The sequence below is a fragment of the Stegostoma tigrinum genome, chromosome 32, assembly GCF_030684315.1.
Source record: "Stegostoma tigrinum isolate sSteTig4 chromosome 32, sSteTig4.hap1, whole genome shotgun sequence".
In the NCBI taxonomy this organism is placed as follows: Eukaryota; Metazoa; Chordata; class Chondrichthyes; order Orectolobiformes; family Stegostomatidae; genus Stegostoma; species Stegostoma tigrinum.
In genome coordinates, this window is record NC_081385.1 from 538,873 (window position 1) to 681,491 (window position 142,619).

Genomic DNA, 142,619 nt, shown 5'->3' on the forward strand with positions numbered 1-142,619 from the left:
CATTTCACATTGTCAGCTGTGATAGCTATCCTCTCCATTGTGTAAATTTTTTTCTTTAACCAGTAAGGCAATTCCACCTCATTTTCCATTTTTGTCTATCCTTACGAAATACTGAATACCCTTGGATATTCAGCTTCCATCCCTGATCACCCCATAACCATGCCTCCATTAATCTGATTATGTTATACTTGTTACTATTGCTGCAATTAATTCATCCATTTTATTGCAAGTGCTCCAACCTTAAGTCTTGTCTTTTTAAACACTACCTGTCCCATTCCCATTATTTTTCTGTGTCCCCATTTGATCCTAGCCATTGATTTTTCTGCCAATCACTTTTGTTATTCCCATTTCTGTTGTTTGATTCTCAATCAGTGCAGCACGCGCTCAGTACTGACCCTAGGAGTCTGGAGTGGGACTTGAACTTTTGGGGTTAGGCTGAGGGTGTTTCACAGTGTAAGGGGCAGGTGCATTGCTCTGCGCTCATTAAATGTGAGTGCTGTGTTTTATTGAGAAGCATTACAGATCTTTTCTACAATAACTCCTGCCTCAGGCGAGTCTCGAGTAAACTCCACCTACTCACTTGTTCAGCCAGGGTTTGGGTGTGAGCTGATTGCAGTTTCACATGAAAATAATTGCCCATCTTGAGACAGACCTTGCAGAGTGCCATGGTTACAGCTGTACACTAACTGGAGAAGCAGGCAGTGTTTATACACAACTGTAGTCAACTACAAACAGGAGGAGGCTGCCTCTCAAACACACTGAAAAGGATCTCTCTGTTTCTCAGTGATTGTCTATGAGAAATATTTTAAAACAAACTTTGTTGATTTAAAATGGCTCTGGAAGATTTGGAAGGTCTGGAAAAGATGGAATTCCCTGTGTTTTCCTGTCTATGTGAGCTGTGTGACTGTGGGTAAGAACGGTTCCGATATCCTCTTGCTCACATTGACAAGGTCACAAGGAGCATTCCTAAACTGCCCTTGTGTCTGAACTTACCGACACCTCCTACCCCGCATCCCCACCATTCCCACTCTCACACACCCATTTATCCCAACCTAAACCCAGACCCCAGCCCTCCTGCGCTGTCACCAAAGCCTTCCCCCCACCTCTGCACCCCGCACACTGCTATGGGCCGCTAACCTTGGTTAATTGGTTACTGGTAACTAGCTAACTAGCTGATGATGTCACAATGAGAGTGACATTGGGGAACAATTACCCCCAACACCGATAGAGGCTGGGGTAAGCTGAGGTGGGATTTCTGTTCCTGAGCAGCCAATGGTCCCGACTGCAAAGTGCGCACAAGTTTTAATGTTGACTGTGATCGCCCCCACAGTTGAATGTCCTGCAGGTCTCCATTGCCTGGTCCTGCATTGGAACAATGGCTGTTTGAGTGAGTGTTGGACAGAATCCAAGTCAATTCCTTCAGGAGAAGAGGACTGAGAATTTAGAAACTGTTACACATTGAGACATCACTTTAGGTTATCCTGCGGGACGAGACAGGTGCTATTTGAAGGCAAGTTTTCATGGTTCTAGGAATATTATGTCAGACTGTAGATTCCCAGGCAAACACAGCAACAATTCAGACCTGATGCTGAGTGAACACAAACTCTTCCTGGTGATGTTTGATAACCTTGCTGTAAAACTTTGAGAGAATATTCTATAGGAGTTATCAGCCGACATTATTTTGTAGCCTGTCCTTTATGAAGCTGGAGATTAAGGTTTGTGCTCAGAGACTGGAGTTTCATTGACTGAGCCAACCATTATTGCCCATCCCTAGTTGCCCTGGAGAAGGTGGTGGTGAGCTGCCTTCTAGAACTGCTGCAGTTCATGTGCTGTAGTTAGGCAGAGAGATCCAAACTTACAAATTCTGTTTGGAGTTTCCACTCAATGGGTTCTCTGCAGGGTTCTCATTCGTTTTCTCCCTCTTGCTCTCCCTCTCTCTGTGGGCTATGAAAGGTTTAGTTTTCAGGAAAGAATTAACAGAGAGATTATCTTTAATCTAAAGATCAGGGAGGCTGAATCATGTGTCAGTCTCAAAACCCTGACACCAACTTTTGACAGAATGAATTCAGTCCCCATATCCTTTATATATAGCACAAAAAGAGGGCATATTAAACACAGATGGCCTTGCACTGATTCCCAAACTAATCCCATTGCCTCACTCTCTCCCCATCGCCCTGTACCAATCCGAAACTAATGCCCCTGCATCAATCTCCCCACAGCCCTGTATCATCTGGTGCTTCAAATATTATAATTTTATTTGAAAAGGTTCAATGGTCTTTGCTTCACTCACTGGCTGTAAACCATACACAAAGTTTTCTCCAATGACCAGATGCTGGGGTCTGATCACTTGAGTCTGATTGGCTGATGGTATGTCTCTGATTAGACAACACTATGTTCAGAGACACAGAGTGAGAGGGTTCAAATGTGATTAAATCAAAAAGGAAAATGCGATCAGTTGTAAATAGCTTCTTGTCCGTCACTCAGACAATGGGTACCCCTCAGTTGATGTGAGGTAATCTCCTTCGAACTTGTTGTGATTCTGAAGCTGCTCCAATTATTCACCTTCACGTCACTCAGCAATTTACAATCTCATTGGTCAAAATCACTCAGGTGACCTGTAATCTCATTTTTAATTGAATGCTCCATTCTGTCTGTGATTGTTTCCAGAAATCTCATTGGCTTCCCAATAGTGTGATGTTGAGTGGCTTGGATGGGCGGATGGACGGACGGGTGGATGGATGGATGGACGGACGAACAGATGTGTGGATGGATATGTGGATGGATGGATGGATATGTGGATGGATGGGTGGGTGGGTGGATTGATTGATATGTGGATAGATGGATGGGTGGGTGGATGGATGGAGAGTTGGATGGAGGGGTGGATAGATGAATGGGTGGATGGGTGGATGGACAAGCAAGACAGACAGAGCATGTTCGAAATGGTTCAATGCAAAGGGCTGTAGAGGATCAGAAAGGTATAGGGATCCAGGTAAAGAAATGACAGGCAGCTAGAAAACAGACATAAAAATTATTGAGAAAGGCTAATGGAAAGTTGGCATTAATCGTAAGGTTGCTACTCTGAAAGGCAGGATGTGACCAGTGGGATCTGTGTTAGGTCCTCAATTATTCACAGCATTTATTAATGTCTTGTGTAATGGCATAGAAAGTCTTATGCCCAAGTTTGCTGATAGAACATTACAGCACAGTACTGGCCCTTCGGCCCTCGATGTTGTGCCGACCTGTCATACCGATCTGAAGCCCATCTAATCTACACTATTCCATGTACGTCCATATGCTTATCCAATGACGACTTAAATGTACTTAAAGTTGGCAAATCCACTACCGTTGCAGGCAAAGCGTTCCATTCCCTTACTACTCTCTGAGTAAAGAAACTACCTCTGACATCTGTCCCATATCTTTCACCCCCCAATTTAAAGCAATTCCCCCTTGTGCTCACCGTCACCATCCGAGGAAAAAGGCTCTCCCTATCCACCCTATCTAACCCTCTGATTATTTTATTATGTCTCAAAAAAATAATAATACAAAGTTAGGCAGCATTGTAGACAGTGTAGCTGATAGTCTATCAATATCCCTTTGTAATTTTATGAGAAGTGAATGAGCAAAACTGTGCCAGATGGAGTTTAATGTAAGCAAATCCAGAGTTATACACTTTGGACCAAAAACAGATCATGTAAATGGAAAAGTCCTGGGAAAATTGATGAACAGAGAGATCTGGGTGTTCAGGTCCATTGTTCCCCTAAGGTGACAACGCAGGTCAATAGGGTGGTCAAGAAGGCATATGGCATGCTTTCCTTCATTGGGCGGGGTATTGAGTACAAGAGTTGGCAGGTCATGTTGCAGTTGTATAGGACCTTGGTTCGGCCACATTTGGAGTATTGTGTACAATTCTGGTCGCCACATTACCAAAAGGATGTGGATGCTTTGGAGAGGGTGTAGAGGCGGTTCGCCAGGATGTTGCCTGGTATGGAGGGCGCTAGCTATGAAGAGAGATTGAATAGATTAGGATTATTTTCATTAGAAAGACAGAGATTGAGGGGGGGACCTGATTGAGGTCTACAAAATCATGAGGGGTATAGACCAGGTGGATAGCAAGAAGCTTTTTCCCAGAGTGGGGGACTCAATTACTAGGGGTCATGAGTTCAAAGTGAGAGGAGGAAAGTTTAAGGGAGATATGCGTGGAAAGTTCTTTACACAGAGGGTGGTGGGTGCCTGGAACGCTTTGCTAGTGGAGATGGTAGACGCAGACACGTTAGTGTCTTTTAAGATATATTTGGACAGGTACATGGATGGGCAGGGAGCAAAGCGATACAGACCCTTAGAAAATAGATGACAGGTTAGACAGAGGATCTCGATCAGCACAGGCTTGGAGGGCCAAAGGGCCTGTTCCTGTGCTGTAATTTTCTTTGTTTTTTGTTCTTTATAGAACATAGAACATAGAACAGTACAGCACAGAATAGGCCCTTCAGCCCACAATGTTGCGCCGACCATTGATCCTCATGTATGCACCCTCAAATTTCTGTGACCATATGCATGTCCAGCAGTCTCTTAAATGTCCCCAATGACCTTGCTTCCACAACTGCTGCTGGCAACGCATTCCATGCTCTCACAACTCTCTGTGTAAAGAACCCGCCTCTGACATCCCCTGTATACTTTCCTCCAACCAGCTTAAAACTATGACCCTTCGTGTTAGCCATTTCTGCCCTGGGAAATAGTCTCTGGCTATCAACTCTATCTATGCCTCTCATTATCTTGTATATCTCAATTAGGTCCCCTCTCCTCCTCCTTTTCTCCAGTGATAAAAGTCCGAGCTCAGTCAACCTATCTTCATAAGATAAGCCCTCCAGTCCAGGCAGCATCCTGTTAAACCTCCTCTGAACCCTCTCCAAAGCATCCACATCTTTCCTATAATAGGGCGACCAGAACTGGACGCAGTATTCCAAGTGCGGTCTAACCAAAGTTTTATAGAGCTGCAACAAGATCTCACGACTCTTAAACTCAATCCCCCGCTAATGAAAGCCAAAACACCTTTATGTCATGAAGAGATGCAGAAAATAGTCAAGAAAGCTAATGAAACACTGGCCGTTGTATCTAAAGGGCTGTAGGACAAGGTTGCAGAAAATATGCTGTAGCTGAACATGGATTATGAGATTATGAGTTATTTATAGTCACATATATCATAGATCATAAATTATCATGGATCATAGAATCCCGACAGTGTGGAAACAGGCCCATCAGCCCAAGTCCACACTGACCCTCACAGCATCTCACCCAGACCCATCCCCCTATAATCCACTTAATCTACACATCCCTAAACACAATTGTAATTTAGCATGGCCAATCCACCTAGCCTGCACATCTTTGAAATATGGGAGGAAACTGGAGCACCTGGAGAAACCCACATAGACAGGGTTACAAGGATAGGGTCGGAGGATGGGTCTGAGTGGGGTCCTTTTCGGAGGTTTGGTGTGAACTTGCTGGGCCAAGTGGCCTGTTTCCACACTCAATGAAAACATTTAGAAAGGCAATGAGTGATCTGATTGAAATCTTCAAGGTATTAACAGGTAAAGATAGGGTAAAGATAAACTATTTCCATTGGTTGGGGATTCTAGAACAAGGGGCATAATTTGAGAATTAGGGCCAGACTGTTTGGGAGAGATGTTAGGAAGCACTTTAGAACTGTCCTCCACAAACAACAGTGGATGCTGGATCAGTTGTTAATTTTGCATGTGACGGAGATAATCTGCTGTTCAGCGAAGACGTTAGGGATAAGGGCCAAATGTAGGTATATGGAGTTAAGCCACAGGTTTGCCATAATCTCATTCAATAGGCTCAAGAGATTGGATGGTCTACACCCCCAGGTCAGATTCTGTCTTGATTCCTCTCTTCAGCTCTGGATACCTCAGGCGGGATTTTAAGGCCTTTGAGAAGCTGCATTTCAATTTTTATCAGAATGGTACTTGTTTTGAGAGTTCATTGAACCTGTATTCCCTTCAATCTGGAAGATTATGGGTTGATCAAGATATTGAAGGTGATTAAAAGATTGGATAGAGCAGTGAGATAGGAGTTAGTGACAATTTGTGGTGGTGATGGAGGGTGGAGTACAGTACAAGGAGATGAGCATTAAAATTAGGAGCAGGCCATTCAGGGTGACACCACAAAGCTCGTACTCCCTTAAAGTGTATTGAAAATCTCATAACTCTCTCCACAAAGAGCTGTAGATGTTGGAGAACAAATTTTAAATGAGATTGATAATCTTTTAGAAGCTACAGAGCTCTAAGGTCCAGTTAAGATATGAGCCTCCCCTGATTGAAATGAACGGAAAAAGTATCTAAAGAGGCCATACGATCTTTTCGTTAGTATTTGTTTGTGGAGCACACATGTCCCTGGCAATGCCCATCCCTCGTTGCCCTTGAGAGGGTGAAGGTGAGGGTGAGCTGCTTTCTTGAACCATTGCAGCCCATGTTCTGTAGGTCGATCCACAATGTCCTTAGGAAGGGACTTCCAGGACTTTGACCCAGCAACAGTGATATATTTCCAAGTCAGGATGGTGAATGGCTTGGAGGGGAACTTGCAGGAGGTGGTGTTCCCCTGTATCTGCTGCCCTTGTCCTTTTATGTTGTAGAAGTTATGGGTTCAGAAAGTGCCATGTAAGAAACTCTGGTGAATTACTGTTGTGCATGTTGAGAATGGTACACACTGCTGCTACTAAGCATTGGTGGTAGAGGGAGTGGATGCTTGTGGACGTGGTGCCAATCAAACCAGCTGCTTTGTCCTGGATGGTGTCAAGCTTCTTGGCTGTAATTAGAGCTACACCCATTCAGGCAAATAGTGAATATTCCAATACCCTCCTGACTTATGCCTTGTAGATGGAGGACAGGCTGTGGGAAGCCAGGAGGTGAGCTAGCCACTGCCTGTTTCCAATCCTCTAACCTACCACAGTACTTTTTCTGTTATTACTGAGGTTGGAGGAATGCGCTGTCACTCTAATCCTCAGAGTCACAACACAGAGTGAAAATACTTTTCTTATTACCAAGACGAATAATTAACGAACATATCTATATCAAGCTTAGAAACAAAAAGATCAACCATGTTTCTTAATAAACACAATTATGGGCTGACTCAGTAAAGGTATAATATTTGGCTGACATACGCAGTTGGTAATCTAAAGATATAAAAGCTTATCCGTCTAAATATCCTCAAAATACACACACAATCACACACAGTCCTCAGAAATAGGAGAGATGAGCTGGGGATTTTGTTCATAGCAGAGTTTCTTATAACTGAACCAGATATAAGCAAAAAGCTCTCTAGGCCCTTGGCAGAGTCTAATGCAAAGCAACCAGTTTAGGAAGCTTTGTTTAAAAAGAACTCTAATATCCACAGTGAACTTTCAATGATCTTGTTTAAAGAAACCAGTCCACATATGTTCAGAAAACTTTAAATAAGATCCTTTCCCCACAAGTCTTTAACTTTGTAGCAATGTAACTGGTTCAACTCAGTTTTGATCAATGGTAATCCCCAAGATATTAATACTGGGGTGGGCAGTTCAGCTTAAAAATAATAACTGCCCGAATCAGATTTTTAAGGGTTAATTAGACATAGAAACAAATAATTGAAGGAAAATGCACGAAAACAGGCTAAGCATAAAAGTTAGGTTCTGAGGATGTACCTGAAACATTAACTCTGATTTTTCTCCACAGATGCTGCCAGACCTGCTGAGCTTTTCCAACAATTACTGTATCTGTTGGTGGCAAAGCAGCCTGTTTTGAATGGAAGGCAACTGCAATGGCCTTGATTTGGGTATGTGGGTTTCCTCCAGGTGCTCCGGTTTCCTCCCATATTCCAAAGATGTGCAGGCTAGGTGGATTGGCCGTGCTAAATTACAGTTGTGTTTAGGGATGTGTAGATTAGGTGGGTTAAGGAAAATGGGTCTGGGTGAGATGCTTTGAGGGTCAGTGTGGACTTGTTGGGCTGATGGGCCTGTTTCCACGCTGTAGGTGTTCTATGATCCATGATAATTTATGCTGTATGATATATGTGACTATAAATAACTCATAATCTCATAATCCCTGTTCAGCTACAGCATATTTTCTGCAACCTTGTCCGACAATAGGCTGTTTTGCAGTGACACCTGGATTTGTTTTGACCAAGAAGCCCAGAGGAACGCTTGGGAAAAGTACTCAGAGATGGCAATATCAAATTCAGAACAATATTCATACTGGGGACCTTTCACTGTTGGTCCGGGGTTGACAGACTGTTGCACTAGAAACTGAGATAGATCTCCAAGTACAGCTATCACCAGAAGTCCCTAGTGGGCAGGAGGCAATGAGACATGCTTGATGAACATGTTTAAAGTAGTTCAAGCTAATAGACTCACTCATTAGTTTGTATCTGTCCAAGTTAGATTAAACTAATAAATTTACTTTATCTCATAGTGCACATCTTGTTGCAATCATTCTGGTCAAATCTTAAAGAGACTTTCAGCCTGTCAATACCTGGGAATTCAGTGATGGTGACACCACTGAATATCAAGGGGCAATAGTTAGAGTCTCTTGTCTTGGAAACAGTCATTGCTTGGTGCTTGACAAATATGAATGTTATTTGCCCCTTATCGGTCCAAGCCTAGATAACATCTAGGTCTTTCTGCCTTTGAAAGTGGCTGCTTCAGTACCTGAGGAGTCGTGAATGGTGCTGAACATTGTGCAATCATCGGAGAACATCCCCACTTCTGACCTTATGATGGAGGGAAGGTGATTGATGAAGCAGCCAAAGACGGTTGGGCCTGGGACACTACCCTGAGGAACTCCTGCAGAGATGTTCTAAAGTTGACATAACTGACTTTCAATAACCACAACCAGCTTCCAATGTGCAAAGTATGACTCGAGCTAATAGAGAGATTCCCCCTGCCTTGATGTCAAGTGCAGTCACTCTCACCTCCCCTTTATATACCAATCAGTGATAACCATGAGGAACTAATGACATGGTGGATCAACTTCCTTGGTTTTATGAGTCTTTGTTTTTTCTTGGATTTATGATATTTTGCGAGATGAATGATGATTTAACAATGCCAGGCAATTAGGTCATGGCATTACATCAAGCGCAATACACAGGATTACCAACTTGTGCTGGATATATTCCTGGAGACTTCATGACTGCTGGCTCATCCAGTCAAATAGCTATTTTCCAATTTCCCAACATTTTCATCAACAAATTATTCAAACAAAGTGGAAAAATACTCCTTGATTTGATGTTGATGTGATGATTCCCCTGAGTTGCAGAGTCCAGGAAATTAATCTTCAATTTGTGCGCACTCCAGGACAATCTAAAAGGTTTGGTACCAAAAATATAAAATCTGGAGAATATATGAATGGAACTGTGATTGGGTAGCACTGGTTAAGGTTTGTCACAGTTAAACTCTCTAATTAACCCTTCTTTTCCTTCTGCAGTGAACACAAACACCATCAGAACTGTCACAAGAACAAATTGGCTGGAATTACAGACCATCTCCTGAGTCACTATCAGTCCACTTTCACTCAGCCTCTCAGTAAGAAGCCTGAAGTACAGCTGCTTCTAAACTTTACCTCGTCCTGGCACGATGCCCTCTGCTTTGTCTGTTTCTTATTTTGCTTCATGTCGGGTGATGGTGGGAACTGCAGTGAAGCAAGGAGACTGTTCTGAACAGACTTGAGAATCTTGAAGATGAGAATGGGGCAGATTGTGATGAAGGGGTGGGGTTGGGTTGGGGAAGGGATGGGGTCTCCACACAGACTACCTCTGGAGACAGTTCAATTGGTGGACTCTGATCCTCAACATTGTCAGTGACTTGCAAGTTCAGTTCACTCCAACCTGGAATGGAAAGTTCCTGGTGTAGGAACTACGCTGTCTGAGACTGGCAGCTTTCGCATAGAGTCATTAGTACCCAGTTCTCCAGGATTCCACGACTCCACAGATTAATCATTAATCTCCTAGATATTGCAGGAGGGAGACACAATAGAGAGAATTGTAGGTTTTAAAATTTTCTTTAACCTAAGCAGTATTATCACAATCACTTACATTATTGTAAACAATTTCATTCTGAAGGCCAGTTCACATCGCAGCTTTACAACTAATTGCATTTAGGTAACACCACACCACACCCTAAGGCATTACACTAGACATCAATAAACTTGACAGAGTCACTATAAGGAGTTTTGGGAGTAGATAGTGAAAAAATTGGATCAAAAGGTAGGTTTTAAGGAGATGGGGAGGTATTACAAAAAAACAAAGAAAATGAAAGCATAGGAACAGGCCCATCCGCCCTCCAAGCCTGTGCCGATCTAAATCCTCTGTCTAACCTGCCATCTATTTTCTAAGGGTCTGTATCGATTTGCTCCCTGCCCATCCATGTACCTGTCCAAATATATCTTAAAAGACACTAACGTGTCTTCGTCTACCACCTCCGCTGGCAACGCGTTCCAGACACCCACCACCCTCTGAATAAAGAACTTTCCACGCATATCTCCCTTAAACTTTCCTCCTCTCACTTTGAACTCATGACCCCTAGTAATTGAGTCCCCCGCTCTGGGAAAAAGCTTCTTGCTATCCATCCTGTCTATACCCCTCATGATTCTGTAGACCTCAATCAGGTTCCCCCTCAATCTTCGTCTTTCTAATGAAAATAATCCTAATCTACTCAACCTCTCTTCATAGCTAGCACCCTCCATACCAGGCAACATCCTGGTGAACCTCCTCTGCACCCTTTCCAAAGCATCCACATCCTTTTGGTAATGTGGCGACCAGACTGTACACAGTACTCCAAATGTGGCCGATCCAAAGTCCTATACAACTGCGAAATGACCTGCCAACTCTTGTACTCAATACCCCGCCCAATGAAGGAAAGCATGCCGGATGCCTTCTTGACCACCCTATTGACCTGCGTTGCCACCTTCAGGGAACAATGGACCTGAACACCCAGATCTCTCTGTTCATCAATTTTCCCGAGGAATTTTCCATTTACTGTATAGTTCGCCCTTGAATTTGATCTTCCAAAATGCATCACCTCACATTTGCCTCAATTGAACTCCATCTGCCATTCCTCCGCTCAACTCTCCAATCAATCTATATTCTGCTGCATTCTCTGACAGTCCCCTTCACTATCTGCTACTCCACCAATCTTCATGTCATCTGCAAACTTGCTGATCAGACCACCTACACCTTCCTCCAAATCATTTACAGATATCACAAACAACAGTGGTCCCAGCACAGATCCCTGGAACACCACTGGTCACAAGTCTCCAATTTGAGAAACTCCCTTCTACTACTACTCTCTGTCTCCTGTTGCCTAGCCAGTTTTTTATCCATCTAGCTAGCACATCCTGGACCCCATGTAACTTCACTTTCTCCATCAGCCTGCCATGGGGAACCTTATCAAACGCCTTACTGAAGTCCATGTATATATGTATCTACAGCCTTTCCCTCATCAATCAACTTTGTCACGTCCTCAAAGAATTCTATTAAGTTGGTAAGACATGACCTTCCCTGTACAAAACCATGTTGCCTATCACTGATAAGCCCATTTTCTTCCAAATGGGAATAGATCCTATCCCTCAGTATCTTCTCTAGTAGCTTCCCTACCACTGACATCAGGCTCACCGGGGGATAATTACCTGGATTATCCTTGCTACCCTTTTTAAACAAGGGGACAACATTAGCAAGTCTCCAGTCCTCCGGGACCCTACCCATGTCTCAGGATGCTGCAAAGATATCTGTTAGGGCCCCGGCTATTTCCTCTCTCGCTTCCCTCAGTAACCTGGGATAGATCCCATCCAGACCTGGGGACTTGTCCACTTTAATGTCTTTTAGGATACCCAACACTTCCTCATTCCTTATGTCAACTTGACCCAGAGTAAGCAAACATCTATCCCTAACCTCAACTTCTGCCATGTCCCTCTCCTTGGTGAATACCGATGCAAAGTACTCATTAAGAATGTCACCCATTTTCTCTGACTCAATGCATAACTTTCCTTCTTTGTCCTTAAGTGGGCCAATCCTTTCTCTAGTTACCCTCTTGCTCTTTATATATGAATAAAAAACTTTGGGATTTTCCTTAACCATGTTTGCCAACAATATCTCATGTCCTCTCTTAGCCCTATTAATGCCTCGTTTCAGATTCGGTCTTGTTGAGAGAGTTAGGAAACGATTAATAAACCTTAGTGTCCAGACAGTTGAGGGTACAGTCACTGAAACAGCATCAAAAGCCCAGAGAACCCAGGGCTGGAGGAGCACTGATAGAGCAGTAAATTTGCAGGTTGGAGATTACAGAGAAAACTCCTGGTGCTTTCTTGCTGAGACTCGAAATTGTGAGACTCAGGTCTTTCTCCTCCAACAACTCAACATTGTGAGGGCTGCTGGAAGTTTATAACTTAATAGATTATCTACTCATTATCATTTTGTTGTTTATGGAATCTTGCTTTATATGAAGTTTGTATGAACTAGGATAGGCATGACAAAAATGAAAGTCAAATTCTATTCTCATCACCCCATTAAGTGGAGCAGAGCAGGATTTTCTGAGTGACAATGCAGATTCAAGCCCTTTCTGATCCTTTGCAGATCCCCAACCCCGGAGCAGCAAGAGGCCATTCCGCACGCCCCCATTCCAGAACCCACCGGCCATGCAGGTGGAAACCACACAGCGAGCTGCTTTTAAACACAAAGCTCTCAGTGAACAGGGACAGCTCTGTACCACGGTCAGTCTTTCCAGCTTCTCCTTCAGTGACTTCATCCACTGCAGAGTCTAGGGGCACAGCTCAGTCCATCGCTGCAGGACTGGGGGGGGGCATAGCGGGGCATCAGTCCGCTGGAGCAGGACTGGGGGTGTGGGGTCGTCAGTACCCCAGGGCAGGATGGGGGGGTCAGTTCCCCGGGGCAGGGTGATTGGGGGTGCTCAGTCCCCCGGGGCGGGGTGATGGGGGTGTGCTCTGTCCCTTGGGGCAGGGTGATGCGGGGGCAGTGGGGCTCGGGGCTCAGTCCCTCGGGGCGGTGTGATGGGGTCTGCTCCGTCCCTCGGGGTGGGGTGATGGTGGGTGCTCAGTTCCTCGGGGCAGTGTGAGGGGGGGGGGTGCTCAGTCCCTCTGGGCGGGGTGATGGGGGGGTGCTCAGTCCCTCGGGGCGGTGTGATGGGGTCTGCTCAGTCCCTCGAGGCGGGGTGATGGTGGGTGCTCAGTCCCTCGGGGCAGGGTGATGGGGGGGGTGCTCTGTCCCTTGGGGCGGGGTGATGAGGGTACACTGGGGCTCGGGGCTCAGTCCCTCGGGGCGGTGTGATGGGGGGCTGCTCAGACCCTCGGGGCAGGATGATGGCGGGGTGCTCAGTCCCTCGGGGTGGGGTGATGGGGGGGATGCTCAGTCCTGCAGGGCAGGGTGATGGGTGGGTGCTCAGTCCCGCAGGGCAGGGTGATGTGGGTGCTCAATCCTTCTGGGCGGGGTGATGGGGGGGTGGTCTGTCCCTCGGGGCAGTGTGATGCTGGGTGCTCAGTTGCTCTGGGTGGGGTGATGGGGGGGTGCGCAGTCCCTCGGGGCAGGGTGATGGGGGGGTGGTCAGTCCCTCGGGGCGGGGTGATGGGGGGGTACTCAGACCTTCAGGGCAGGATGATGGGGGGGTGCTCAGTCCCCGGAGGCGGGGTGATGGGGGGTGCTCGGCCCCCCGGGGCAGTGTGATGGGGGGTGCGCAGTCCCCGGGGGCGGGATGATGGAGGTGCTCGGTCCCCCGGGGCAGGGTGATGAGGGTGTGCTCGGTCCCCCGGGGCGGTGTGATGGGGGGGTGCTCAGTCCCCGGGGGCGGGGTGATGGGGGGTGCTCAGTCCCTCGGGGCGGGGTGACGGGGGGGCGTGCTCAGCCCCTCAGGGCGGGGTGATGGGGGGTGTACGGTCCCCCGGGGCAGAGCGGCAGCTTTCCTTCCTTGTGGTGGACCCAAGAGGTTTCAGTAACAAACCTGCAGGGGTTATGCAGACACAATGAGACCAGATTTTATCAAAGGATGACACCTACAAACAGTGCAATGGAGTTCGTTCAGGAACACATCCTGATTCATCATCATCACCAGCATCATGCAGAGGCCTCAGTGTTTTGGAGGCATCACTTTTGGTGGTGGTGAGATCCCCCCAGTGGGAGGAGGAGGGGTGGTTGGGGCAAGGGCGCAGTTACTGGGGGCTGGGGTTGATAAGGAGGGTCCAGGATCTGGATTGTTCTCTCTCTCTCTCTCTTCCCCCTCTCTCCTTTGCCTTCCCAATGCCAGCTTCCTTTACCCAACCCCTCCCGTGTGACCCTCCAAATGTCTCCCATGCCCCGATCCTGGTGCCAGTGGAGGTGAGAGAAACAGATACAATTGTAATGTTTAAGAGGCACCTTGACAGGTCCATGAACAGGCAGGGATAGAGGGATATGGACTTCCCGGAGGCAACTTGTGACAGCACAGTTTTGGTGGGCTGAATGGCCTGTTCCTGAGCTTCACTTTTTTTGTTCCATTCTACAGACATTTATTGCGTTATAAGTTGAGCAGTCCTCTGAAAATGTTTCTTGCTCTTCATTCTCTGCTGCTTTGAGTTATTTCACAGAAGGAACATTCCAGGGTTGTGAAGGAACCAGATTTAGTGAAACCCGCCCACAGCAATGCAACAATACAGAAATGTTCAAGAAGCAGCTGCCTCCATTCCAGCTGCTCAGGTTCCAATCACAGCAGCAAGAAAGGATCTCTCCCATCAACTCCTCCAGCCACAGCAGGTAAAACTTCCCAATATCCCCTTCGCTGAAGGACTCCTCTCTCCCAGATTGCCAAGTGGTATCCCAGCCACCTCACTCCCTGGTGCTCCTAAAGCGATAGGGTTGGACAGTTGTGTGGAAGCAGATGATCTGAGATGTCAGCACATGTATAGAACAGGAGGGAGTGAGAGATCAGGTTTAATGTAATAATCAGCATTGTCTGATCACAGACAGACTAATAAGGCAGGTGAGGGATCCCTTTGAAATGTGGACATCCAGAAGATTTTGCATCAAGATCATTCATAAAAACTAGATCACATAGATTCAGGAAGTGGAGAAGACAGTGGAATCAATGGGCACCTACTCTGATTGGTGGGATGTGACAGAGCTGGAATCTGGCACGTTCCTGATTAAGGCCTTGAATGAGGAATATGGGAGATTGGATATCCTTGCCACTTGGTTTAACAGCAGCAGACAGAGAGTGGTGGTGGAAGGTTGGTTTTCAGATAGGAGGCCTGTCACCAACAGTGTCCCACAGTGACCAGTTCTGGGTCCTCTTTTGTTTGTCATTTGTACAATTGGATTCAAATGTTGAAGGCACGGTGAGTTAGTTTGCAGATGACACCAAAATTGGTGGTATAGTGGATAGTAAAGATGTTTTTTCTGAGGTTACAAAGGGATCTTGATCAAATGGGTCAATGGGTTGAAAAATGGCACATGGAGTTCAATCTGGATAAATGTGAGGTATTGCATTTTGGCACAACAAGCAGGGCCACAATTAATGGTAGGGCCTTTTGTAGTGTTATAGAACCGAGGGACCGAGGGGTACAGGGACATAATTCTGAAGTTTACATCACAAATAGACAGGATGGTTAAAAAAGTGTTTGGCACCTTCGTCAGTCCTTTGAGTATAAGAATTCCCAAGTCATATTGAGGTTGTACAGGACGTTGATGAGGCCATTTCTGGAGTATTGTGTCCAGTTCTGGTCACCCAGTTACAGGAAGGATATTATTAATCTGGAGAAGGTTCAGAAGAGATTTACCAGCGTATTAAATAAAAATCAAATGAACTGCGGATGCCGTAAATCAGAAACAAAATGAGGAGTTGCTGGAAAAGCTCAGCATGTCTGGCAGCATCTGTGAAGGAAAAACAGAATTAACATTTCGGGTCTGGTGACCCTTCCTCAGAGCAGACGAAAACTTTGTTTTGGAGATAGTAGGAACTGCCGATACTGGAGAATCTGAGATAATAAGATGTAGAGCTGGATGAACACAGCAGGCCAAGCAGCATCAGAGGAGCAGGAAGGCTGACGTTTCAGGTCTGAACCCTTCTTCAGAAATGGGGGAGGGGAAGGTGATTCTGAAATTATTTGGGAGAGAGAGGGAGGTGGATAGAAGATGGATAGAGGAGAAGATAGGTGGAGAGGAGACAGACCGGTCAAACAGGCAGGGATGGAGTCAGTAAAGGTGAGTGTAGGTGGGGAGGTGGGGAGGTAGGGAGGGCATATGTCAGTCCAGGGAGGACGGACAGGTCAAGGGGGCGGGATGACGTTAGTAGGTAGGAGATGGGGGTGGGGCTTGAGGTGAGAGGAGGGGATAGGTGGGAGGAAGGATAGGTTAGGGAGGCGGTGACGAGCTGGGCTGGTTTTGGGATGCAGTGGGGGAAGGGGAGATTTTGAAGCTTGTGAAATCCACATTGATACCATTGGGCTGCAGGGTTCCTATGCTGAACGTGAGATGCTTTTCCTGCAACCTTCAAGTGGCATCATTGTGGCATTGCAGGAGGCCCAGGATGGACATGTCATCTAAAGAATGGGAGGGGGAATTGAAATGGTTCGCGACTGGGAGGTGCAGTTGTTTATTGCAAACCAAGCGGAGATGTTCTGCAAAGCAGTCGCCAAGCCTCCGCTTGGTTTCCCCAATGTAGAGGATGCCACACCAGGTACAGCGGATGCAGTATACCACATTGGCAGATATGCAGGTGAACATCTGTTTAATGTGGAAGGTTTTCTTGGCGGGTGGGATGGGGGTGAGGGAGGAGGTGTGGGGACAGGTGTAGCATTTCCTGCAGTTGCAGGGAAAAGTGCCCGGTGTCGTGGGGCTGGAGGGGAGTGTGGGGCGGACAAGGGACTCACGGGGAGAGTGGTCCCTCCAGAAAGCAGATAAGGGTGGGGAGGGAAATATAGCTTTGGCAGTGGGGTCAGAAACTTTGTTTTTGTTTTTTTTATCAGCATGATGCTAGGTATGGGAGGTTTGAGCTATAAAGAAAGGCTGAATAAGCTGGAACTTCTTTCACTGAAGCATAGGGGTGTGAGAGGCGACCTGACAGAAAATAGTGAGGGGTATAGATAGGGTTAATTGTGGGTGTCCTTTCCCTAGGATGTGGGATTTCAAGTCGAGGGGGCACATTTTCAAGGTGACAGGAGAGAGATTTAAAAAGACATGGGGGTAAATGTTTACAGAGAGGTAATTTGTGTGGTGTAATGAACTTCCTGAGGATGTGGTGAATGTGGGTACAGTTACAACATTTAAAAGACATTTGGACAGGTCCATGGGTAGGAAGATTTGGAAGGATATGGGCCAGGAGCAGGCAGGTGGGACTGGTTTAGTTTGGGATTATGTTTGGCACTGGTTGGGCCAAAGGATCTGTTTCCGTATTTGACTATATGACTCTATGACATAGAATGAGGAGGTTCCAATGGGGAATAATGACACAATAATGAGAAAAGATGGAGAGATCCACAAAACTACAAAAATGAAGTCTGATGCAGGAAAATGAAGCTTAGTGAATATTTTAGTAACAGTGAGAGACCAGAAACCGAAAAGAATCAGAGCCTTAGCAATCTGAGTATCCAAATGATTAAGTGCCTGTGAGCAGAGACAAAGTTCAAACAGTCTGGGCTACAAAGTCAATCTCGAGTTGTACAGAGCCTTGACAGGAAGCTCTTTGAAGGAAGCAATGTTGTGTTTCCATGTTTGTAATAACTCCTGCAAACAGCATCGTTACAAAGGCAGCAAAGAACTGAGATCACAAACACACTAGAAAATAAGACTTTTAATGTTTTATTTCCATTCTCCAGGATCTCAATGTTACAAATGCCAGAAAGAAAAGCAGCTAAGTACCACACCAGCGGAAATTGCTGAGAATTCATGCTACAGGGTAGAACGAGGAAAGCCCAAGCCAGACAACTTAAAGTTTCAAGGTATGGTGACTTAGAGTCACCAAAAAGAGCAGGGTACACTAGGGACCCTCGGGAAAGACTGAGAGGGTACAGCCGCCAGAGTCTTTTATAAACTAAGCTGAGAAAGATCCAAGAGTAACACACCCTGCTTCAGTTTTCATGTCGCTTCATAGATTCACGTCTGTTTGACTTCATGCAGGTTTAATTCCATCACAACCTAGTATTGACTTAAGCCTCTCAAATATTGTTTATTTTTAAATAACTGCCACCTTCTGAACAATGAACCATTCTCCTAAATGACAAAAGATTTTCCCAGGATCGTGGAGTTTGATACAGAGCAAAACTCTCTTCACTCTTTTAAACTGAAAGTAAAGCTCTCTCTACACTGTCGCCATCAAACACTCCCAGGACAGGGACAGCACAGGGTTAGATACAGAGATAAGCTCACTCTACACTGTCCCATCATACACTCCCAGGACAGGGACAGCACAGGGTTAGATACAGAGATAAGCTCACTCTACACTGTCCCATCATACACTCCCAGGACAGGGACAGCACAGCGTTAGATACAGAGTAAAGCTCCCTCCCTAAAGCTAGCAGGTCAGAGAGAAATAGTTTGAGCATTATTCCAGGTGTTTGTGCTATTGCTGTGCGCTAAATGAATATTCACATTGTGTTACTCTATTATTAAAGGCGTTCACGATCTGAAGACCATTTATGGACTCACCTATCAGCCTTTACCCATCAAGAAACAGCATTCGCCTGGCAAGAAACGAGCCAAGCCAAAGTCTGCTCCCATCGAGTCGGTCAGCACCTATCGCCAGGACTATCCCCTGTACGCAGCTCAGGCGTTGAGACGCCGGCAGCCAATTACCCAAGTGGATAACCTGCACATCAACCAGCATTTACCGTAAGAGCTACACACTGCTTCGTGTCCCGTCCACACTGTCTCACGCACAGAACATACAACTGAGTCTTCACTATGGGGTAGTAGGAACTGCAGATGCTGGAGAATCTGAGATAACAAGGTGTGAAGCTGGATGGACACAGCAGGCCCAGCAGCATCACAGGAGCAGGAAAGCTGATGTTTCGGGTCTGGAGCCTTCTTCAGAAAATTTTCTGAAGGGTCTCGGCCTGAAACGTCAGCCTTCCTTCACTCTGGGGACCTGTTTCATCGGTAACTCTTGGTGCTTTGGTTTTTTCATTTTCTGTATCATTCTTTGTAATTTTGACGATTCATCTTGTGTCTTCTGTTTTTGTGACTTCTTAAATATCCTGCCTCCGTGTGTAAGGATCAGGTGGAGAAGTGAGGCATCCCATGGTTGCACAGCTTGTTGACGCTGTTCTCAAAGAGTGACTGTAATGCAGTTTTCATGTCTCTGGACTAGTAATGCAGAGGCCTAGGCTGCTTCTGTGGAACAGGGTTCCAATCCCACTACGGCAGCTGGTAGATCTTAAATTCCATTCATAGTCAAGTTGGAAATTGAAAACTAGTCACTGCGGCCATCATTTGTGGTTAAAAACCCATCTGGGTCAGTAATGCCCTTTGGGGAATGAAATCTGCCCTCTTTACCTTATCAGGCTGACATACAGCTTTGGGCCTACAGCCATGTGGAAATGCCGTAGAGAGCCCCTCAGTTCAGGGACAGTTAGGGATAGGCAACAAATGTGATCACCCCACAACACACACATTCCATTCAGCTCCGTGCTGTTAAGTCAGCATCTGAAGTGAGGTATCCCATCAGAGTGTTTTCAGAGCTGGTGAATTCACCAATTTGGAGCAGGAATTCTGAGGAACTGAGCGGTGTCTGATTGCAAACAGGGCCTTCTCCTGACCTTTAACAGAATCGAATAAGTCAGCACCAACCTATCCCAACATTATCATGGCAGCATATTAATTCAAAACCTGATCATATTCAGAAACATTTTTCCTCCACAGTAAGTAGTCATCCCAAACATTCCTAAGGCAGGTTTCCATGTAAATGCCCTCAACCTAAACACTTCATCTTCAACTTACAACTCCAAACTGACAATTCCAATAAATACAGGTAGGCGTAATGAAGCTCTCACACTGTAGAGGGATTTTGAGATTTCCATACGTGAATTTCACAAAGCAAGCACCCATGTTCAGTCGGTAATAAGGAAGAAAAATAGAATGTGGGTCTTTAGTTCGAAGGGAATGGAGTAAAGAAGTAGGGAATAAAATGAAATAAAGAGCTGCAGATGCTGGAGATTTGAAACAACAGCAGAAATTGCTGGAGAAACTCAGCAGATCTGGCAGCATTTGTAGTGAGAGAATACAGTTAACATTTGGGTCCAGTGACCCTTTTTCAGAATGTTTCCCTGAGGTTGGCCATAGGTTTTTATTTAGAACATAGAACATAGAACAGTACAGCACAGAACAGGCCCTTCAGCCCACAATGTTGTGCCGACCATTGATCCTCATGTATGCACCCTCAAATTTCTGTGACCATATACATGTCCAGCAGTCTCTTAAATGACCCCAATGACCTTGCTTCCACAACTGCTGCTGGCAACGCATTCCATGCTCTCACAACTCTCTGCGTAAAGAACCTGCCTCTGACATCCCCTCTATACTTTCCACCAACCAGCTTAAAACTATGACCCCTCGTGCTAGCCATTTCTGCCCTGGGAAATAGTCTCTGGCTATCAACTCTATCTATGCCTCTCATTATCTTGTATACCTCAATTAGGTCCCCTCTCCTCCTCCTTTTCTCCAATGAAAAGAGACCGAGCTCAGTCAACCTCTCTTCATAAGATAAGCTCTCCAGTCCAGGCAGCATCCTGGTAAACCTCCTCTGAACCCTCTCCAAAGCATCCACATCTTTCCTATAATACGGCGCCCAGAACTGGACGCAGTATTCCAAGTGCGGTCTAACCAAAGTTTTATAGAGCTGCAACAAGATCTCACGACTCTTAAACTCAATCCCCCTGTTAATGAAAGCCAAAACACCATATGCTTTCTTAATAACCCTGTCCACTTGGGTGGCCATTTTAAGGGATCTATGTATCTGCACACCAAGATCCCTCTGTTCCTCCACGCTGCCAAGAATCCTATCCTTAATCCTGTACTCAGCTTTCAAATTCGACCTTCCAAAATGCATCACCTCGCATTTATCCAGGTTGAACTCCATCTGCCACCTCTCAGCCCATCTCTGCATCCTGTCAATGTCCCGCTGCAGCCTACAACAGCCCTCTACACTGTCAACGACACCTCCTACCTTGGTGTCGTCTGCAAACTTGCTGACCCATCCTTCAATCCCCTCGTCCAAGTCATTAATAAAAATTACAAACAGTAGAGGCCCAAGGACAGAGCCCTGTGGAACTCCACTCACCACTGACTTCCAGGCAGAATATTTTCCTTCTACAACCACTCGCTGTCTTCTGTTGGCCAGCCAATTCTGTATCCAAGCAGCTAAGTTCCCCTGTATCCCATTCCTCCTGACCTTCTGAATGAGCATACCATGGGGAACCTTATCAAATGCCTTACTGAAGTCCATATACACCACATCCACAGCTCGACCCTCATCAACTTTTCTAGTCACATCCTCAAAAAACTCGATAAGGTTTGTAAGGCATGACCTACCCCTCACAAAGCCGTGTTGACTGTATTTGATCAAGCCATGCTCTTCCAGATGGTCATAAATCTTGTCCCTCAGAATCCTTTCTAACACCTTGCAGACGACCGACGTGAGACTTACCGGTCTATAATTGCCGGGGATTTCCCTATTTCCTTTCTTGAAGAGAGGAATTACATTTGCCTCTCTCCAGTCCTCAGGTACGACTCCAGTGGAGAGCGAGGATGCAAAGATCTTCGCAAGTGGCGAAGCAATTGCATTTCTCGCTTCCCAAAGCAGCCGAGGACAAATCTGATCCGGGCCTGGCGACTTGTCAATCTTAATGTTTGACAAAATTTTCAGCACGAACACATTTGTGTTCCCTTGGGTGAATTGATACCATTGGTTCAGTAACACAGGACACAAGCTTACTTCTTAAAATTTATACATGAGATGTGGGTGCTGCTAGCTAGCCCAGCATTTACTGCCCAACCTTAGCTGCCCTGTTGCTGCCATTCACGTGCTGTAGCTTGACCTACAATGCCCTCAGGCAGGGAGTTACCACAGTGTGGAGCTGCAGGAACACAGCAGGCCAGGTAGCATGAGAGCAGCAGGAAAGTTAACATTCCGGGTCAGGACCCTTCCTTTCCTATTCCTGTGCTGCCTGACCTGCTGTGTTCTTCCAGCTCCACACTACACAGGGTCTGCAGTTCTTGCTGTCCCTTAGGGAGGGACTTCCAGGATTATGGCCCAGTGACAGTGAAGGAATGGCAACAAATTTCCAAGTCAGGATGCAGGAGAACTTACAGGGGCTGGTGTTCCCATATGTCTGATGACTTTGCCCTTCTGGATGGAAGTGGTTGTGGGTTTGGAAGGTGCTGCCTGAGGATCTGTGGTGATTTTCTGCCGTGCATCTTGTAGGTAGTACACACTGCTGCTACTGAGCGTCGGTGTTTTTTTTTAATTCATTGGGTGAGGATTTCACTGGCCAGTCAGCATTTATTGCCCATCCCTAATTGCCCAAAGGGCAGTTATGAGTCAACCACATTGCTGTGGGTCTGGAGTCAAATGTAGGCCAGACCAGGTAAGGATGGCAGTTTCCTTTCCTAAATGACATTAGTGAACCAGATGGGTTTTTCCTGACAGTCGTCAATGGATTCACGGTCATCATTAGATTCTTAATTCCAGATTGTTTTATTGAATTCAAATTCCACCACCTGCCATGGCGAGATTCAAACCCAGGTTCCCAGAACATTATCTGGAGCCTCTGCATTAACAGTCCAGCGATAATACCAATAGGCCATCGAGTCCCCATAAGGGAGTGATTTGGAAGGTGATGGATAGGACCCTTGTCAAGGGAGTGTGGAACAACCCAGAGACCATGCATCTCTTTATTAACTGCCCTGGAATGTATTTACGGTCTAAAGGTGCCATGTAAATGCAAATTGTTGCTGTAGAAAAGTAATGGATCTGACATCCTTAACTCCAACACATATTTCCCTTTCTCTCCTCAGTGTGGACTTCAACACAATTCAGAGAGATTCATACATTGGCTGGGACGCGGTCAAATACCCCCGTCGTGATCCAATCATATTAAAGAACCAGTTGAGACTGGAAGGGACCATTGATACCAACACGGTGACAAGGGTTAAGTATAAAGCAATTGTATTCTGTACGCGATTCACTGAAAGAGAAACTCATAAATTTCACAGTAAGCAATGGTCATTCTGCCCATAAATCTCATTCCTTCCATACGGCATGCAAGATCGCTGAGGTCATAGACTCGATCCCATCCATTTCATCCTAGTGGATAGATAGAAATGTAGAAACTAGGAGCAATAGTAGACCATTCCAACCTTCAAGAGTCCTCCAGCACTCAATCGGATCATGGAGGATGCCATTTCCAATTTATCCCCAGGCCCTGGATGCCTTTAATATCTAAAAATGTATCTACCTCTTTCTTGAATATATTCAGTGACTTGTCCTCCATTATCTTCCATGGTACAGAATTACACAGGTTCACTTTCCTTCATCTTTGTCCTAAGTGGTCTAACCCAAATCCTGAGGCTGTGTCCCTGAGTTCTAGACTCACAAACAGCAAAAACTTGCTCCAGAACCTAGTCTGTTCAGTCCTGTTAGAATTTTATACCTTTCAATCAGATTCCCCCACATCGTTTTAAACTCATTGAATACAGCCCCAGTTGATCCAATCTCGCCTCATTGGACAGTCCTGCTATCCCCAGTATCAGTCTAGCAAACCTCCTTTAGGCTCCGTCTATAGCAAGTATATCCTTTCTTCAACAGGGAGACCAAACCTGCACCCAATACTCCAGGAGTCGTGGCAGATTCTTGTTAGACAACAGAAGCAAATGTTATTGGAAGGGGATGTGAATGTGGAATTCAAAACACAAATAGTTTGAAAGGTGCAGCAGGTTTGAGGGGCTAAATGGCTTTCTTCTGCTCCTTTTCCAAGTGTTCAAACACTGCATCCAAGCTTCAATTCCTGTAATGGCAATCCTGCACTCTCACTCCTTGCCCATTTATGATGATCCTTTCCTTCAACCAGATGAAGATTAGTTGCATCTAATGGCAATGGCATATTTCATCAGTTTGTTGTCTCCTTCAAAGCCCAGTATCTACCCTGCTCCTCCTTAATCAGTCATTGGCAGTTACTGACAAGCCTACTTCCCTCCCACTTTACACGATAATGTTTTTGTGAATCCAAGTACCAACTGCTGCTATTTATCTTTCCCTCAGCTTACGTATACAGGGGTACCGTTCAATCAACCGCAAGATCTCAACCGACCCATGACGATGCAGAGTGCTTGTGGTGGCAAATTTCGTAGTGGAACAGCCTACACAAACTCATTCAGGCCTTGGGAGACAGAGTCGCGGGTTCGTCATGGGGACCTTCATGATGGAGCTTATATACCTCCTCCGGTAAGCTGCCTCATGGTTTAGTTATATACCTCCTTCGAGAAGCTGCCTCATGGTTTAATTATATACCTCCTTCGGTAAGCTGCCTCATGGTTTAGTTACATGCCTCCTTCGGTAAGCTGCCTCATGGTTTAGTTACATGCCTCCTCCAGTAAGCTGCCTCATGGTTTAGTTATATACCTCCTCCGGTAAGCTGCCTCATGTTAAGTTACATGCCTCCTTCGGGAAGCTGCCTCATGGTTTAATTATATACCTCCTCCGGTAAGCTGCACCTTGGTTTAATTATATACCTCCTCCGGTAAGCTGCCTCATGGTTTAATTTTAGGATAAACATAGAACTGGACAGCACAGTAATGGGCCCTTTGGCCCACAATGTTGTGCTGAATGTTATGCCAAATTAAACTGATCCCTTCTGCCTGCCCTTAGTCCATTTCCCTCCATTTCTTACATATTCATGTGCTTATCTAAAAGTTCCTTTGAAACACCCCTGCAGTATCTGTTTCCACCACCACCCTAGCAGTGCATTCCAGACTCCCAACATTCTCCATGTAAAAAACCTGCCCCTGACTGCTCCTTTAAACTTCCCCCTCTCACCTTAAATGCATGCCCCCTAGTTTTGGACATTTCAACTCTGGGGAAAAAGGTTCTGACTGACAACCCGGTCTCATAATTTTATAAAGTTTTATCATGTCTCCCCTCAGCCTGTGCTACTCCAGAGAAAACATCCTGAGTTTTTCTAACCTCTCCTTATAGCTCATTCCCCCTAATCTAGGCAGCATCCTGGTAAACCTCTTCTGCACCCTCTCCAAAGCCTCTACATCCTTCCTGTAATTTGGTGACCAGAACTGAACACAATACTCTAAAAGTGGGTAATAAAGTATGAAGCTGGATGAGCACAGCAGGCCAAGCAGCATCTCAGGAGCACAAAAGCTGACGTTTCGGGCCCAGACCCTTCAACAGAGAGGGCGATGGGGTGAGGGTTCTGGAATAAATAGGGAGAGAGGGGGAGGTGGACCAAAGATGGAGAGAAAAGAAGATAGGTGGAGAGGAGAGTATAGGTGGGGAGGTAGGGAGGGGATAGGTCAGTCCAGGGAAGATGGACAGGTCAAGGAGGTGGGATGAGATTAGTAGGTAGGCAATGGAGGTGCGGCTTGAGGTGGGAGGAAGGGATGGGTGAGAAGAAGAACAGGTTAGGGAGGCCGAGACAGGCTGGGCTGGTTTTGGGATGCAGTGGGGGGAGGGGAAGAGCTGGGCTGGTTTTGGGATGTGGTGGGGGAAGGGGAGATTTTGAAGTTTGTGAAATCCACATTGATACCATTAGGCTGCAGGGTTCCCAAGCGGAATATGAGTTGCTGTTCCTGCAACCTTCGGGTGGCATCATTGTGGCACTGCAGGAGGCCCATGATGGACATGTCGTCTAAAGAATGGGAGGGGGAGTGGAAATGGTTCGCGACTGGGAGGTGCAGTTGTTTATTGCGAACCGAGCGGAGGTGTTCTGCAAAGCAGTCCCCAAGCCTCCGCTTGGTTTCCCCAATGTAGAGGAAGCCACACCGGGTTAAACCAAGCGGAGGCTTGGGGACCGCTTTGCAGAACATCTCCGCTTGGTTCGCAATAAACAGCTGCACCTCCCAGTCGCGAACCATTTCAACTCCCCCTCTCATTCCTCAGACGACATGTCCATCATGGGCCTCCTGCAGTGCCACAATGATGCCACCCGAAGGTTGCAGGAACAGCAACTCATATTCCGCTTGGGAACCCTGCAGCTGAATGATATCAATGTGGACTTCACCAGCTTCAAAATCTCCCCTTCCCCCACCGCATCCCAAAACCAGCCCAGCCTGTCTCTGCCTCCCTAATCTGCTCTTCTTCTCACCCATCCCTTCCTCCCACCCCAAGCCGCACCTCCATTTCCTACCTACTAATCTCATCCCACCTCCTTGACCTGTCCATCTTCCCTGGACTGACCTATCCCCTCCCTACCTCCCCACCTATACTCTCCTCTCCACCTATCTTCTTTACTCTCCATCTTCGGTCCGCCTCCCCCTCTCTCCCTATTTATTCCAGAACCCTCACCCCATTCCCCTCTCCGATGAAGGGTCTAGGCCCAAAACGTCAGCTTTTGTGCTCCTGAGATGCTGCTTGGCCCGCTGTGTTCATCCAGCTTCACACTTTGTTATCTTGGATTCTCCAGCATCTGCAGTTCCCATTATCTCTAACTCTAAAAGTGGGGCCTAGCCAAAGTCTTATAAAGCTGCAACATGACACCCTGACTCTTGTATTCAATTCCCCAACCAATAAAAGCAAGCATGCCTTATGTCTTCTTTTCCACCCTATCTACTTGTGAGGCCATTTTCAGGGAGCTACGGACTTGAACCCCAAGATCCCTCTACACATCAATACTGTTCATGGTCCTGCCATTAACTGTGTACTTTTCCTTAGCGTTTGGTCTCCCAAAATGCAGCAGCTCACACTTACATTTCTCCACTTATATCTGCAACTATCTATATTCTGCTGTATCCTTTGATAATCTTCTACACTATCCATAACTCCATCGATCTGAAAACTTACTAGCTCTCACATCTACGTTTTCATTCCAAGTCATTTATATGCATCTCAAACAGCAGAGGTCCCAGTACAAATCCCTGTGGAACGCCACAACTCACGGACCTCCAGCCTGGAAAAGACCCTTCCACCATTTCTGAAGAAGGGTCTAGACCCGAAACATCAGCTTTCCTGCTCCTCTGATGCTGCTTGGCCTGCTGTGTTCATCCAGGTCTACACCTTGTTATCTCTTCTGTCTTCTATGAGTAAGCCAATACTGAATCTAAGCTGCCAAGTCACCATGTATCCCAAGCATCTTAATTATCTGGATTAATCTACCATGAAGGACCTTGTCAAAAGCCTGATTAAAATTCATGTAGACATCATTCGCTGCTCGACACTCATCAATCACCTTCATCACTTCCTAAAACCTCAATAAAGTTAGTAAGACATGACTTGCCCTGCACAAAGCCACACTGACTATCCCTAATTAGGCCATGCTTTTCCAAATGTGCGTATATCCTATCCCTAAGAATTCCCTCCAACAGCTTCCCATTTACTAATGTGAGACTCATTGGTCTATAGTTTCCTGGATTATTCCTATTTCCCTTTTTGAATAGAGGAACAACATTAGCTACTCTCTTAAATATTTCTCTATACTGTCCAATCAAACATTCCAAAGGCATGTTCAGCCTGGATTAGGTACAAGGTCCAGAAGGAAGCATTCCCCGACTGGGCTGGCTCTATACTTACATTTCCCACTGGGGGCATCCCTTAGCCTCAAGTGAAGTTTCTGACCTTCAGCAGTGTCCTTATCATATTATCCTCTGTTCTTGAGTCACAAAACAATCGCGAATCAGAAACAAAACGCAAGTTTGCTGAAAAAGCTCAGCAGGTCTGTCAGTGTCTGTGGAGAGAAATCAGAGTTAACATTTCACGTCCAGTGACCCTTCCTCAGAATTGATGGCAGCTACAAAAATGTTGGTTTATATGCAGAAGATGTAGGGGGCGGGATTAAGGAGTAAATGATCGGTGGAGTTAGAGCCCAAAGAGAGTGAAGAAGAGTTGACCAGGCAAAGGATTGGATAATGATTTGGCTAGGAGGGTGAGTGTCTGTTAATGGGGACTGTTAATGGCTAACGATGGCCATAATTTCCAATCAGATTTTGTCTTTGAGACAAATTAAGGTGATTTTGAACAATAATATATTTCGCTGTGTCTATTTTGCAATTTTCAGCAGTGAGGAAAAGAAATTATTTGAGAAGGGTACATTAACTGTGACTAAATAAGGAATTCATGGATTACTACAAAAATAGAGGGAGAAAGCAGAGTAATGGAAAGCTAGTGAACAATACAAAATAACAGTAAGAGTTTCTACAAATAATTAAATAGAGGAAGAGTAACTAAAGCTAGTGTTGGTCCTCTTGTCAGGGAGTTTGGGGATCTCTGATCGGAAAACAAAGGGGGCTATGGAGGTGTTAAACAGGAATTTTGTATCTGCCTTCATGATAAGAGACTTTGAATATGTACCAAAGAGATGAACAAGAGGGAGGAATTTAAAATAATCACCGATTATGAAATGTGAGGCTGGAGGAACACAGCATGCCCAGAAAAGCTGACGTTTCGGGCCTAGACCCTTCATCAGAAGGGTCTAGGCCCGAAACGTCAGCTTTTGTGCTCCTGAGATGCTGCTTGACCTGCTGTGTTCAGCCAGCCTCACATTTCATTATCTTGGATTCTCCAGCATCTGCAGTTCCCATTATCACTAAAATAATCACCGTTCACCCGGAAAAGATGCTGGAAAATTATTAGAGTTAAAAGGTGACAAATCTCAAAACCTGGGATGGCCTGCATCTTAGGCTCAGAAAAAAAGTGGCTGCAGAGATAGTTAAAACATTGGCATAATCTTATAAAATTCTGAGGGTTCCCGAGCCAGTTGACTATTTTCCAACATAACATCATTATTCAACAAAGGGAGAGAAAGCTGATGACTAAATTCCTGTTACTGGGATACAGTTAGTTACAGATCAACTCTTGTCAGGAAAATGCTGCAATCTTATCAAGGGGTTACAGGTGGATTCTTAGAAAATCATAGCAAGATGAAGCAGAGTCAACATGGCTCTGTGAAAGGGAAAATGTGTTTCATTGATGTATTCAAACATATTGAGGAACTAACAGGCAAGCTGGAGAAAGGAGAACCTGTGGATGTACGGTGCTTGGAGCTCAAAAAGACATTTGATGAGGTGCTCCATCAAAGCTTGTGTTACGCAGGATGGTTCAGGAAGTAATATAGATGAAAAAATTATTTGCAAACGGGAAACTAAGAGCAGAGATAAGTTAATTTTTTGGGGGGTTGGTAAGCTGTAACTCACGCAAGGATTTGAGGCCTCCAGCTACTTACAACCTAAGTAAATGACTTGGATGAGGAGAATGAATGTACAGAGGGCATCAAGACAGGGAGGAAGAGAAGTTGTCAGGAGGAGCTGGAGAGTTTGAAAAGGGATGCAGACAAGTTCAGTGTGTGGTGAGGGAATATAATGTGGGTAAATGTGAACTTGTCCACTTGGCAGGAATAGAAAAGGTGTATGAGTTAAATGGAGAACTCAGAAATATCGAGGGATTTAAATATACTGGTACCTCGTTTCTTACATGGGACCTGGGAGTCACTGGCTGGGCTCAGCATTTATTGCCCATCCCCAGTTGCTGTTGAGGGCTTGACGGTGAGCTGCATGAAACACAAAATGTTAGAAAGGCAAACAGAATACTGATGTTTATTCCAACAGGACTGGAATATAAAATGAGGGAAGTTTTATAGCAAATGTACAGGACCTCAGTGAGACCACATCTGGAGGTCTGTGTACAGATTTGATCTATTTATTTAAAGAATGATGTTCGGAGAATGTCCACTCAAAGTCCTCACTGGATGAGAAGATTATCCTATGAGGAAGGGTTGACAGATCAGGCCAATAGAATTTGGAAAGAAAGAGGTAATTTTATCAAAACTTATATAGCACCTTCAAGGGACTTGATAGGATGGACATTGGGAGGATGTTGCCACTTGAGGGGCTGAACAGAACTTGAGGACTTGGTTTAAGAACAAAGGGGCTTCTCCGTTTTAAGATGGAAATGAGGAGGAACCTTTTCTCTGACAGGTGTTGGTCTGTGGAATTCTGTTCCCCAGGCTGTAGTAGAGACTTTGTGACTGAATTCATTCAAAACAGAATTAGAGAGAATTTTGATGGACAAGAGTGTTGAGGAATATGGGGAGCAGACGTGAATAAGGTCACAATCAGATCAGCCATGATTTTATCAAATGGGGGAATTAGTCTCAAATGACAAAATGGCCTAATCCTGCTCCTAAATCCTAAATTCATTAGTTCCTTTGTGACCATTACAGTGAAGAGCTGTGGTTATTGCCCTAACTATCACTGAGAAGGTTGTGGTGAATAACTCGTTTGAACACAAAGTATTGTGCTCAGCCATTTCACATCAGGTCAGAATCGGTACTAGCTGGGTGAATGGCCACAAGTAAACCAGACTGGGTAAGTATGGCCGATTTCCTTCCCTAAAGGAAATTGGTGAATCAGATTGGTTGTTACATGATCACCAGTATGGATACCAATTTTATCAATTCATTGAATTTAAATTTCCCAGCCATTATGACAGTTTTGAATTTGTCTCCCTGGTTCATTAATCCTGCCCCGCTTTCAGATTCCGATAATGTAACCACAATTCTGTCATCAGGACCTTAACTCGAATATCAATGCTTCTAACAGGGAAAGATTGAAAATACAACAATCACTAAACAAGACTTCACTCCAAAAAATGTCTGTGAGCCAAAAGATTCTGTTGGCCAGAAAACCAGCAGCAGGACCACCCTGAAGGAGGCCACCAGGTAACAAGGATATGTCAACCTCTTGGTGTCACAGTGGCACTTACTTGTTCTTGTTTTAGGCCATAGATACATGGAGTTGCTAATGGAAGGCTGTGACTCAATAGTTTGAAATATTTGAGGGAAGATATGAGGAGGGATTGACAAGATGTGCACATTTGCTGTAGACTACATGGATTTTAATAAAGCTGTTGACATGATCCTACACATCAGACTCATTAAAAAGCTACAGACCATGGATTACAAAGGAAAGTGGCAAATTGGATGTAAAATTGACACAGGAAGCTGGGGATAATGGTGAACTAAATGTTATACGAGGAAGAATGTGTCCAGTAGAATGTCTTTGTGGTGTGGATCAATGATTTGGACTCAAATGTAGACAACTTGATTGCAAGGTTTGCAGACAATTCAGAAAAGAAAGTCCATCAACGTAGTCATGTGTAAGGTAGAAGACTGCAGATTGGAGCAAGATAATCAATGGACTGGTGGAGACGGCAGGCAAGTGACAAAATGGAATGTGGTCCTGAGAAGTGTGAGATATTTTATTTGGAGAGGACAAAGAAGCTGAGACTTTGAGATGTATAGAGCATCAGAGGGACCTTGCAAGTACATGTCCATAGAACCATGAAGGTAGTAGGACACATAGATAAGAGATAATGGGAACTGCAGATGCTGGAGAATCCAAGATAACAAAGTGTGAAGCTGGATGGACACAGCAGGCCAAGCAGCATCTCAGGAGCACAAAAGCTGACGTTTCGGGCCTAAACCCTTCATCAGAGAGGGGGATGGGGTAAGGGTTCTGAAATAAATAGGGAGAGAAGGGGAGGCGGACCGAAGATGGATTCAGGAGAAGATAGGTGGGGAGGTGGGGAGGTGGGGAGGGGATAGGTCAGTCCGGGGAGGACGGACAGGTCAAGGAGGTGGGATGAGGTTAGTAGGTGGGAAATGGAGGTGCGGCTTAAGGTGGGAGGAAGGGATAGGTGAGAGGAAGAACAGATTAGGCAGGTGGGGACGAGCTGGGCTGGTTTTGGGATGCAATGGGGGTGAGGGGACAAGCTGGGCTGTCCTCACATACCATCCCACCAACCTCCGGATACAACGCGTCATCCTCCGACACTTCCGCCATCTACAATCTGACCCCACTACCCAAGACATTCTTCCATCCCCACCCTTGTCTGCTTTCCGGAGAGACCACTCTCTCTGTGACTCCCTTATCCGCTCCACACTCCCCTCCAACCCCACCACAGCCGGCACCTTCCCCTGCAACCGCAGGAAGTGCTACACTTGCCCCCACACCTCCTCCCTCACCCCCATCCCAAATCCCAAGAAGACTTTCCACATCAAGCAGATGTTCACCTGCACATCTGCCAATGTGGTATACTGTATCCACTGTACCCAGTGTGACTTCCTCTACATTGGGGAAACCAAGCGGAGGCTTGGGGACTGCTTTGCAGAACACCTCCACTCAGTTCACAATAAACAACTGCACCTCCCAGTCGCGAAACATTTTAACTCCCCCTCCCATTCCTTAGATGACATGTCCATCATGGGCCTCCTGCAGTGCCACAATGATGCCACCCGAAGGTTGCAGGAACAGCAACTCATATTCCGCTTGGGAACCCTGCAGCCCAATGGTATCAATATGGACTTCACAAGCTTCAAAATCTCTCCCTACCCCACTGCAGCCCAAAACCAGCCCAGTTCGTCCCCTCCCCCCACTGCATCCCAAAACCAGCCCAGCTCGTCCCCGCCTCCCTAACCTGTTCTTCCTCTCACCTATTCCCCCTCCCACCTCAAGCTGCACCTCCGTTTCCTACCTACTACCTCATCCCACCTCCTTGACCTGTCCGTCTTCCCTCGACTGACCTATCCCCTCCCTACCTCCCACCTATACTCTCCTCTCCACCTATCTTCTCCTCTATCTATCTTCAGTCCGCCGCCCCCTCTCTCCCTATTTATTCCCGTTCCCTCTCCCCATCCCCCTCTCTGATGAAGGGTCTAGGCCCGAAACGTCAGGTTTTGTGCTCCTGAGATGCTGCTTGGCCTGCTGTGTTCATCCAGCCCCACACTTTGTTGTCTAGGACACATAGATAAGGTGATTAAGGAAGCATGCAACATATTGTATTTATTACTCAACACACAGGACATAAGTGTAGGGAGAAAATGCTAAAACTATACTGTTTAACCTGCAACTCAAGTACTGCCTCTGGTCTGGTTACTGCATTATAAAAATAATTTTTCAAAAATTAATTCATGCGATATGGGTGTTGCAGATTGCCAATATTTATTGCCCATTCCCCACTGCTCTCAAGGAGGTGGTGATGCATTGCTACATTGAACCGCTGCAGTGCTTGGGGTGTAGATGCACACAGTCTAGGAGGGATTTCCAGGATTTTGATCCAGTGATACTGAAGGAACATGATTGAGAGATTGCATATCATGTACAGGACATACCTGCACAACTTTCCACATTGTCAGGTAGATTCTAGTGTTGCAGCTACACTGGAACAGCCTGGATAGGTACACAGCAAGCTCTGGGGCACAAGTCTTAAGTATTATTACAGGAATTTTGTCAGGGCCTATAGCCTTTGCAGTATCGAATGCCTTCAGCTGTTTCTTGATATCAGGCAGGGTGAATTGGCTGAAGAGTGGTATCTGTAATGCTGGGCACCACTGGAGGAGGCCGAGATGGATCACTTACTCAGTGTTTCTGGCTGAAGATTGTTGCAAATGTTTCAGCCTTATCCTTTGCACTGATGTGCTGGCTCTTCCATTATCCAGGATTGGGATATTTGTATTGACTCCTCCTCCAGTGAGTTGTTTATTCGTCTACCACCATTCATGACTGGATATGATAGGACTGTGGAGCTTAGATCTGATCCATTGTTTATGGCATCACTTAGCTCTGTCTACCACTTACTGCTTCCACTGTTTGGCAAGCAAGTAGTCCTGTTTGGTGGCTTTACCAGGTTGATGCCTCACCTTCAGGTATACCTGGTGCTGCTCCTGGCATACCCTCCTGCACTCTCCATTGAACCAGGATTGATTCCTTGTTACTGTGGCGGATGCCAGGGCATGAGACTTCAGATTGTGGCTGAATACAGTTCTGTTGCTGATGGTCCACAGTGCCTCAGGGATGCCCAACAGGATGGAAAGTATCCTCAATGTAAAGATGGGACTTTGTCTCACAAGGGCTTTGCAATGATCACTGATGTGGTCATGGAAGGCTGTATCTGAGACAGGTAGGTTGGTGAGAATGAGGTCAAGTTGACATTTCCCTCTTGTTGGTTCTCCCACTCAGCATCTGCCACTGGCCTAGGCTAATAGCTTTGTCCTTTAGATTTGACCAGCTCAGTCAGTGTGGAGCTGCCAAGCCACTCATTGTGGCAAACACTGAAATCCCCCCCCCAAGAGTACATTCCATATTTTTGTTACCTTCCGTTCTTATTCCAAGTGTTATTCGACTGGGGATGACTGGTGTCTGTGTATGTGTGCACGTATATGTTTGATGATACGAAGGTAGGTCTGATTGATAGGTTAAGTTAGCGAGTTTTGAGAAGATTTGTAGCTCAGGTTGAGGTTCTAGATGTGAGTTTGCTCGCTGAGCTGGAAGGTTAGTTTTCAGACGTTTCGTCACCATTCTAGGTAACATCATCAGTGAGCCTCCGACGAAGTGCTGGTGTTATGTCCCGCTTTCTATTTATGTGTTTAGGTTTCCTTGGGTTGGTGATGTCATTTCCTGTTCTTTTTCTCAGGGGATGGTAGATTGGCTCCAAATCAATATGTTTGTTGATGGAGTTCCGGTTGGAATGCCATGCTTCTAGGAATTCTCGTGCATGTCTCGTGCGTATCACCAACCCAAGGAAACCTAAACAGATAAATAGAAAGCGGTACATAACACCAGCGCTTCACTGGAGGCTCACTGATGATGTTACCTAGAATGGTGACGAAACGTCTGAAAACTAACCTTCCAGCTCAGCGAGCAAACTCACATCCTGATAGGTTAAGTGACTGGGTGAAAATCTGGCAAATGAGGTGTAATGCATGTTGATGACACGAAGGTAGATCAGTTCAGTAGGCTAAGTGATTGGACAAACATCTGGCAAATGAGGTATAATGTGGGAAAATGTAAAATGGTCCATTTTGGCAGAAAAAATAAAAAATTAAACCGGTGGAAGATTGCAGAGCTGAGATGCAGAGATATCTGGGTGTCCTCATGTATGGATTATAAAAGGCTAGGCTGTACCAAACAATAACAAATACACAAAGCATGAGGGGAGGCAACATCTGAAATACCTTTAGCCTCCTTATTTAAGAAGAATGCTAAATGCATTGGGAGTATTTCAGAGAGAGTTTACCAGATAAAAGAGCAGGAATTTACCTTATGAGGAGAAGTTGGGCAGGCTAGAACCGCATCGGCTGGAGGCTGGAACGTAATAAGCCACTTGATAGAAACATGAGAGATCCTGTGAGTCTTAATCAGGGTGGGGGGCGGGGGTGGTGGTTGAGGACATGGGCAAATCTAGAACTCAGAGCCATTTTTAAACAAATTAGTGTCACCCATTTAAGACAGAGATGATAAAACATTTTTCTCACCAAGGGGAGGTGTATTTGGAACTCTGTTTCAGAAAGGCCGTAGAAGTGGAGTCTTTTTAAGGTTCACAGATTCTAGATATGTGAAGGGATGGAAGGTTACTGAGGGAGGCATATCAGCCATGGTCTTATTGAATAGCACAGCAGGAGCAAGGGCCCGAGTGGCCTACTTTTATTCCTAGTTTGTATCTTTAGTTTGACCATCACTAAATTATTGTGGTTCTTTAGGGAGGGTGTCAGTGCTTTGACAGTATGCAACAGATTTATTAGAATGCAATTCAGTTTTAGTGAGAGATCAGGGAAGTTGGAGTGTTTTCCTCAACAGAGAAGGTGAAGGAGAATTCTGAAATGTTCAAAGTAATGGACATTTAGGCTGAATAAATGATTTATTGTCACACATATTTTAGTGAAATACAACAGAAAACAATGAAAAGCTTTAATTTGTCTTGATAATGCAGCACTATTTTGATAGTTAAAGCATTAGAGAAAAATGAAATGATATAGTTTAAACAGAGAACAAAAGCAAAGTTGCTGGAAAAGCTCAGCAGGCCTGGCAGCATCTGTGAAGGAAAAAACTGAGTTAATGTTTCAGGTCCGGTGTCCCTTCCTCAGAATAGTTTAAAGAGAGGTTCATCTATGTTCAGTTCTGATTCAGCTCAGAACCACCAGCGTCAGACCCAACCAACATCAGAGTTGCCCATCTTCAGATGCCATCTTTCGCCGCAGGGTCTACCTCACTGACATCACCGCAAGGCTCACTCTCCCCACACCCTCTACCCTACGCCAGGGCTTTCCCCCACCCCCAACTGATGCCAGGAGAAGTGACTCTGTTGCTACCACCCTGCCAAAGTTGCCAAAAAAGGCTTTTAAAGAGGAACAAAAGAAAATTAGTGAAAGTAAAAATTTTAAAAACCAAAGAAAGCAGACACCAGCAGATGAACCCCAGACCAGGAGCTTGAACACAGCGATGCCAGAGGGTCGGTGAGCAGAGCACATAGATTTAATATAATTGGCACAAACTACGTTTGACAAGGATCCTTACTATGTATTGATTTTTGATCGACATTGCATTGGCTAAGCAGATTTGGTAAAAAGTTTCTAAGCAGGGCTACAGATAAAGAATAGAAAAGGAGGACTAAGGATTTTCAGAGTGGAAAAATCCATTGGGCTGAATGGACTTATTCTATATTCTTATGAAAATACTTTGTAAGATTTGTAATAATGAATATCTTCCCATTCTTCCAGTCCAGCCCCTCAGCCCATGTGCCGGTTACAAGCCTACCTGCTTCACCAGCGTCTCAAAGGCATGAAGATCTCAAGACCCACATCTGTTGCTACACAATGACACCACAACAAGAGCCACTGTGCTCCCAACACTATGATATGGAAATATCCAGCATTGAAGCAGCTCTTGATCCACCGAGGCCTATTGAAACAAAAAATAAAAATTATAAAGAACAAAACGCCTTTGGTGTCATCACTGGCTGTGTCATAGAACACCCCTTCAGCTGTCTAACAGCACTGAGAGGGGACCCTCACCTGCAACTGCTATGTTTAGGGCAACATGTCACTACACTTCCTGACAATATTGAAGAATGTTTATTTGGCATTGACTTTGTGGATGATTGTTGGAGCTGCCTAGCTGCTTTGGATGCAGACAAAACAGGTGGGGTGACTGTACTTGCTGATATACAACTGATATTCTATAAATTTGGTCTTGAGATTCTTTATATGCAAAGACTTGCAGCCCTGCAGTGATGCTGCAGAAGCTGAGGTCTGTGTGTTAGTATCATATTGGTTTCCTCTCTGGTGTTTATTAAAACCAATCATCATCACTTTGTGTTGCTGAAAACGTACTCTCACTCTTTAATTTTTCAGACCATTCTGTGACTGAATCTGAAAAACCACTCAGTGTCCCAGTACTCAAGTACTGACCTGAACTTGGTCTTTTCTGGTCTGGAATGTAACAGTAGAACTGCTGAAAGTGTTTGTTAATCCTTATCAAGTCCTCGGATAGTAATACAAGATAAGATGCTTGGTTGGGGTATTTGGGATTCTTTGTGCACAATTTGAACCTCAGAGTTGGTCTTGCTGGAAGAGACACATCCAAACTACAGGAACTCGAATCAAATATTTGAAAGTAAGGAAGCTTAAATTTTCTGTCCTAATCAAGTGGAATGTTGCTAAGTGCATGATATGAAATCTCCTCAAGAGGGGATGAAAATGCTGACAGACATGGTGGCGAGGTGGACATAATTTACTAAAACTGCTGGTGTTACCCTCAAAATTCTTAAAATGTCTTCTGTGTATTGGAAGGACATCAGCAGAATGGGTGACTGAACTATTATAACCTTCAATGTGACTTGGTAACAGTTTGTGTCAAATTCTTCCTGCTGAAATGAATCAGCTGTTATTGGCAAAGTTGCTCAAAGACAGATTCCTTAAGAAATTTTTATGTCAATTAGATTACCCAACTCCAGAAAATTTGGGTTGATTCTACTCAGTCTCCCAAAGATACAATTAAAGCATTTATCCCCAGTAGGTAGATCATCTACAACTTAATGGCAAAAAAAGGTTTGAGGTGTTGAATGGTTGCCTCCTATAAACTGTTAAAACCTGTTGCTGCAGGCATCCAGGGCTCAGTCCCTGCTGCAAGAACCTACCTGGTTCATCAGAAGAGGTCCCGCATTTGTACAGCCAGTCCAGTTAGATTTCTAGGCTGCAGTAGACCCAGACTTTTGATGGTGGGGGTTTCAGAAATAGTTATGCTGTTGAAGATCAAGGGAATGTGGTTACATTCTCTCTTGCCAGAAATGGTATTACCCTGACACTTCAGTGACAAATCCTCAAAGTAAGTCTTAAAGTATTCTGCACCCATATGGAGCAGCAGAAGCAATGTGAATGATACAACTGCAATCAACAAACATCCTCATTTCTGGCCTTGTGATGGAGGCAAAGTTATTGATGAAGCACCTGAAAAAGACTGGATTTAAGACACTGCCCTGAGGAACTCTGGCAGTGAGGTCCTGTGGTTGAGGTAACTGACCCACAATAACCACAAGCATCTTTCTTTGAGTCAGGGAGAACTCCAGCCAATGATTGGTTTCCCCAATTCCCAATGACATCAATTTTCCAAGTCTTCCTTGCCGCACCCAGTCACATTCCACCTTAATGCCAAAGGCAATCATACTTAGCGATCCCACAAGCAACAGGTTAGGAATAAGCTCTGCAGTCCTGCCACATCCAGTGGGTAATGGCGGTGGAAAATTAAACCACTCACTGGAGAAGGAGATCTATAAATATCCCCACTCTCAATTATGGAAGAGCCCAACACAACAATGCAAAGGATAAGACAAAAGCATTCTTTTTGACAAAATCTTATTGAGTCTGCCTGATTACCATGAGCATCCAGGTGCCCTGTTACACCATTAATGAGAACTGAATAAGGGTGGGGGAGGCAGTCCCAGAACAGGGGATGGAGGGGGAGGCCAGGTAGGCAGTCCCAGAGGCAAGGGGGTGGCAGACCCGGAGCGGGAAGAGGCAGTCCCAGGTGGGGAGAGCTGGGGGAGGCAGAGGAAACTTACCTTGGAGCAGCTGAGAACTGGCGCAGAGCATACTGAAGGGTCAGAGCGGAGAGGGGATGGTTGTTGGACAGAGGTCTGTCACAAGCAGTCAGGCCACGTGTGGTAGCCCTTGGGCGGAGTCTGACTATAATGTCAATCCTAGAACTGTCTTATTTCTAACTTATTCTTTAAACGTGGTAAAGTCAGGAAACTACTTTTTTTTGTATTCCTGTTTTGTACCTAGGTACTTGTACCTAATATACTGCCTAAGAAGTGACATTGGAAAACTTTACACTGTACTCCTGTAATGGAGTATATTTGACAATAAAGGATATTCTATTCTATTGCACATTAGCTGTTTTTCAATCTAAAGGAACCTTTCCTGATTCTGGTATGTTTTAGAAAATTTAAAGCAACAAATTCACTACCTAATTTCTTTTAAGATCCTAGGATGAGATCCATCAGCGTCCAATGACTTGTCAAAACTGCAAGTTGACAAGATAAGCAGCACTCCTTGCAATTTTTAGTTACTTGTTCACTTTCAATTTCTGATTTACAGCTATTTCCAATTACTTGGATTCTCTCTAATGAAGACCAACAAAATATTTGTTCAATTCATCTGCTCTCTTAATGTTCCATTTCTAATTCCTCAAACTCATTTTCTATCGGACTAACACTTTAACTTTTTAAAGAAAATCTGAAGAAACTTCTTTTAATTCTGTATATTTTCCCTCATTAACCTTTTAGTAAGATTTTGCTTTATGTTCCACTCAAACTCTTGGCCTATCACCTATCTTTGTGCAATGATATGTCTTCTTTGAGTTTATAGAATCATACAGCATGGAAACAGTCTTTGGTCCAATCAGTCCATGCCGACCAAAGTCTCAACTAAACTAGTCCCACCTGCCTGCAGCTGGCCCATATCGCTCCAAACATTTCCTACTCATGTAGTTATCCAAATATCTTTTAAACTTTGTAACTGTACTCGCACTCACCACATCCTCTGCCAGTTCATTCCACACACAAGCCACACTATGCAAAAGCTACCCCTCATGTCTTTTTAAAAGCTTTCTCCTCTCAATTTAAAATAAGCCCCCAACCTTGAAATCCCCACCCTGGGCAAAAGACACCTGCCATTCACCTTACCTAGGCCCCTCATGATTTTATAAACCTCTGTATGGTCACCCTTCAACCTCCTTCGTTCCAATGGAGAAAACCTATCCAGCCTCTCTTTATAATACAAGCCCTCCATCATGGCAAATCTCTTATGAACCCTCTCAAGGTTAATAGTATCCTTCCTATAACAGAGTGACCAGAACTGTACACAGTATTCCAGAAGAGGACTTACCAACATCTTGTACAACCTCAACATGGCATTCCAACTCCTATACTCAGGGGTCTAAGCAATGAAGGCAAGTGCACTAAATGCCTTCTTAACCATCCTGTCTATATGTGATGCAAACTCCAAAGAAATATGTACCTGAACCCCTGTGTCTGTCTGCTCTACAGTACTACTCAAGGCTCTACTTTCAACTGCGTATGTCCTGCCCTTCTTTGTTTCAACAAAATGCAATACCTCGCTTTTCTCCAAATTAAACTCCATCTGCCCATTTACCCAATTGCTCAAGATCTCTTTGTAATCTTCTAACTTTTTTCCACTGTGCCAACAATTTTGGCATCCACCGCAAACTTACGAACCGTGCCTTCTATATTCTCATCTAAATCATTTATATAAATGACAAACAAAGGTGGGCCCAGCACCAATCCCTGTTGAGCACCACGGGCAACAGGCCTCCAGTCCGAAAGACAACCCGCCACTATCACTCTGTGCCCTGCTATTACACTGGTTTTGTATCTAAATTGGTAAGCTCACCTTGATTCCCATGTAATTTAACTTCAAAGTTTGATACCTTCTTTCATTTTTTTTAAATTGACCACAGATGTACATTCAACTTTCTTCCCAGGAATCAATTTCTAAATCATAAAATACCCAGGCAATAATAAAATGCATGTCAAGAATGGAGACTAATTCCAGAAAAGATGGCAGGTGCGTCTGTTGGATCGAGAGGTTAATTATGAAGGTGTAGCCAAATAGCCTCTCAGACTGTGACACGTGGCACTGATATATCACCTTTACCATAGTAAAACGTCCCAAATGCTATCAAACAAATCCAAATCCAAAACCAAATCACAAAATGGATATATTGGGACAGATGGTTAGAGGTTGGTTACAGAACAAGGGGACATTAGCCCATCACAACTGTCTTCTTCTAGAAGATTAAGATGCACGGAATCCATGGTGACTTGGCAGCTTGGAGTCAGAACTGGCTTGCCCAAAGACACGGGATAGTGGTGGAAGTGTGTTTTTCAGGCTGGAGATATGTAACAAGTGGGGTTCCACAGGGATCCATACTGAGACCTCTGCTGTTTGTGATTTATATGAATGACTTGGATGAAAATATAGATGGACGGGTTTGTAAGTTTGCAGACAATACAAAGATCAATAGAGCTGTGGGTAGTGTAGAAGGCTGTCAAAGGAGATGGCAGCATAAAGACAAATTGCAGGTATGGGCGGAGAAATGGCAGATGGAGTTTAATCCAGTAAGTGTGAGGTGCTACACTTTGGGAGATCAAATGTTACGGAAAAGTATAGTGTTACTGGCAGGACCCTGAGCAGCACTGAGGCACAGAGGGATCTTCAGGATTCAAGCTCATTCCTCCCTGCAGGTGACCACACAAGTGGATAGGTTGGTAAAGGTGTATGGCACACTTGCCTTTATTGGTTGGAGAAATGAGTATAAGCATCAGGAAGTCACATTGCAGCTTTATAAGACTTTGGTTAGGCTCCACTTAAGTACTATCGAGTTTTGAGAAGATTTGTAGCTCAGGTTGAGGTTTGGATGCGAGTTTGCTCGCTGAGCTGGAAGGTTCGTTTTCAGACGTTTCGTTACCATTCTAGGTAACATCATCAGTGAGCCTCCGACGAAGCGCTGGTGTTATTTTAATAGAAAGTGGCACCAGCGCTTCGTCGGAGGCTCACTGATGATGTTACCTAGAATGGTAACGAAACGTCTGAAAACGAACCTTCCAGCTCAGCAAGCAAACTCACATCCAGAACTTAAGCACTATGTTCAATTCTAGTCACCACATTACAGGAAGGATGTGGAGGGGATGCATAAGAGGTTTATCAGGATGTTATCTGGATTAGAGGATACAAGCTATGAAAGGGAGGCTAGAAAAACTAATGTTGTTTTCTCTGCAGCAGCAGAGGCTGAGGGGAGATTTGATTGAATTTTAAGATGCATAGATAAGGTGCAAGGGGGAAAATTCAAAGGAGACATGAGGGGCAAGTCTTCTAAAAAAGAGTGGTAGGATGCTGGAACGCACTGCCAGGGGTGGTGGTGTAAGTAGATACAATAGGAGCGTTTAAGAGATTTTTAGATAAGCACATGGGTATCTAAGGAATGGAGGGATATGGACAAGGTCAAGCAGGAGGGATTAGTTTAATTTCACATCATGTTCAGCACAACATTGTGGGCCAAAGGGCCTGTTCCTGTGCTGAACTATTCGATGTTCTGTGTCAGCTCTCTATGTGCAACGCATCCCTTGCGCTAGTCTCTGTCCTTTCCCTTTGGCCCTCAAAATTTCTCTTCAGATAATTATCTCACTCGCTTGAAAGAGCCAGAACTGAATCTATCTCCAGCACACACCCACTCACTGTGTAAAGAGGCTTTTCCTCATGCTGTCAATTACCTTAAATCATTGGGCACAAAAGCTGACGTTTCGGGCCTAGACCCTTCATCAGAGAGGGGGATGGGGAGAGGGAACTGGAATAAATAGGGAGAGAGGGGGAGGCAGACCGAAGATGGAGAGTAAAGAAGATAGGTGGAGAGAGTATAGGTGGGGAAGTAGGGAGGGGATACCCAGTTCGTCCCCTCCCCCCACTGCACCACACAACCAGCCTAGCTCTTCCGCCCCACCCACTGCATCCCAAAACCAGTCCAAACTGTCTCTGCCTCCTTAACCGGTTCTTCCTCTCACCCATCCCTTCCTCCCACACCAAGCCGCACCCCCATCTACCTACTAACCTCATCCCACCTCCTTGACCTGTCCGTCTTCCCTGGACTGACCTATCCCCTCCCTACCTCCCCACCTATACTCTCTCCACCTATCTTCTTTACTCTCCATCTTCGGTCCGCCTCCCCCTCTCTCCCTATTTATTTCAGTTCCCTCTCCCCATCCCCCTCTCTGATGAAGGGTCTAGGCCCGAAACGTCAGCTTTTGTGCTCCTGAGATGCTGCTTGTGTTCATCCAGCCTCACATTTTATTATCTTGGAATTCTCCAGCATCTGCAGTTCCCATTATCTCTACCTTAAATCATTGTTCTCTGACTAATGATCCTTGCACGAATGGGAGCAGTTCCTCCTCATCTATTCAGTCCAGAACCCTCATAATTTTGAACACTTCTATCACATCTCTGAAACAGTAGCAGCTTCTCCAAACCATCAAAGTGGTTGAAGCTTCAACCCTGGAACTATTCTCATGAATCTTTTCTGCACCCTCTTCAATGTCCACATCCTTCCTGCACCTGGTCCCTCTGCTCCTGCACCCCCTTGGAGAACTGTACCCTCTGTTTGATTATGCCTCTTCAAAATTAATCATTTCAGTCTTCTCATTTTATACGTTATCTACCACAGTTCTACCCATTCCACCTGTGACTATGCCCTTTTGACTATCACTAGCCCTCACAGTTCACAATATTTCCAAGTTGTGTCATCTGCAAATTCTAAAATTGTGCCCTGAACAAACAGTGTAGATCATCAATATAGACCAGAAAAAGCAATCATTACACTTAGCACTGGGGTCAATGAGAAGCATCTTAAAAAAAGTACAGAAATACAACGATGTCTGGGTGGAATTTCAGAGCTTAGGGCCCAAGAAGCTGAAGGCACGTCCACCAATGACGAGGTAATTAAAAAATGACCAAGGGATCAATTCTGAGAAGAAACAGATCTTAAAGAGTTACTGGAGGAAGTTACAATGATACGAAGGGGTGAGGCAATGAATGGATATGAAAACAGGCATAAGGATTTTAAACTCTGTTGCTTAACTGGGTGCCAGTACAGGTCAGCAAGCACAGGGGTGGACACTAAATAGAACTTGTTGAGTTAGGGCACAGACAGCAGACCTTTTGGATAATATTAAATTTATGCAAGCTGTTGGAATAGCCGAGTCTTGGGATATCAAAGGCAATGGTGGATTTTCAGCAGCAGATGAGTGGAGATGGGGAGCATGTTTTGGAAGCAGAAAATCCTCACTGATGGTAAAAGTCATCAAGCTACATCGAAACATGGTGACCAGTCTAATATCCTTGTTTTTGAACATACTTCTGGAAAACATTTTGCTGATTTGCTTCCACTTATTAATAAGAACAAAATTGATCTCGGCATTCAGGAAAATGTCTAGAGAATGCTGAACATATTAAATTCCAAAATAAACTCAAATTTGGCAATAACGGCAGCAGAGTATTGAATGGGGTGTTGGTGATAAGGGGGGAGAAGAGAGAGTGAGAGTGTGACAGGAATCGCCTACACAACAGTTGAAACCACGGATATATGTTGTCTGGATGACAAATTATCAAAACAACAAATCATAGAACAGACTGTTACTCACACAGTACAAAGTTTATACTCAAAAAGAACAGAATGTTAACAAACAAGAATAAAAAGATTTTCGTTTTCTCAATTGTTCCCAGATATTCAGATCCCTCAGTTTCAGGAAAGGTTTTGTCTGTTTCATTGCACAGAGAGCCTCAGGAACTCAGTCTGAAGGAGTGTGCATCGACTTGAGTCTCAAACAGCAATTTACATATCCTCCACACTCCATTTGTACGCTATCTCCTGCACAGCCTTCTTATCTGCTAATCTTGCATAACGTTTCTGTTCAAAGCCATTCGACCTGAAAGTTTAAAACAAATGTTCTTTTATTGGTGCAGTGCTATCAGATGCATTATAATGCACAACCATATATAATTTTTACACTAAAACAAAACAAAGCCACAGATGCTGTAAATTTGAAACAAAACAGAAATTTCCAGAGACGCTCAGCAGATCTGGCAGCATCCAGGGGGAGAGAAGCAGAGTTAACGTTTTGGGTTCAGTACCAAAAGAAGGGTCATTAGACCCGAAACATTAATGAAATTTTCTGAAGAAGGGTCTAGGCTTCCTGCTCCTCTGATGCTGCTGGGTCTGCTGTGTTCATCCAGCTCTACCCCTTGTTATCTCAGATTCTCCATCATCTGCAGTTCCTATTATCTCCAAAACATTAATTCTGCTTTCTCTCAATAGATACTGACAGGCCTGCTGAGTTTCCCCTGCAATATCTGTTTTTATGTACAATGTTTACAATTGGGTTATTTAAATGCAAAGCCTGTAGAGATCTGGACCATGTGTATGAATATTTGCAGCTTCCAGGTACATCTTTCAATTCTGCTCAATCACCATGATCATTTTCAAGGATCCCACAATGCTCCCCATCTACAGTTTAGGTGTTTTGTGTTAATTCTGATATTTTCAATCACTTTTTAAAACTCTTGACATTTGTTGTCAAACATCGCTGCTCTTTAAATCTGTTCAATTTTCCAAAATCTACCTTTTCGTATTTTTGATCTTATTTTGTTTTGGCTTTTTCTTTGGTAAGTACAGGTAGTTCTCCTAAAACGTGATAGTTCCATTCTTGTAGCACCTCACACTATAGGAAATCATGTTATAGGGAAATCGCTGTACCTGTACTGCAGGAAGTTTGCTTTGTCCAAACAGTATCCACTATTCATCAATCATTTTGCAGCCAATTCACGTTAACAAAACACGTTGTAGCAGAACTATTTCTCCTTTAGGGATATAGATTTGTTTCAACTGATTCAAACTGCATTTTGAAAAACTCAGACTGGTCTTTCTTTTAAACCATAAACAAATTTGCTGTATTAACAGTGGACAAACTCTGCAATTATTATACTGACGGCAATTTTACATCAATCTTAATCAGCAGCTGCTTCACAATTCTCCTTGTTAAGCAAGTTTACCGTGATCACACTACGGTTAATTCAATCCGGTTTCTTATATATTACAAAATCGGGAAATAGGTGAAATTACAAAATCATGCCGAACAAGAGAAGTTTGTTGTTGTAAGCACATCACAAACTGAAATGAGATGAACTAGAGGTTTCAGCTTCTGATAAACATGTTCAAACGACTGCCCTGCCACCTGCCAATGTTTCAGATAGGTTCATTCCTGCAGCCTATAGGCCACCAATGAGGTGTTAAGCTGGTTATGACTAAGGGTCACCAATGACAAGTCAGCGAGCTCATGTACATGTTTCCGAATGAACCTATGCCTAGATCAAGATTAGAATGAGCTCATGCCATGGTTAACTGTGTTGTTGAATGAACAGTTAGTGTGTTTAAAACAAGCTTCAAGTGGAACCTGCAGGGAGGATTGGATCAACAATACTCCCCAACTTACACATTTTTGATGGTACAGTAAAATGAAATATCTTAGTCACAGGTTCAATACTGTACAGCTGTGGCTTCTGATAATCACCTCCAAAACTGGGATTTAATTTGAGCTCAGAAATCATCTCGAAGAAAATGTTAAAAGGCAGACATCTTCAAAATTGTGGGGAATTGCAGCATAGATACTGTACTCTCGATGGCCCTGTACAAGCCAACAGCCCCTAGGGCTGTATGCTGCAGTATAACTGTCTGCTTCATTTTTATGGACACAAACAAAACAATGATCCATTCTCTCTCACATTCGGCTTTCCATTGTTTGCAACTATCATGGTTGATCCGATCTATTACTGTAACAGTAATGTCACTGGGCTAGTAATCCCCAGGGCCAGGCTAATGCTCTAGGGTCATGGGTTTAGGCAAAATTTAGGGAACATAGGATTGGGGAAGGAAACTGCAGGGGATGGGCACATTAGAAATGTGGAGCTTATTCAAGGAAAAGCTCCTGTGAGTCCTAGATAAGTATGTACCTGTCAGGCAGGGAGGAAGCTGTAGAGCGCGGGAGCTGTGGTTTACGAAGGAGGTTATGTTAGGATGAGATGTGAAGGCTCAGTTAGGGCGCTTGAGGGCTACGAGGTAGCCAGGAAAGACCTAAAGAGAGAGCTCAGAAGGGCCAGGAGAAGACGTGAGAAGTTGTTGGCAGATAGGATCAGGGTAAACCCTAAGGCTTTCTATAGGTATTTAAGGAATAAAAGAATGACGAAAGTAAGATTAGGGCCAATCAAGGATAGTAGTGGGAAGTTGTGTGTGGAGTCAGGGGAGATAGGGGAAGCACTAAATGAATATTTGTCATTTTCTAGAGTGAATACTGTTGAAAATGTTGTCGAGGAGAATACTGAGATTCAGGCTACTAGACTAGGTGGGATTGAGGTTCACACGGAAGAGATATTAGAAATCCTACAGAGTGTGAAGATAGATAAGTCCCCTGGGCCGGATGGGATTTATCCTAGGATCCTCTGGGAAGCCAGGGAGGAGAGTGCCCAGCCTTTGGCATTGATCTTTAACTCGTCATTGTCTACAGGAATAGTGCCAGATGACTGGAGGATAGCAAATGTGGTTCCCTTGTTCAAGAAGGGGAGTAGAGACAACCCTGGTAATTATAGACCAGTGAGCCTTACCTCAGTTGTTGGTAAAGTGTTGGAAAAGGTTATAAGCGATAGGATTTATAATCATCTAGAAAAGAATAAATTGATTAGGGATAGTCAGTCGGTTTTGTGAAGGGAAGGTCGTGCCTCACAAACCTTACTGAGTTCTTTTGAGAAGGTGACCAAACGGGTAGATGAGAGTAAACCGGTTGATGTGGTGTATATGGATTTCAGCAAGGCGTTCGATAAGGTTCCCCACAATAGGCTATTGTACAAAATGCAGAGGAATGGAATTGTGGGAGATATAGCAGTTTGGATCAGAAATTGGCTTGCTGAAAGAAGACAGAGGGTGGTGGTTGATGGGAAATTTTCATCCCGGAGACCAGTTACTAGTGGTGTACCGCAAGGGTCGGTGTTGGGTCCACTGCTGTTTGTCATTTTTATAAATGACCTGGATGAGGGCGTAGTAGGATGGGTTAGTAAATTTGCAGGCGACACTAAAGTCGGTGGAGTTGTGGATAGTGACGAAGGATGCTGTAGGTTGCAGAGAGACATAGATAAGCTGCAGAACTGGGCTGAGAGGTGGCAAATGGAGTTTAATGCAGACAAGTGTGAGGTGATGCACTTTGGTAGGAATAACCGGAAGGCAAAGTACTGGGCTAATGGTAAGATTCTTAGTAGTGTAGATGAGCAGAGATATCTCGCTGTCCATGTACACAGATCCTTGAAAGTTGCCACCCAGGTTGACAGGGCTGTTAAGAAGGCATACAGTGTTTTAGCTTTTATTAATAGAGGGATCGAGTTCCGGAACCTAGAGGTTATGCTGCAGCTGTACAAAACTCTGGTGCAGCCGCACTTGGAGTATTGTGCGCAGTTCTGGTCACCGCATTGTAAGAAGGATGTGGAAGCTTTGGAAAGGGTGCAGAGGAGATTTACTAGGATGTTGCCTGGTATGGAGGGAAGGTCTTACAAGGAAAGGCTGAGGGACTTGAGGCTGTTTTCATTACAGAGAAGAAGGTTGAGAAGTGACTTAATTGAAACATATAAAATAATCAGAGGGTTAGATAGGGTGGATAGGGAGAGCCTTTTTCCTAGGATGGTGACGGCGAGTACGAGGGGGCATAGCTTTAAATTGAGGGGTGAAAGATATAGGACAGATGTCAGAGGTAGTTTCTTTACTCAGAGAGTAGTAAGGGAATGGAACGCTTTGCCTGCAACGGTAGTAGATTCGCCAACTTTAGGTACATTTAAGTCGTCATTGGATAAGCATATGGACGTACATGGAATAGTGTAGGTTAGATGGGCTTGAGATCGGTACAACATCGAGGGCCGAAGGGCCTGTACTGTAACGATCTATGTTCTCTGTTTAAATCCCATCAATGCAGACAGTGCAATAAAACTTAAATGAATTGAATTTGTTGAATGGAAAAATAATCATGATAATTATCTGATGACTGTAAAAACCTAACTGGTTCACTAACATCCGCGAGGGAAGGAAATTGGCTATCCTTAGCTGATTCAGTCTACATGTGACTTCAGATCCAAGCCACATAGTTGACTTTTTACTGCCCCGTAAAATGACCTAGACAGCCATTCTGTTCAAGGGGAGAAAGGGGTGAACAATGAATGCTGACCTTGCCAGGAACCTCCACCCTCCTGAATTCTCCTGGCACTGTGTAGCATTCTAAGGTCTGTGCGCAGCAGCAGCTTCAGGAACCGGACATCAGCGCATCCACTGCTGATCGCTGAGCATGGACAAGGCCATGGCCATGCAGCTTACAGTGAACACTGCCATGAGTGATACATCCTATGGAAAGATAAATCAAAATCCCAACTCCACTGATGTCCTTAGTGCCTGATCCCTGGTTATTTCACTAATTTCAGTTTTTATCATTACATTTCTAATTCAGCAACTTCTAGCTACAATCTGATCCTTCAACAGTTCCTAGGCCCATGAGACATTTCTGTAGCAATTCCTGCTGAACCCATTCAGAAAGACTGGCCACAGAAATTTGTTTAATTTTGGAACACACAATTACTCCACTCAATACTTTACTGTACTTTTAAAAGTGAAGTCGTATTGTTACCTGTCGACACCATCCCAGCGATACCCAGGTTGGAGATTAAATCTGTTTGGAGGGGGTGCAGGGCCACTATATACTGGTCTTGCTGCAAAGCAATTAGATTCATTTAGCAGAAACTGTCCCAACTTAGGTTGTAACACCCCAACCTCAGTACCACATGTGAACCCCACCCCCCGCACCTTTGGACAGAAACATGTCTAACAACCCTAGCCCTCCCCATATCTGTAGACTGCAGCACGTCCAAATCCACCCACCCCACACACATGGACAGTACCATGTCTAAAACACCCACCTCTAAACCCTTAGATTACACCACATCCTGCCCCATATCCTGACACAGTTCAATGTAGCAGGCTTGATGTCAACATGTTTAACCTACTCACCATTTTTATTCTTGGCTTCTTTCTCCTTCTTCTTCCTGAGAAGGCCAGCCATTGGGTCTCCATCTCGCTGTTTCTCACGAAGGAAGCGATCTAGGTCCTCGTCATCAATGTGCCGAGCAAGTGGTTTCTGCATCTCATGAAGAGCATCCTGGACATTCTTTCTCTGCTGCTCCTCCTGAGCGACTCTGAAACAGAGATCACGTAGGGGAGTGAGTCTGATGGGGGAGGGGGTGTGTAAACAAAGACAGAGAGAGAGACTGGGAGGTCAACTGAGAGAGGGCAACAGAAAGTGAGCCATTGGGGAATCGATGACAGAGAGTGAGAGGTTGGGGGGAGAATCGACAGAGTGAGAGTGGTGGGGGGGGTAAGACAGTGAGCAAGGGGAGCGACAGAGAGTGAGTGGGGAGGGGAGAGCAACAGAGACAGTGAGCAGGGCAGCAGAGACAGTGAGCGGGGGGAGATGGTGATGGGCGTTTTGGAAGCATTGAGGTAGACACGTCCCCAGGACCTGATGGGATCTATCCAGGAATACTGAGGGAGGAAATTGCTGGAGCCTTGTACAAAATCTTTGCATCTTCTTTAGTCACAACAGAGGTCCCAGAGAATAGGAGAATAGCTAACATTGTTCCATTTTTTTTAAGAAGGGCAACAGGGATAATGCAGGTAATTTCAGGCCAGTGAGCCTTAAGTCAGTGATAGGGAGATTATTGGAGAAGGTTCTTAGAGATAGGATTTACTTACATTTAGAACAATGTGGGCTTATTAGCAATATGTAGCATGGCTTTGTGTGGGGAAGAACATGTCTCACAAACTTGATTGAGATTTTTGAGGAAGTGGCAAAGATAATTGATGAGAGCAGGGTGATCGATGTTATCTATATAGATCCTGGCAAGTTGTTAGACTAGGTCCCCCATGGCAGGCTAACAAAAAGGGGAAGTCACGTAGGAGACGCAGTGAGCTAGTAAGATGGATACAGAGCTGGCTTGGTCAAAGAAGACAAAGTAGCAGTCGGTAATTTTCTGATTGGAAATCTTTGACCAGTGATGTTCTGCAGGGATAAATGATGGGACCTCTGTTGTTTGTAACATATATAAAATGATTTGGAAGAGAATGTAGGTGGTCTGATTAGTAAGTCTGCAGATGACTCAAAGATTGGGGGAGTTGTGGATAATGAGGAGGATTGTCACAGAATGCAGCAACTATAAATAGGCTGCAGACTTGGACAGAGAATTGGGCAGATGGAATTAATCCGGGCAAATGCAAGGTGATGCATTTTGGAAGGTCTAACGCAGGTGGGCTCTAGGCGTACAGGTCCACAGTTCCCAGAACGTGGCAACACAAGTGGATGAGGTGGTCAAGAAACCCTATGGTATGCTTACTTCATTTGTCAGGGCATTACAACGTAAAATTTGACAAGTTGCAGTTGTATAGAACAATTGATGTTATAGCTGTATAAGACTTTAGTTAGGCCACATTTACAATGTTACGTATATTTCTGGTCACCACACTACCACAACGATGAGCAGGCTTTGGAGAGGGTAGAGAAAAGGTTTACCAGGATAATGCCTGGTTTGGAGGGCACTGGCTGTGAGGAGAGATTAGATAAACTTGGTTTATTTTCACTTGAAGATCAGAGGCTTGAAGGGTGACCTGTAGGGATTTGCAGAATAATGAGAGACATGAATAGAATGGTTGGTTGGAGTATTTTTCCCTGGGTAGAAATGTTACTTACTAGGGGACATAGGTTTAAGGTGAAAGGGGGATAGCTTAAAAGGAAATGCAAGCAGCAGGTGTTTTTTTTAAAATCAGAAGATGATAAGTGCTTAGAACGTGTTGCAAGAGAAGGTGGTAGAAGTAAGACAAGAGCGATGTTTAGGGGGCACCCTGAAAGACACGTGACTACGTAGGGAATAGAGGAATACGGACTGCACAGAGGCAAAAGGTTTTTAGCTTAGAAAGGTGGCGTGTGTTAGTTCAGGTTTGGTGGGCCGAAGGGCCTGTTCCCGTGCTGAACTGTTCTTTGTTCTAGTGTTAATGAAGTGGTAGAACAGCAAACTCCATTGCAGTTAAATTTTGCTACAGTCTCTCACAGCTCAGGTGGCGGCAGATGTTCAGGTTATGAATGCTCTCTTACTCTCACCCTTTGCCCCACTGGGCGTATTTTTCTTGCTTTGCCGCTTTCTCTTCTTCCTTCTTCTTATGCTCGATTCGCTCTTGGTCTAAGTCTCTCTTTTTTCCTGATCTGTCTCGGAAGATAGTAGCAGCATGCCTCGAATCATCTTTAAAGCAGAAGGAGAAAAGATCTCAGCACCATCGGATGGTTGCCCCAGCAAATGTATAAAACCCTCATTCCAAGGGATTTCACATCATCGGTTACCGCCACAGGGATGGACCAGACAGTAGCAATGTGACAGTTCCATGGAAGTAAGGAGAACATAGCCCAGGTTGTTCTAGGGTAGCTGAGAGGTAGCAGCTATCCATCACAATTTCCCAAAGCAGCTAATAGTGTGAAGTAACAACGCAAAGACACAACAGGTAGATGGGACCAGCCAACTTCCAATAACTACACACTTACTTCAATACCTCAAGTTTAACTTGCCTAAGAAAATTTCAGGACATTTCCTGCAAAGCTTGTCTAAAACACCTGGATGTTACCTGGAGCATCTTAGCAATGAAGAGATACTGGACAAACTGAGGTTGTTTTCTTTGGAGCAAGAAATTTGAGGCGGAACTGATTGACGTATATAAAATTATGAGGGGCATGGACAGGATGGATAGAACGTAGCTGCTCCACTTAGTTGAAGTGTTAATAACATGAGGGTATAATTTTAAGGGGCAAGGCAGGAGGTTTCGAGGGAACTGGAGGAAAGTTCTCTCACGTAGACAGTGGTGGGGTGTGGAATACACAGGCTGGATGGATATTTGAGGTAGGAAATCTCACAACCTTTAAAAAAAAATACATGGATGAGCTTCTAAAATGTCATCACATGTAAGGCCACACAACTGTAGATTTAGCATATTTTCGGCAGTACAAACCCAATGTGCTGAAGGGTCTCTTTTGTACTGTATGATTCTATGAAGGAGCTACAGTAAGACTCAGTGTTGCCAGTTAGGCTCTTTGTTAACACCCAGGATGATTCTTCCACGGTTGTATATCCAGTAGATACTACTCAGCTTCAAACGTAAGAAGTAAGAAGCGAAGAGGTTACGACAGGTGTTGTAGGGCTGGGGGTGGAGGTCATGCAGAGATAGTGAGGCCCAGAGAGGCAGAATTATCAGGGGAAAAGAATAACACAGTAGGGTGTAATGATGCGCCTGTGGGGGATGGCCTTGAGCCCTGTCAATACCTGCCAAATGTTCTGATGCTCGCTCCTTCTGCCTCCGATGTTCTTTCTCTTTCCTCAGAATATCTGTTGATATCAGGCCAGTCTGACCCCCTGAAAGCATCTCATTCCCTTTTGACTGAAACACATTTAAAGAAACTGTCAATCCATTAAAATTTCACAGATTGTTTTGGTGCTGATTTCACAAAGACACTTGACATAGCAAACACCTGCACCTCCACTCTCCATCTCTCACTAGTTAGCTCTTGATCTTCATTTGCAGATGACACAAAAAAAGGTGGAAAGACAAGTTGTGAGGTAGACACAAAGTTTCCAGAGATATATTGACAGTTTAAGGAAATGGATAAGACGTTGGTAGATGGCGTATAAATGGAGGAAAGCTGCAACACAAAGCGACAAAGGGAGACTTGTGCATGAAACACAGAAAGCTAACACAGTGGGGCAGCAGGTGATCAGGAAGGCTCATGGAATGTTGGCCCTTATTTCAACGGGGTTAGAATATAAGGGTAGGGAAGTCTTGCTGCAACTGTACAAGGTGTTGGTGGCACCACATCTGGAGTACCAAGAGCAGTTTTGGTCGGCTTATTTAAAGAAAGAAGTATTTCACTGGAGGCAGATCAGAGAAAGTTCACTGGGATGATTCCCGGTACAGAGGGAATGCTTTATATGACAGATGATTAAACAGTTTGGCACTCTACTCTCTGGAGTTTAAAAGAATTAGAACTTCTTCAGGGGTTTGACCAGGTAAAGGCTGAAAGGATGATTCCCTTCAGTAGAGAGTCTAGGGCAAGAGGTTATAGTTTCAAAATAAAGGGATATTAATTTAAGACTGAGATAATGAGAAGTTTCTTGTCTCAGAGGGTTGACTGTCTTTGGAACTCCTTGCCACAGAGAGCTGCGGGGGCAGAATCCTTAAATACATTTAGATTTTTCATCAGTCGGGGCATCAGGAGTTACAGGGAAAGGACAGGAAAGCAGGCATGAAGAATGTCAGGTCACACCTGCCCTATTTCTTCTGGTCCTACAGTCACTGGAAACATCTTGCTAAATCTTCCTTAGAAACCACTTTGGTAATTGTGGTCAGCTCACACCTCTCTTCTTTTTCCTAAACAAAACCAGAGTGCTCAATCTCCCAAAAGGCAGCTTAAACCGTCATGAACAGTCTTCAGATGAACAAACTAAGGACTTGGACAGTGGAGGTAGAGAAATGAACTGGGCCCTCTTAAGTTTAATGTTGTAATTCCTCTTAATCCCCAGTTACTGACAATGATAGACCTTAGCTTCCGAACTGAGGAAGAATCCAATACTGAACCAATAGCATACGACTCTTTCTACCTAAATGGTTAACCACACAACACTTAAACAGTACAAATAAGCAAATAACAAACATAATAGCCCATTTGGACAATACAGTCAGAGCCTTGAGGATGCATCATCATCCTTGGGGTTTATATGCCTGTGTGTCACCGAGGGGTCACAGAGAAACAGAGCATAAACATATTTTAAATTTTTCACTCCTGATTCTAGTGGCCATTGTTCAAATTCCTTATTTTCTGCTTTGTAATTAAGATTCTGTACCTAGGTATCTTTGTACCCAAGATGGTGCCGTGACAACTTGCACTGTACTAACTGTGGTAATAAAGTTCATCCTAGTTAATTCAAATTAAGAACAGGTACATGGCACTGCAGCGTCCCTGAGTTAGGGGAAGAGAACCAGTCGTACGAAGAATAACTCCCACAAATTAAGGAGGAAAACTTAAAGCAACTAGATAAATGTTTATGAACACAGTGCTTTTGTTGATAAATAAACCTTTGCCTCCTTGAAACACACTGAAGGTATCAGCATGGATTTGGTGAGGACAAAAGACTGTTTACTTGGTTTTGAGGATCAAAACTATCTATTGAATAGGAACTTGCCTCTAAATCCCACCTTCAATGCAATAAAACACGCCATGGTACTTCACAGAAACATCTTGAGAATTCGAAGTTCTAATGCTAACTGAGACCAACTTCTGTGTGCCGCTGTCCTCATCACAATTTCCTGTGAAGCCTCAACTTTTGAGAGATGATCTTAAAAAACTTTATAAAATCATGAAGGGCATGGATAAGGTGAAATGACGTGGGTCTTTTCTCTTGGATGGGGGGGGTTTGGGGGCTTTCACATCTAGGGAGCATATTTTTAAGGCGAGAAGAGAAAGATTTATAAAGGATAATGAGGGGCAACATTTTTACAGAGAATGGCTCATGTGTCAAGCAAACTGCCAGAGAAAATGGATGCAGGCCACAGTTACAACATTTAAAACATATTTGGACAAACAGACAAATAAGAAAGGATTGGAGGGATATGGGTAAAATAAAGGCAGGGGGGACTAGTTTAGTTTGGGAAGGTGATCGGCACAGACTGGTTGGACCGAAGGGTCAGTTTCTGTGCTGCATGACCCACTGACTGTGTAACTGTTCACCAGCTGATAAGTTGATTGCTGTTAATAACCATTTACCACTTACCTTTCTGCTTGGACTCATGTCCCAGCTGGCCCCTTGTCCTCTCAAGGAAACCAGCTTCCTGGAAGGCAGTCTGTGGCCAGTAGGTGACAGTTCAGAGCCGTTTGAGCAGAGTTTATATTCTGTATTGGATGCCTCTGGCCTCTTCCTCCGTGGTGGCGACAAGTCAGAGTCAGAAGAATGCTGACACTTCTTTCGTGGAGGTGAAAGGTCAGAATCAGGGTGCTGCCATCTCCTTGGAGACCCAGTGGTTCTCCTGTTCTTTTGTTTAACGGGGGACAAATCTGGGCAGGAAAATTTTCTACAGAGTTAATGTTTTAATTCCTCTACTTAGAAATGCTGCTAAAGCAGCAAGCATATTAACAGCACCAAGCGTCAGCAACACATAGCATTTCATTTCCATAGAATATTTGCATAATTTTTAACAACATACATGATCTAACCGAAAGGCAGAATAGGGTCAATATGTTGAAAGGTCTATTCCTGCTTCTAATTTGCATGTTTTTATAAAAGAAACAGGAGCTCTGGATAGAGCTTTCAAACAGTCCTCATAGGCACTGCAGACTGAATAACCTCCCTCTGAAAAATTCAATGATGTAGCATTCCAAACTTTTGAAATAACTATTGCAAAGCCAGAAAGCCACACCAGGGCCTGGCTAATACTCAGATACCTTGTGTGTTAGCTCCCCTCCTTGTTGCAGTTGACTGGGAGTCCAAGGAACTATCTTGTCTTTTCCGAGGAGGAGACAAATCAGAGTCAGAAGAGTGTGCAGCATTCCCAGCCGACGAAGAATCTGAGGAGTCGTGACGTTTACAATGAGCTGGTGATATGTCAGGGGAACTATTACGAGTTCTTCTAGGAGGCAGATCTGTAGATGTGATACGTTTCTCTGTGTTTTTAGAAAACCTTTTCCTGGGAGGTGAAAGGTCAGGACAATCATGACGCCCACTCCCAGGAGGTGAAAGGTCAGGGGAATTGTGACGCCCCTGCCGGGGAGGTGAAAGGTCAGAGGAATCGTGGCGCCTCCTCCTGGGAGGTGAAAGGTCAGGAGAATCATGGCGCCCCCTCCTGGGAGGTGAAAGGTTAGGAGAATCGTGGTGCCCCTGCTGGGGAGGTGAAAGGTCAGGGGAATCATGGCGCCCCCTCCAGGGAGGTGAAAGGTCAGGAGAATCATGGCGACCCTGTCGGGGAGGTGAAAGGTCAGGGGAAATTCTCCTCATTTTTCTCTCAGAAATCTGAGGTCCAGCTTCAATCCTTTTTCTTTGTGCAGGCACAGAACCTGGTATGAAACTAGAGAGAATAAAGAACATGTCAGTTTATCAAAATAAATAGTGCAAATTAAAAACTGCAAGTTCAATAACCATAAGATATTATTCCTTTTATTTTAGCTTTCCACCATCTGTTAACATCAGCTGGGCAAGATTCCCTTAATCTGGTAAAATACCTGCAAAAGCTTCCAAATAGTAACACACATCCACACACAGAAACCACATGTAATAAATCACCCAAAGCACAGAATTTGGTGAAGTCTACAGTACAAACTGAAGGAGTCTCATAACAGTGGTGGTGCCCTTACCTCTTGTCAATGAGTTCAAGTCCCACTTGCTCCAGAGTTGTCCCCACTAGTTACTGCCAATACTGATACTCCATTTCCTCCCAACCCTCTTCTTCAAACCTCATCAAATATCCTTCTGATCCTTCCTTCGTTACCCAGCTTCCCTTAAAATTATGGTCAGAGATAATGGGAACTGCAGATGCTGGAGATTCCAAGATAATAAAATGTGAGGCTGGATGAACACAGCAGGCCAAGCAGCATCTCAGGAGCACAAAAGCTGACGTTTCGGGCCTAGACCCTTCATCTCAGCCACTTTAAGTTTCACATTCTCAGCACTCACTGGGTAAAGAAATTTCTTTTGGTTTCGCATTTGGACATTGTAGTCACTGTTTTTAAATTTATAGTCCCTAGTTCTTGTCTATCCCATAATTGAAAACATTTTCTCTATATAGCCTGTGTTGTGAAGTTGGGTCCAGTACTTGTTGATTGAGCGGCAGGGAGATACATTTTGGTGTTTGTAAAACGTTAAAGGGGAAAGCACTGTGTGTTCCCTTTAAAGGGTGATGTGTTTTTTTCCGTGCTTACAGATTTAAAAATGGATGCCTGTGAGCAGCAGCTTGAAGTTTGCAAGTACAGAGAGCACCCGAACTGAAACATTAGTTTCGAAAGGCCATACAGTTAGCAGGCCAAGCAACAGTTTTTACCAACTCAACAGATGTTTGAATTTTGCCAATCAATTTGAACCAGGCACTTAGATACCAAAAACCAATTAATTTTAAATCTCAGAAATACAAAAGCTGACGTTTCGGGCCCAGACCCTTCATCAGAGACCCTCTCTGATGAAGGGTCTAGGCCTGAAATGTCAGCTTTTGTGCTCCTAAGATGCTGCTTGGCCTGCTGTGTTCATCCAGCTCCACACTTTGTTATCTTGGGTTCTCCAGAATCTGCAGTTCCCATTATCTCTAATTTTAAATCTGATGGTTTTGACAACATAGGACCAATTCTACTGTAAGAAATATTGATAAGTTATCAAGGATATAAAATAAAAGGGCAGTTGGACAAAGCTCCTGAGCTAAGTGCCATCTGCCTTAGTTAGGAGCCCTCAGCTCTCAAGAAAATTGCTGGCTCTCATAGCCTCCTCCATGTCTTAGAGAAAGCACCATCTAAATAACAACGGTAGCCATGGCACAACTAGTTAATATTCCTGACAGATGAATCTATGGTGAAGGCACAGAACATTCTGGAAGACACGTAACCTGGCTGTAATTTTGAGAGACTTTTTTTTATATACAAGTAGGACTTTTATTTATTGGAAAGCATACCATTAGAATCTTACTTTATTTGGTAATTGTTAGTAGTTAGAAGAGATTTATTCAGTTTGTTAATAGTTTAGTTAATTTGTTCACTTTTCGAGTTAGATAAATAAATTGTTAGTTGTTGACCTTAAAGTGAGTGTCAGGAATTTATTTTCTTTAACCACTAGAAACTGCTGAAAAGCAAGTCATACCACTTTTCATACTCCTTTTACAGATTATAAGGCAAGGTGCTCCTCTTTGGATGTTTCGGATTTAGCTCTCAGATGGGGGACAACGTCAGCTTTGCAACATCTGTAACCAAATTCCTTCACACAGATGACAGTGAGCATATTAACAACATAGCCACAGTTATATGCACTCACCCATCTCGACTTGTGTGTAGGAACACATCGGGATCTTGGGAATCTTCCTTTTCATCTTAATAAAAAGTCAAAAAACTAATGATGAATGCAACAACAATGACTTTCCCGTGTTTTATTTTAAATAAAGGATTGTTAAAAGAGTTGGATTGGGATGTAGCTTCCATCTTTTTCTCGTGTGTAGCGGAAAGGACTGGTTTCAGCTACTGATTTAGTTATCACTGAAGGAGACTAAATTCATTCCAGCGAGAACAGGCACAACAAATTTCTCTAACTATGTGGAGCAGAGGAGATGCAATGCTGAAGCAACGCTAAAACATGTTAGTGACCCACACAGAGTTAAAGCTTCCAGCTGCAGAAGCAGTGCTGTGTTAACAGCATCAAGACTGCAGCTCACTTCAGTGTCCTTATTGGGTTCCCGTTCCTAAGCACTATTCAGCAACCAGTGCTGTATTAAACCTGAACTGCCTTTTAAAGTAGCCCAGTGAGACAGTAAATATGTCAAGCCACTTCAGCAATTCAAAGGGGCAGCTCACTACCAGCTTGTCAGGGAAACTTCAGATGAACGACAATGCTAGCCCAGCCAATGATGCTTGCATCCAATTAATGTATTTATAACACAGCGGCCAACACAAATTCACTGCACAGAATGAAATGAGTCTTTTTAAAAAAGACGCCTCACGACTTACCTCCTAAAATTTTCCACTTATTGCTCAGGCGGAATTCCTCCATTTGTTGAATGATTTCAGGCCTTTCATCAATGAACTCTGCCACCTAAAGCAACAGGCTGGAGATCAACACAAAAGTATAATACAACAACAATCTGCATTTACATAGCCTTGTCATAGAGTAAAACAGCCCTAAATCATTCTCAGGAATGGTGATCAAATAAACCCTGACACAAGACATTAGGTCAATTGACCAAAAGCCTCATCATAAAAATTAGGTACGAAGTTTGGACCCAAGCAGTTTAAAGTACAGCATGATGTAGTGAATATAAACAATGATCATTTTAAATATTCACTGTCATGATTAGATTAGATTCCCTACAGTCTGGAAACAGGCCCTTTGGCCCAACAAGTCCACACAGCCCCTTGCAGCATCCCACCCAGACCCATCCCCCTATAACCCACACACCCCTGAACATTACGGGCAATTTAGCATGGCCAATCCACCTAACCTGAAAATCTTTGGACTGTGGGAGAAAACCGGAGCACCCAGAGGAAACCCACACAGACACGGGGAGAATGCGCAAACTCCATACAGACAGTCGCTCGAGGCTGGAATCGAACCCGGGTCCCTGGCGCTGTGAGGCTGCAATGCTTACACTGAGCCACCGTGCCGCCCCTCATCTATCACATTGAACTGTATATGGGCAAGTTCAGAGACTAAGGCTCCCTCTTCACTGTACCTACCAAAAAACCCCAGGATAGGTACGGAATGGAATTAGAAACAGAGTGATGCTCCCGCTACATTGTCCCTAATGAACACACTCTGGACAAAGCATTCAAACTCAGCCATAAGGTCAGTCATTTCCAAATACACAGCAAGACACTTTCCACAGCAGTCTCTCACAGAATCTTAGAGTACAGGTAGGAGGATTTATCTCCTTTTACCCGTATTGGGTGTATTAAAAACTTAGCTAATTTGTCCCACATCCTTGTTCTTTCCCTCATCATCCTGTAAAACCTTCCACTTTGAGTATTTATGAAATTCCCAATGAAAAGTTACTTTTAAATCTGTTTCCACCACCCAGTTGAAACTAGAACAACTTTCTGCACTAAAAGAAATTCTCCCATCACTTCTGACTCTTCTGCTCTCATGTGGAACTTATCGATTTGTTTATAAGCGAATGTTCAACAAGCATTAGGAAGACTGGGATTAGCTTTAGAGACTGGTCAGATGGGCTGGAAACCTTCTCTAGCTCTGAATTTTCTCCTTTCCAAATCACTTAACAACCTTCTTGTGGGGTTTTGGCAGTTCAATTAAAATGTCTTGTTGATACTGGGGTATCTTCAGCAGCAGTAACAGTAGTCACAGTGTTGAAGTCTTAATTAGTTATTTGCTGACAAATCTTAGAATCAGTCAGTCCTGAGAATAGCTATTTCACCTACCACAGGGGCTTCATCATCCTCATCCTCTGCTGCCTCTAATACAGCCTCTTTCTCCTTCTCCTTCGCAAGGGTCTTCCAGGTCACATCATCATCCACAATCCGCATTCTGTAATATAACAGGACAGAGGCTTTCAACTGACAGAACTAGACTCAACAGCATCCCTGATCTAAAACAGATACAGAGTAAAGTAACACTTCACATGATAAAAAGGGAAAGCTGACAACACCACAGATTACAAAAATGAGAGGGCATTGGAGAACTGCATCGTGGATAAGAAATTTCAATTGCACGAAGAGGCTGAGGACACTGGGGTCCTCCACTCTAAGAGTAAGGATGGTAAAGGGGTGTTTAGATAGAGCAGTAAATAACGAGAAAGCTTCTAGTGGCAAGAGATCCAGAAACCAGAGGAACACAAATTACACTAAGAGAGAAGGAACTGTATCAGAGGAGCAGGAAAGGTGATGTTTCAGGCCTAGGCCTCCCTCAGCCTCCCTGCCCCTCTGATGCTGCTTGGCTTGTTGTGTTCATCCAGCTCCACACCTTGTTAACACAAATTATAGCCATTACCACAGGTGAAACTTACTTTATAAAACAGATCGAGGTTAAACATTACAACATTGAGGAGAGAGGTGACGGGATAACTTCTTTAAAGATCCAGCACTGGGGCAATGGGCGAATGGCCTCTTTCTGTGAGGCATGTTATTAATAAACCTCAAGAAAAAGTGAACAATATTTAACTCTGTCACATAATGAACAACTGCCCATTAAAAGCAAGAAACCGTTCCCTTGTGAAAACTAACTTAAAACACGACAACGGAATTACTCCAAAGCTACAATGTAATTCTACAACGATGAGGCCACAGCAAAGTGTTGAATTATGAATTTCTCTAGCGCCTATCAGGAGCTCGGCTATAACGAGGTCCCGGGTGATCCGGTGATAATTTTACTGATAGTTTGGTGTTTGGTGCGAATGAGGTTCAGACCCGGCTCCTGCCGCCTGAGGCGTGCGGGAGGGCGGCCTCACCCGCAGGAAACCATCAGGCCTCAGGCCTTTCCACGTCGGGCTGGCCGCTTACGCTGCTCCCTGCGCGGGCCTCACCCTCCGCCTTTAATCTTCACCCTCCGCCTCCTCCTGGTCCGCTTGGGGCCCGGCTCCGAGCCGCTCAGGTACCGCTTCAGGTATTCCTCCTTACTCAGGCCGGCCATGGGATCCCCTCCCTCTCCCGGCGCTACCGGCCCGGCTCCTTCCTACCCGGACTCCGCTGGCGCTGCTTCCGCCGGCACCGAGCGGTCTTCACTCACCGGCCCCGCTCGACCGGCCCGGCCCCCGGCCCCCGGCCCCCGGCCCCCGGCGGGAAACCCGCCCGCCTCGCGCCGCCATCTTGGTGCCTCAAGCCGATGTCTCGCGGACAGGATGGTCACCCCCCCCCATCCCCCCCCACATCCAGCCCATCACCCCTCAAACCCCCACCCCCCCTCACATCCCCACCCCCCCTCACATCCCCACCCCTCACCCCCCATCCCCCCTCACATCCCCACCCCTCAAACCCCCACCCCCCCTCACATCCCCACCCCTCACCCCCCCATCCCCCCTCACAATCCCCACCCCTCACCCCTCACATCCCCACCCCTCACCCCTCACATCCCCACCCCTCACCCCCCCACCCCTCACCCCCCCATCCCCCCTCACCCCCTCACCCCCCCACCCCCCCTCACATCCCCACCCCCCCCTCACATCCCCACCCCTCACCCCCCCACCCCTCACCCCCCCATCCCCCCTCACATCCCCACCCCTCACCCCCCCATCCCCCCTCACATCCCACCCCTCACCCCTCACATCCCACCCCCACCCCTCCCACTCCCCCCCTCCCCTCACATCCCACCCCTCACCCCTCACATCCCCACCCCTCACCCTCACATCCCCACCCCTCACCCCCCCATCCCCCCTCACATCCCCACCCCTCACCCCTGCACATCCCACCCTCACCCCCCCATCCCCCCTCACATCCCACCCCTCACCCTCACATCCCACCCTCACATCCCCACCCCTCGACCCCCCATCCCCCCTCACATCCCCACCCCCCCTCACATCCCCATCCCCCCTCACCCCCCCATCCCCCCTCACCCCCCATCCCCCCTCACCCCCCATCCCCCCTCACATCCCCATCCCCCTCACATCCCCATCCCCCTCACATCCCCACCCCCCCCTCACATCCCACCCCCCCTCACATCCCCACCCCCCCTCACATCCCCACCCCTCACCCCCCATTCCCCCCTCACATCCCCACCCCTCACCCCTCACATCCCCACCCCTCACCCCTCACATCCCCACCCCTCACCCCCCATCCCCCCATCCCCCCTCACATCCCCACCCCCCTCACATCCCCACCCCCCCATCCCCCCTCACATCCCCACCCCCCCTCACATCCCCACCCCTCACCCCCCCATCCCCCCTCACCCCCCCATCCCCCCTCACCCCCCCATCCCCCCTCACATCCCCACCCCCCTCACATCCCCACCCCTCACCCCCCCATCCCCCTCAATCCCCACCCCTCACCCCCCCATCCCCCCTCACATCCCCACCCCCCCTCACATCCCCACCCCTCACCCCCCCAATCCCCCCTCACATCCCCACCCCTCACCCCTCACATCCCCACCCCTCACCCCCACATCCCCACCCCTCACCCCCCCATCCCCCCTCACATCCCCACCCCTCACATCCCCACCCCTCACATCCCCACCCCTCAGCCCCCATCCCCCCTCACATCCCCACCCCTCACCCCCCCATCCCCCCTCCCCCTCACATCCCACCCCCCCTCACATCCCCACCCCCCCTCACATCCCCACCCCTCACCCCCCCATCCCCCCTCACCCCCCCATCCCCACCCCTCACCCCCCCATCCCCCCTCACCCCCCCATCCCCACCCCTCACCCCCCCATCCCCCCTCACCCCCCCATCCCCACCCCTCACCCCCCCATCCCCCCTCACCCCCCCTCACATCCCCACCCCTGACCCCCCCATCCCCACCCCTGACCCCCCCATCCCCCCCCTCACCCCCCCATCCCCACCCCTCACCCCCCCATCCCCCCCCCTCACCCCCCCTCACATCCCCACCCCTCACCCCTCACATCCCCACCCCTCACCCCTCACATCCCCACCCCTCACCCCCCCATCCCCCCTCACATCCCCACTCACATCCCCACACCTCACCCCCCCACCCCCCCTCACATCCCCACCCCTCACCCCCCCACCCCCCCTCACATCCCCACCCCTCACCCCCCCATCCCCCCTCACATCCCCACCCCCCCTCACATCCCCACCCCCCCTCACATCCCCACCCCTCACATCCCCACCCCCCCTCACATCCCCACCCCTCACCCCCCCATCCCCCCTCACATCCCCACACCTCACCCCCCCATCCCCCCTCACATCCCCACCCCCCCTCACATCCCCACCCCTCACCCCCCCATCCCCCCTCACTTCCCCACCCCTCACCCCTCACATCCCCACCCCTCACCCCTCACATCCCCACCCCTCACCCCTCACCCCTCACCCCTCACCCCTCACATCCCCCCTCACATCCCCACCCCTCACCCCTCACATCCCCACCCCTCACCCCTCACATCCCCACCCCTCACCCCCCACATCCCCACCCCTCACCCCCCCACCCCTCACCCCCCCACCCCCCCTCACATCCCCACCCCCCCTCACATCCCCACCCCCCTCATCCCCACCCCTCACCCCCCACATCCCCACCCCTCACCCCCCCCATCCCCACCCCTCACCCCCCCCATCCCCACCCCTCACCCCCCCCATCCCCACCCCTCACCCCCCCATCCCCCCTCACATCCCCACCCCCCCTCACATCCCCACCCCCCTCACATCCCCACCCCCCCTCACATCCCCACCCCCCTCACATCCCCACCCCTCTCACATCCCCACCCCTCACCCCCCCATCCCCCCTCACATCCCCCCTCACATCCCCACCCCTCACCCCCCCATCCCCCCTCACATCCCCACCCCCCATCACATCCCCACCCCTCACCCCCCCATCCCCCCTCACATCCCCACCCCTCACCCCCCCACCCCCCCTCACATCCCCACCCCTCACCCCCCCACCCCCCCACCCCCCCTCACATCCCCACCCCCCCTCACATCCCCACCCCCCCTCGCATCCCCACCCCCCCTCGCATCCCCACCCCCCCTCGCATCCCCACCCCTCACCCCCCCCATCCCCCCTCACATCCCCACCCCTCACCCCTCACATCCCCACCCCTCACCCCTCACATCCCCACCCCTCACCCCCCCATCCCCCCTCACATCCCCACCCCCCCCTCACATCCCCATCCCCACCCCTCACCTCCCCATCCCCACCCCTCACCCCCCCACACATCCCCACCCCTCACCCCCCCATCCCCCCTCACCCCCCATCCCCCCTCACCCCCCCATCCCCCCATCCCCCCTCACCCCCCCATCCCCCCATCCCCCCTCACCCCCCCATCCCCCCTCACATCCCCACCCCCCCTCACCTCCCCATCCCCCCTCACATCCCCACCCCCCCTCACCCCCCCATCCCCCCATCCCCCCTCACATCCCCACCCCCCCTCACCCCCCCACCCCCCCTCACCCCCCCATCCCCCCATCCCCCCTCACATCCCCATCCCCCCTCACATCCCCACCCCCCCTCACATCCCCACCCCTCACCCCCCCATCCCCCCTCACATCCCCACCCCTCACCCCCTCATCCCCCCTCACATCCCCACCCCCCCTCACCCCCCCATCCCCCCTCACATCCCCACCCCCCCTCACCCCCCCATCCCCCCTCACATCCCCACCCCCCCTCACCCCCCCATCCCCCCATCCCCCCTCACATCCCCATCCCCCCTCACATCCCCACCCCCCCTCACATCCCCACCCCTCACCCCCCCTCACATCCCCACCCCTCACCCCCCCTCACATCCCCACCCCTCACCCCCCCATCCCTCACCCCCCCATCCCCCCTCACATCCCCATCCCCCCTCACATCCCCATCCCCCCTCACATCCCCATCCCTCACCCCTCACCCCTCACATCCCCACCCCTCACCCCCCCATCCCCCCCTCACATCCCCACCCCCCCTCACATCCCCACCCCTCACCCCCCCATCCCCCCTCACATCCCCACCCCCCCTCACATCCCCACCCCCCCTCACATCCCCACCCCTCACCCCCCCATCCCCCCTCACATCCCCCCTCACATCCCCACCCCTCACCCCTCACATCCCCACCCCTCACCCCCCCACCCCTCACCCCTCACCCCCCCACCCCTCACCCCTCACCCCTCACCCCCCCACCCCTCACCCCTCACCCCCCCACCCCTCACCCCTCACCCCTCACATCCCCACCCCTCACCCCTCACATCCCCACCCCTCACCCCTCACCCCTCACATCCCCACCCCTCACCCCTCACATCCCCACCCCTCACCCCTCACATCCCCACCCCTCACATCCCCACCCCTCACCCCTCACATCCCCACCCCTCACATCCCCACCCCTCACCCCTCACATCCCCACCCCTCACCCCTCACATCCCCACCCCTCACCCCCCCATCCCCCCTCACATCCCCACCCCCCCTCACATCCCCACCCCCCCTCACATCCCCACCCCTCACCCCCCATCCCCCCTCACCCCCCCTCCCCCCTCACCCCCCCTCACCCCCCCTCACATCCCCATCCCCCCCCTCACATCCCCATCCCCCCCCCTCACATCCCCACCCCTCACATCCCCACCCCTCACCCCTCACCCCTCACATCCCCACCCCTCACATCCCCACCCCTCACCCCTCACATCCCCACCCCTCACCCCTCACATCCCCACCCCTCACCCCCCCATCCCCACCCCTCACCCCCCCATCCCCCCTCACATCCCCATCCCCCCTCACATCCCCATCCCCCCTCACATCCCCACCCCTCACCCCTCACATCCCCACCCCTCACCCCCCCATCCCCCCTCACATCCCCACCCCCACCACCCCCATCCAGCCCATCACCCTGACCCCCACCCACACCCCTCAACCCCCCCTCTCCCCCACCCCTCAACCCCCCCAACCCTCCTCAACCCTCCTCTCCACCACCCCTCAACCCCCCCCCTCCACCACCACCCCTCAACCCCCCCTCTCCACCACCCTTCCACCACCCCCACCCCTCAACCCCCCCCTCGCCACCACCACCCTTCCATCCCCCCTCTCCACCACCCCTCACCCCCCCTCTCCACCACCCCTCAACCCCCCCTCCCCCACCCCTCAACCCCCCCTCCACCCCGCTTCTTCAACCCCCCCCTTCTCCACCACCCCTCAACCCCCCCACCCCCTGCCGCACCCCCCCATCCCCTGCCGCACCCCCCCATCCCCCCATCCCCCCACACTCCCCTAACACTCCCCCAACACCCCCATCCCCCCACCACCCCCCCACTCTCCCCCAACACCCCCCATCCCCCCACACTCCCCCAACACCCCCCCACACTCCCCCAACACCCCCCCACACTCCCCCAACACCCCCCCACACTCCCCCAACACCCCCCATCCCCCCACCACCCCCCCACACTCCCCCAACACCCCCCCACACTCCCCCAAACTCCCCCAACACCCCCCCACACTCCCCCACCACCCCCCCACACTCCCCCACACTCCCCCACCACCCCCCCACACTCCCCCACCACCCCCCCACACTCCCCCACCACCCCCCCACCACCCCCCCACACTCCCCCACCACCCCCCCACACTCCCCCAAACTCCCCCAACACCCCCCCACACTCCCCCACCACCCCCCAACACTCCCCCAAACTCCCCCAACACCCCCCCACACTCCCCCACCACCCCCCCACACTCCCCCACCACCCCCCCACACTCCCCCACCACCCCCCCACACTCCCCCACCACCCCCCCACCACCCCCCCAACACCCCCCCACCACCCCCCCAACACCCCCCCACACCCCCCAACACCCCCCCAACACCCCCCCACCACCCCCCAACACCCCCCCACACTCCCCCAAACTCCCCCACACCCCCCCACACCCCCCCACACCCCCCCACACTCCCCCACACTCCCCCACACTCCCCCACACCCCCCCACACTCCCCCACACCCCCCCACACTCCCCCAACACCCCCCCACCACCCCCCAACACCCCCCCACACTCCCCCAACACCCCCCCACCACCCCCCAACACCCCCCCACACCCCCCCACACTCCCCCAAACTCCCCCAAACTCCCCCACACCCCCCCACACTCCCCCACACTCCCCCACACCCCCCCACACTCCCCCACACCCCCCCACACTCCCCCAACACCCCCCCACACTCCCCCACACCCCCCCACACTCCCCCAACACCCCCCCACACTCCCCCACACCCCCCCCACACCCCCCCACACTCCCCCAACACCCCCCCACACTCCCCCACACCCCCCCACACTCCCCCAACACCCCCCCACACTCCCCCAACACCCCCCCACACTCCCCCAACACCCCCCATCCCCCCACCACCCCCCCCACACTCCCCCACCACCCCCCCACACTCCCCCAACACCCCTCAACACTCCCCTCACTCCACCACCCCCTCACTCAACAACCACACCCCCCCTCAACCCCACCATCCCCTCATCCCAACCCCCACTCCCAAAACCCAATCCCAACCCCCTACACATACACCCCTTAAACCCCAACCCCCATCACCCCACACCAGCCAAAGCCCCACATATCCCCCCCACTGCCCTAACACCCCACCCCCAATGCCTCACCCCACAAATATCGCTACCCCCCTCTACCCCTCCACACCCCTCCCCCTACTTACTCCACCCCTCAACTGCACCCTCCCGCCACTGCCCAGTCCCACTGATTGACTGCCCTAACATTACCCGGGATTCAAACTACAGGCACTTCACAAAGATTTTGTTTTAACCATCTCCCCCTGCCTTTCTGTTTGAGTGATAACAATGGTGGAAATGTCCTGTCCATGGTCACCCTCAGCAGTTGATCACAGAGATCCTGAGAACTACAACGTTGTGCCTGAGATCAATAGGATTCTCCAGTCACCTGTTCCTGTAATAAGGTGCATTTATATAGCACACTTCATAGCATGATCAGGGAAATCTAAGAATTGGGTCTTGAGAACTGTAAACAGTTCATTAATGAACGAGCAGGCTTCCAGATGAGAACAAGAATTTGCATTCAACAACACTCCCTCTCCAACACTGAGGCAGCCTCCATCAAGCAAAGGAAGCCAAACTGTTAGCAGATTGAAAAACCAAAACTAGGCATTCAGTATGCGTTGTGGAATATCAGCAGCAGGAGAATTATAGTATTTTCAGTCAATTTATTCATTCATTACACCTTCAGGGATGTAGGACGAGAGGAATGGACACCACCACTATGTCACAAGATGCTAGCAGGGAAATTATATTCAGCATAACTTGTAACTTTATTTCATGGTGTGTATCTCAGTCCATGATCAGCACCATACATGGATGTCAACAATGAATCAATTCATGCTGAATCACTGAAAACTTACACAACTAGTAGACAACTACTTTTTTTTAAAATTCAATCGTGGCATGTGGGCATTGCTGCCTGGACCAGCGTTTATTGCCCATTCATCATTGTTAAGAGTGAGCCACATTGCTGTGGGTCTGGAGTCACATGTAGGCCGAACTAGATGAGGGTGGCAGATTTCCTTCCCGACAGGACATCAGTGAACCAGCTGGGCTTTTCCTGACAATCAGCAATGGTTTCATAGTCATCATTAGATTCTTAATTCCAGATTATTATTAGATTCAAATTCTAACATCTGCCACAGCAGGATTTGTACCCAGGTCCCCGGAGCATTACCTGGGTCTCTGGATTAATAGTCTAACAATAGTACCACCAGGCTATTGTCTATTTGCATGCTAAACATCAAAGCTAACAGGCAGGAGCAAATTATTGCAGATACTAGAATCTGTACCAAAAACAGCAAATGTCAGAGATCATAGCAGGTCAGACAGCATCCATGGAGAGACAGCAATCTGAACTGTCAACATCTTTTCACCACCAGCACCCTACACCATTGCACCCCCCACCCCACCCCCACAAACTATAGCAAACACGTTGTCCTCTCCCCACTTCAGATCTGATAGAGAGTCATCTAGACACAAAGAGCCAGTTAACAAAGCTTTTAAATACAACTAACAACTGATTAGGATAACAAAGTGTGGAGCTGGATGAACACAGCAGGCCAAGCAGCATCTGAGGAGCACAAAAGCTGACGTTTCAGGCCTAGACCCTTCATCAGAAACAACAGATTAGGGCCTGTATCTAACATTTTATCCAACACTGCAGCACTCCCTGTGGTACTGCACTTGAGTGTCGGTCTGTCTTGCTGTTTAAGCTCAGGTCCTAGGGTTAGCTCACAACTTGGACAAAGGCAAGGGAAACCAACCCAACAAAGGCTATCAAATGCACAAACTTTGACATTTAAAAACCAAAAGAACTGCGGACGCTGTAAATCAGGAACAAAAACAAAGTTGCTGGAAAAGCTCAGCGGATCTGGCAGCATCTGTGGAAGAGAAAACAGAGTTAACATTTCGGGTCCGGTGACCCTTCCTCAGAACTGGTGGTGGCTGGGAAAACATCAGTTTATATGCAGAAAATAGGGAGGTGGGTGCGGTAGAGAGTAAATGATAGGATAGAGCCCAAAGAGAGAGAAAGACAGTTGGACAGACAAAGGTAATAAAATGTGAGGCTGGATGAGCACAGCAGGCGCAGCAGCATCTCAGGAGCACAAAAGCTGACGTTTCGGGCCTAGACCCTTCATCAGAGAGGGGGATCACCCCATCCCCCTCTCTGATGAAGGGTCTAGGCCCGAAACGTCAGCTTTTGTGCTCCTGAGATGCTGCTTGGCCTGCTGTGTTCATCCAGCCTCACATTTTATTATCTTGGATTCTCCAGCATCTGCAGTTCTCATTATCACTGGACAGACAAAGGAATTGCTAACAATCAGGCTGGGAGGGTGAACAGTTTTTAATGGGGACTGTTAATGACTAACAACAGGGTGTGTTGTGGCGTACTATGTGGTAACAAGGCCAGGTGTGTGGCGTGGGTCTGCTGGGACACGTGAGAGTTTAGGCTCTAAAATTATTGAACTCAATATTGAGTCGGACGGCTGGAGGGTCCTCAAGCAGAAAATGAGGTGTTGTTCCTCCAGCTTGTGTTGGGCTTCACTGGAACACCGTAGCAAGCCAGAGACAGAGATGTTGGCCAGGGAGCAAGGTGGTGCATTGAAGGGGCAGGCAGCAGGTAGCAGGTAGTTCAGGTTCTTTTTTCCAAGCAGAACGTAGATGTTCTGCAAAGCGGTCACCAAGTCTGCGCTTCGTTTCCCCAAATGTACAGGAGACCACATTGTGAGCAGCAAATGCAGTAGACTAGATTCTTGGAAGTGCAGGTGAAGTGTTGCTTTGCCTGGAAGGTATGTTTGGGCCCTTGGATACTGGGGAGGAGATAAATGCACAGATGTTGCACCTTCGCCAGTTACAGGGAATGTGCTGTAGGGCTGTGGGGAGGTGTTGGGGGTGAAGGAAGTATGGACCAGGATGTCCTGGAGAAAACGGTCCCTGCGGAAGGTGGACAGGGGAAGGGAGGGGATATATTGACATTTGTACCATGGATATCATAGCTGCATTGAGCAGTAGCTGACAGAAAAGGGGAAAGGAGATTGAGTCTATTTGGAACACCTCCGACTTCCAGTGGAATTGTGCAAAGGCTACCATTTCCCAGTGCTAGCTATCTCCTGAATTCATGTTCTTCACGCTTTTGAGTTTCAGGTGTAAAATACATTATGTATAATTTTCCCTTGCATGAAAAATTGCAGCATGTTTTAAAGACAATATAATAGAGGAGTTTGCAAGAAGTAGCAAGTGAAAACTAGTCAGAGATGTGAGAACTAGCTTGCGAAGTGGAATATGAAATGTTTTGATTGTCCACATAAGCATTTCCCATTAAAGAACTTAGATAACCTCAGTGCAGGATCCTGGGGTCCGGGCCAGAGTGTACTGAGAAAGGTTAATTGTTCAAAATGATTCTTAAACAGGCAAGGCATCTACTTGTATCCAAACTATGTAGAAAAAGCCAGTGATTCAGCCATCCTGTTTACAAGTGTAATGGTTGAACTTATTACAGCATTGCCTAGAATCATTGAGAATTAGCACACTTTCTGTGCCACTTCTCTTCAGGGAACTAGAATCAATTAAAACTCTTTTCAGTTCTGAGGAAGTGTCACCAGACCCGAAACGTTAACTCTATTTTCTCCTCCACAGATGCTGCCAGACCTGCTGAGCTTTTCCAGCAATTGTGTTTTTGTTGCTGATTTAGAGCATCCGCAGTTCTTTTGATTCTTAAAACACTTGATAGTGAGAGGAGCAAGATCAGATCAGTTTTACATTGTGTATCTTTCCCAAATTTTCATTCCTCATTGGTCTAGAAGACGTAAAAACACTACATTTAGACAAAGGTGGGGGATAATTTCCCTCAACCAACGTCATCAAATCAGTCTATTGTCTTTCAATTTTTTTTTCTGAAGGGTCCAGACCCAAAACATCAGCTTTTCTGCTTCTCTGATGCTGCTTAGCCTGCTGTGTTCATCCAGCTCTACACCTTATTAGGAACAAAAACAAAGTTGCTGGAAAAGCTCAGCAGGTCTGGCAGTATCTGTGGAGAAGAAAACAGAGTTAAACATCTACAGTATATATGAATATACTTCATACAGTAAATGGAAAAATCCTAGGGAAAATTGATGAACAGAGAGATCTGTGTGTTCAGGTCCAGTGTTCCCTGAAGGTGGCAACGCAGGTCAATAGGGTGGTCAAGAAGGCATATGGCATGCTTTCCTTCATTGGGCGGGGTATTGAGTACAAGAGTTAGGAGGTCATGTTGCAGTTGTATAGGACTTTGGTTCAGCCACATTTGGAGGACCGTGTACTGTTCTGGTGGCCACATTACCAAAAGGATGTGGATGCTTTGGAGAGGGTGCAGAGGCGGTTCGCCAGGATGTTGCCTGGTATGGAGGGTGCTAGCTATGAAGAGAGGTTGAATAGATTAGGATTATTTTCATTAGAAAGACGAAGATTGAGGGGGGGAAACCTGATTGAGGTCTACAAAATCATGAGGGGTATAGACAGGGTGGATAGCAAAAAGCTTTTCCCCCAGAGTGGGGGACTCAATTACCTGGGGTCATGAGTTCAAAGTGAGAGGAGGAAAGTTTGAGAGAGATATGCGTGGCAAGTTCTTTACACAGAGGGTGGTGGGTGCCTGGAATGCGTTGCCAGCGGAGGTGGTAGAAGCAGACACGTTAGCGTCATTTAAGATATATTTGGACAGGTACATGGATGGGCAGGGAGCAAATGGACTCAGACCGTTAGAAAATAGATGGCAGGTTAGACAGAGGATCTTGATCGGCACTGGCTTGGAGGGCCGAAGGGCCTGTGCTGTAGGTTTCTTTGTCTGGTGATCCTTCCACAGAACTGATGGTGGCTGGGAAAACATCAGTTTATATGCAGAAAATAAGAGAGGTGGAGGGGGTAGGGAGTAAACGATAGGAATAGAGCCCAAAGAGAGAGAAAGACAGTTGAACGGACAAAGGGTTTGCTAACGATCAGGATGGGAGGGCAAATAGTTTTTAATGGGGACTGTTAGTGACTAACAACAGCGGGTGTGTAGTGGCAGGCTACGTGGTAACAAGGCCTGGTGTGTGGGGTTGGACATGGGAGAGTTTAGGCCCTGAAATTATTGAACTCAATACTGAGCCCGAACCGCTGTAGGGTCCCCAAGCGAAAAATGAAGAGTTTTTCTCCAGCTTGCGCTGGACTTCCCTGGAACACTAGCAAGTCGGAGACAGAGATGTTGGCCAGAGAGCAGGGCGGTGCATTGAAGTGGCAGGCAACAGGTCTTGTTATCTCTATTGTCTTTCAATTGTTGCTTCGACTTACTCTTCAGAGATAATTTACTCTCTCTGAAGTGTTGAGGATATGAATGGTAAAGTGTAAATATAGTCTTTCTTAATCTAGAAATAACAAGGGATCAGAGAAAACAAGTACATATGCTTTAAGATGTTGAAATGTGTTTGTATGTTCAAAACTATCTTTGATCAAACCACTAGGTATGAAGTTAGTTTCTGGAGTTGAAAAAAAAAGTTAAATTTGCCATATCCAAATATTTTATGTATAGATGATGATCATTTAAGCCTCTTTTGACTGGAGCAGTACACTTCAAGTCATTATCACTATGAATAGTTTTAGGCATCGTCAATCATTCAAAAAGGCAGGAAGACAATGAGAATAAAAACCAAAAGAACTGCCGATGCTCTAAATCAGGAACAAAAACAAAAAGTTGCTGGAAAAGCTCAGCAGGTCTGGCAGCATCTGTGGAGGAGGAAGTAGAGTCAACGTTCTGAGGGTCATCGGACCTGAAACGTTAACTCTGTCTTGCAGCATCTGTGGAGAAGAAAACAATGAGAATGGTTGACAACTTTCTGAACGGTTAGAGAGTGACAGCCTCCAGTCAGTCCATAGCTTGTGACTTGATTAATTCCTTGTAAGTAATCAGAGAAAATTTCTTCAAAATCGATCTTTATCTTTTGTCTCTTACTGGAGATTGTGAGGCAGTGTGCAGTAGGAAGGGAATATATAAAAATACAGGAGCTCCAAAAGGTGACCAGCAACTTCACATAAACCCTGTTGAGACTCCTGTTAAATTCACTGTGTCCTTAAAGTTAGTTTGTCTTTCCTTTGAATGCAATGTACTTGTACTACAATGAAAATGTACTTTCCTGCAAGGTTGTGCACAAGAACAAAGCCTAAAACACCAGAAACTGAGAAAAGCAGACAACTGCAAGTTATAAAGAAGGTCAGTATATTTGTTAAATATAATCAGGATTGAAGATTTAATTACTCTGGATCCTACAACTGACACTGAAAAAAAGAAAGCGCCTAACAGAAAATGTTAGGAGTACTTAAATCAGGCAGCATCTCTGGACAGGAAAATGTTTCAGTTTGAATTCTCCTGTTATCATCTTGCTGGAGTATTTCCAAAAATTTAACTTTGGGTCTCTGGGTATTTTGTTTTCACTTTAATGAAATGTAGGATTCCACTCCATAAATCAACAAAGTATGAATACGTACTCAGATAACAAAGTGTGGAGCTGGATGAACACAGCAGGCCAAGCAGCATCTTAGGAGCACAAAAGCTAGAGGCCTAGACCCTTCATCATTCTCTGAAGAAGGGTCTAGGCCTGAAACGTCAGCTTTTGTGCTCCTGAGATGCTGCTTGGCCTGTGTTCATCCAGCTCCACACTTTCTCCAGCATCTGCAGGTCCCATTATCTATGAATATGTGCTCATTCCGATTTCACCAACGTAAACACCCAGCCCACTTTGGCTACACAAACAATTAGCAAATTACTTGGATTAATACCAATTTCAGCAATTTTTTATATGCTTGTTAACAAAATAGTGCAAGTTGATGGTTGAAAGCTTCAGAATGTTATCCAAGATTAGGATTGTGAAATAGGAAGCTCTGAATCCCTCATCCTAAGTGCAATTCTGCTTAAAATGTTTCTATGAACATATAATAGCCTTGGAGATACACATGACATGCAGCCAATTTTTTATGCTACACTAATCCCACCATCTTAACAAAGAGTGCATCCTAGTCTTGTAGCAAATAGAACAGTTTCTCATCTTGTACAGTCAATACAGGCATCAAATTCATTATCGCCTCTAGACTACCAGTCAAATGGACAGAATAGTACAGAACAGCCACACATCACAATGGGCAGTACTGTTTCCCTGACTGATCACCTGCAAACTGTACAACTCAAAATACTGAACCACAATACAGGACATAATGGAAAGCTGCATTTGGTGCATTAGTTCAAGTGACAGAATGGCCTATCCACCTGGTCAGACTTGTGAACCCAAAGTGTACTGCAATTAGAAGCGAATGACCTGCATAAATATATTTTTTTACTTGAAATTAGAATGAGTTAGTAACAAAATATTACATTCAAGCACCAAATGACCTGCATCAAGTGGTAAGTTAAGCTCTCTCCTGCCATTTATCCTCATTGGAGTTTGATCAGGAAGTCCCAACTGAAGGCTATGTGGATATTTACTCCCAACTTGGAAGGTTGGAGGAACACAGAATAAAGATAAAGATAAAGATAGAGATAAATCCAGTGGCTCCTTTCACTTTGTATCAATGGCATTCCAACATTCAGGATCTGTGAAGTGTACAGAATAGACTCACATCCACATCACATTCCATTACAGACACTTCAACGATCCACTCTTTTGGGATCCCCTTTCTTTAGATAAATATCTATTTCAATATTTCACATGGTACACCAAAAAAAAGACACCAGCTATCACTGTCCTGACTTAACCCTGCTCAGTTTTATTTATCCATTTCCGGCTCCTGATAATTTTCAGTCTTCATGTCATTCAAACCAAGTTCCTCATTATCTTCAAATGTGCGCTCATACTTTTCAATCTTCATTTCTGGATCAGGATCTGGGGCATATAAATTCTACAGAGAGAGAAAAACAAGCAAATGAGTTAGGAATGCAGCCCAATAATAATAATTAAATCCCATTCCCAAACACCAGGCTGTACCCTATAACTTGTCTCTTCTGTCATTACAGCATTTCCCAAATCAAAAAAACAGTTCAAGCCATCACTACAAAATATTTATGGATTCTCTTTTTCTCACAGCAGTTAATCACTGAAAACAAAAGGCTGTGGAGCTTGAAATGACCAGTCACTTGATACTCATTCTGGACAAAGGACAGAGAAACCTCAGGTGTAGAAACACAACCACGACAAAGGCAGTTAGCAATATCTGAAACTGCTTCATCACAGCAGCTGTGCAAATGCCACTTTGGTTCCACGTTCTGGGAATAACTGATTATCTCATCAGTGGGGATGAGTGGTTCCTGTTTTTGACTGGGGGGTGCACAGGGAATCAAATAGTATGTTCAGATCGTTTGAAATTTTATCTCAAGAGGGTTGGAATATAAAAGCAGCGATGTGCTTCTGAGGCTTTATAAAGCTCTAGTTAGGCCCCATTTAGAATACTGTGTCCAATTTTGGGCCCCCCACCTCAGGAAGGACATACCAGCCCTGGAGCGTGTCCAGTGGAGATTCACACGGATGATTCCTGGAATGGTAGGTTTAACGTATGATGAACGGCTAAGGATCCTGGGATTGTACTCTTTAGAGTTTAGAAGGTTGAGGGGAGATCTAATAGAAACTTACAAGATAATGTATGGTTTAGAAGGGGTGGATGCTAGGAAGTTGTTTCCGTTAGGTGGGGAGATTAGGACCAGTGGGCACAGCCTTAAAATTAGAGGGGGTAAATTTAAAACTGAAATGAGACGACATTTCTTCAGCCAGAGAGTGGTGGGCTTGTGGAATTCATTGCCGCAGAGTGCAGTGGAGGCTGGGACGTTGGATGCCTTCAAGGCAGAGATCGACAAATTCTTGATCTCAAAAGGAATCAAGGGCTACGGGGAGAGTGCAGGGAAGTGGTGTTGAAATGCCCATCAGCCTTGATTTAAATGGCGGAGCGGATTTGATGGGCCGAATGGCCTTACTTCCACTCCTATGTCTCATGGCCTTATGGAAGTTGCTTTTTTGTACACAGCCTGCAATACATGCGAGGCTGAGATAACAAGGTGTAGAGCTGCATGAACATTGTGGGCCAAGCAGCATCATAGGAGCAGGAAAGCTGACATTTCGGGCCTAGACTCTTCTTCAGAAACATGCAAGGCTGTTACCCCACCCTGCTGTGTTTAAACAGGTGAAACTATTCCAGCAGCACTTACCTGGAGATAACTGTTTCCTGCCGAATCTTTAAGAATGATGTGAGCTTCTCTCTTGCATGCAATAATCTGAAGGAAACAACAAACAGATTTAAATTCAATTTTAAGAAGAGGGTTCAGCCAATGCACAGAAAAATACAAAGAGATGGAAGTTGCACAGGCTTGAGGAATCTCGGCCACTGATGTGGCTCACCTGACAAGGTGCCACACGCAGCTACTCTCAGTGTTGTACTTACATCAGTACAATGTAGCTGCTCCTACAAATACCAAGTAAAATATCCCAATAATCTACACAGCAGCAAAGTCAAACAATTTGATAACGTGCCACATAAGAGAAACTAAGGCAGGTGACCAAGAGTTTGGTCAAAGAGATGTCTTTTAAGGAACATTTTATAAAAAGGAAAAATGTGGAGTTGCAGGGGTTGGGGTGTGGAATTCCAGAGTTTAGGGTCTTAGCAACTTCATGTCTTTACAAATCGTGGAGTGATGAAATTTGAAGATACTCAAGAGGCCAATATTAGAGGAGCAAAAAGACCTTGGAGGGTTATGGTACTTTTGGAGACCACAAAGACAGGTAGGATTTTGAAAGCAAGAGTTAGAAGTTTAAGTCACTTTTAGCTACACTATGAACTGCAGAACAATGTAATACGACTCTAACTGTCCTAGTGTCCCACAGAAAAAAAAAGAATAAATTCCACAAACAAAATCCCAAAGAATGTGCCAATGGCCATGCAGTAAACCTAATTCCATCTGCACTCATACAGGGTGGAGTATATACATGGAAAGGAGAGACAATGAATGATAAAATCATCCACTGGGCCTTCAGTGATACTGAAGACTAAATTAAATTTGCTGCCTGTGAATCACTCCGACTTCTGTTACCGTCTACAGACAAAGACTTATTTACTGCCAGCTATTTTATTTTGATTGCCAACTTCCAGACAGCCAACCACACACCAACAGACACCCTCAGCACAATCAATTCCTTACTTCACTGCATTTTACAGTGGAACAGCAAGTCCTGCAAACATGAGAATTGGAACAGCATTTACATAAAGTTCAACCATGGAGAAAGGTGCTGGCTTGAGGTCACTCCAGTAAAGCATTAGGTTTATTGTAAAATAGTAATTGGTTTTGAGTCTGGTTCAGCTTCCAGTCACTGCTCAGTGCCAGCAGGATTCACTCGTACAGGGTGAGCTGCAACAGGACCATTAAGCACAAGGCCAGAGGCACAATGGATACTGCACCTGACTCCGGATCAGGAGACTGTAGGTTTGACTCCTACCTGGCTCAACAATAAATTGCACATTGGGGCAAATGGTGGCTTAGTGGTTAGCACTGCTGCCTCACAGCGCTAGGGACCTGGGTTAAATTCCAGCCTCAGGTGACTGTGTGAAATTTGCACATTCTCCGTGTCTGGGTAGGTTTCCTTCGGGCGCTCCAGTTTCTTCCCACAATCTAAAAGATGTGCAGGTTATGTGGATTAGCCATAGGAAATGCAGAGTTGTGGGACAGAGGGCCGAGTCCAGGTGGAATGCTCTTTGGAAGGTTGGTATGGACTCAATGCGCCGAATGGCCTTCTTCCACACAGTAGGGATTCTATGATCATGGAATAGTCTGATGCATATTTCAAATAGACAGAACTGGAGGAACACTTCATAAGTTCATCTGAAGAATAAATCAAAACTTTTTATATGAAATTCAGCAGTTAATCACTTCTTTTACCTCATCCAACTTCTGCCCAAATTCTCTGAGCTTTTCAGATTTTTGAGGAGCAGAGCTATCCCCAGCAAAAAATGGATTCTTTGCCATAATCTATAAATAAGAAATAAACAGTGAGATATTCCACAAGCCACTTTTCAAACTCTCAGAACAAACAAGTTGGAGTTCAGTGTTAACAGCCAAGACTGGCACAATCTCTGAAATAATCTGTATTGCTTTTCTATTTGTTGCAAACCATGCAGGATCAGTGCTGCTTAGATGTCTGTACAAACGCTTTAGTATAACATTAAAGATCTGTTACAGCATTCAGAGGAAATGTGTACGTTGCCTACAGCCTTTCAACTCTGTGTTGCTTTGTAATGCTCCCAAACATGGAGTAACGTGTTCTGTGTGTCTGTTGCTTCAACACAAACTAAAATTTATTGAACAGAACTATCCAAAGATCTGTACATAGGGCAAAGATGTAATTCAATAACTGAATGCAGGGAGAAGGAATGGCCAATTTTCAAAGTCCAATACACTTTACAAGCACCTGTTTTGATGGCAGAGTTGATAGCATTTCTCTTGTTTAAAATGTTTCTTAGTTCTAATACTTCCCATAAAGTGAACCCACATTTCTTGCTCAAAAACAAAGTTGCTGGAAAAGCTCAGCAGGTCTGGTAGCATCTTTGAAGAAAAAAGTCAAAGTTAATGTTTCAGGTCTGGTGAAAGTTGCTCAGAACTTCGCTTGCTGCTGTTTCCCATTTACCCTTCAATGGTTTTTATTTTATGGCCTAGTGGTATTATTGCTGGACTGTTAATCCAGGGACCCAGAAAACATTCTGGGGAGCCGAGTTCAAATCCCACTTTGGCAGATGGTGGAATTTGAATTCAATAAAAATATCTGGAATTAAGAATCTAATGAGACCATGAACCCATTGTCAATTGTCAGAAAAACCCATCTGGTTCACTAATGTCCTTTCTAACCTGGTCTGGCCTACATGTGACTTCAGAAACACAGCAATGTGGCTGACTCTGAACTGCCCTCTGGGTAATTAGGGACAAGCCATAACTATCACCTAGTCAGCGATGCCCTCATCCCATAAATGAATAAAGAAAAAAAAAAACGATGTAACAACACTGTTTCTCTGTAGGATTGAGGAAGGATGAGGGCAAGAGTAAGAACGAGCACCAGGTCTCTGCCTCCATTGCCCCATGAAATGTAAAAAGTATCACAAACATCTGTCATTGTTTCCAGCATTTCTGGGTAGAGAATATTGATAAAGTTTAGAAGAATAAGCATTTCTCACCAATTCTTTCACATCTATCAGCAACCCTTCTAAAGTGGTGAACTTTCCTCCAAGAATGCCCATTCCAAGCTGAAATTCCAGCTCTGGAATAGAGATGGTGCAGGTTTCAGACTGCAAGAGGTAAGAAGAAATACAGAATTACAAACTGTACTGACACACCCGTGAAAAGCACAACTCAATTATAAATCATGTCAAGTCATGCTCTGAGCCAAGCTGTCCAGTACAGTTACAACACAGGCATCTACCTGGCTACGTGGAAAATTACCCAGGTACATCCTATCCACAAAGAGTAAGACAAAGCCAAAACTAGCCTATACCCACTGCCCCATCAGTTGAGTCTTGATCAGAATAAAGTGACAAAAGGGGTCAATGGTGCTATCAAGCAGCAAGTGCTCACCAACACCCAGTTTGGGTTCCATAAGGACCACTCAGCTCCTGACCTCATTACAGCTTTGATTCAAACAAGGACAAAAGAGCTGGATTCCAGAATGAGGTCAGAGACAGAGACATCAATGCTGCATTTTGACTGAGTATACAATTGAGTCATCCGAGGAAAACGAGTCAATGGTAATCAACAAAAAAACATCTCACTGGTTGTAGTCAAACCTGGTACAAAAGGAAGGTGTTAGTGGTTACTGTAGATCAATCACCTCAGCTCCAGGACAACTCCGCAGGAGTTCATCAGGGTAGTGTCCATATTCAGCTGTTTCATCATAAGGTCAAATTTGGGAACATTCGCTGATCATTGAAGAACATTCAGCACCATTTGCAAATCGTTGTCCACATGCACCACGATCTGAACTATATCCAGGTTTGGTCTGATACATAGCAAGTAACAGTCAAGCAACACAAGTACAAGACAATGACTATCTCCAACGAGAAAGAATCTAATCTTCACCCTTTGACATTTAATGACTTAACTAATGACCAGAAACTGAACTAGCCACATGAATACTGAAGCTGCAACAGCAGGTCAGAGGCTGAGAATCCTGTAGCAAGTAACTTACCTCCTGACTCCCCAAAGACTGTCCACAATTTATAAGGTGTAAGTCGAGTCAGTGAAGGAATACTCCCTATTTGAGTGGATGAGTACAGTTCCAACACACACGAAATTTGATATCATCCAGGATGAAGGAGCCTGCTTGATTGGCACCATACCCATCACTTTCAACATTCACTCCCTGCATTACTAATGTAACGACAGCAGCATCTACCAGTTACAAGATGCACTGCAACAATCGGTCAAGCCTCAGTCAACAGAACCTTCGAAATCCGTGACCCTACCAGGTTGAAGGACAAGAGTGGCAAATACAATGGAACACTATCACATTCAAGTTCTCAATCAAACACTCACGATTCAATACATCACCAACCCTTCTCGGTCATTGGGGTGAAATCCCGCAGCTCCCTCCTTAGACCACATGGACTGCAGAGTTCAAGGCAGCACTTCACCGCTACCTACTCCAGGGCAGTAAATACTGACCTTGCAAGCACACCCACATCCCATAAGCAAAAATGCATTGTCTGTAAAGTTATAATCTTCCATAATTCAACAGGTTCATTTATAAAGCGTAAAGAGTTCAACAGCAGAACACATTACAAAGCACATCAATCACATAACACTGCTGCAAACTATCATCATGAAGCAATGCTGTACCTTCAGCAGGTCTCTGGTCATGTCAGAAGGGTCCGTGATCCGCAGTGTGATTTTAGTGCCCAGAGGCTCTGTGGCACCACCTGACTTCACCTAAAAATTGCAAAATACAAAAAAAATTGACATTATACAATTCCACCTGTCCCCTTTCTCTCCCCAACAATCACCTCTGCCATCCTCCCTTTCTGACTCCGTGCTAGGTGCCACAACACCTGAACTCTTGGCCATCACCCAAGAATTCTCTCTTTTTCGCAAAGCTGTTTGACCACAGTGCACATCAGTCAGACAGGATCCATTTCTGAAGAAGGGGCTAGGTCCAAAAATGTCAGCCTTTATGCTCCTCTGATGCTGCTTGGCCTGCTGTGTTCGTCCAGCTCTACACCTTGTTATCTTAGACTCTCCAGCACCTGCAGTGCCTACTATCTCTGAAACAATTTTAACCCCACCGCAAAGCCTCTTCTAAGGATGCCTGCCCTGAAGAAGTTACCTTCCTCCCTCCAGAAAGACATCTCTCCCATTGCAACTCTCTCGTAATCCCTTCGGCCTTGAAACTGCTCGACCACATCATGAAGCAAACCGGGTACTACAGCCACATCACCTTCCTACAGAACCAGATCAGCCCCAATAGTCCACATTCAGGCCTTCCCAATTTATCCCCAACCGTGACAATGTCTACATTCAGAACACTGAGATCCTTCAAAAGCATTTCTCCCTGCAACTCCTGAAAAACACACTTGCAGCAATGCGCCGGCATCTCCTGGCACTACAATGACGCCTACTCCAGCTCAAAGCCTTCCTCTCCCAGACCTGCAAAGGACCTCTCCTATTTTTTATTCTTCGTAGGATCCACAACCCGAACTCACAATTCTACTCAGCTTTATTGGACACTAAAAACCATAAGTACAGTAAACTTACTGGTGCCTACCACCCAAAACGGGATTCCTCCACCTCCCAAATCCCTAACCAGAACCTTCCCCACAATGTGCCCGCCACTGCTGTCGGAGCAACCATAGATGAAGTCCCATTTCTGAAGAAGGGTCTAGGCCCAAAACATCAGCCTTCCTGCTCCTCTGATGCTGCTTAGCCTGCTGTGTTCATCCAGCTCTACACCTCGTTATCTCTTTTTTCAGAGCTTTTGCTCAAGTATGAGACTGTACTACTGCATTATTTCTATTCAAAACCAGATCTTCACTGCCTTTTCTATATTACACTGCAGCAGCATGTAATTGCCTTTCCCAAGGGCAATACCTGAGTAACTGACAGATTTAGTGTAGGGGAGGGAGAGGGCTGTGTTGCTACTGCATACATAGACAGTTGCAGTGAATGTATAAACCTGTAACTCTCCGCAGTTAACCTGCACTCTCTTGGTGCCACAGGGGAGATAGTTAGTGACAGTGGTTGGGAAAGTATCACCCAGGCTATTCTGATGCCAGTCTAGACTAGTAGCATTAGAAAGTCAAGGATTAGCTCATCAATTATCCTACTGGAATGACAAGGGGTAGCGCAGATAAATCTCAAGAGGAACCAAGAATGGGGGAGGCAAAATTACCTTTCACAATGCCAGTGTCAATACTTCCGTCTTCTTCCCACACCCAAAGGACTCCTTTCCCCAACCCATGATAAAATTAGAAAGCTGGAACATTTGTGAAAGTTACCTCATTGGTCCTGTGTCCACAAGATTCACAGTTTGTTGCCATGATGATCACCTCCTTAAAGTGTGGGATCTCTAGAAATCTGTGATGAAGAAAAACACTGGCTCTACACAAGAGGAAGCAACTGCAAACCGAGAGCAGTGCGGCTCTAAGTGGGGATCAGCATGCCGCTACTGTCCTTGCCAAGCATAAATTTTGACAACAAAAAGCAAAAAAAAAAAAATTCATAAAGGTATTGTTAATTCTTGCCAGGTGTATGTGTACATTCTGATCCCATTGGGAACCTGACATGAAATTCAAGGACATTCAATGACTGAACAAAGCCACCTATGAATAGTAAACATTTGAATAGGCGAACCCTGGTTCACTGCCTTTTACTGTAGGCCTATCATGATGTTATGATGCAAATAATTCCTTTCATAACCAGTTGAGCAGTCATCCACGCCATTTCTCAGACTGCTTTAAAAAAAAACGAGAGAATAGATATGATGATTCAATGTGCAATAAACCCCATATCATCCAAAACCAAAGGGTCTTTTGTCCTGACCGAAAGGCAAAGAGTTGGAAATCTCAAGTTAGAGAAACTGTTTGGATAAGCATCCACTCTCTGAAACAGCAATATAGCTTTCACTTTCAGAGACTGACTGTGCCCAGCTCCAAAATGGTGTTTCCAATCATCAATTGATTGCAATATCTGTAAAGTTGACCCATTTTACCAATATTGTTTTATTTTGACTGAAATGTTGCCAGATGTTTCATAAGGGAAAAAGGGTATTACAGTGAATTCCTGAAGAAGGGTCTAGGCCCAAAACGTCAGCTTTCCTGCTCGGCCTGCTGTGTTCATCCAGCTCTACACCTTGTTATGGTGGATTCCTACAGCTTTTAATCTGAATGCTTTCATTATCATCTCCAATGAAAAGTGAATGAGTTATACAGAACAAGGAGAAGCCAGTTCGAACTGTCATTGAGCAGAATTCATCGAGTTGAGGTGGTACAGTATACCACTGTCTGAAACAGCCCCCACCATAATAAACAGGCTTGGTGCCGGAGATACAGGACACTCAACCTACCTTCCACATGACTTCTCCCTCCCCTTAAGACTACCCAGCTTGTTGATAGTCAAGAATCAACAACCAAATTGTACGTGTGGAAAACATCAGGAAGACTTGATACCAGTCACACTAAACAGCCTGTTATCAGTCATTGGCCCTTGAACCAGGCTTGACATTCACAATCAGTGTATTCAGTGAGTGAGGGCAAGGGAAACAGAACAGCAATAAAATCTTATGCTCTTTAAGATTTCCACATTTTAACCTGCTATCTAACTTGACTGGGAGCTGCTTTAACAACTTTGAATTTCTGCCTGGAATCAAGCATCTCTTTTAAATTTGACATTTGTAATTTTCGTACAAATAAGCTGGGTTCTACAGGAGCCACCTCCTCACCTACTATCCCGTCACATCAAACACTGAAAGGATACGCACTAATTTCATGTTGGTTTCAGCAGGTGCATTGCATTCTGGACAATTGGTACTGAACTGTAATACCTATCAAAAGAAGAAAACATGACAGTTAACAACACACAGTTCCCTTTGTGAAAATCATAACTGATTTTAGATTTAAATATTCTTCAGGTCAGTCTAGTCGTTGGATGCAGAGTTTGAGTATTCCCAAACTGCTCCTAATCCTAATGTCAGGGAAACCTTCTTTGAATTATTTTCCCTTATTCTTTCAAACAGTATGGCATCACTGGTTAAGTCTGCCCATGCCTAGTTTCTCTGGAACTGAGTGACTTGCCAGGCCATTTCAGATGGCAGCTAAGTCAGCCACATTGCTGTGGGTCTGGAGTCACATGTAGACCAGACCAAGAAAGGACCGCAGACTTCTTCCCCGAAAGGGCACTACTGAACTTGATGGGTTTTTACAATAATCAAATTATAGTTTTGTAATTTCAGTTAATAAATCTGGAATAAGTTGAACCAGCTGACAGTGTAAAAATCACTTCTGAAATCTAGAAGAGTAACTGATTAACATGAAACGCACACCTTTCATTCTGACACACATCAGAAAATAAGTATCTGACATGCAAGGAAACAACACCATTGTTAAAGAAATCATTGTTTTGGTGGTGGCAACAGGGGTGTGGGGAGGGTGGGGGCATGTGAGTGGAGAAATCAGAAACGCAAGGCAAATCACTGGAATAACAGGTCACAGGAATCACCACACTGGAGGCTTTTCATCCCACTTTATCCATGCCAGCTGGAAAAGACAGCTTTGCTACTCTCATTGCCTACCTTCTTCCCACAGCCAGTTACTGTTGTCGCTAAATGCTCTCAAGCAGCATATTCTAGATTCTAATCGCTTGTCGTGTAAACATGATTTTCCTCCTGTCTCTGTTACTGCTTCCGCCAATCACACTAAATTGGGGGTCCTCTAGTTCTTGAATCTTCCACCAATGGAAACAATTCCTTGCCATTTGCTTCAGATTTTTGATATCTCTTTACACATCACTGCTCATTCTTCCCTTTTCAGAGGAAAACAACTTCAGCTTCTCAAAGTTCCATGGAATTGAATTTCCTCATTCCTGGAACTATTCCTAAAATCATTTTCCTCAACCATTTCAAAAGCTTTGCATCCTTCCAATACTGCTTTGTGCAGAAAGAGCCAGTATTCCTGCTAAGGCCAAACCTGCATTTGCTACAGGTTCATCATCCCTCCTTGCCTTTGTACTAATAAAACCCACAGTTCTGAATGTCTTCTTAACCACATTCTCAACCTGCCTTGAAACCTTCAACGATTTGTGCACACACACCCTCAGCTCCATGTCCCAGCATTTCTTTACAATTTTATCTTTGCTTTTTCTCACTCTTCCTAACAAAACATTTCATTTTGGCACTTAAAAATAAATTTCAGTAAACTGTTCACTGCTACTAAGTTTGCTGTCGATCAGCCAATTTCATACCTATGTTATCATTGGTCCTTTTATTGCACGTGGTTCAACGTTGCAGTAAGCTAATCACGTTCCTATTGATAAAATGCCAGGTGAAGCCCATGTTCACATCAACTGCATTGCCCCCTTAAAAGTAAATCAAGCCAGTCAGTTGAACACAATTCACCATCAAATACATATGTTCTAAAGAAGGGCTCAATGGACTTGAAACATTTACTGTTTTCTCTCCACAGATGTTGCCAGACCTGCTGAGTTTCTCTAGCAATTTCATTTTTTGTTAATATAGAGGTTTTTTACAATTAATCTACATTCCAAATCATTTCCAAAAGCTTTTTCACTACAGAGTGGAAATTACCACTGTCAAGTAGGTGCTAAGGTTATCCTTGCACTTTTTAAATAAAAAAGGTATAACACCTACAATTCTACAATCTTCTACTGTCACCCTAGTGCCTTTTTCTTACAGCACAGTACAGGCCCTTCGGCCCTCGATGTTCTGCCAACCTGTCATACTAATCTGAAGCCCATCTAACCTACACTATTCCATGTACGTCCATATGCTTGCTCAATGACGACTTAAATGTACCTAAAGTTGGTGAATCTATACCGTTGCAGGCAAAGCGTTCCATTCCCTTACTACTCTGAGTAAAGAAACCACCTCTGACATCTGTCCTATATCTATCACCCCTCAATTTAAAGCTATGCCCCCTCGTACTCGCCGTCACCATCCTAGGAAAAAGGCTCTCCCTATCTAACCCTCTGATTATTTTATTTATGTTTCAATTAAGTCAACTCTCAACCTTCTTCTCTCTAATGAAAACAGACTCAAGTCCCTCAGCCTTTCCTCAAAAGACCTTCCCTACATAACAGGCAACATCCCAGTAAATCTCCTCTGCACCCTTTCCAAAGCTTCCACATCCTTCTTATAATGTGGTGACCAGAACTGTACGCAATACTCCAAGTGCGGCCGCACCAGAGTTTTGTACAGCTCCAGCATAACCTCTTGGTTCCGGAACTCGATCCCTCTATTAATAAAAGCTAAAACACTGTATGCCTTCTTAACAGCCCTGTCAACCTGGGTGGCAACTTTCAAGGATCTGCGTACATGGACACCGAGATCTCTCTGCTCATCTACACTACTAAGAATCTTACCACTAGCCCTGTACTTTGCCTTCCGGTTACTCCTACCAAAGTGCATCACCTCACACTTATCTGCATTAAACTCCATTTGCCACCTCTCAGCCCAGTTCCGCAGCTTATCTATGTCTCTCTGTAACCTACAGCATCCTTCGTCACTATCCACAACTCCACCGACCTTAGTGTCGTCTGCAAATTTACTAACCCATCCTTCTACGCCCTTATCAAGGTCATTTATAAAAATGACAAACAGCAGTGGACCCAACACTGACCCTTGCAGTACACCACTAGTAACTGGTCTCTAGGATGAGCATTTCCCATCAACTACCACCCTCTGTCTGCTTTCAGCAAGCCAATTTCTGATCCAAACTGCTATATCTCCCACAATTCCATTCCTCCGCATTTTGTACAATAGCCTACTGTGGGGAACCTTATCGAATGCCTTGCTGAAACCCATATACACCACATCAACCGGTTTACTCTCATCTACCTGTTTGGTCACCTTCTCAAAGAACTCAATAAGGTTTGTGAGGCTCGACCTTCCCTTCACAAAACCGTGCTGACTATCCCTAATCAACTTATGTTGTGCCGATGTTGTGCCGACCTGTCATACCAATCTCAAGCCCATCTAACCCACACTATTCCATGTATGTCCATATGCTTGTCCAATGAGGACTTAAATGTACCTAAAGTTGGCGAATCTACTACCGTTGCAGGCAAAGCGTTCCATTCCCTTACTACTCTGAGTAAAGAAACTATCTCTGGCATCTGTCCTATATCTTTCACCTCTCAATTTAAAGCTATGCCCCCTCTTGCTCGCCGTCACCATCCTAGGAAAAAGGCTCTCCCTATCCACCCTATCTAACCCTCTGATTATTTTATATGTTTCAATTAAGTCACCTCTCAACCTTCTTCTCTCTAATGAAAACAGCCTCAAGTCCCTCAGCCTTTCCTCGTAAGAGCTTCCCTCCATACCAGGCAACATCCTAGTAAATCTCCTCTGCACCCTTTCCAAAGCTTCCACATTCTTCTTATAATGCGGTGACCAGAACTGTACACAATACTCCAAGTGCGGCCGCACCAGAGTTTTGTACAGCTTCACCATAACCTCTTGGTTCCGGAACACGATCCCTCTATTAATAAAAGCTAAAACACTGTATGCCAGCTGCATCAGATCTGGTTCTGGTGCCTGATCAAGTTTATATACATCCAGCCTTTCCACCATTGCCTCTTTTCAAATACTGTAATATGTTGCAGTCCGCGTGGAAACACTTACCTCATTTCTTAAGTCATCCATGGCAGTTTTGGGTGTCTCCTCTTCTGTAGCCGCCTAGAGGGATAGCAGATAAGAAATTAAAAATGTTGCTGAAAACAAAGCTCAAAGTTCAATCACTCACTGCCACCGTTAGTTTTCTCTCAGTCACACGAATCGCGTTTCCTGCATTAGGTTCCTTCAATGGTTGTTCGAATTTTAGGCTTGGGCAATCCCAGGAATGACAGCATTTCTTAAGTCTCCTTACACAAAATGGTGACTGAATAAATCCTGGTTAACTCAGGTCATTTATATAAAACCAGAAAACCATACCCACCTGCAGTCCCAACATGCTGTCCTGATGAGCATCTCGCTTGTAATGAGTAATTGTTAATGCCTCATCCTTCTGCGGGGCATGAGGATTCTCGACAAAACTGTTCCCAGACGGATCATCAATAATCTGCACAAGGAAACCAGGTTAAGTGAAACAAGAAAGCAAATACACTCTGAAGGAGGGAACTCATTTCCCTTGTTTTGTCCCCACAAATTACAGCATAGGAACAGGTCATTTAGCTTGTCATGTCATTGTCAGCATTTATCCTCCACTCAGGGAGTGACTGATCTTAATTGGTGACCCATCCTATTGGGCAGTTGAGGGAATTTATTCTGAAATGTACCCACGGTCTGTGAGTCAATCACTAACTCCCATGGTGTGTTTCAACACCCCAGAAACCTATTTCTGCTTCCCCAAGGAAAACAGTATGCTTTTTTCCCAGCCTAGCCTATCTTTTTGTAACATTTATGCGAATAATTTTATGATCTCTATTCATTGCATTTGAGCTCAATTATTACAATGGAGGCTCACCACTACCTTCTCAAAAGGAAATTAAGCATTTTTTCTTAAATTCTTTTCCACACACCATTTTCTTCAAAATACACTTACTTTCTTCTTTTAAAACTTTACATTTCCTAACACCAAATTAATTTTGTCGATTTTTACTATTAATATCTCCCTGAAGTTTACTTTGAAGCTCTAAAATATTTTACTATGCATCCCAGCATCCAATAATTTGGGCATCTTTATTCCCGCAGCCAAAGCACCAATGTACTCCTTTACAGAATTAGTCTGCATGACCAGTCCAGTTTACACATGTATAAACAGCTGGCTTCCTGCAATTACTGTGTGCTAGAATTCATATTTACAGAACAGCAGCAGTGACACACCAAAGCAGAGAGAAAAAGGGTTAACTACCAGCGTGAATGGCATCTCAACATCTTTCAACTTCTTTAGCTTTTCAATAAATTCTTCAATCCGAGAAGCAACGCTGGGATCCATTGCCTGGGATAGAGATCGTGAATAAGATATTTTGTTAGGTCAAATCCTGCAACAGATGGAAAAAAATAAACAGCAAACCTAAAGCACTAATTAGCATTCTCAAAATGAAAGGGAATGAGCAACGATTATAATGACCAGAGAAGTAGTATTCAGTAACGGTTGAAACGAATTGATAAGTCTCCAGGTCTTAAAGAAATTCATTCTAAGGTCATAAAAGAAGTAGCCAGTGAGAAGGTTGATGCATTGGGATTTTAAATTTTTTAAAACTCATTTGATTGAGGGAAGGTTCCTTTAGATTGAAAAACAGCTAATGTAATTCCTTTTTTCTAAAAAAAAGGAAAGGAGGCAGATTACAGGCCAGTTAGCTTAACATCTCTCATAGGAAAAATATCAGAAGCTATTAAAGATATTACAAGAGGGCACTCTATAGGATGAAGATAATCAGCCAGAACCAACAAGTTTCGTCTAAGGGGAAACATGTCTATCCGATTTAGTTGACAAGGTGTAGAGCTGGATGAACACAGCAGGCCAAGCAGCAGAGGTGCAGGAAAGCTGACGTTTCAGGTCTAGACCCTTCTTCAGAAATGGGGGAGGTGAAGAGGATTCTGAAATAAAAAGGGAGAGAGGGGGAGATGGATAGAAGATGGATAAAAGGAGAAGAGACAGACAGGTCAGAGGCGGGGGTGGAGTCAGTAGAGGCGAATGTCGGTGGGGAGTTTGGTGGGGGGAAAATAGGTCAGTCCAGGGAGGACGGACAGGTCAAGGGACTGGGAAGAGGCTGGTGTCTGAGAGATTGCAGAGCTCCGAGACGCAAAGAGATCTTGTTTCAGAGATAGTAGGAACTGCAGATGCTGGACAATCTGAGATAACCAGGTGTGGAGCTGGGATGAACACAGCAGGCCAAGCAGCATCAGAGGAGCAGGACGGCTACCGACGTTTTGGGCCTAGAGCCTTCTTCAGAAATTCTGAAGAAGGGTCTTGGCCTGAAATGTCAGCCTTCCTGCTCCTCTGATGCTGCTTGGCCTGCTGTGTTCATCCAGCTCTACACCTTGTTATTTGCAAAGAGATGAGTGTCTTTGTCATGAATTACGAAAAAGCTTTTGTGCAGGTATAGCAAGCAATCATAAAAACAGAATGTTATGGATTACTGAAAGGCAATTGAAAGCAAGAGGAGGGAGATTATGCACCAGTTATTCAGGGCATTGGTGAGACTGCATCTGGAGTACTTTACTGGTGATCGTACTTACAAATGGATGTTAATGTGCTGTAAGTTGGTTAGAGAAGGTTTAATAGCCTAATGACTAGAATGAGTGGTTAGCTTTATGAGAAAAGTTTTGATAGGTTAAGCCTGTATCGCTGGTGTTTACAAGGGTCAGATGTGACTTAACTGAAACATAAAAGATTCTGGCGGAGTGGGGGAAATGAGTTCACCAGATGTATACGGAAATAATATTTCCTCTGCTGGGAGAATCCAGAACTCAGCATTGTAGTTTAAGGATAAGCAGGTGCCTATTTAAAACAGATGAGGAAATGGCTTTTCTCGCAGAGGGTTAAGTGTCTTTGGAATTCCCTTCATCAAATGGAGTGGATGCATAATCCCTAAAATATTTTCAAGGCCGAGGGAGACAGATTCTTAATGACCAAGGGGGTGACAGATTAGATTAGATTAGATAACCTCCAGTGTGGAAACAGGCCCTTTGGCCCAACAAGTCCACACCGCCCTTGAAGCATCCCACCCAGACCCATACCCCTATAACCCACACACCCCTGAACACTATGGGCAATTTAGCATTGCCGATCCATCTAGTCTGCACATCTTTGGACTGTGGGAGGAAACCGGAGCACCCGGAGAAAACATGGGGAGAAAGTGCAAACTCCACACAGACAGTCACCCGAGGCTGGAATTGAACCCGGGTCCCTGGCGCTGTGGGGCTGCAGTGCTAACCACTAAGCTACCATGCTGTCACATAGATTATCAGGAATATGCAAGAAAGTACAATTTGAGCTTAAAATCAAATCAGCCATGATGTTATTAAATAGTGAAGCAGGCTATAATAGGCCATAGTGTCCAATTCTTGCTTCTTGTTTGTATGCTGACATTCTGGATTCTGCCCTTGAATTGAGACACCAAAACTATTGGGAGATTCTACAAAAGGAGACAAACGTGTGCAGCACAAATTCAATGCTGTTCCAGAATCTGAGCCAACCAGAACTTGAAGACAAGCAAAAAATAAACCACCTGTTACCTTCCGCGTGGGCTGGTCCTGTTCTAGACCAGTAACAGCTCTGTCAATCAGACCCTCAAGAGTAGAAAGTGCTGCAAAAACAAAAATGACCCAGTGTAAGAACCTAACACTTCAACAAAATATATTCCAGTACCACAAATCTATGACTAGCTACAAACAATTCCCATTAAAAGAAGGTCTAAGTGGGTATTTCATGCTACAGTCTGAAATTTAGATCCAAGCTTCAGCATTCAACAACATGCATACAGGGTATATGATTAACAATCATTCCCAGTTTTACAACAGATTTTGAGATCGCTAATGTAATTTAAGGCGTATCATATATACATTGAGAGTCTGGATTTTGAACAAGCAGCACATGGGTTTTCACCCGAGTTAAAAGAATTAAATAATTAACTTGTCATGATTTCCGAAGACTTTTAAAATTTTTTTTTGCACTGGGAAAGTTTCTTAAGTGAATAAAGTAAACACTGAAGATCATTAGTTTGCTTTCAGTTAGAAGCATCAGGAATTGATTTTTGTTCTGCCTAGGGGAAAAACAGCTACAGCTTGGAAAGCTTTTGGGTTCAGTTCACAGATGTCTTGACTGAATCTGTGTATATAAACACAGTTTCTGCTGCCGGAGGGAGTTAGCTCAAAGTTGTTAGGAAATAGGTTACTTCAGTGTGACGGTTTTAGTGTGAAAGTTTCCAAGCAGAAGTGCTTGGTAAGAACCCTAAAGGGGTTCCTCAAAGCTGAGAAAAGATTAAGCTCAGCTGTGGGATTACACAAGAAAGAAACTATTTATCATCAAATTCTCAAAACCCAAGAACAAGTAAAACCAACCGACATGATAAAGGAGGGAATTCTCTCTGGTATAACAAGGTGTGGAGCTGGATGAACACAGCAGGACAAGCAGCAGCAGTGGAGCAGGAAAGCTGATGTTTCGGCCTAGGCCCTTCTTCAGAAATTGGTTGGTGTGGGGGTGTGGGGGGGCGGGGTGGAAGAAATACTTTTGAAGGATCTGTGTTTTGAATGTAGACATTGTTGTGGCTGGTGCCAAATTGGAAAGGCCTGAATGTGGACTGTAGTCCATTGGGGATGATCCGGTTCCATAGGCAGGTGCTGAGGAAGGTGATGCGGCTGTAATACCTGGTTTGCTGAGGACATGGTCGAGCAGTTTCAAGGCCGAAGAGGTTACGAAAGAGTTGCAGTGGGAGAGCGATCCCCTGAGGTCTGTCCGGAGGGAGGACGGTAACTTCTTCAGGGCAGGCATCCTTAGAAGAGGCTTTTCGGTGGGGTTAAAATTGTTTCAGAGATAGTAGGAACTGCAGATGCTGGAGAATCTGAGATAACAGAGACAAAGGGTCCATTTCTGAAGAAGGGTGTAGGCCGAAACATCAGCTTTCCTGCTTCTCTGATGCTGCTCGGTCTCCTGTGTTCGTCCTGCTCTTCACCTTGTTATCTCAGATTCTCTAGCATCTGCAGTTCCTACTATCTTTGAATTCTCTCTGGTGTTTGTCTGTGTGGTCCAGTAATAATAATCAGCTGGAGCCATAACACTATGTTGTTTTTCAGGATCACCAGAACAACAATTCAAATTTTTACAACTGTGATGTCTCTACTTGTAGCAGTTGATTTATTGATTCAAAGGAAACAGGAAATTATTGGTGGTCTTGTATCACAAACAGGATCATTACATCAGACAACACTAGGAAATATCAACATGCTACAGCATTTGTTATAAACATTTACCCATGAACAGACGGAAGCAGCAAACAGGCTCATATGAAGGTGGTGCAACCACCTGCACTGCTGATCCCATCCTTTAACCACAGCAGGTGCAAACGCAGGAAACGCCTCCAACTTCATAGGAAATTGTGCAAAGCAAAGCCCACTCTGCCCCTCCCTCAAATAAGCACAGAATGTTTCATATCTAGTTAACTTTATCTAAATCGCATGATATTCAGTTGACACTTCTATTTTGAGTATTAATTTAATCTTTGATCACAAAGCTATATCTTTACCCAAGCATGCTATGGAAAGCAATGTCAAAACATTCTTTCTGGCATTCGGCCAACACATTTCCCTTCCATTCTAATCATCGCAGGCATTTTACTTTCCCAAATAACCTGCCCAGAATAGGTCACTACGTCCCTTAATTTTTAATCATCATCATTATATTTCCTCACAGCCTGTGTTTAAGCAGCCTCAAAGCTGGTATTATTCTGATTGTCCTCCCTCTTCACTTACAGCAAAGCCCAGAAGGTGGGCCTTTGACACTAGAGGCTCTGAATACCATGGTACAAACACCAGTTGGCTGCTTACCTCCTTTCTGTGTGAATGGTGGAATCTCAAAGTCAAGTTCAGGAATTTTGGTTGTAGCACAGTCAATTTTCACAACTTCACGGTTCAGGTCCTACACACAGATTCACATCATCAGACAGCATTAAGAGCAAATTATCTAAAAATACTGAACTGACAATACAAGTGAGCATTCAAGTCCATCAGTTCAACAGAATGACTTTGCAAGGGTTGTGATGAATTCCTGTCTTGTCTATCAATTTGTGCTATAGAGCCAGTGTTGTGAAAATAGTAATATTTAAGGAACAGAGTTCTAACGTTTTTGATACATTTGACCATTCCAAAACACTGGTTGCATTCAATTCTGCCTAGCAATTTGATCAGCATTTGGTACAAAGTCTTTAATAAGTCATTCATAACAGCTCCAGGGCCAGCTGGTCGGAGGACGAAAGAGAGAAGCCAACCAGCCTGCTGTTAACTGAATTATATGGGCTTTGCACTTTGGGTGCTCAACAAAGTCCTACAGCAGCCGAATAACTGTGTAGTGAAGGCTTGGGGAAGATGAGGAAGCTGAGATGAAGGCCTCAAAAGACGCTAGTGCACAATTAATCGTTCAGTACAGCAAACAGTGAGGGTTGAAAGGCCATAAGCAATGTTTGCTTTGGGCAATTGAGCAAGATTAGAGCTCAGGAAATAAATCTAAGGGAAGTAGCAGCTGGTGAAGTCCACTGCCTGTGAAAAACTAGAACTATTTCCGAGAGTAAATGCAGCTTGCATGAATCCAGGGGAGCCTGGTCTCAGGAGGAGAGGCTGAACTAGATCTTGAGCAGATGTTGAAACAGTCCATAACTGAGCAATGTTTGAGGGAGTTTCAAGGCCAAATTGTTGAAAGTGAAGATGTGTAGCCCCGTGTAAAGTTTTAATGAGATTTGGTGGTCTAATAGCATCATTAATATTTAGGGAGAGGACTGCTGAGAAGTCTGTGGGACATGTTCGAATGCATTTGCTATTTGTTGTAGGTTGTTTGACCATCATTCCTATTACCCATACTTCTATTATGCCAATTTTGGGATGTTAGAATATTAGGCATCTCTATCTTTGTACAGGGGAAACCTCTGTCAATAATTTTTACATTCTCTTACTTAATTTTTTGACATTTAAATTTTATTTGTACCAAATTAAATATACTTTGAGGAAACAAGTCAATATAATTGGTCATAACTAGGCGTAGAGCTGGATGAACAGAGCAGGCCGAGCAGCATCACAGGAGCAGGGTGCTGCTTGGCCTGCTCTGTACATCCAGCTTTACACCTTGTTATCTCAGAATGTCCAGCATCTGCAGTTCCTACTATCTCTGAATATAATTGGTCACATCAGCACACAGGTTACACTAAAAACTAACTATGACCCGGAGGTAGGTGCATGGCTGGGGAACTGAATGAATATTTTTGCCAAGGGACAAGATGCTGCTTAGTCTGTGGTGACTCAAAGAAAACTCAGTCACAAGAAGAAATCAGATTGATATGGAGGTGGTCCTGGATAAGATGTCACTATTTAGAGTTGAGGAGGCACCAGGGCCATCCAAGGGTGCTGAAGGAATTACAGGCAGCCCCCAGGTTGCAAGTAAGTTCTATTCTGCAAGGCAATATGCGTGCAAGTCAGAACACAACAGAGGGCAATACAAATTGGCCATTCATAAGATATAGGAAATATTTATATGTTGGATCTTACTCCCCTGTATGGGACCGTGTTAAGTACTAGCATTTGAAAATTTTGTAAAAGTGGAAATTGCAGACAAACTGGCTCTTTCAGTCTTCCCCAAGCTTAGGGGAGGTACCAGTCACCTGGAGAACTGTAAACATGACTCCTTTGTTCAAAAACTATTCTAAACAGCATATAGCAAGTACAGACTGATCAGTTTAGTTTTAATAGTAGGAACATTTCTACAAATAATAATTCTAAATAGGAGACAGAGGGTAGGGGTGGACAGTTGCTTTTCAGACTGGGACCTGTGACCAATGGTGTACCATAAGTATTGATGCTGGGTCCACTCTTTTCCTCATTTAGATAAATGATTTGGATGCAAATATTAGGAGGTATGGCTAGTACATTACTTATAAAGTCTGTGTCTAATATACCTCTCACTAACACCTGAAGAACGACTGAGGGTCCAAAAGCTTGTGTTTTCAAATAAACCTATCAGACTATAACCTGGTGATAATGGGAACTGCAGATGCTGGAGAATCCAAGATAATAACTTGTGAAGCTGATGAACACAGCAAGCCAAGCAGCATCTCAGGAGCACAAAAGCTGACGTTTTGGGCCTAGACCCTTCAGAGAGGGGGATGGGGAGAGGGAGCTGGAATAAATAGGGAGAGAGGTGGAGGCGGATCGAAGATGGAGAGAGAAGAAGATAGGTGGAGAGGAGAGTATAGGTGAGGAGGTAAGGAGGGGATAGGTCAGTCCAGGGAAGATGGGCAGGTCAAGGAGGCGGGATGAGGTGGTAGGTAGGAAATGGAGGTGCGGCTTGAGGTGGGAAGAAGGGATGGGTGAGAGGAAGAACAGGTCAGGGAAGCAGAGACAGGCTGGGCTGGTTTTGGGATGCAGTGGGGGAAGGGGAGATTTGGAAGCTTGTGAAGTTCACATTGATACCATTGGGCTGCAGGGTTACAATCCGACCCCACCACCCAAGACATTTTTCCATCCCCACCCCTTGTCTGCCTTCCGGAGAGACCACTCTCTCCTCGACTCCCTTGTCCGCTCCACACTCCCCTCCACACCCGGCACCTTCCCCTGCAACTGCAGGAAGTGCTCCACTTGCCCCCACACCTCCTCCCTCACCCCCTTCCCAGGCCCCAAGATGACCTTCCATATCAAGCAGATGTTCACCTGCACATCTGCCAATGTGGTATATTGTATCCATTGCACCCGGTGTGGCTTCCTCTACATTGGGGAAACCAAGCAGAGGCTTGAGGACTGCTTTGCAGAACACCTCCGCTCGGTTCGCAACAAACAACTGCACCTCCCAGTCGCGAACCATTTCTACTCCCCCTCCCATTCCTCAGACGGCATGTCCATCATGGGCCTCCTGCAGTGCCACAACGATGCCACCCGAAGGTTGTAGGAACAGCAACTCATATTCCGCTTGGGAACCCTGCAGCCCAATGGTATCAATGTGGACTTCACAAGCTTCAAAATCTCCCCTCTCCCTATCGCATCCCAAAACCAGCCCAGTTCTTCCCCTCCCCCCACTGCATCCCAAAACCAGCCCAGCCTGTCTCTGCTTCCCTAACCTGTTCTTCCTCTCGCCCATCCCTTCCTGCCACCCCAAGCCGCACCTCCATTTCTTACTTACTAACCTCATCCCGCCTCCTTGACCTGTCCATCTTCCCTGGACTGACCTATCCCCTCCCCACCTATACTCTCCTCTCTACCTATCTTGTTTTCTCTCCATCTGCGGTCCGCCTCCCCCCCTCTCCCTATTTATTCCAGTTTCCTCTCCCCATCCCCCTCTCTGATGAAGGGTCCAGGCCCGAAACGTCAGCTTTTGTGCTCCCGAGATGCTGCTTGGCCTGCTGTGTTCATCCAGCTCCACACTTTGTTATCTTGGACTATAACCTGGTGTTGTGAGATTTCTGACCTTGTCCACCCCAGTCTAACACTGGTATCTCCACCTGATCAGATAGACCAATGAGCCAAGGAGTGACCGAAGGAGTTTAATTTACATAAAGGTATGGTGTTGCATTTTGGAAAGGCAAATCAGGGCAGGACTTATGCAGTTAATGGGAAGGCCTTGGAAAGTGTTGCCGAACAAAGAGATCTAGGGACACAGAAGCATACTTCCTTGAAAGTAGAGTTGCAGATAGATAGTGAAGGTGGCATTTAGCACACTTGCTTTCATCGGACAGAACATTTAAGTATGAGAGTTGGGATGTCATTTGCAGCTGTACAGAATGTTGGTTTGGCACTTTTGGAATACTGCATTCAATTCTAGTCCAGCTGCTATAGGAAAAACGTTGTTAAACTTGAAAGGGTTCAGAAAAGATTTACAAGGATGTTGCTGGGATTGGAGGGTTTGAGTTAGTGAGAGAGAGGGAGTAGACTGGGACCAAAAAGTTGCAGAAAAGGTCAGCAGGTCTGGCAGCATCTGTGGAGGAGAAAACAGAGTTAACGTTTCAGGTCTGGTGACCCTTCTTCAGAACTGATGGTGGCTGGGAAAACATGTTTATATGCAGAAAATAGGGAGGTGGGTGCGGTAGGGAGCAAACGATAGGATAGAGCCCAAAGAGAGAGAAAGACAGTTGGACAGACAAAGGAGTTGCTAACAATCAGGGTGAACAGTTGTTAATGGGGACTGTTAGTGACTAACAACAGTGGGTGTGTAATAGCAGGCTATGTGGTAATAAGGCCTGGTGTGTGGGCTGGGAGCCTGGGACATGGGAAAGTTTAGGCCCTAAAATTATTGAACTCAATATTGAGTCCAGAGGGCTATAGGGTCCCGATGTGGAAAATAAGGCCCTTGAAATAGACTGGGGCCTTTTTCCCTGGAATGTTAGAGGCTAAGGGGTGACCTGATAGGAGGTTTATAAAACCACGAGGGGCATGAATATGGTGAATAGCCTACTAGAGGGTATAGGCTTAAGGTGAGAGAAGAAATATGTCATAAGAGGGCCTGACAGGTAACTTTTTCACGTAGAGGATGGTGCATATACAGAACAAACTTCCAGAGGTAGTGATGCAGGTGGGTACAATTACAACATTTAAAAGGCATCTGGATGGCTATATGAATAGGAAAGGTTTAGAGGGATATGGGACAAGGTCAGATTAGGGATGTCTGTTCAGCACAGATGAGTTGGACTGAAGTGTCTTTTTCTGTGGCGTATGGCTCTATCATTAATAGTGGTGTGGACAAATGAGTTAGGCAGGGGGAAGAAGCATAGATTTCAAGGGAAGATCATGTGTAACTATTTTGTTGAAGTCTTTTTGAAACAGGAACAGAGATGATTAACTAGGGGAATGGTGTTAGTATCGTGTATAAGGACTTGCAAAAAACATTTGATACAGTGACACACAAGACTTGAGAGAAACATTACACATCATGGAATAAAAGAAACTAGAAACAATGTGGTATATAAAATTGGCTGACAAATTGAAAAGGGAATAAAAGGCATTTTTCAAGCTGGAGGACTGTTCAGAAAGGAGTTTTCCAGAGTCAGTTTTGAGACCCTTGCTTTTCCTGATGTATTTGAATGTGATAGAACTTGGTGTGCAGGGGACTGTTTAAAAAACTGTATTTGTTACAAAACTTGGAAAAGTAAACCGTGAGGAGGATAGCGTAGAATTTCAAAAGGCTATTGTGGAGCAGTGGTAGTGTTCCTACTTCTGAGCCAGGAGATCCAAGTTCAAGTCCCACCTGTTCCACAAGTGCGTAGCATCCCTGACAGGTTGATTCGCGATTGTCTAGAATTTAAAAAAGTTGGAGGAGTGGGTGGTAGGTGGCAGATGGCAGATGATGTTCACTGCTGAAAAACATGAGGGGTGATGCACTTTGGTACAAAGAACATGGAGAGACACCATAAAGAATTCTCCTCTAAAGGATGTGCAAGAGCAGATAGACCTGGGATTGACAGATGGAGAGAGCACTTAATAAAGCATATAATATCCAAGTCCCTATTTACAGGGGCATTAAGGACAAGAGCAGAAGGTTGCACTAAACCTGTATCAGGCAACACTTCAACCTCAGCCAGACTATTGTGTACAGTCTAGGTGTTGTACTTTAGGATGGATTAGATTAGATTCCCTACAGTGTGGAAACAGGCCCTTTGGCCCAACAAGTCCACACCACCCCTTGGAGCATCCCGCCCAGACCCATCCCCCTATAACCCACACACCCCTGAACACTACGGGAAATTTAGCATGGCCAATCCACCAAGCCTGCACATCTTTGGACTGTGGGAGGAAACCGGAACACCCGGAGGAAACTCACGCAGACATGGGGAGAATGTGCAAACTCCACACAGACATTACCAGAGGCTGGAATTGAACCCAGATCCCTGGTGCAGTGAGGCTGCAGTGCTAACCACTGAGCCACCGTGCCACCCCTGAAGGATGTGAACACATTGGAAAAAGCGCAGAAGAAGCTTATAAGAATGATTCTAGGAATGAGAAACATCAGTTATGAGGGAAGATCAGAGAAGTTGGGACTGTTTTCCTTCAAGAAGGAGGTCATGAGAAGATGAGTTGAAACCTTAAGCCATCCAGACAGAGCAGATAGAAAGAAATTGCTCTCACTCATGAAACAAGATAGCACACATTTAAAGTGAACCAAATTTAAAGTGAATGGTTTGGGTCTAGAATGCACTGTTTGGAAGTGTGGTGGAGGTTCAATAAGGCATTTCAAGGAGGCATTCAGTGATTATTTCAATAACGATAATAACATGCAGGGTTCTGGGGGCTGGACAAGAAAACGGAACCAGGTCACGATGCTAAGTTAGAGAGTCAATGTAGACACGATGGGCCAACAGCCACCTACTGCACCATAACTGTTCTGTGATTCTGTGGAACAGAGTGACTAGAAAGGAAGTGGTGCATTCCTCGAGTCTGGGTTGTAAGACGAAGAACACAGAAATGGAAATAACAAGATGATAATCTGCACACCAATCCTCTGATCTGTACCAAATCATATTTCACACCATCTGAACATTCAACTGTCTTGGCTGAATAGCCTATCTTCATACAATCGATCAGTCTAAATGGTGAATAATAGAATTATTCAACTTTAAAAGACATTACAGCCAAAACTATCTAGCTGTATCTATCTGAATCTCTCTCAATATTCCAATGAATAATGAATTTTTTTACTTCAAAATTTACAAAAACTTGCTACCAAAAATTATTTATTTGTAACACTGAGGTTAAGAAAATACAAATTAATTAGATATAAATATATCATTCACAGGCATTAGAAAGGAACATAAACTGTAAGTCAACCTTGGATATGTTCAATGGCCCCAACTACACAGATCTCCGTGTAAGGGAATTCTAAAGAGCAATGACCCTCAAAAGAAATTCCCCTAGAATTCACTCTTAAATGGAAACCCTTTATTTTGAAACTGTGTCCTCTTGTTCTCGATTACCCCTATGAGGGAAAACACCATCTCAGACTTTACCCTGTCAAGCCCCTCAGAATTGGATATTTTAATAAAACCATACCTCATTTTTCTGACCTAAAAATCATGGCTAACATTTGCACATTATGCTCAAGCAGATGATGAATCAGAAAAGAAATCCTGTAAAGATAGAAACAAATATCTGAGCTTACTAGAAGCAACTAGTGCAGTCAGAAACTCACCTCTTTGGAAGAAACACAGAGTGTGTATCGAACTCCTTCCTCCTGGATCTTTCCAGCCGACTGAACCTCATTGTTAACCCAGCCACAGCTCTCACAGGTAAAAGAACTCACAATAATTTCTTTGAAGAATGGGATTTTAGTCAACAGCAACCGGGTCATCCCCTGCAGAGAGAGAAAAAGAGCAAAGGGATGAAAATGCACATCAATAATTCCACGAGACAAGGCAGATAAAAAGATCTGTCACTCAACTGAAAGCAAATTACATGGATGCTGGAAATCTGAAATAAAAGCAGGAAGTGCTGGAGAAACCCAACGGGTCTGACAGTATCTAAGGGGAGCAAAATAAAGCTAATGCTTGAGTCCAGCATGACTCTTCTTCAGAACTGAAAGATGTTGGAAAAATTTCTTTGTACAGTCTCTCTCTCATGAAAGACCAGCCTCATGGTCCTCAGGGAAGACGGTGACCTTGCTTAAGGACCATAATGTTTCACATTAAATAATGAGGCGTTGATTCCCAGCAAACTCAACATGGTCACACAGAATCCTAAAGCCACTATCAACTTCTTAATCTCACTAAATATTTGACCTTAGAGATGTTTATAAAATCATGAGGGGCAGAAAGAGGGTGAATAGCCAAGGCCTTTTACCCAGAGTAGGGGAGTCCAAAACTAGAGGGCATAGATTTAACAACCTTTTCATGCAGAGATGGTGCACGTATGAAATGAGCTGCTAGAGTTGTTGGTGGAGGCAGGTTCAATTACAACATTTAAAAGGCATCTGGAAGGGTACATGAATAGGAAGGGTTTAGAGGCACATAGGCCAAATGCTGGCAACTTGGATCAGATTTATTTAGAATAGCTGGTCGAGATGGCGGGGTTGGACTATAGGGTCTGCTTCAATGCTGTACAGGTCTATGACAATGACTATGACATTCTTGTCAGAGGCAGAAGCGCAACAAGATGGTGGAGGAGAGGCCTAGTGTAATAACATCCTTGTCTTTTCTTTCCTTCTCCGCTCTACCCCTTTCCCTGCAACCACCATCATTGAATCTTACAGTGCAAAAAGCAGCCACTTGGCCCAGCGAGTCCACACTGACCCTCCAAGAGCATCCACAGACCCCTCTACCTGTCCGATTCCTGTAACGCTGCATTTCCCACGGTTAATCCATCTAACCTGTATATCCCTGAACACTATGGGCAATTCATGTAGATTCATAAAGTTTTACAGCATGGAAACAGATCCTTCAGTTCAACGAGTCCATGTTGACCAGGTTTCAAACTAAACCAGTCCCACCTGCCTGTGCTCAGCCCATTTCACTCCAAACTTTTCCTTTTCACGTACTTATCCAAAAATCTTTCAACTATTGTTACTATACCTGCTTCCACTATTTCCTCTGGCAGTTTATTCCACACAAACAATTTTGTATAAAATAACTGCTCCTTGTCCTTTTCAAATCTTTTTCCGTTCACCTTAAAAATACGTCCCCTAGTTTTGAATTCCCCCACTGTAGGGAAAAGACCCTTGCCATTCATATATAGGTAAGACCCTTATCTATAGCCCTCATGATTTTATGACCCTCAGCAAGGTCACCCCTCAACTTCTTATGCTCCAAGTGAAAAAAGTCCCAGCCTTTCCAATCTATTTTTATATCTCAAACCTTCCATTCCCAGCAACATCCACGCAAAGAACTACAACAGATTGGTCAAGCAGGATTTTCTTTTCACAAAGAAATGCTGATTTTGCGAGATATTCTTGAGCTTATCCAAATGCCTTGCTACAACATCAACAGCCTTTAACATTTAGATGTCATGCTAATCTCGTTCCCTTTTTGAATAAAAGGGATACCTTCACTATCTTTTGATCTATTGAACGATCCCTGAAGCAAGGGAGTTTTGGTAAATTTGAACTAATGCACCAAATAACGTACTGCTCCCTTTTTTTTATATCCAGCAGGACCATGGCACTAGTCTGCCTACAATTCAAACAATTTACTCAGGAGAGCTTCTCTGGTGATTGTGATTTCCCCAGCCCCATCCCAAAGTTACTCCCTCCTTTCCATTTCTTGTTTTAATCGGTGTTTCTGAAACTTTACATATATCCTTCACAGTGAAAACTAATGCAAAGTATCTGTTCAATTCATCTGCCAGTATTTTTCAGTATTAATTTTTCATTAAGTCTCACTTTTAAAGCATGTTTGGTTGACTTTCTTTAAACTTTTTTTAGGTTTTTAAAACTAACTTTATGCTTTGACCAGCTTTCTTTTGTAGACTTTTTTACCCTCTTTATTACGTTTTAGTTATAGTGCTTTGTTTTTACTATCCTGCCCAACTTTCTGGGTGGCCACCAATTTTGGCACAATGCTAGGACTTTCTTTTTAATTTTATTAATATCTAAAGTTCTAGTTAACTACTGACGGTGGGCTCATCCCTTGGCATTTTCTCATGCATTGGAAAATAATCTGTATATTCTGAAATATCTCATTAAATGGCTGTCTCTGCATCATTACTGCCCCATGCTTTAATCTAATTCGGCACTTCACTTCAGCCAGCTCTGGTTTCATGCCTGTACAGCTTCGTTTGTTCAAATTTTTAAAAGATAGTCTCACACCCACTTCTCTTTACCTTAAAAAATGAACTGAAAATTCAATCATATTATGGTCACTGCTATCTAGGGGCCCTTCACTATGAGATTAATGCACGTTAGTTTATTGCACAATATTACTTTGATGGCAAAAACCGGAAGACAGATTATTATCTGATTGATGGCAGTTTCGGAAAAGGGGAGATGCAACGAGACCTGAGTGTCATTGGTGGAACAGTTGCCGAAGGCTGGCATGCAGGTGCAACAGGCAGTGAGGAAAGCTAATGGTATGTTCTCCTTCATAGCGAGAGGATTTGAGTATCAGTGGAGGGATATCTTGCTGCAGTTATACAGGGCCTCGGTGAGGCCACATCTTGAGTATTGTGTGCAGTTTTAGTTTCTTAGACTGAGGAAGGACATTGAGTGAGTCCAGGAAACGTTCACCAGACTGATTCCCAAGGTGGCAGGGCTGGCATATGAGGAAAGACCAGATTAACTGGGCTTGAATTTGCCTGAATTTAGAAAAATGAGGGCCGAATCTCATAGAAACTTGTAAAATCCTGATGGAACTGGACAAACTTGATGTGGAAAGAATTGCTCTCGATATTGGCGAAGTCCAGAACTAGGAGTCACAGTCTAAGAATCAGGGGTAAGTCATTCAGGACATAGATAAGGAAGAATTTCTTCACTCAGAGTTGTGAACCTGTGGAATTCTCTGGGGGCCAGTTCACTAGATATATTCAACAGGGAGACGGACATGGTCCTTGCGGCCACAAGAGATCAATGGGAATGGAGAGAAAGTGGGAACGGGAACTGAGATTGCATGATCATACTGAATAGTGGCATAGGCTCAAAGGAAAGAATGGCCCACTCCTGCGCTAATTTCGTTGTTTCTATCAGGTCCAGTAGAGCCTGCTCTCTGGGCAGCTCCGGAACGTGCTATTCTAAGAGGCTACCCTGAAAACATTCTTATGAATTTCTCAGTTAAATGAGTGGGTAAAGATTTGGCAGATGGAGGAAGTGACGGAAAAGATTAATGTGTCCATTTTGGCAGAAAGAATAAAGAAAGCACATTATCTAAATGGTGAGAATGTGCAAAACTCTGAAATGCAGAGGATCTGCGTGTCCCAGTGTATCAATTGTAAAAGAAAATCTAGTGTACAGGTAAAGCAAGTAATTAGGAAAGCTAATAGCACAACCAATCAACCCTAACCTGCACATCTTTGGGCTGCTGGAGGAACCTCACGTAGACACAGGGAGAATATGCAAACACGACACAGCCTGAGGGTGAAACTGAACCCATTGTACCACCATCCCCAAAAAAACCCCTTTCTTTATTCACTCACAGGATCAGGGCGTTGCAGGATGGGACAGCAAATTGCCCAGAGGGCAATTAAGAGTCAGCCATGTTGCTGTAGGTCTGGAGTCACATAGAGACCAGACGAGGTAAGGATGGCAGAGATAATGGGAACTGCAGATGCTGGAGAATCCAAGATAATAAAATGTGAGGCTGGATGAACACAGCAGGCCAAGCAGCATCTCAGGAGCACAAAAGCTGCTCTCTGAAGAAGGGTCTAGGCCCGAAACGTCAGCTTTTGTGCTCCTGAGATGCTGCTTGGCCTGCTGTGTTCATCCAGCCTCACATTTTATTATCGAGGCAAGGATGGCAGTTTCCTTCCCTAACAGATACTGATGAACCAGGTGGGGTTTCTCTTTCTGACAATAAACACATTATTTATGGCCTCTATTAGACTCTGGATTCCTGATTTTTATTGAAGTGAATTCAAATTCCATCGCCTGCTACGGGCAGGATTTGAACGCGAGTTCCCCAGAATATTACCTGGGTCCCTGGATTAAAGATCCAGCAATAAACCGCTGTGCCAACCCCTCTCCCCCTCCCACAGCCAACCGCCCCCGCTCACATTCTTCAGGCAGTTCATGCACAGGCTCTCCATCACGATTGGGCCTGCATCCTCGGCTCCTAAATCGGGGAAAAGCGGCTCCAAGCCGCCGGCGGCCGCTCCTACAGACAGCGCCATATCGCGGCCTCCGGCCTGCGCTGCCCCAGGCTCGCTGCTGCCACCACGCGGTGGGAGGAATGGACAGGCACAATAGCTGCATTTCTATAGCGCCTTCCGTGGTCCAATTGGATCTTGTGGTGTTTTCATTTTCGTCCTCACCAATTTAAAAGATATAAACAAAAATTATTCAAACCACTGAAATGTTATTACAATATTTGTTTGCCGTTGCCTTGAACTTTCAGTCTACCACATGGTCAGCAAGTTTGAAAGCTCTGTTTTGAAATGCTGTGATGATCAACGCACACACCAAAAATCCAAAAACACTCAAAGGATAAACCAGAAAATGCCGGAAATGCTTAGCAGGTCAGACAGTAGCTGAAAGAAGCTGAGATAACCAGTGGGATCATATTCTGGCATTGGTGTATGCTGTGTATTATATATACCTACTGCCGAGGTAACCTGCCAGAGACTCGTGCTGCCACTTTACAGCAAGTTTCACTGTCAATCACACCTTCCCTGGGGTCAAGAGCAGTACAAGCAGCCAAAGGCTCTTTTATCTCATGCTCTTATGATCTGTTTTATGTTAAGAAGACCAAAACGTTATTTTAGCTTCATTTTACAGGAGTTTTTAGTGTACTTTCAATTGGGGTGCTTCGGGGCTTGTTTGTTTTCCCACATTTTCAGTGAGGTTTTATAGTCCTCAAAGTGTGGAGCTGGGAGCTGGTTTTTCAGAAGTTGCTCAGTTGGTTGGACAGTGATAATGGGAACTGCAGATGCTGGAGAACCCAACATAACAAAGTGTGCAGCTGGATGAACACAGCAGGCCAAGCAGCATCTCAGGAGCACAAAAGCTGACGTTTTGGGCCTAGACCCTTCATCAGAGACGGGGATGGGGTGAGAGCTCTGGTATAAATAGGGGGAGAGGGGGAGGCGGACCGAAGAGATTCCCTGAGGTTGGTCCGGAGGGAGGAGGGTAACTTCTTCAGGTTAGGCATCCCTGGAAGAGGCTTCGCAGTGAGGTTAAAATTGTATCAGTGATAATGGGAACTGCACATGCTGGAGAATCCAAGATAATAAGGACCAACCTCAGGGAATCTCTTCGGTCCGCCTCCCCCTCTCTCCCTATTTATTCCAGTTCCCTCTCCCTATCCCCCTCTCTGATGAAGGGTCTACGCCCGAAACGTCAGCTTTTGTGCTCCTGAGATGCTGCTTGGCCTGCTGTGTTCATCCAGCTCCACACTTTGTTATCAGTTGGTTGGACTGCTGGTTTGTGATGCAGAATGCACGAACGGTCTGGGTTCAATTCCCACATTGGCTGAATTTACCGTGGAGCACTGTCTTCTGTACCTTTCCCCTTGCCTGAGATGTGCTTACCTTTAGATTAATCACCACCAGGCATCTCTCTCTCATGGTCTAGTAACAAGTCTATGGTGACTCTTAGTCATTTCATGCATGAAATGAGTTGGCAGGGAAATAAAATTTCTGAAGCAGGGTCTAGACCTGAAACGTCAGCTTTCCTGGTGCTCTGATGCTGCCATGTTCATCCAGCTCTCCACCTTGTTATCTGAAATTGTGCTGTTGTCTAGCAGCCGGTGTCCAGACCAGAGAGAGATAGAAAAATCCAGCGGGGGGTCAGTTCAATATGTGGATCAGTTGGTGCATCAAAGAGTGGGGTGTTAAACGCTTTGGAAAGGAATCTGCAAGTTAGGAAACTTGTCTGTTTGCCCTGAAGTTTAATTAACGGTGAGCTTAGTTCACTGTTTATTTCAGCAATCTCAGGGAGTGATGCCAGCTGAAGAAAAAAACATTGAGTGTACACATAGAAACTCACTGGAATGAGACTGCCTGCAAATGTGTGACCCTGAGCCTCAATACCGATAGAGATCATGGGCAGGCTTTGTTGGGGTTTTGGTGTTTCTAAGGATATTGTAAAGCAGTAGTGTGAGTTTCAATCCATTTGCAGTGTTCATAAGGAAATCTTTCTGACCTTGCTGCCTGGCTCACTGTGCTCCCCCAGCTCCACACTGTGTTATCTCTGACTCCAGCGCCAGCAGTTCTTACTATTTCTAATAATGAGATTATTGTTCTTTATCACCCTCAGTAACATCACCTCATTAATATGCTACCACCTGCAGGATAGAAACTAGACTCTGAGAATTCCCGACATGAAAGCTGGAGTGGTTACCCGGATACTACTCACTCCTCCAGCATGGTCATCCATCCTGAGAGGCTGCTCACACCGTGCTCTCTCTCTCCAGGCCCGTGGAGACAGGGCTGGGAGCAAATTACTTGGGGAGGGTTCAATTGAAGGGAAGTCTAAACCTTCAAAAGCAAACATGAGAGCTGAGGTGTGGGGCAATAACGGGAAATGATCATCAAATAAACAGCAGAAATTGGAAACACAATAACTCAGAATGGGAAGAAGTCAAGGCTTTTTTTTTCTCTGAACGGCTGCAGAATTTGTACAAAGATAGATGTGTTGATGGCACAAATAGAAATAAATGAATGGGACTTGATAGTCATTACAGAGTCTTAGTTACAGGGTGACCAAGACTGAGAACTCAATATTTAAGGGTGTTCAACATTCCAGAAGAATAGGCAGAAGGGAAGGAGGTGAAGTCGCTTTGTGAGTGAAGGTGTACTTGTGTTATGATCCGTAGTAATGTAACATGCGTAGTGGAACAAGGATCAATCCTAGGGCCTCAATTATTTACTGTCAGTATTAATGACTTGGTGAAGGAGCAGAATGTAATGTATCCAAATTCACTGATGTATGTAAAGAAACATATAGCCTGATGAGGATGTAAATAATCTGTAAGGATATTGATAGATTGAGTGAGTGAGTGGCCAAAACCTTGGCAGGTAGGTTTAGTGTGGGAAAGTGTGAGGTCATTCATTTTTGTGGAAAGAATTAAAAGGCAAACTTTAATTTAAAGATAGAGACACTCCAAAAGAGAGCAGTACCGAGGGATCTAGGTGTTCTTGTGCATGAAACACAGCAAGTTAACATGCAGGTGCAGCGAGTAATGAAAAAGATAAACAGAATTTTGACCTTTAAGAGGGAAGTCTTGTTCCAGCTCTACAAGGTGTTGCTGAGGCTGCACCTGGAGTACAGTGGACAGCTTTGGTCCCTGTATTTAAGAAAGGATGGACTGGCATTGGCCGCAGATCAGAGGAGATTCACTCGGCTGATTCCTGGCTGCCATCAAACACAGAAAGAGCAAAAACAGAAAGTGATGGAGAAACTCAGCAGGTCTGACAGTACCTGTAGAAAGAAACATAGCTAATGTTTTGAAGGGTCATCAGATTCTAAAGATGCCAACATCAGTAAAAACTGCAAATTAGTGTCGAGGATGGAAATCAAAACTAAAAACAGCAAATTGGGAAATACTCAGCAGCTCAGTCAGCATCTGAGGTGGAGAAACAAGGTAGAAGTTTCAGAATGACGTCCCTTCATCAACACTGGAAAACATCAAGGATATAACAGGTTTTAAACATGTTTAAAGTCAGAGAAAGAGTGACAGGAGCTAAACGAAAGGTCTTTGATAAGACCCGGAGCTGAAATGACCAGTTGGAAATCACCAAGGCAAAAGAATGGAGTATTGCGAGGTAAGTACAAACGACGTTTTGGGGAGCTATAAATTGATAAAACAGAACTGTAACATCAGCGCTGTCTTTCCCAAGTTATGTTTTAACCTCCACTCCTGTATCCTAAAATCCAGCTTCCTGATATCAATCTGAAAGGATGTTAGTTACTTTAAACCTTTATCCTTATCCTACCATTTAAAGTCATTTCCCAGTTTTTTATTTCATACTTTTTATTCCGTAAGACCATCTATCAGACTGATGCTCTTCTTCTCTGTGACTCAAACTCCTGAGGTCATCAGAGGTCACTGTCTCTGTGTGACCCCCACTGCATCCCACTTCCCGATGAGCCGAGCGAGTTCCAATAGCCGGTCAGAGCAATGCCCAATACATTAAGCACAAATTCGGCATCAAGGATTTCCAACCCATAATTAAATGGTTAGTAATAAATACTGTCTCCAGGCTTTGTGATCTCAATGTTCAGCTTCCACGTTGTGTGTGTGTGAACTTTAACCCATGGTTAAGTGAATTTCCACATGTAAAGTTTATTTTCTGGAGCTGAATTCCTGCCAAATGTTTATCAGTAAAATTAGCACCTGTAACTAGTCATTGGCCAACACTTTCTCAACAGCAGTGGAGCTGAAAGGTCTCACACATTGTCAGAATGATCATTCTGTCATTAACACAAAAACAGAGAGGGAGAGACCAAGAGAGGGAGACCAAGAGAGAGACATGGAGATGGCGATGGAGAGAGAGAGAAAGAGAAAGAGAATGTGTTCCTTTCTTTGTTCAGAAGCTGTGGCTGTCTCTGGCATGGCTAGAATTTGTTTCCATCCCTTCTTGCCCTTGAGAGTTCAAACAAACATTGATGATTACCAGGAATCTATTATCAATTGCCAGTGGGAAACACTGATGCCCTTCAGGGAATAAAACTGCCATCCTTACCTGGTCTGACCTACATGTGACTCCAGACCCACAGCAATGTGGTTGACTCTTAACACCACCCCCCCTACTGGGCAATTAGGGATGGACAATAAATGCCCTCGATGACCCCATGATGAATTTTAAAAGAAAACCTTAATGCCTCCTCACAACTCCACCCAGCTCCGTCGTCAGGGAAGTTCCCTTATGAAAAACTGGGATCACACCAGCCACTTGGAAGAAGACCCATTTATTCCCACTCTCTATTTCCCTCCTGTTCAACCAATTCTCGATCCATGCCAAATATTAACCTCTATCCCAAATGTTTTAACTTTTCCCACAAACCTCCTCTGAGCTACTTTATCAAAAGCCTTCTGAAAATCCAAACATTACATCCACTGGTTCTCCCTTATCAATTCCACTAGTTACATCCTCAAAAACCTCCAGTAAGTTTATTAACTATGATTTGCCTTTCATAAAACCACACTAGCTTTCTTTGATCCCATTGCTGCCATGACATCTTTTATAATAGACTGTAGTCTTTATGCCTCTGTTAATATGTCACTCATTTGTCTTAATTCCCTGTGTTGTCTCTCCCTCCCTTTTTGAATAGTGCAGTTACATTCGCCCCCCCCACCCCCAGTCTGTAGTTTATACCGTTTATACGTTTTGGAAGATGACCATCAATGATCTGATATTTCCTGGACCATTTCCTGTAGGAAGGCAGTTTTCCAAGGGGTGGTGAATCGGTGAGTTTTTACAACAATTTCAGGGTCAAACATCACTGAGACTGGTTTTCAATTCCAGAGTTTATTTATTGAATTTAAATTCCACCACCAGCTGATGTGGTGGAATCTGACCCTGTGACCCAGAACATTAGCTTGGGCCTCTGGATTCCTGGTTTAGTGACATTACCACTCCATCAGAAACATAGAGAGAGCAAGAGGAGGAGAGTGAGAGAGAGAAACAGAAAGATAGAAGTAGATAGAAAGAGAGAAAGAGAGAGAGAGATAGAGAGAAAGAAAGAAGGAAAAAGAGAAAGACAGAGAGAAAGGAAGAGAGGTAGAGAGAGAGAAAGTAAATCAGTAAGTATTTGAGTGATTTAGGTATTGGCTGGTTGCTGAGGCTATTCCACGTCCTCTGGGAAACTTTGTTTGTGGTTCTCAGCTCCTAGTAACCTGGTCAGATACGAACTAACTGCTGTTGCAAACATCTACCAGAATTACTCATCCCGAAATGTTACTTCTACCCAAATTACCACACCTCGGGAAGCAGGCCATTCATTTTCCAATACAAGCAACTGGCCATGATCACCCACCTGATCCCGCAACATTCAATACAACACACACTCTGATCAGACAGAGGGTGAGTTTATCACCTCTAAATGTCCCAAAGTCCTCTCACCTACTGAAGTGCCTTAAATGTAGCAGGAAACACAGTGGGGAGTGTCTCTGAGGACATTATTTGTGGGCTATGGAGAAGTTTCAGTCAGTTGATAAGATATTATTTGATTGACAGTGTGGAGGGACCTTACTTCAAAAAGGCTTGATGCAAAGTGAGACCATTTGGCCCATCATATCTAACTCTTTGGAAGTTCCTTTCAGCTCATCCACACCCTGTCTTCCCACGCCCACAGCTCTTTGCTCAAGGCTCTCCCAGTTCCCTCCTCAAATGCTTACCCATTTCCCCTTTTAAAAGTTCCCATTGAATCTGCTTTCACCTCACTTTCAGCCCCTTAGAGCATCCAGATGACAGTCACTGGCTGTAAACCTCCTGCTGCACCACCATCCTTTCCCTATCCCCCTCACTCTGTGTCCCACTAGTAGCTGACAATCCTGCTACTGGGATCAGTTTCTTAGACTTCACTCTCTGAAGCTCTTTATCATCAGTCCCTTGAACATTAAAAACATTACACGTGTTATTAAATTATGGCCTTTGCTCTAAGAAATTAATCTGAATTGGAATTTGGCCTCTCATCGGAGTTGGGACAACATTTGAGGAAACGTATCACAGTTCACAGCGACAGAGATGTTGGAAGTTCCACGTTTTCTTCGATCACTGAAACATGATGAACCTGCACAAACAGACCAGCTCTTTATCAACTGCTGATAACATTCGCTTATATAGAGCAAGGGCCTGTGAGGTTGGGGCACTGATCTCCAGGACTAGCAGAGGCAGGTGAGAAAAACTAACTCCAGCAGCTGCTATTCTCAACACTGCAGCCTGGGGTTTAAACAGGGGTATTGGCTTAGCAGGTGTATCTGTGTCAGGTAATACAGTGCATGCATCAGCCATTGGTCAATGCTGCCAGGTGATGAGAATACTGTGTTTGTAAATCGTGTTGTGGTTTATATGTAGTTAATAACACTCAGAATGTGCTGCAAACGCAAGAAGGAGATTCTCAGTGGGAGCAAAATTGCTTTCTGGAAAAAAATAGGTGGTGCTTAAAGATTTAAATCTCAGCCTAACTCTGATTTTTGTCTTTTTGCAGAGCTACTGTAAAGAAGAACAGAAATTGTGATTTAAGTTGCACAGTTGAAGAAATCCAGGATGTTTCCCAGAGCAATCCCTGTGCTTCTAGCTGCTTTCTTGATGTTAGGTAAATCTTTAACATTTGCAGCTGTGTTTGGAATATTTTGTGCTGTTGGGTTTTTCTGTCTTTCGTTTGGGTCTGTGCTGAGCCTCAGGCTTTTACAATTGATATCAATGAGATTAGAGGGAAGAAAAAGTGTTGTAAATCAACTCACAGCTGACACAGAAGCTGGAGAGTATGTTGTGAAGAAGACATTAGGAAGTTGCAGACTGGGATACAGTTAGGGTTCGGTGAGTGGGTAAACACCTGGCAGATGTGGAAAAATGTAGAGTTGTTCACTTTGGATGGAAGAATAAAAACTTGTTGAAATGGAGAAGAACTGCAGATTCGGAGGTGTAGAAGGGTCTAGTTGTTCTAGAATTAGTTTTCAGGTACAGCACATAATCAAGAAAGCCAATGGAATGCTGTCATTTACTACAAGAGAAATTGAACATAAAAGAGAGGATGTTATGCTTGTACAGGTCAGTGATGGGGATCACATCTCCAATAGAGTGCACGTTTGGTCTCCTCTTTTTAAGGAAGGATGAAAATACATTGGGAGGCAATTCAGAGGTAGGACACAAAACTGATACCTGGGGAATGAGTGGGTTGTCTTATGACAATGGGTTGGACAGGCCAGGATTATTTTCATTGGAGTTTAGAAGTGCGAGGAGTAATTTGACTGGTGTATTAGATCATGACTGGTGTATTAGATAATGCATGGTGTATTAGATCGCGCATGGTGTACTAGATCACGCATAATGTACTAGATCACACATGGTCTTGGCAAAGTGGGCGTGGAAGGCTTGCTTCCTCATGTGAGTGAGACTAGAACCAGGCAGCACTGAATTAAAAATTAGGGGTTGCCCTTTCAGGACAGACATATTATTTCTCAGAGAGTTCTGTTTCTTTAGAACTCTGCCTCAGAAAGCTATGGAAGCAGGGTTGTTGAATATTTTTAAAGGCAGAGATAGGTAGTTAGTAAGGGCATCAAAGATTATCAGGGTAGCTAGAAATGAGGAAATCAAAACACAAACAGAGCTATGGTGGTCTTACTGAGTGGTGGTGGAGAGTTGAGGAGCTGAACAGTCTACTACTGCTTTTATTTTATCAGGAAAATTTCATTGCTTTGTCCTGGATGATGTTGAGCTTCCTTTTGGGGCTGCACCTATCCAGGCAAGTGGGGAATATTCCTTCTCACTCCTGACTTGTGCCTTGTAGATGGTGGACAGGCTTTGGGGAGTCAGGAGGTAAGTTGCTTGCTGCAGTATTCCTAGCCTCAGACCTGCTCTTGTAGCCACTGTGTTTATGTAGCTGGGCTAGTCCAGTTTCTGGTCAATGCTAACCTCCAAAATGTCGATAGTTGTTGAGCATAAACTTGCTTCACCTATTTATTTGGATTCATTTTAATCCCCCGTCTTAAATATTTAAAGACAATGATTTAACTCAATGAGGTGTTTATCCTTGCAGTCAGTGATGAGCTGACAGTAGATGGGACACACCGAGGTCTCTCTTGGACTATCACAAGCTGCTGTCTCTGGAATGACCCACAAATGCTTTCACTCTGACTTTTGTTTCCTTCCTCCCCCAGGCTCCCAGATTGAGGTCAATGGAGATGAGGTCCAAGAGGCCTTCTGGGATTACATCAGTCAATTGACCAACACTGCCAAGGACAATATTGACCAGATCCAGGGCTCAGAAATTAGCCATCAGCTGCGGTGAGTTTGGGGTATTTGGTAACAATGTCAGGAAAACTGAAGCCCAGATCAAACACATTTTAATTAAATCTTGGGGGAACAATTAGAGTAAGGCTTTCTAACCAATCAGGAATGAGATTATAGATGGGCTGGTCAAGTGGGCTAAATGATGGTGAATGAACTTTAATGATTTAATTTAATGAAAAGTGTGGGGTGATACATTATGGGTGGACTAACAAGGCAAGGGGAACATATTAAATAGTAGGGCTTTAGGACGTTGAGAGCATCAGAATGACCTTAGTTTATAGGTTCATAGATTCTTTTGGGCAGCAGATAAATAGGAGATGGTTGATATAAAGAGAGATAAAGTGGTTAAGAAGGCATATGGGATATGCCATGTTCTGATCAACTATCTGTAACACTTGAACCAATGAATTGAACTGATAGCTCAATTTTGAAAAATACCCAGACACCAGAACTCTGTTAAAGATTTGATTATATTCTAGTTCCTCTACTTCATGCCGAGTTACATCCAGTATAAATATTCTTTTGGAGTCCCATACATAGCGGAGGCAATATGGCCCAATCCTATCTCTTCCCCTCCTGATTGTTGCTGTTAAACAGTGAGGGATGAATTAAAGAATGTGGGAAATGTGCTCTCTCTTCTATGGAATAATTCAGTGAAAATGTCTCATTCCAGTGCAATAGCTGTCTGTGAATTGCACTTGGGCAATATTCCCTTTCAAAATATGCAGGAGCAGATTTGACAAAATATATTCAAAATGTCTCTTGTTTTACAGTGATTTTCTAAAGGATAATGTGGAGACTTTCCAAGACTACACTGAGAATCTCCGCCAGAAACTGACTCCCCTCACTGATGAACTGAAGATTAAGGTTAATAGCGAGAAGCTTCGGCAGACGATCAGGAACGAGCTGCAGGAACTGAGCAGGAAACTTGCCCCTTTTGCTGATGGAGTCCACCAGAGCCTGAGTAGAAACCTCGCAGAATTCCACCATAAGCTGACACCTTACAGTGAGCAACTCCAACAGCAGCTGAGGAATAATGCTGAGGAACTTCGCCAGAGAGTGACTCCCTACTGCAAAGTGCTTCAGGAAAAATTGAGAGAAAATGCAGGGAACCTGCAGGATGTTCTCACTCCCTATGCTGAGCAACTGCAGCTGGAGATTCAAGAGAACGTTGATAATCTCAGGCAGAAGGTGAGTGTGAATGCTGAGGAATTCCGCAGCAGGCTAGATGAGAAAGTGCAGGAACTCCGTGATAGCTTGATCCCTTACGCCAGTGATGTCCAGAACAAGATGAACCAACAGATCAATGAAATGACCCAGACGGTTGCACCTTATGCTGAGGGGCTGCAGGCAAAGATTGATGAGAATGTGGCGGTTCTGAAGCAAAGGCTGATTCCATATGTTGCAGAACTGAAAGTGAAACTCAGTGAAAACTTGGGAAGCATGAACCAAAATCTGGCTCCAATAATCGAAGATCTCAACAACATTATTAACCAGAATGTTGAGGAGTTCCATCAGAACATTGCCCCCTATTCAGAGGAACTGCATCACATGATCAGTCAGAGTGTCCAGGAGATGCAAGAGAGACTCGCACCATATGCAGAAATTCATCAGGATCTTCAAATCCAACTTTCAGCTTTGTGGGACAAATTCCGACAGGACAAGGAGAACTGATCGAGAAGTGGAAAGTTATTCAATCAGGCTGTGCAGCAGGAATGCAGAGCTTTGTTGGAGGACAGAGAACTGTTTGATTATAAATATTGTCATGTATTTAAACCACTATTGGAATGTTAAATTATGGATAAAATGTTTTGAAATGACTTCAGTATTGATAATATTTTCATGTTTCCATTTCTTGTGAAGCTCTTGTGAAGTTCAAATCAATAAATATCTGTTTTTTTGAAAGCTTCTTACCTGCTAGTGCAGTTCCTGAGGTTGGAATTTCACCTGGCAATCCACAAGGTCTCAGTCACAGCTCATTCCTATAGGGAGACATAAGGAACACTGACAGCACTGAACCCAAACACACCCAACATTGAATACAAAGTGTGCAGCTGGATAACACAGCAGGTCAAGCAGCATCTCAGGAGCACAAGAGCTGACGTTTCGGGCCTAGACCCTTCATCAGAGAGGGGGATGTGGAGAGGGTTCTGGAATAAATAGGGAGAGAGGGGGAGGCGGACCGCAGATGGAGAGAAGGGAAGACAGGTGGAGAGGAGAGCATAGGTGGGGAGGTGGGGAGGTAGGGAGGGGATAGGTCAGTCCAAGGAAAACGGACAGGTCAAGGAGGCGGGATGAGGTTAGTAGGTAGGAAATGGAGGTGCGGCTTGGGGTGGGAGGAAGGGATGGGTGAGAGGAAGAACAGGTTAGGGAGGTGGAGACAGGCTGGGCTGGTTTTGGGATGCAGTGGGGTAAGGGGAGATTTTGAAGCTTGTGAAGTCCACATTGATACCATTGGGCTGCAGGGTTCCCAAGCGGAATATGAGTTGCTGTTCGTGCAACCTTCGGGTGGCATCATTGTGGCACTGCAGGAGGCCCATGATGGACATGTCATCTAAAGAATGGGAGGGGGAGTGGAAATGGTTTGTGACTGGGAGGTGCAGTTGTTTATTGCGAACCGAGCGGAGGTGTTCTGCAAAGCGGTCCCCAATCCTCCACTTGGTTTCCCCAATGTAGAGGAAGCCACACCGGGTACAGTGGATACAATATACCACATTGGCAGATGTGCAGGTGAACATCTGCTTAATATAGAAAGTCATCTTGGGGCCTGGGTTGGGGGTGAGGGAGGAGGTGTGGGGACAAGTGTAGCACCCCTGCGGTTATCACTGATACAATTTTAACCACACCCAACACTGGACAGTTTCAGAATCTCACTGGCCATTTTTCAGTATACATGGGCATATACATAGGCATTGCTGGTGGCAGCATTTCTTGCCTATCCCTAGTTGCCCCTGAGAAGGGGGGGGTGAGCTGCCTTCTTGAACTGCTGCAGTCCTCCTGCTGTGAGTTGACCCACAATGACATTAGGGAGGGAATTCCAGGATTTTGACCCAGCAGCATTGGAGGAACAGTGATATATTGCCAATTTAGGATGCTGAGTGGATTGGGTAGGAACTTCGAGGGGGTGGTGTTCCCATGTACCTGCTGCCTTTGTCCTTCTAGATGGAAGTGGTTGTGGGTTTGGAAGGTGCTGCCTGAGGTTCTTTGGTGAATTTCTGTAGTGTACTTCGAGCTGCTCTTGGGCACTCAGTATCTATCACGCGTGATTAAACTGGTAAAGATGTACATCAAGTGTGACTGAGATAATGGGAACTGCAGATGCTGGAGATTCCAAGATAATAAAATGTGAGGCTGGATGAACACAGCAGGCCAAGCAGCATCTCAGGAGCACACTCTGATGAAGGGTCTAGGCCCGAAACGTCAGCTTTTGTGCTCCTGAGATGCTGCTTGGCCTGCTGTGTTCATCCAGCCTCACATTTTATCATCAAGTGTGACTGATGAGGAACTGCATTTTGAGCTGTGATTTTCTACTCAGTTTCCAGCTCTGTAACCCACCCAGCAACAAAGTGTCAAATTACCCAATCCCCTCAGTCCTCTCCCTATAAGCTCCGCTCACTCAATCCTCTCTCAACTCACCTCACTCACCAACACCATGTACCCCTTAACACCCCCTTCCAAATAACATCCCAGCCCAAACCTCTCACACCCAAACCCTCTCCATAAAACCACCATCAACCACTGACATTGATCGAGGTTTGGAGTGAGAGCACAGGCATGTGTGCAGCTTTGGTCTCCCTACTTAAGAAAGGATAAACTTACCAGAGAAGTGAGCACCACAAGAGTCTCACTGGGCTGCAACTGGGAATGTCAGTACTGCCCAATGAGCAAAGAACAAAAGAACAAAGAACAATACAGCAGGCCCTTCGGCCCTCCAAGCCTGCACTGACACATTTTGCCCTTCCATGCCAAAACTGTCTTCACTGACAAGATCCATATCCCTCGACTCCCTTCCCGTTCTTGCTGTTGTTCAGGTACTTTTTGAAGGAGACATTGAATCAACTGGTCCTGTTTTGACTCGGGTTTAGAAGGATAAGAGGGAATCTTACTGAAACATTAAATAAGGTAACAGGGCTGGGGAGGCTAGGTGCAGGGTAAATGTTATTCCTGGGGTTGAGGAATCTAGAACCAGGGGAGGAGCCTCAGGACACGGGGCAGACAATGTAAGACTAAGATGAGGAAAATGTCACCACTCAGAGCAAGATGATCATGTGGAATTCTTGCCCACACTGTGCTGTGAAACAGTATTCCTTGGAAGGCACATGCACAGCCATTCTGGGGTTGGTCATGTGATGGCCAGCACTGACCAATCAGGGAGCTTGCTCTTCATTGTGGAAGATGCTGTCTTCCACTAACCCCAGAGAACTGAGAATCTGCAAAGGAAGTTTGAGAGAACATTGCTCTGCCAATCCCTGAAAATACTGAGGAAAGCAAACTATTTTTAAAATTTTAAAAAAGGTGTGAGGAATACCAGGAATATAGCATTGGGTCATTGGATCAGTCATGATTATCTGGGATGGAACAGCAGATTACAAGGGCCAAATGGCCACTCCTGGTTCTTTTTTTCATGTTTTTCTCTTTTAATCCCAAATCTGAACAACCTCCCATCTCAGGAAGGCTCCATCGAACTGTCACTGGAACTATCCACTGCATACCAGCTCACATGGCAGAACTGTTTGGAAGCAAAGATTAATTTCAGTATGACAGGAATCCAATCCTGTCAGCACCAGCTCACAGACCATCATAACAAAACATCAATCTTCTCATTTATCGCCACATGTCTGCACAATGTGGAGATGTCAACAATAATCAAATGACACTTCAAAAACTTATTGTCAACAACCTACTCCCAAAAAAATCACTTCGCCTTTTTTTGCAAAATTACCAGTCTGTCAGAGCGTCAGTGCTGAGGGACCGGGCACTGTCAGAGTGTCAGTGCTGAGGGACCGGGCACTGTCAGAGTGTCAGTGCTGAGGGAGTGGGCACTGTCAGAGGGTCAGTGCTGAGGGAGTGGGCACTGTCAGAGGGTTAGTGCTGAGGGAGTGCCGCACTGTCAGAGGGTCAGTGCTGATGGAGTGCCGCACTGTCAGAGGGTCAGTGCTGAGGGAGCGGGCACTGTCAGAGGGTCAGTGCTGAGGGAGGGCCGCACTGTCGGAGGGTCAGTGCTGAGGGAGTGCCGCGCTGTCAGAGGGTCAGTGCTGAGGGAGTGCCGCACTGTCGGAGGGTCAGTGCTGAGGGAGCGCCGCACTGTCGGAGGGTCAGTGCTGAGGGAGCGCCGCACTGTCGGAGGGTCAGGGCTGAGGGAGTACCGCACTGTCGGAGGGTCAGTGATGAGAGAGCGCCGCACTATCGGAGGGTCAGTGCTGAGGGAGTGCCGCACTGTCGGAGGGTCAGTGCTGAGGGAGCGGGAACTGTCAGAGGGACAGTGCTGAGGGAGTGGGCACTGCCAGAGGGTCAGTGCTGAGGTAGTGGGCACTGTCAGAGGGTCAGTGCTGAGGGAGTGCCGCACTGTCAGAGGGTAAGTGCTGAGGGAGTGCCGCACTGTCGGAGGGTCAGTGCTGAGGGAGTGCCGCACTGTCAGAGGGTAAGTGCTGAGGGAGTGCCGCACTGTCGGAGGGTCAGTGCTGAGGGAGCGCCGCACTGACGGAGGGTCAGTGCTGAGGGAGTGCCGCACTGTGAGAGGGTCAGTGCTGAGAGAGCGCCGCACTGTCGGAGGGTCAGTGCTGAGGGAGTGCCGCACTGTCGGAGGGTCAGTGCTGAGGGAGCGGGCACTGTCAGAGGGACAGTGCTGAGGGAGTGCCGCACTGTCAGAGGGTCAGTGCTGAGGTAGTGGGCACTGTCAGAGGGTCAGTGCTGAGGGAGCGCGGCACTGTCAGAGGGTCAGTGCTGAGGGAGTGCCGCACTGTCGGAGGGTCAGTGCTGAAGGAGTGCCGCACTGTCGGAGGGTCAGTGCTGAGGGAACGGGCACTGTCAGAGGGTCAGTGCTGAGGGAGCGCCGCAGTGTCGGAGGGTCAGTGCTGAGGGAGCGCCGCACTGTCGGAGGGTCAGTGATGAGAGAGCGCCGCACTGTCGGAGGGTCAGTGCTGAGGGAGTGGGCACTGTCAGAGGGTCAGTGCTGAGGTAGTGGGCACTGTCAGAGGGTCAGTGCTGAGGGAGTGCCGCACTGACGGAGGGTCAGAGCTGAGGGAGTGCCGCACTGTCAGAGGGTCAGTGCTGAGAGAGCGCCGCACTGTCGGAGGGTCAGTGCTGAGGGAGTGCCGCACTGTCGGAGGGTCAGTGCTGAGGGAGCGGGCACTGTCAGAGGGACAGTGCTGAGGGAGTGGGCACTGTCAGAGGGTCAGTGCTGAGGGAGTGCCGCACTGTCAGAGGGTCAGTGCTGATGGAGTGCCGCACTGTCAGAGGGTCAGTGCTGAGGGAGCGGGCACTGTCAGAGGGTCAGTGCTGAGGGAGGGCCGCAGTGTCGGAGGGACAGTGCTGAGGGACTGCCGCACTGTCAGAGGGTCAGTGCTGAGGGAGCGCCGCACTGTAGGTGAGTCAATGCTGAGGGAGCGCTGCACTGTCAGAGGGTCAGTGCTGAGGGAGCGGGCACTGTCAGAGGGTCAGTTCTGAGGGAGCCCCGCACTGTCGGAGGGTCAGTGCTGAGGGAGTGCCGCACTGTAGGAGAGTCAATGCTGATGGAGCGTTGCACTGTTGGAGGGTCAGTGCTGCGGGAGCCCTGCACTGACAGAGGGTCAGTGCCAAGGGAGCGCCGCACTGTCGGATGGTCAGTGCTGAGGGAGTCCCGCATTGTCGGAGGGTCAGTGCTGAGGGAGTGCCACACTGTCGGAAGGTCAGAGCGGTGGGAGCACCGCAATGTCGGATGGTCAGTGCTGAGGGAGTCCCGCACTGTCGGAGGGTCAGTGCTGAGGGTGCGCCGCACTGTCGGAAGGTCAGAGCGGTGGGAGCACCGCAATGTCGGATGGTCAGTGCTGAGGGAGTCCCGCACTGTCGGAGGGTCAGTGCTGAGGGTGCGCCGCACTGTCAGAGGGTCAGTGCTGAGGCAGTCCCGCTTTGTCGGAGGGTCAGTGCTGATAGAGCGCTGCACTGTCGGAGGGTTAGTGCTGAGGGAGTGGGTATTGTGGGAGGGTCAGTGCTGAGGGAGTGCCGCACTGTCAGAGGGTCAGTGCTGAGGGAGCGGTCACTGTCGGAGGGTCAGTGCTGAGGGAGTGAGTACTGTCAGAGGGTCAGTGCTGAGGGAGTGAGCACTGTCAGAGGGTCAGTGCTGAGGGAGTGGGCACTGTCAGAGGGTCAGTGCTGAGGGAGTGCCGCACTGTCAGAGGGTCAGTGCTGAGGGAGTGCCGCACTGTCAGAGGGTCTGTGCTAAGGGAGCGGGCACTGTCAGAGGGCCAGTGCTCAGGGAGTGGGCACTGTCAGTGGGTCAGTGCTGAGGGAGTGCCGCACTGTCAGAGGGTCAGTGCTGAGGGAGTGGGCACTGTCAGAGGGTCAGTGCTGAGGGAGTGCCGCACTGTCAGAGGGTCAGTGCTGAGGGAGTGCCGCACTGTCGGAGGGTCAGTGCTGAGGGAGTGGGCACTGTCGGAGGGTCAATGCTGAGAGAGCGCCACACTGTCGGAGGGTCAGAGCTGAGGGAGTGCCGCACTGTCAGAGGGTCAGTGCTGAGAGAGTGGGCACTGTCGGAGGGTCAGTGCTGAGGGAGCGCTGCACTGTCGGAGGGTCAGTGCCGAGGGAGTGCCGCACTGTCTGAGGGTCAGTGCTGAGGGAGTGCCGCACTGTCAGAGGGTCAGTGCTGAGGGAGTGCCGCACTGTCGGAGGATCAGTGCTGAGGGAGTGGGCACTATCAGAGGGTCAGTACTGAGGGAGCGCCGCACTGTCAGAGGGTCAGTGCTGAGGGAGTGCCGCACTGTCAGGGGGTCAGTGCTGAGGGAGCGGGCACTGTCAGAGGGTCAGTGCTGAGGGAGTGGCCACTGTCAGAGGGTCAGTGCTGAGGGAGTGCCGCACTGTCAGAGGGTCAGTGCTGAGGGAGCGGGCACTGTCAGAGGGTCAGTGCTGAGGGAGGGCCGCACTGTCGGAGGGTCAGTACTGAGGGAGTTCCGCACTGTCGGAGGGTCAGTGCTGAGGGAGTGCCGCACTGTCAGAGGGTCAGTGCTGAGAGAGCGCCGCACTGTCGGAGGGTCAGTGCTGAGGGAACGGGCACTGTCGGAGGGTCAGTGCTGAGGGAACGGGCACTGTCAGAGGGTCAGTGCTGAGGGAGCGCCGCAGTGTCGGAGGGTCAGTGCTGAGGGAGCGCCGCACTGTCGGAGGGTCAGTGATGAGAGAGCGCCGCACTGTCGGAGGGTCAGTGCTGAGGGAGTGGGCACTGTCAGAGGGTCAGTGCTGAGGTAGTGGGCACTGTCAGAGGGTCAGTGCTGAGGGAGTGCCGCACTGACGGAGGGTCAGAGCTGAGGGAGTGCCGCACTGTCAGAGGGTCAGTGCTGAGAGAGCGCCGCACTGTCGGAGGGTCAGTGCTGAGGGAGTGCCGCACTGTCGGAGGGTCAGTGCTGAGGGAGCGGGCACTGTCAGAGGGTCAGTGCTGAGGGAGTGGGCACTGTCAGAGGGTCAGTGCTGAGGGAGTGCCGCACTGTCAGAGGGTCAGTGCTGATGGAGTGCCGCACTGTCAGAGGGTCAGTGCTGAGGGAGCGGGCACTGTCAGAGGGTCAGTGCTGAGGGAGGGCCGCAGTGTCGGAGGGACAGTGCTGAGGGACTGCCGCACTGTCAGAGGGTCAGTACTGAGGGAGCGCCGCACTGTCAGAGGGTCAGTGCTGAGGGAGCGGGCACTGTCGGAGGGTCAGTGCTGAGGGAGCGCGGCACTGTCAGAGGGTCAGTGGTGAGGGAGCGGGCACTGTCAGAGGGTCAGTGCTGAGGGAGCGGGCACTGTCAGAGGGTCAGTGCTGAGGGAGTGGGCACTGTCAGAGGGTCAGTGCTGAGGGAGCGGGCACTGTCAGAGGGTCAGTGCTGAGGGAGTGCCGCACTGTCAGAGGGTCAGTGCTGAGGGAGTGGGCACTATCAGAGGGTCAGTACTGAGGGAGTGCCGCACTGTCAGAGGGTCAGTGCTGAGGGAGTGCCGCACTGTCAGGGGGTCAGTGCTGAGGGAGCGGGCACTGTCAGAGGGTCAGTGCTGAGGGAGTGGCCACTGTCAGAGGGTCAGTGCTGAGGGAGTGCCGCACTGTCAGAGGGTCAGTGCTGAGGGAGCGGGCACTGTCAGAGGGTCAGTGCTGAGGGAGGGCCGCACTGTCGGAGGGTCAGTACTGAGGGAGTTCCGCACTGTCGGAGGGTCAGTGCTGAGGGAGTGCCGCACTGTCAGAGGGTCAGTGCTGAGAGGGCGTCGCACTGTCGGAGGCTCAGTGCTGAGGGAGTGCCGGACTGTTGGAGGGTCAGTGCTGAGGGAGTGGACACTGTCAGAGGGTCAGTGCTGAGGGAGTGCCGCACTGTCAGAGGGTCAGTGCTGAGGGAGCGGGCACTGTCAGAGGGTCAGTGCTGAGAGAGCGCCGCACTGTCGGAGGCTCAGTGCTGAGGGAGTGCCGGACTGTTGGAGGGTCAGTGCTGAGGGAGTGGACACTGTCAGAGGGTCAGTGCTGAGGGAGTGCCGCACTGTCAGAGGGTCAGTGCTGAGGGAGCGGGCACTGTCAGAGGGTCAGTGCTGAGGGAGGGCCGCACTGACAGAGGGTCAGTGCCAAGGGAGCGCCGCACTGTCGGAAGGTCAGAGCGGTGAGAGCACCGCAATGTCGGATGGTCAGTGCTGAGGGAGTCCCGCATTGTCGGAGGGTCAGTGCTGAGGGAGTGCCACACTGTCGGAAGGTCAGAGCGGTGGGAGCACCGCAATGTCGGATGGTCAGTGCTGAGGGAGTCCCGCACTGTCGGAGGGTCAGTGCTGAGGGTGCGCCGCACTGTCAGAGGGTCAGTGCTGAGGCAGTCCCGCATTGTCGGAGGGTCAGTGCTGAGGGAGTGGGTATTGTGGGAGGGTCAGTGCTGAGGGAGTGCCGCACTGTCAGAGGGTCAGTGCTGAGGGAGCGGTCACTGTCGGAGGGTCAGTGCTGAGGGAGTGAGTACTGTCAGAGGGTCAGTGCTGAGGGAGTGGGCACTGTCAGAGGGTCAGTGCTGAGGGAGTGGGCACTGTCAGACGGTCAGTGCTGAGGGAGTGGGGACTGTCAGAGGGTCAGTGTTGAGGGAGTGCCGCACTGTCGGAGGGTCAGTGCTGAGGGAGCGCCGCACTGTCAGAGGGTCAGTGCTGAGGGACCGGGCACTGTCGGAGGGTCAGTGCTGAGGGAGTGGGCACTGTCAGAGGGTCAGTGCTGAGGGAGTGTCGCACTGTCAGAGCGTCAGTGCTGAGGGAGTGGGCACTGTCAGAAGGTCAGTGCTGAGGGAGTGGTCACTGTCAGAGGGTCAGTGCTGAGGGAGCGGGCACTGTCGGAAGGTCAGTGCTGAGGGTGCACTGCACTGTCGGAGGGTCAGTGCTGAGGGAGCGGGCACTGTCGGAAGTTCAGTGCTGAGGGTGCACTGCACTGTCAGAGGGTCAGTGCTAGGGAGCGCGGCACTGTCAGAGGGTCAGTGCTGAGGGAGTGGGTATTGTGGGAGGGTCAGTGCTGAGGGACCTGGCACTGTCGGAGGGTCAATGCTGAGAGAGCGCCGCACCGTCAGAGCGTCAATGCCGAGGGAGTGGGCACTGTCATAGGGTCAGTGCTGAGGGAGCGCCGGACTGTCAGAGGGTCGTGCTGAGGGAGTGGGCACTGTCAGAGGGTCAGTGCTGAGGGAGTGACGCACTGTCAGAGGCTCAGTGCTGAGGGAGTGACGCACTGTAAGAGGGTCAGTGCTGAGGGAGCGCCGGACTGTCAGAGGGTCAGTGCTGAGGGAGCGCTGCACTGTCAGAGGGTCAGTGCTGAGGGAGCACTGCACTGTCAGAAGGTCGTGCTGAGGGAGTGGGCACTGTCAGAGGGTCAGTGCTGAGGGAGCGCTGCACTGTCAGATGGTCAGTGCTGAGGGACCGGGCACTGTCAGAGGGTCAGTGCTGAGGGAGTGGACACTGTCAGATGGTCAGTGCTGAGGGAGCGGGTGCTGTCGGAGGGTCAGTGCTGAGGGAGCGCTGCACTGACAGAGGGTCAGTTCTGAGGGAGCCCCGCACTGTCGGAGGGTCAACGCTGAGGGAGCGCCGCACTGTCGGAGGGACAGTGCTGAGGGAGCGGGCACTGTCAGAGGGTCAGTGCTGAGGGAGCGGGCACTGTCAGAGGGTCAGTGCTGAGGGAGCGCCGCACTGTAGGAGAGTCAATGCTGAGGGAGCGCTGCACTGTCAGAGGGTCAGTGCTGCGGGAGCCCTGCACTGTCGGAGGGTCAGTGCTGAGGGAGTGCCGCACTGTAGGAGAGTCAATGCTGATGGAGCGTTGCACTGTTGGAGGGTCAGTGCTGCGGGAGCCCTGCACTGACAGAGGGTCAGTGCCAAGGGAGCGCCGCACTGTCGGAAGGTCAGAGCGGTGAGAGCACCGCAATGTCGGATGGTCAGTGCTGAGGGAGTCCCGCATTGTCGGAGGGTCAGTGCTGAGGGAGTGCCGCACTGTAGGAGAGTCAATGCTGATGGAGCGTTGCACTGTTGGAGGGTCAGTGCTGTGGGAGCCCTGCACTGACAGAGGGTCAGTGCCAAGGGAGCGCCGCACTGTCGGAAGGTCAGAGCGGTGAGAGCACCGCAATGTCGGATGGTCAGTGCTGAGGGAGTCCCGCATTGTCGGAGGGTCAGTGCTGAGGGAGTGGGCACTGTCAGAGGGTCAGTGCTGAGGGAGTGGGCACTGTCAGAGGGTCAGTGCTGATGGAGTGCCGCACTGTCAGAGGGTCAGTGCTGCGAGAGCGCCGCACTGTTGGAGGGTCAGTGCTGAGGGAGTGCCGCACTGTCGGAGGGTCACTGCTGAGGGAGCGCCGCACTGTCAGAGGGTCAGTGCTGAGGGAGTGGGCACTGTTCTAGGGTCAGTGCTGAGGGAGTGCCGCACTTTCAGAGGGTCAGTGCTGAGGGAGCGGGCACTGTCAGAGGGTCAGTGCTGAGGGAGTGGGCACTGTAGGAGAGTCAATGCTGATGGAGCGTTGCACTGTTGGAGGGTCAGTGTTGCGGGAGCCCTGCACTGACAGAGGGTCAGTGCCAAGGGAGCGCCGCACTGTCGGAAGGTCAGAGCGGTGAGAGCACCGCAATGTCGGATGGTCAGTGCTGAGGGAGTCCCGCATTGTCGGAGGGTCAGTGCTGAGGGAGTGCCGCACTGTAGGAGAGTCAATGCTGATGGAGCGTTGCACTGTCGGAGGGTCAGTGCTGAGGGAGTGCCGCACTGTAGGAGAGTCAATGCTGATGGAGCGTTGCACTGTTGGAGGGTCAGTGCTGCGGGAGCCCTGCACTGACAGAGGGTCAGTGCCAAGGGAGCGCCACACTGTCGGAAGGTCAGAGCGGTGAGAGCACCGCAATGTCGGATGGTCAGTGCTGAGGGAGTCCCGCACTGTCGGAGGGTCAGTGCTGAGGGTGCGCCGCACTGTCAGAGGGTCAGTGCTGAGGGAGTGCCGCATTGTCGGAGGGTCAGTGCTGATAGAGCGCTGCACTGTCGGTGGGTTAGTGCTGAGGGAGTGGGTATTGTGGGTGGGTCAGTGCTGAGGGAGTGCCGCACTGTCAGAGGGTCAGTGCTGAGGGAGGGGTCACCGTCGGAGGGTCAGTGCTGAGGGAGTGGGCACTGTCAGAGGGTCAGTGCTGAGGGAGTGGGCACTGTCAGTGGGTCAGTGCTGAGGGAGTGAGCACTGTCAGAGAGTCAGTGCTGAGGGAGTGGGCTTTGTCAGAGGGTCAGTGCTGAGGGAGTGCCGCACTGTCAGAGGGTCAGTGCTGAGGGAGTGGGCACTGTCAGAGGTTCAGTGCTGAGGGAGTGCCGCACTGTCAGAGGGTCAGTGCTGAGGGAGTGAGCACTGTCAGAGGGTCAGTGCTGAGGGAGTGCCGCACTGTCAGAGGGTCAGTGCTGAGGGAGTGGGCACTGTCAGAGGTTCAGTGCTGAGGGAGTGCCGCACTGTCAGAGGGTCAGTGCTGAGGGAGTGGGCACTGTCAGTGGGTCAGTGCTGAGGGAGTGAGCACTGTCAGAGGGTCAGTGCTGAGGGAGTGGGCTTTGTCAGAGGGTCAGTGCTGAGGGAGTGCCGCACTGTCAGAGGGTCAGTGCTGAGGGAGTGGGCACTGTCAGTGGGTCAGTGCTGAGGGAGTGAGCACTGTCAGAGGGTCAGTGCTGAGGGAGTGGGCTTTGTCAGAGGGTCAGTGCTGAGGGAGTGCCGCACTGTCAGAGGGTCAGTGCTGAGGGAGTGAGCACTGTCAGAGGGTCAGTGCTGAGGGAGTGAGCACTGTCAGAGGGTCAGTGCTGAGGGAGTGCCGCACTGTCAGAGGGTCAGTGCTGAGGGAGTGCCGCACTGTCAGAGGGTCAGTGCTGAGGGAGTGGGCACTGTCAGAGGGTCAGTGCTGAGGGAGTGCCGCACTGTCGGAGGGTCAGTGCTGAGGGAGTGGGCACTGTCAGATGGTCAGTGCTGAGGGAGTGCCGCACTGTCGGAGGGCCAGTGCCGAGGGAGTGCCGCACTGTCTGAGGGTCAGTGCTGAGGGAGTGCCGCACTGTCAGAGGGTCAGTGCTGAGGGAGTGCCGCACTGTCGGAGGATCAGTGCTGAGGGAGTGCCGCACTGTCAGAGGGTCAGTGCTGAGGGAGCAACGCACTGTCAGAGGGTCAGTGCTGAGGGAGTGGGCACTGTCAGGGGGTCAGTGCTGAGGGAGTGGGGACCGTCAGAGGGTCAGTGCTGAGGGAGTGGGCACTGTCAGAGGGTCAGTGCTGAGGGAGTGGGCACTGTCAGACGGTCAGTGCTGAGGGAGTGGGGACTGTCAGAGGGTCAGTGTTGAGGGAGTGCCGCACTGTCGGAGGGTCAGTGCTGAGGGAGCGCCGCACTGTCAGAGGGTCAGTGCTGAGGGACCGGGCACTGTCGGAGGGTCAGTGCTGAGGGAGTGGGCACTGTCAGAGGGTCAGTGCTGAGGGAGTGGGCACTGTCAGAAGGTCAGTGCTGAGGGAGTGGTCACTGTCAGAGGGTCAGTGCTGAGGGAGCGGGCACTGTCGGAAGGTCAGTGCTGAGGGTGCACTGCACTGTCGGAGGGTCAGTGCTGAGGGAGCGGGCACTGTCGGAAGTTCAGTGCTGAGGGTGCACTGCACTGTCAGAGGGTCAGTGCTAGGGAGCGCGGCACTGTCAGAGGGTCAGTGCTGAGGGAGTGGGTATTGTGGGAGGGTCAGTGCTGAGGGACCTGGCACTGTCGGAGGGTCAATGCTGAGAGAGCGCCGCACCGTCAGAGCGTCAATGCCGAGGGAGTGGGCACTGTCATAGGGTCAGTGCTGAGGGAGCGCCGGACTGTCAGAGGGTCGTGCTGAGGGAGTGGGCACTGTCAGAGGGTCAGTGCTGAGGGAGTGACGCACTGTCAGAGGCTCAGTGCTGAGGGAGTGACGCACTGTAAGAGGGTCAGTGCTGAGGGAGCGCCGGACTGTCAGAGGGTCAGTGCTGAGGGAGCGCTGCACTGTCAGAGGGTCAGTGCTGAGGGAGCACTGCACTGTCAGAAGGTCGTGCTGAGGGAGCGCCGGACTGTCAGAGGGTCAGTGCTGAGGGAGCGCTGCACTGTCAGATGGTCAGTGCTGAGGGACCGGGCACTGTCAGAGGGTCAGTGCTGAGGGAGTGGACACTGTCAGATGGTCAGTGCTGAGGGAGCGGGTGATGTCGGAGGGTCAGTGCTGAGGGAGCGCTGCACTGACAGAGGGTCAGTTCTGAGGGAGCCCCGCACTGTCGGAGGGTCAACGCTGAGGGAGCGCCGCACTGTCGGAGGGACAGTGCTGAGGGAGCGGGCACTGTCAGAGGGTCAGTGCTGAGGGAGCGGGCACTGTCAGAGGGTCAGTGCTGAGGGAGCGCCGCACTGTAGGAGAGTCAATGCTGAGGGAGCGCTGCACTGTCAGAGGGTCAGTGCTGCGGGAGCCCTGCACTGTCGGAGGGTCAGTGCTGAGGGAGTGCCGCACTGTAGGAGAGTCAATGCTGATGGAGCGTTGCACTGTTGGAGGGTCAGTGCTGCGGGAGCCCTGCACTGACAGAGGGTCAGTGCCAAGGGAGCGCCGCACTGTCGGAAGGTCAGAGCGGTGAGAGCACCGCAATGTCGGATGGTCAGTGCTGAGGGAGTCCCGCATTGTCGGAGGGTCAGTGCTGAGGGAGTGCCGCACTGTAGGAGAGTCAATGCTGATGGAGCGTTGCACTGTTGGAGGGTCAGTGCTGTGGGAGCCCTGCACTGACAGAGGGTCAGTGCCAAGGGAGCGCCGCACTGTCGGAAGGTCAGAGCGGTGAGAGCACCGCAATGTCGGATGGTCAGTGCTGAGGGAGTCCCGCATTGTCGGAGGGTCAGTGCTGAGGGAGTGGGCACTGTCAGAGGGTCAGTGCTGAGGGAGTGGGCACTGTCAGAGGGTCAGTGCTGATGGAGTGCCGCACTGTCAGAGGGTCAGTGCTGCGAGAGCGCCGCACTGTTGGAGGGTCAGTGCTGAGGGAGTGCCGCACTGTAGGAGAGTCAATGCTGATGGAGCGTTGCACTGTCGGAGGGTCAGTGCTGAGGGAGTGCCGCACTGTAGGAGAGTCAATGCTGATGGAGCGTTGCACTGTTGGAGGGTCAGTGCTGCGGGAGCCCTGCACTGACAGAGGGTCAGTGCCAAGGGAGCGCCACACTGTCGGAAGGTCAGAGCGGTGAGAGCACCGCAATGTCGGATGGTCAGTGCTGAGGGAGTCCCGCACTGTCGGAGGGTCAGTGCTGAGGGTGCGCCGCACTGTCAGAGGGTCAGTGCTGAGGGAGTGCCGCATTGTCGGAGGGTCAGTGCTGATAGAGCGCTGCACTGTCGGTGGGTTAGTGCTGAGGGAGTGGGTATTGTGGGTGGGTCAGTGCTGAGGGAGTGCCGCACTGTCAGAGGGTCAGTGCTGAGGGAGCGGTCACCGTCGGAGGGTCAGTGCTGAGGGAGTGGGCACTGTCAGAGGGTCAGTGCTGAGGGAGTGGGCACTGTCAGTGGGTCAGTGCTGAGGGAGTGAGCACTGTCAGAGGGTCAGTGCTGAGGGAGTGGGCTTTGTCAGAGGGTCAGTGCTGAGGGAGTGCCGCACTGTCAGAGGGTCAGTGCTGAGGGAGTGGGCACTGTCAGAGGTTCAGTGCTGAGGGAGTGCCGCACTGTCAGAGGGTCAGTGCTGAGGGAGTGAGCACTGTCAGAGGGTCAGTGCTGAGGGAGTGGGCACTGTCAGTGGGTCAGTGCTGAGGGAGTGAGCACTGTCAGAGGGTCAGTGCTGAGGGAGTGGGCTTTGTCAGAGGGTCAGTGCTGAGGGAGTGCCGCACTGTCAGAGGGTCAGTGCTGAGGGAGTGGGCACTGTCAGTGGGTCAGTGCTGAGGGAGTGAGCACTGTCAGAGGGTCAGTGCTGAGGGAGTGGGCTTTGTCAGAGGGTCAGTGCTGAGGGAGTGCCGCACTGTCAGAGGGTCAGTGCTGAGGGAGTGAGCACTGTCAGAGGGTCAGTGCTGAGGGAGTGAGCACTGTCAGAGGGTCAGTGCTGAGGGAGTGCCGCACTGTCAGAAGGTCAGTGCTGAGGGAGTGCCGCACTGTCAGAGGGTCAGTGCTGAGGGAGTGGGCACTGTCAGAGGGTCAGTGCTGAGGGAGTGCCGCACTGTCGGAGGGTCAGTGCTGAGGGAGTGGGCACTGTCAGATGGTCAGTGCTGAGGGAGTGCCGCACTGTCGGAGGGCCAGTGCCGAGGGAGTGCCGCACTGTCTGAGGGTCAGTGCTGAGGGAGTGCCGCACTGTCAGAGGGTCAGTGCTGAGGGAGTGCCGCACTGTCGGAGGATCAGTGCTGAGGGAGTGCCGCACTGTCAGAGGGTCAGTGCTGAGGGAGCAACGCACTGTCAGAGGGTCAGTGCTGAGGGAGCGGTGAACTGTCAGAGGGTCAGTGCTGAGGGAGCGGTGAACTGTCAGAGGGTCAGTGCTGAGGGAGCGGGCACTGTCAGAGGGTCAGTGCTGAGGGAGTGAGCACTGTCAGAGGGTCAGTGCTGAGGGTGCGGGCACTGTCAGAGGGTCAGTGCTGAGGGAGTGGGCACAGTCAGAGGGTCAGGGCTGAGGGAGTGGGCACTGTCAGAGGGTCAGTGCTGAGGGAGTGGGCACTGTCAGAGGGTCAGTGCTGAGGGAGTGCCGCACTGTCGGATCGTCAGTGCTGAGGGAGTGCCGCACTGTCAGAGGGTCAGTGCTGAGGGAGCGGGCACTGTCAGAGGGTCAGTTCTGAGGGAGTCGGCACTGTCAGAGGGGCAGTGCTGAGGGAGTGCTGCACTGTCGGAAGGTCAGTGCTGAGGGAGTGCCGTACTGTCAGAGGGTCAGTGCTGAGCGAGTGGGTATTGTGGGAGGGTCAGTGCTGAGGGACCTGGCACTTTCGGAGGGTTAATGCTGAGAGAGCGCCGCACCGTCAGAGCGTCAATGCCGAGGGAGTGGGCACTGTCAGAGGGTCAGTGCTGAGGGGGCGGGCACTGTCGGAGGGTCAGTGCCGAGGGAGTGGGCACTGTCAGAGGGTCAGTGCTGAGGGGGCGCCGCACTGTCAGAGGGTCAGTGCTGAGGGAGCGGGCACTGTCAGAGGGTCAGTGCTGAGGGAGTGGGCACTGTCAGAGGCTCAGTGCTGAGGGAGTGACGCACTGTCAGAGGGTCGTGCTGAGGGAGTGGGCACTGTCAGAGGGTCAGTGCTGAGGGAGTGGGCACTGTCGGAGGGTCAGTGCTGAGGGAGTTGGCACTGTCAGAGGCTCAGTGCTGAGGGAGTGACGCACTGTAAGAGGGTCAGTGCTGAGGGAGCGCCGGACTGTCAGAGGGTCAGTGCTGAGGGAGTGGGCACTGTCAGAGGGTCAGTGTTGAGGGAGTGCCGCACTGTCGGAGGGTCAGTGCTGAGGGAGCGCCGCACTGTCAGAGGGTCAGTGCTGAGGGAGCGGGCACTGTCGGAGGGTCAGTGCTGAGGGAGTGCCGCACTGTCAGAGGGTCAGTGCTGAGGGAGTGTCGCACTGTTAGAAGGTCAGTGCTGAGGGAGTGGTCACTGTCAGAAGGTCAGTGCTGAGGGAGTGGGCACTGTCAGAAGGTCAGTGCTGAGGGAGTGGTCACTGTCAGAAGGTCAGTGCTGAGGGAGTGGTCACTGTCAGAGGGTCAGTGCTGAGGGAGCGGGCACTGTCGGAAGGTCAGTGCTGAGGGAGTGGTCACTGTCAGAGGGTCAGTGCTGAGGGAGCGGGCACTGTCAGAGGGTCAGTGCTGAGGGAGCGGGCACTGTCGGAAGTTCAGTGCTGAGGGTGCACTGCACTGTCAGAGGGTCAGTGCTAGGGAGCGCGGCACTGTCAGAGGGTCAGTGCTGAGGGAGTGGGTATTGTGGGAGGGTCAGTGCTGAGGGACCTGGCACTGTCGGAGGGTCAATGCTGAGAGAGCGCCGCACCGTCAGAGCGTCAATGCCGAGGGAGTGGGCACTGTCATAGGGTCAGTGCTGAGGGAGCGCCGGACTGTCAGAGGGTCGTGCTGAGGGAGTGGGCACTGTCAGAGGGTCAGTGCTGAGGGAGTGATGCACTGTCAGAGGGTCAGTGGTGAGGGAGCGCTGCACTGTCAGAGGGTCAGTGCTGAGGGACCGGGCACTGTCAGAGGGTCAGTGCTGAGGGAGTGGACACTGTCAGATGGTCAGTGCTGAGGGAGCGGGTGCTGTCGGAGGGTCAGTGCTGAGGGAGCGCTGCACTGACAGAGGGTCAGTGCTGAGGGAGTGCCGCACTGTCGGAGGGTCAGTGCTGAGGGAGCGCCGCACTGTCAGAGGGTCAGTGCTGAGGGAGCGGGCACTGTCGGAGGGTCAGTGCTGAGGGAGTGCCGCACTGTCAGAGGGTCAGTGCTGAGGGAGTGTCGCACTGTCAGAGCGTCAGTGCTGAGGGAGTGGGCACTGTCAGAAGGTCAGTGCTGAGGGAGTGGTCACTGTCAGAAGGTCAGTGCTGAGGGAGTGGGCACTGTCAGAAGGTCAGTGCTGAGGGAGTGGTCACTGTCAGAAGGTCAGTGCTGAGGGAGTGGTCACTGTCAGAGGGTCAGTGCTGAGGGAGCGGGCACTGTCGGAAGGTCAGTGCTGAGGGAGTGGTCACTGTCAGAGGGTCAGTGCTGAGGGAGCGGGCACTGTCAGAGGGTCAGTGCTGAGGGAGCGGGCACTGTCGGAAGGTCAGTGCTGAGGGAGTGGTCACTGTCAGAGGGTCAGTGCTGAGGGAGCGGGCACTGTCAGAGGGTCAGTGCTGAGGGAGCGGGCACTGTCGGAAGTTCAGTGCTGAGGGTGCACTGCACTGTCAGAGGGTCAGTGCTGAGGGTGCACTGCACTGTCAGAGGGTCAGTGCTAGGGAGCGCGGCACTGTCAGAGGGTCAGTGCTGAGGGAGTGCCGCACTGTCAGAGGGTCAGTGCTGAGGGAGTGGGCACTGTCGGAGGGTCAGTGCTGAGGGAGTGGGTATTGTGGGAGGGTCAGTGCTGAGGGACCTGGCACTGTCGGAGGGTCAATGCTGAGAGAGCGCCGCACCGTCAGAGCGTCAATGCCGAGGGAGTGGGCACTGTCATAGGGTCAGTGCTGAGGGAGCGCCGGACTGTCAGAGGGTCGTGCTGAGGGAGTGGGCACAGTCAGAGGGTCAGTGCTGAGGGAGTGATGCACTGTCAGAGGGTCAGTGCTGAGGGAGCGCTGCACTGTCAGAGGGTCAGTGCTGAGGGAGTGGGCACTGTCAGAGGGTCAGTGCTGAGGGACAGGGCACTGTCAGAGGGTCAGTGCTGAGGGAGTGGACACTGTCAGATGGTCAGTGCTGAGGGAGCGGGTGCTGTCGGAGGGTCAGTGCTGAGGGAGCGCTGCACTGACAGAGGGTCAGTGCTGAGGGAGTGCCGCACTGTCGGAGGGTCAGTGCTGAGGGAGCGCCGCACTGTCAGAGGGTCAGTGCTGAGGGAGCGGGCACTGTCGGAGGGTCAGTGCTGAGGGAGTGCCGCACTGTCAGAGGGTCAGTGCTGAGGGAGTGTCGCACTGTCAGAGCGTCAGTGCTGAGGGAGTGGGCACTGTCAGAAGGTCAGTGCTGAGGGAGTGGTCACTGTCAGAAGGTCAGTGCTGAGGGAGTGGGCACTGTCAGAAGGTCAGTGCTGAGGGAGTGGTCACTGTCAGAAGGTCAGTGCTGAGGGAGTGGTCACTGTCAGAGGGTCAGTGCTGAGGGAGCGGGCACTGTCGGAAGGTCAGTGCTGAGGGAGTGGTCACTGTCAGAGGGTCAGTGCTGAGGGACCGGGCACTGTCAGAGGGTCAGTGCTGAGGGAGTGGACACTGTCAGATGGTCAGTGCTGAGGGAGTGGGTGCTGTCGGAGGGTCAGTGCTGAGGGAGCGCTGCACTGACAGAGGGTCAGTTCTGAGGGAGCCCCGCACTGTCGGAGGGTCAACGCTGAGGGAGCGCCGCACTGTCGGAGGGACAGTGCTGAGGGAGCGGGCACTGTCAGAGGGTCAGTGCTGAGGGAGCGGGCACTGTCACAGGGTCAGTGCTGAGGGAGCGCCGCACTGTAGGAGAGTCAATGCTGAGGGAGCACTGCACTGTCAGAGGGTCAGTGCTGCGGGAGCGGGCACTGTCAGAGGGTCAGTGCTGAGGGAGTGCCGCACTGTAGGAGAGTCAATGCTGATGGAGCGTTGCACTGTTGGAGGGTCAGTGCTGTGGGAGCCCTGCACTGACAGAGGGTCAGTGCCAAGGGAGCGCCGCACTGTCGGAAGGTCAGAGCGGTGAGAGCACCGCAATGTCGGATGGTCAGTGCTGAGGGAGTCCCGCACTGTCGGAGGGTCAGTGCTGAGGGTGCACCGCACTGTCGGAAGGTCAGAGCGGTGGGAGCACCGCAATGTCGGATGGTCAGTGCTGAGGGAGCACCGCACTGTCGGAGGGTCAGTGCTGAGGGAGTGCCGCACTGTCAGAGGGTCAGTGCTGAGGGAGCGGTGAACTGTCAGAGGGTCAGTGGTGAGGGAGCGGGCACTGTCAGAGGGTCAGTGCTGAGGGAGTGGGCACTGTCAGAGGGTCAGGGCTGAGGGAGTGCCGCACTGTCAGAGGGTCAGTGCTGAGGGAGCGGGCACTGTCAGAGGGTCAGTGCTGAGGGAGGGCCGCACTGTCGGACGGTCAGTACTGAGGGAGTTCCGCACTGTCGGAGGGTCAGTGCTGAGGGAGCGCCGCACTGTCAGAGGGTCAGTGCTGAGGGAGTGGGCACTGTCAGAGGGTAAGTGCTGAGGGAGTGGGCACTGTCAGAGGGTCAGTGCTGAGGGAGTGCCGCACTGTCAGAGCGTCAGTGCTGATGGAGTGCCACACTGTCAGAGGGTCAGTGCTGAGGGGGCGGGCACTGTCAGAGGGTCAGTGCTGAGGGAGTGGGCACTGTCAGAGGGTCAGTGCTGAGGGAGCGGGCACTGTCAGAGGGTCAGTGCTGAGGGTGTGCCGCACTGCCAGAGGGTCAGTGCTGAGGGAGTGGGCACTGTCAGAGGGTCAGTGCTGAGGGAGGGCCGCACTGTCAGAGGGTCAGTGCTGAGGGAGTGCCGCACTGTCAGAGGGTCAGTGCTGAGGGAGCGGGCACTGTCAGAGGGTCAGTGCTGAGGGAGTGGGCACTGTCAGGGGGTCAGTGCTGAGGGAGTGGGGACCGTCAGAGGGTCAGTGCTGAGGGAGTGGGCACTGTCGGAGGGTCCGTGCTGAGCGAGTGGGCACTGTTCTAGGGTCAGTGCTGAGGGAGTGCCGCACTTTCAGAGGGTCAGTGCTGAGGGAGCGGGCACTGTCAGAGGGTCAGTGCTGAGGGAGTGGGCACTGTAGGAGAGTCAATGCTGATGGAGCGTTGCACTGTTGGAGGGTCAGTGTTGCGGGAGCCCTGCACTGACAGAGGGTCAGTGCCAAGGGAGCGCCGCACTGTCGGAAGGTCAGAGCGGTGAGAGCACCGCAATGTCGGATGGTCAGTGCTGAGGGAGTCCCGCATTGTCGGAGGGTCAGTGCTGAGGGAGTGCCACACTGTCGGAAGGTCAGAGCGGTGGGAGCACCGCAATGTCGGATGGTCAGTGCTGAGGGAGTCCCGCACTGTCGGAGGGTCAGTGCTGAGGGTGCGCCGCACTGTCAGAGGGTCAGTGCTGAGGCAGTCCCGCATTGTCGGAGGGTCAGTGCTGAGGGAGTGGGTATTGTGGGAGGGTCAGTGCTGAGGGAGTGCCGCACTGTTAGAGGGTCAGTGCTGAGGGAGCGGTCACTGTCGGAGGGTCAGTGCTGAGGGAGTGAGTACTGTCAGAGGGTCAGTGCTGAGGGAGTGAGCACTGTCAGAGGGTCAGTGCTGAGGGAGTGGGCACTGTCAGAGGGTCAGTGCTGAGGGAGTGCCGCACTGTCAGAGGGTCAGTGCTGAGGGAGTGCCGCACTGTCAGAGGGTCTGTGCTAAGGGAGCGGGCACTGTCAGAGGGTCAGTGCTCAGGGAGTGGGCACTGTCAGTGGGTCAGTGCTGAGGGAGTGCCGCACTGTCAGAGGGTCAGTGCTGAGGGAGTGGGCACTGTCAGAGGGTCAGTGCTGAGGGAGTGCCGCACTGTCAGAGGGTCAGTGCTGAGGGAGTGCCGCACTGTCGGAGGGTCTGTGCTGAGGGAATGGGCACTGTCGGAGGGTCAGTGCTGAGGGAGTGAGCACTGTCAGAGGGTCAGTGCTGAGGGAGTGGGCACTGTCAGAGGGTCAGTGCTGAGGGAGTGCCGCACTGTCAGAGGGTCAGTGCTGAGGGAGTGCCGCACTGTCAGAGGGTCTGTGCTAAGGGAGCGGGCACTGTCAGAGGGTCAGTGCTCAGGGAGTGGGCACTGTCAGTGGGTCAGTGCTGAGGGAGTGCCGCACTGTCAGAGGGTCAGTGCTGAGGGAGTGGGCACTGTCAGAGGGTCAGTGCTGAGGGAGTGCCGCACTGTCAGAGGGTCAGTGCTGAGGGAGTGCCGCACTGTCGGAGGGTCTGTGCTGAGGGAGTGGGCACTGTCGGAGGGTCAATGCTGAGAGAGCGCCGCACCGTCAGAGCGTCAATGCCGAGGGAGTGGGCACTGTCGGAGGGTCAGTGCTGAGGGAGCGCTGCACTGTCGGAGGGTCAGTGCCGAGGGAGTGCCGCACTGTCTGAGGGTCAGTGCTGAGGGAGTGCCGCACTGTCAGAGGGTCAGTGCTGAGGGAGTGCCGCACTGTCGGAGGATCAGTGCTGAGGGAGTGCCGCACTGTCAGAGGGTCAGTGCTGAGGGAGCACCGCACTGTCAGAGGGTCAGTGCTGAGGGAGTGGGCACTGTCAGAGGGTCAGTGGTGAGGGAGCGGGCACTGTCAGAGGGTCAGTGCTGAGGGTGCGGGCACTGTCAGAGGGTCAGTGCTGAGGGAGTGGGCACTGTCAGATGGTCAGGGCTGAGGGAGTGCCGCACTGCCAGAGGGTCAGTGCTGAGGGAGTGGGCACTGTCAGAGGGTCAGTGCTGAGGGAGTGCCGCACTGTCAGAGGGTCAGTGCTGAGGGAGTGGGCACTGTCAGAGGGTCAGTGCTGAGGGAGCGCCGCACTGTCAGAGGGTCAGTGCTGAGGGAGCGGGCACTGTCAGAGGGTCAGTGCTGAGGGAGTGGGCACTGTCAGGGGGTCAGTGCTGAGGGAGTGGGGACCGTCAGAGGGTCAGTGCTGAGGGAGTGGGCACTGTCAGAGGGTCAGTGCTGAGGGAGTGGGCACTGTCAGACGGTCAGTGCTGAGGGAGTGGGGACTGTCAGAGGGTCAGTGCTGAGGGAGTGTCGCACTGTCAGAGCGTCAGTGCTGAGGGAGTGGGCACTGTCAGAGGGTCAGTGCTGAGGGAGCGGGCACTGTCGGAAGGTCAGTGCTGAGGGTGCACTGCACTGTCGGAGGGTCAGTGCTGAGGGAGCGGGCACTGTCGGAAGTTCAGTGCTGAGGGTGCACTGCACTGTCAGAGGGTCAGTGCTAGGGAGCGCGGCACTGTCAGAGGGTCAGTGCTGAGGGAGTGGGTATTGTGGGAGGGTCAGTGCTGAGGGACCTGGCACTGTCGGAGGGTCAATGCTGAGAGAGCGCCGCACCGTCAGAGCGTCAATGCCGAGGGAGTGGGCACTGTCATAAGGTCAGTGCTGAGGGAGCGCCGGACTGTCAGAGGGTCGTGCTGAGGGAGTGGGCACTGTCAGAGGGTCAGTGCTGAGGGAGTGACGCACTGTAAGAGGGTCAGTGCTGAGGGAGCGCCGGACTGTCAGAGGGTCAGTGCTGAGGGAGTGGGCACTGTCAGTGGGTCAGTGCTGAGGGAGTGGGCACTGTCAGAGGGTCAGTGCTGAGGGAGTGGGCACTGTCAGTGGGTCAGTGCTGAGGGAGTGAGCACTGTCAGAGGGTCAGTGCTGAGGGAGTGGGCTTTGTCAGAGGGTCAGTGCTGAGGGAGTGCCGCACTGTCAGAGGGTCAGTGCTGAGGGAGTGGGCACTGTCAGAGGTTCAGTGCTGAGGGAGTGCCGCACTGTCAGAGGGTCAGTGCTGAGGGAGTGCCGCACTGTCGGAGGGTCAGTGCTGAGGGAGTGGGCACTGTCAGATGGTCAGTGCTGAGGGAGTGCCGCACTGTCGGAGGGTCAGTGCCGAGGGAGTGCCGCACTGTCTGAGGGTCAGTGCTGAGGGAGTGCCGCACTGTCAGAGGGTCAGTGCTGAGGGAGTGCCGCACTGTCAGAGGGTCAGTGCTGAGGGAGCAACGCACTGTCAGAGGGTCAGTGCTGAGGGAGCGGTGAACTGTCAGAGGGTCAGTGCTGAGGGAGCGGTGAACTGTCAGAGGGTCAGTGGTGAGGGAGCGGGCACTGTCAGAGGGTCAGTGCTGAGGGAGTGAGCACTGTCAGAGGGTCAGTGCTGAGGGTGCGGGCACTGTCAGAGGGTCAGTGCTGAGGGAGTGGGCACTGTCAGAGGGTCAGGGCTGAGGGAGTGGGCACTGTCAGAGGGTCAGTGCTGAGGGAGTGGGCACTGTCAGAGGGTCAGTGCTGAGGGAGTGCCGCATTGTCGGAGGGTCAGTGCTGAGGGAGTGCCACACTGTCGGAAGGTCAGAGCGGTGGGAGCACCGCAATGTCGGATGGTCAGTGCTGAGGGAGTCCCGCACTGTCGGAGGGTCAGTGCTGAGGGTGCACCGCACTGTCGGAAGGTCAGAGCGGTGGGAGCACCGCAATGTCGGATGGTCAGTGCTGAGGGAGCACCGCACTGTCGGAGGGTCAGTGCTGAGGGAGTGCCGCACTGTCAGAGGGTCAGTGCTGAGGGAGCGGTGAACTGTCAGAGGGTCAGTGGTGAGGGAGCGGGCACTGTCAGAGGGTCAGTGCTGAGGGAGTGGGCACTGTCAGAGGGTCAGGGCTGAGGGAGTGCCGCACTGTCAGAGGGTCAGTGCTGAGGGAGCGGGCACTGTCAGAGGGTCAGTGCTGAGGGAGGGCCGCACTGTCGGACGGTCAGTACTGAGGGAGTTCCGCACTGTCGGAGGGTCAGTGCTGAGGGAGCGCCGCACTGTCAGAGGGTCAGTGCTGAGGGAGTGGGCACTGTCAGAGGGTAAGTGCTGAGGGAGTGGGCACTGTCAGAGGGTCAGTGCTGAGGGAGTGCCGCACTGTCAGAGCGTCAGTGCTGATGGAGTGCCACACTGTCAGAGGGTCAGTGCTGAGGGGGCGGGCACTGTCAGAGGGTCAGTGCTGAGGGAGTGGGCACTGTCAGAGGGTCAGTGCTGAGGGAGCGGGCACTGTCAGAGGGTCAGTGCTGAGGGTGTGCCGCACTGCCAGAGGGTCAGTGCTGAGGGAGTGGGCACTGTCAGAGGGTCAGTGCTGAGGGAGGGCCGCACTGTCAGAGGGTCAGTGCTGAGGGAGTGCCGCACTGTCAGAGGGTCAGTGCTGAGGGAGCGGGCACTGTCAGAGGGTCAGTGCTGAGGGAGTGGGCACTGTCAGGGGGTCAGTGCTGAGGGAGTGGGGACCGTCAGAGGGTCAGTGCTGAGGGAGTGGGCACTGTCGGAGGGTCCG

The 142,619-nt window shown here is 48.1% G+C and overlaps 4 protein-coding genes across 10 annotated transcripts; 2 read left to right on the forward strand and 2 right to left on the reverse strand.

Moving 5' to 3' along the window:
* Nucleotides 1-721: 721 nt before the first annotated feature.
* Nucleotides 722-37,375, forward strand: LOC125466990 (uncharacterized). 4 transcript variants are annotated; one of them, XM_048562260.2, is made up of 9 exons: nucleotides 722-910; nucleotides 9,468-9,565; nucleotides 12,610-12,746; nucleotides 14,610-14,775; nucleotides 18,630-18,846; nucleotides 23,029-23,161; nucleotides 24,272-24,454; nucleotides 30,769-30,887; nucleotides 36,723-36,930. In XM_048562260.2, exons 1-9 carry the CDS (start codon nucleotides 831-833, stop codon nucleotides 36,820-36,822), a joined length of 1,233 nt encoding a protein of 410 aa, XP_048418217.1. In that variant the 5' UTR covers nucleotides 722-830; the 3' UTR covers nucleotides 36,823-36,930. The 4 variants fall into 4 exon arrangements, with proteins under 4 accessions (XP_048418217.1, XP_048418214.2, XP_048418215.2 ...); XM_048562259.2 differs by lacking the exon at nucleotides 30,769-30,887 and adding an exon at nucleotides 7,722-7,821 and having other exon boundaries at nucleotides 837-910; nucleotides 36,723-37,373; XM_048562257.2 differs by lacking the exon at nucleotides 30,769-30,887 and having other exon boundaries at nucleotides 36,723-37,373.
* Nucleotides 37,376-44,705: 7,330 nt separating this feature from the next.
* bud13 (BUD13 homolog) lies at nucleotides 44,706-62,685 on the reverse strand. Of its 4 annotated transcripts, none has more exons than XM_048562251.2 (11): nucleotides 62,452-62,685; nucleotides 61,352-61,457; nucleotides 59,927-60,011; nucleotides 59,241-59,295; nucleotides 56,678-57,297; nucleotides 56,010-56,290; nucleotides 53,508-53,622; nucleotides 52,301-52,439; nucleotides 50,161-50,345; nucleotides 49,781-49,862; nucleotides 44,706-44,998 (listed from the first exon to the last, which is right to left on the reverse strand). In XM_048562251.2, the coding sequence occupies exons 1-11, from the start codon at nucleotides 62,556-62,558 to the stop codon at nucleotides 44,905-44,907; spliced, it is 1,869 nt and encodes a 622-aa protein (XP_048418208.1). In that variant the 5' UTR covers nucleotides 62,559-62,685; the 3' UTR covers nucleotides 44,706-44,904. The 4 variants fall into 4 exon arrangements, with proteins under 4 accessions (XP_048418208.1, XP_048418211.1, XP_048418212.1 ...); XM_048562254.2 differs by lacking the exon at nucleotides 62,452-62,685 and adding an exon at nucleotides 61,936-62,392; XM_048562255.2 differs by lacking the exon at nucleotides 49,781-49,862.
* A 13,676-nt stretch (nucleotides 62,686-76,361) lies between these two features.
* Nucleotides 76,362-107,748, reverse strand: zpr1 (ZPR1 zinc finger). Its single transcript, XM_048562299.2, has 14 exons — nucleotides 107,606-107,748; nucleotides 103,104-103,265; nucleotides 95,777-95,867; nucleotides 93,470-93,540; nucleotides 91,140-91,226; nucleotides 90,225-90,347; nucleotides 89,912-89,965; nucleotides 86,032-86,098; nucleotides 84,555-84,625; nucleotides 82,903-82,992; nucleotides 81,246-81,356; nucleotides 79,960-80,049; nucleotides 78,238-78,303; nucleotides 76,362-76,940 (listed from the first exon to the last, which is right to left on the reverse strand). The coding sequence occupies exons 1-14, from the start codon at nucleotides 107,720-107,722 to the stop codon at nucleotides 76,809-76,811; spliced, it is 1,332 nt and encodes a 443-aa protein (XP_048418256.2). The 5' UTR covers nucleotides 107,723-107,748; the 3' UTR covers nucleotides 76,362-76,808.
* Nucleotides 107,749-114,258: 6,510 nt separating this feature from the next.
* LOC125466983 (apolipoprotein A-IV-like) lies at nucleotides 114,259-118,411 on the forward strand. The gene is made up of 4 exons (XM_048562244.2): nucleotides 114,259-114,388; nucleotides 114,702-114,809; nucleotides 116,374-116,500; nucleotides 117,280-118,411. Exons 2-4 carry the CDS (start codon nucleotides 114,761-114,763, stop codon nucleotides 118,178-118,180), a joined length of 1,077 nt encoding a protein of 358 aa, XP_048418201.2. The 5' UTR covers nucleotides 114,259-114,388; nucleotides 114,702-114,760; the 3' UTR covers nucleotides 118,181-118,411.
* The last annotated feature ends 24,208 nt before the right edge of the window (nucleotides 118,412-142,619 follow it).

Coding starts and splice junctions, on each gene's coding strand:
- LOC125466983 (XM_048562244.2), top strand. CDS start 114,761: ATGTTTCCCAGAGCAATCCCTGTGCTTCTAGCTGCTTTCTTGATGTTA. Junction 114,810..116,373: donor AGCTGCTTTCTTGATGTTAG/GTAAATCTTTAA, acceptor TTCCTCCCCCAG/GCTCCCAGATTGAGGTCAAT. Junction 116,501..117,279: donor GAAATTAGCCATCAGCTGCG/GTGAGTTTGGGG, acceptor CTTGTTTTACAG/TGATTTTCTAAAGGATAATG.
- bud13 (XM_048562251.2), bottom strand. CDS start 62,558: ATGGCCGGCCTGAGTAAGGAGGAATACCTGAAGCGGTACCTGAGCGGC. Junction 50,346..52,300: donor TACGCCCAGTGGGGCAAAGG/GTGAGAGTAAGA, acceptor TCTCTGTTTCAG/AGTCGCTCAGGAGGAGCAGC. Junction 49,863..50,160: donor AGAAGCCAAGAATAAAAATG/GTGAGTAGGTTA, acceptor ATTGCTTTGCAG/CAAGACCAGTATATAGTGGC.
- zpr1 (XM_048562299.2), bottom strand. CDS start 107,722: ATGGCGCTGTCTGTAGGAGCGGCCGCCGGCGGCTTGGAGCCGCTTTTC. Junction 81,357..82,902: donor TGACCAGAGACCTGCTGAAG/GTACAGCATTGC, acceptor TACCTCTTGCAG/TCTGAAACCTGCACCATCTC. Junction 76,941..78,237: donor CAGGAAACAGTTATCTCCAG/GTAAGTGCTGCT, acceptor CTCTCTCTGTAG/AATTTATATGCCCCAGATCC.
- LOC125466990 (XM_048562257.2), top strand. CDS start 831: ATGGCTCTGGAAGATTTGGAAGGTCTGGAAAAGATGGAATTCCCTGTG. Junction 9,566..12,609: donor CACTTTCACTCAGCCTCTCA/GTAAGAAGCCTG, acceptor GATCCTTTGCAG/ATCCCCAACCCCGGAGCAGC. Junction 14,776..18,629: donor AACTCCTCCAGCCACAGCAG/GTAAAACTTCCC, acceptor CTATTATTAAAG/GCGTTCACGATCTGAAGACC.